The following is a 144,179-nucleotide window of genomic DNA, read 5'->3' on the forward strand; positions in this document are numbered from 1 at the left end:
AAGGTTTTTCGGTCAGCCCATGTAACCTATAGCAATTTTAGGATTTCTGCAATAACACAAAGTTCATATTGTAAAGAAAGATGTTGTCAGAATTGGTATAAATGCACAATAAAGATTTTTCAAACATATTTGAAGCTATTCTGTGAAAGAGAACTTATTAACGTGCTGGGGTAGGGCAGCAATTTTTCCAAATGAACAGTGTAATTAAGTGAGCACAATCCTCCTGTGTAACTGTCATGAAGAGAGCATTCATCACCTAGAGTTCTTATGCCTGCAGCATAACAGCATCGTTGGCTAAGGCGGGCTTCCTGCTGGTGGGACAATGAAGTTGAAACTGAACTGATAGGCAGTGAAAGGATTCTTAAAGAGTAGAAACACATCCATGAAAACAAAATTACAGATGAAAAGAAGGACACAAACTAAAGCTGTTCAAAATATATTTAAACTTGCAGAACTATCTGTCTCTGGGGAGAATCCAGTATGATACTAAGCTTTTGCAGGTGAACATAGGTTGTTTTCCCCACAGAAATAAACAATTACCATCTTTACAATTTAGTAGGCAAATATAGCCATAGTTATATTGTTCAATAACAGTCTATGAAATTTTGTGTAGATACTTTTATCCCTCGTTGATCAAAGTTAAAAAAGTTCACTTGAAAGAGTGTTTTAGAGATCAAAAAAACCCACCTTTGCCACAGTTAAAGCCGGTTTGCCTCGTATAGTTCCTGTTACTGTGAAAAGATCCTGGCATGATAAAGCCACTGGTTATGGAATAAAAAGTGTATTGGGTTTACATCTCAAAATTCACTGATCTATGTAACATTTGTATGTTGAGTACAATCAGGGTAACACCTAATAAGTTATAATTAATATCTTCACTTAGGTAAAGAAAACAAACCATTAGTAAGGTGAACTTATTTTACCTGATTTTGCCAATTACTACATTACATTCTTCCAATCCCGAAGAACATTAATGCAAAATACAAATGGCTGGGCACGGTTTTGAAAAAAAAAACTAAACAGAAACGTATCTCCCAAAATTGGTTATGAGAGTATTAACTGTTAGAATGAGATTAGCCACTACGCCCCAAAGAGTATATCGCTGCTGTGGTAAATTGCATAGAGCAGAATAAACATTCCAGGAAGTTCTAATTACCTTAATGATGAACTTTCATTTAACTGTATTTCTGATTCAAATGCATCTGCCTTCAGATCCCAGTCCTCTGAATTCTTCCTCATGAAGGTATGCACATAGACAGCAATCACATTGCAGAAATCTGCTGGAAGAAAATAAAACGAATTCTTTAGTCTCTTACTGCAAAACATGACTTCTTATAATTGTTTTCTGAACTCTTCCCACCTTGTTAACATCTGTGCTAAAAAGAGTGCATGCCAGAATTGGACATAGAGTAGCTTGTTTAATGTTTTATTCAGTAGTAAGGATGCTGTTCCTCCTTGATGCTGTTTGGCATGTGCATCTGTTTTCAAGGCTGCATCCAAGGCCACGGTGAGGGTGGGTGGCCTAGGGCTAGCTGGAGAGGAGTTGCATCCTCCAACCCCTCTCCTATTCTCATTTCTCTTTGCTCGAGCTGTCTGAGACCAGCACAAGCTGTTCCCCCAGAGTCAAAGAAACAGGAAGGGAAAATGGTTGAGATTGGATGCACAGAACGTGCTTGGGCTCAGTCGTTAGGCTGAGAACACCTGAGAGCTGCTTTACTGAATTCAGCTCTTAGTGAATTATTCCACACTGCTCTTGGGAGGCCGGAAGGGACACTTCTAGATCACTGAGACGATGATTTTCTTTCTCCTGCCATTCTGCTGCTGTCCTGTAAATGCTAGCTTTGCCTATAGCTACTCTGGCTGTACTTGTCCATACAGAGTTTTAATAGCCAATTGCCATTAAATTCTTCAACAGAGATATTAGAATAGTGGATAAATTTTAGAGGTATAATCTAGCTGTATACTTTCAAAGGCATAAGGTGTTTAAGGGTAAAGAATAGCTGAGGACTGAGAAAAATACTATCACCCAAAATAGCGAAGACTGAATAAAAAATACTAGTTAATGGTTAGTTTCAGCTGGGAAGGATATCAGCAAGGAGAGAGCCCAAGACCTACACCAAAACTGGGGTTAATTTAATATATTTAGTACTCATCTGGAAAGCAAACATACAATAGCAAAGACGGCATAATTGGGAAATTACATGTGATTGTTTAGAAAAACCACAATTTAAAAAACAAAACCAAAAATAACCCTAAAGGAAGGGACTGGACAAAATGGCAGCTGAAATTTATTGTAGGTAAGTGTGAGGTGATGTGTATTGAAAGGAACAATTTGAACTATTCATATACACTGATGGTTTGCAAAATCACTCAAGAAAAAGAACTAGGCGTTACTGTGGACAGCTTAGTGGAAACTTCTACTCAGTGCACAGTAGTGGTCAAAAAAGCAAACAAGATGTCAGGCTATATTAAAGATGGATTGGAGAATAATACTGGAAATAATAACAATACCATCCAATACATCAGTCAAATAGTCTTCATTTTAAGATTAGCTTATTTTGCTTTCATTATCTGAAAAGACATAGGAATCACCTGGAAAAGGAATTAAAAGGGATTTAGGGGCATAGATAAACTTCTATAAAGATGTTTAAAGGTGTCATAATTGTGACAGCCTTCAAGTTAAGTTTTTTTTCTCTAAACAACTTCTCTGCTCCTCAGTTCATCAGTTTGTAAACAAGGATAGTGGGAGCCACTGACATTTGTCATATCTACTGAGATGAATGAATGAAAAGTGGTGTACAGACTGTGGATGAGCCGCTTCTGAGCACAAGGCCTGAATGTAAATTCCCTGCTGCTCTAGAGAAAAAGGGAAAGGGTCAGTTCCTCACTGAACCTCTTCTCTGCTCTCTCCTGAGCCCAGTCTGCAGGGTCCAATCCAGCACCACATCTTATCCAACTTAGGCTCAGCTGATGCCTATACCCAGCACCTTCTATTCAATCCTTACCCGCTTCTTCAAATCCAGCCTAGTACCCTAACTTGAGACCTTCCCTCCTTTAATCCCTTCCTTCCCCTCATGGCCTGCACTTACATATCTGAACTACCCTCTGCTGCTTCCACAGTCTCACGCCAGTTACCCTACTGCTCCCCACACAGCTTTTTAGCCCACTTTCCCCTCACAACAGGCATAGCTCACCAGTTTAGTTCCTTCAGTGTCTGCTGTCAGGATTATCAGCACTGCTGGACATCTCTTAATTTGCCTCCCCTGCAGTGCCTATACAGAAGGCCACTTCCCCATGTTCTGCAGACCGCTGATAGAAGTGCAGGATGCTGTTGACATTATCAATTACTATTCATGGTAAACAAGAAAAACTAAAATCAGAGGTTAATTTACAGCAGAGAAACACCCCCCCACACACATGCACATCACCCAGTTTAAGGCTATAGCATGCCTCAGTGTTGCCTAGATATTAATTAAGGCAGAAGATTTCTGTCCTAATTACTTGACATGCCAAGTTGAAAGCTGTCCTGTGGATTATGGACAATGATATATACCAACCTCTGTGGTTCCTAGCATAGAGTGCTTGCTATAAATAGATGTCAGATTTGTAAATTTAACTTTATTTTAGTCTGAGAGTGAGGAAAATGGGAAACTTGATTGCCCAGCAGTGGGAGGGTGTGGAGTGTTGTTTTCTGCTGAGGATTTTTATTTTTATTACTAAACTCTTGAGAGCCTAGAGATGTCACAAGGTCCTTTTACTGTTCTGGGCTCTGAAACCAGAAGGGGAAAATATGAATTGATGCAGTTTTATATAACTTACAAATGTGTTTAGCATTTTCTGTGACAGTGAACACAGTCTGAAAATTTAACTGTTTCCTTTGTGAACTTTATTTTGTTTGTCTGGAAGTTTGCTCTGTTCCCGCAGAACTGGCAGTAGTCTTGTCCAGAGCAGGGGCAGGACATTTTCCCACATAAGTAAAATAAATTCTAATTACAATAAAAAGGGGAGGAAAAGAGAAAAATTAATGTTATGCTGTGAAATGGCATTATTACCTCTCTAACAGGAAGCATATGGAATAGTAGTATACATCTAGGTCTGAGAGCCAGGAATAAATCAGTGCTAGTCTAGACATGCTGATTCCAGCTGTGGTCCTGAAACAAGCTGTTAGGGCTAGAATTTGATTAAGTCTAATACCCATCTGGAGAGGATGATGAATGAAAGCAGACTAACACTGTCCCGTCAGAGTTGTGCTAGAGGTACTTATCTAATGGCTGGAATACAGGCAGGAGAACAAGGGTTACCCATTGTAATCCCTCTTTCTAACAGTGACTGGATCTGCAGCCAGTATCAGAAATCAGGGTGGTATGACCTGTAAAATAGTGACTTATCATGTAGCCCCATTCTTTGCAGTATAGAAAAAGGAGCAGAAGACATGTCTTTACTCAGTCCTGTTTTCCACTTCTTAGTATAGCCCTCACTCATGATTTTGCTTGTGCTTTCCCCACTGTGGCTATAACTTTTAATTAACTAATATTTATAAGCAACCAGAAGATAGAAACCCTACGTATTATCTATTTAGGGTAATTACCTCACAAAAAGACATAAATAAATGTTGACCAATGATATAAAAAGCACTAACAGAGTCTTACAAACCCTCACAAAAATACCTCCTCTCTTGTCCCGCCTCCACTCAGTTCCCCAAAACAATGAATCCCTGTCAAGTGATCTGATATGAATAACATTTGCACCTCCTTTACTATTATCTTATTTTCACACAGCAAAAAGATCCTGGTTTGTGTCTGTTTGCTTTAGCTTGATTTCTGCCATCCTCAGACAAAACTCTTACCTCCACTACACAGACTTTATTCACCAAAGAAAAACCTCCCAAAGCCCTTGCAGACTTTATGAAAGGCGTTTTCAGTCACTTGGGTTAAATGAGCACTGTGTGTTTTCTTTCTTCTTTTTTTTTTTTTTTTGGGGGGGGGGTGGGGTGGTGGTGTAAAAAGTAATAAATGAATCATTTCAACTTTGGGCAAGAAGTTTAGGTGTTGTATTTGTACCATGCAACTACATAAACACAGAATGAGCCAGTTAACCAATGAATTGCAGGAATGAGAAGCAATGAGATGATCTAAAACATTTTAACACATTTTCCATATATTAGCCTTTGGACTAGTTGTGTTTTGCTTTCTTACAACAGACACAAGTCAGTAAAAGTCCAAAAGGAAAGTCTGAGGTTTTACGTTTCTGTTTGTGGTACAGGAAAAGGGTTACGATCTCAGTGGTTGATTCAGTGAAATAACATCTCTTTTATACACATCTGCCTAGCAAGTAGGGCGGTAGTTGGAAATACCCAATCTAAAGCATTAAAGATTTGCTGGCAAACAGCAAGGCATTTTCTGCAGAGGAAAAGTTGTTATATTGAGTAGTCACTTTGAATGCTTAGGAGTTACATTCAAATATCCAAACACTGTGGAGTTACACTACATTTATTATTTTGTCAAGTATTTTACACACTGGGAATTGACTCTACTGCATATTTCATATCCAAGAAGACATGATAATAGTGGACTTAAATAAGAAGATACTTGGCAATGGTAAGTGATATTTTTATAGCAAATTATTAGGCATCATAGAGTCAGCTCTTTTTACATGTCAGTATGTATCATTTTCAACTGTTTTAATTTCAGAATTTAGAAGAGAAAATAGGTAAGAGGTGAACCCAGAGCTGTTTCACAAACTCTGTTTTTGTCTGTCTATTCACTGTCATTGCTGTTTTGTTTTTAAATTATATGAGAAATCTGAAGTAAATTATTGTTGTTCAATAATCAGCATTATGACTTAAAACAGAGATGCTTTACATGGAAGTACCTTAATTTAGGACACTTTTAGTTGGCTGTATAACATTTATCCTATTTCTCCTGACACATATAAAAGCCAGCAGTGTGGACCAGAGACGTTTGTGAGTTTGTAGCTTTCTTCATGTTTGAAGGCCTCTCTAAACCTGCAATATTATAAGAGGCAGAAAAGAAACAAAATCACAAATCAAATTATTCATTACTCGAAAGCATTTTAAATGAACAGAATCTCTCTCACTGATAATTAACCTTCATAAATAAGAGAAATGAATGAATTTAAAAACCAGATGAAAAGAAGAAGATATCGGATTTTAAAGTTTTTTTAGCGTTTGTTAAGTCCATTTTTTCCAGAATTGTTTCTGACCTTTCTACTCATTTCAACTCTGCTGTGTAACTGCAGGCTATATTCTTTAAATATCTTATTTTTCTTTAAAGAAACAATGCAAAAAAATGCATTTCTTTGTAAGAACTAGATAGGAGTAGTATCTAATCCTCTGAAAACACATACACATTTCCAAACCTTTTTAAAATTAAACATTAATATAATTATCTACTACAGTTTCAGATCATAGTTCCAAGCAAGACATCCAAATGCACTATTTACTTGAATCTCTGCATGAACTAGCCTATACAGGAAATCAGTAAATTGCTCCAGAGTCTCAGCCTCAAAGGGGATACGTATTTGTTTAGTCATATACTATAAATAACATCTGTAGACTTGAAACCTTGCCAGCATTATTAATGCAGTGTTCACTTAATAGTATCCTTTATTATGAGCCTCATTAGTAACTGATTCATACAAGCCTAGAGGAAAACCGTGCAGGCTAGTATAGCACACACATATTGATGATATATTACCCATACTGCCAGTATAACTGCATTTGTCGTGGAGCTGGTATGCTCCGAGCTGAGCACACACCTCCTGGCAAGCAGTCCCTTGGGAGACCCCTCGCTGCTCCTCTGCAAGGGATTGCTGTCAGGGTGGAGGTGGGGACAAAACACTCCCCTCTTCCCCCACTGTGCCAGCCTGTGGCTGTGAACGGGTGACATAAAGCTGTGGGGCTGTCAAATTGCTTCAGTTTATGCTGAAGGACTGACCCAACAGACGATGACAGCTTCAGCACTTTTACAGCTCTTTGCTGTTAGAGAGCACCGGTGATGTGATCTGCTGCTTTTATTTGCCTAGTACTTTTATAGAGTATTGATGCTGTCTGTGTTACAGTATGACACATACTGTACACTGTAAAATAACTTGCATGCTTTATAATATGGAATAAACTTTATATGTGATAGATTCTGTATAATTTGAGATGGGTTGGTGTAGGATATTACTTGACACCAGCAAATTCTTATTGTTTTCTAAGAGTTGTTAATTGTTTTGTTCATTGTCCCATTAAAAAAATACCATTTAATTATCTTATAGTACTTTTCATCAGAGCAATCCCCACGCCACACATCCAAGAAAGAAGGCAACAGCCACAACCCATTTCATTGATGAAGACAAGGACTGAAGTGAGGGAAAGTAAAGTTATCTAAGGTCAAAACAGCAGGTCACTATCAGAGCTGGAAGGAGATCTCTAGATCCAATACAGCGCTCTGTCAAAAAATGAGCTGGAGCAGATTGTTACTGCTTTATAGGGAGTGGTGTGTATTAGATGTGATTGATCAGATTAAGTTATAGGTAGTTTACACCTTTGCCCAAGATTAATGCTGAGTCTAAACTGATATAGTCAAAATCTTAACATTTTTCCTCTACTCATTTTACGCATTTAGGGTCCTCCATTTTTGCCAGAAATAGGAAGAAAACAACTTTAAAACTCCCGTTCTTGTATGCAACCCCCAAAGGTCTGGGTATTCTTACCTCTTGAATGTTTATTTGAGTCAAGTCTTTTAAGATTCACTCCACAAATTAAAGGAGAATATTTATAATCAGTTTAAAAGATGTTGAAGAAGGAAAGAACCAGAAAGGAAGTCATGCATTATGTTGGTGGTTGTCTTAGAACATGATTTTGGAAAACTACTTGGGACTTAAATTCCAGAAGAGGCTGTTTCTTTTGGGAAATCCAAGCTGAGAGAAAGGATATAATATTAATTCTTCTGGAGAGATGATTAGATATTCTCCGGATCAAAAATGAGCATACATAGGGAAAGGACACTAGAAAATTTGACCTCCCTGAGCACGTCTCGGCTCCAGTGTCAGGGTCATTCAGTGGCTGCCCTCAGGACCAAGCTTACTGTAGTACACGGCATTGTGTGAGCCTCAGCGTGCTCTTTTACGCATTCACAGACATACCAGCTTTTTGTGCATATCCAGACAGCCTTTCCAGATAGTCTATTCACAAGACAGCCATGTGTCTGGAGGCAATCTGTCACACAATCCAATCATATAGCTGCTTTTGTCCCCTCCATCAGCTGCAAAATAAATATAGTACCTGTCATCTGAGTTATACCAATTTCTTACAGATTAAAGTATCCCTTCCACTCCCTAATACTATGGAGCTTAATCACTTACTAACTGGTAGCCCTGGACTACAGACACTGTGGATTTAACAGTTATTTTTCCAATGTTTAAACTGAGATCACCACAAAACCCCAAAAGCAATCAAATATTAGGTCATGCACTAAAGTTCCAAGACACCTCTCACTTCACGGTCCCCCTTACTGATCTTCACAAAAAATACTGGGAAGTGATTATGGGCCATAACAGTAATAGCCAAGCTCTTTTGGACAGAGACAGAAATAAAAGCAAATGAGTATCAGGACACAGCAATGTTTAAAACAATGGTAACTAACCAGTGTAACAATCTATCTGAGGTACTCAGATGGACTAACTCTATTCACCTTTTCAGTACTTCCATTCATTCACACCTGGCTGTTCAAGGGGTAAAGGAGAAGACAGTAGCAACGAATATGACAGAATCCAACATGGACTCACAATAAAATGTGAAAACAGACAGGTCTAATTACACCTTTTATACTGAATTCATGAAAAATATGGAGAAATTTTTCATATGATTTTTGTATGTAGAGTAAGTTCATTTTGCTTTTGCCCTTTCTTCCTGATAAATCATAGTTTTGGCAATTGATAATTCTCCTTTCATTCAACCTAAAGGGCCCCTTATGTCAGCATACAGTTCAGGGGAATATAAATCAAAAAGACTGCAAAGTCAGATGAAAAAGGAACATTATGTGACTGGAAATGCGGAAAGAAGAGGTAAAGTCATAACTTTTTGAAATATTTGTTTTGAATTAGAATGATACCATACAGGGGAGCTCACACAACGTTTTTACTACTCTGGTGCTACAGTAAGTTATAAACTGTGTATTGGTCAACAGCTTTAAAAAAAACGATGGATCTTTTCTTCAGTACCAGATATTTAACAACTTCTTAGTGGACACAAATATTTCATAATGTTTCTCTAAGCCCAGCATAATCTCTTACACATAGTCTATATGCGCAGGGCAAAGATATTAAAATAACAAAGACAACCCACAACACTTTATTAAAAGGGTACCATTCTTTCTGTGACTCATATGCCACACCATGGCTACAGTCAGTGCTCTTTACACTGATGGTGCTGTAGTTTTCAATCACATGCTCTTAACACAATACTTATATAGATCACATAGGCTACTTTTTCTGTAAGCAAAACATTATATGTATACAGTGACATATTCTTCATAGAGTTCCAGGATATGTTCTCGAGAAGAGGTAAAAATCCTTTTTGATGAGTGTTCACTCAGTATTAGACCCTCTTCCATGGAACTATTTAAGCAGTATTTTACAGCCTACCTCTAAGGCACTGCAGCAAGTAAGGACACCAGAATAAGGTTAGTAATCACGCAGAGGATGAGTGCATGTCATGCAACACAAACGTATTGGGAAAGACAAGGTCTAGGAACTTTTATTAACTCACAGGAAGGCAATTTACTGGAAAACAGTCTAGAAGGCTGCAGAGCTGGATATCATTATGAGAGAGTCAGGTAATAAAGTTCACAAATGGAATTGGATTTTTAAAAAAAGGTCTGAAGAAAAAGGAGGAGATCCAAACATATGAAAGCAGCATGAAGCTGAGAGAAAGGAGGGGCAGAAGAAGAAAAGATAAAAGTATGTAGAAGATAGAGGATGACATCAGTACAGAGATCAATGAGAAAAGGATTCTACAGAGACTTGAAGATCAGGATATTTTTCCTAGTACAAGAACTGAACAAATCTTAGAGGCAGTGAACTTAAAACAATTACAAGTACATTTTTATGTAACACACGAAACTCATTGCCTCTGGATACTCTTGAAATCAAAAGCTTAATGGGAGCCAGAAATGGATAAATTAGTTACATTACACCGGATTCATTTCATCTGTAGAAGAAAAAAAAAATTCTTTGTGCTTCCTGGCAAAAGTTAGGTACTAAGTGACAAAGGAATTAGAAAGAGATTTACCTAATTTGACATAATGCAATACTTATCCATTATGGGTCAGCTGTATCTTCTGCTAAAATGAGACTATCCAGTCATAATGTAAAAAGCTCCAACAACTCTGGAATACATACAAAACCTCAGAGTGCCAGTCTACTCTCACCAATAAAGGAACTCAGAAGAAACATCCTGAAAGCAAGCTCTCTTGATTCTTGTTTTTGGGTTGGTTTTTTTTACAAGGTATTCCCTTTGAAGCAATTGCTATTAGCCATTGATGGAGAAGGATACTAAATGAACTGTGTTTATAGGGTGACTCAACATGCCATGTTGCTATGTTTTGATGGATTGGAAGGGCAGAGTGAAAGTTGTGAAACCCAAGACAGAGATGACTAATCTAGTCCTGGCTTAGCAGCAATGAGGGGATAGATTGTCCTGTGCAACATAACTGTTCTCTGGAATATGGCAAAATATGAAAATTGTGACTGTGTTTAAGGCAAAAGTAATTCATCAGTTTGATGAGCAATGTAAAGACAGGACAAAAACTAGAATGCTTCAAAGTATTGGCTTTCTTTCCTATTAACACAAGAGGTATTTAGAGTTGGGTGGAGATCAGGACTAAGGATAAGTTCCATCATTACTTAAGATGTGCTTTGCCCAGTACTGAAGTTCTGTTTAAATTTATATGCTCCTTTTTGGAAAAGGTTATCACCAGTAGCAACAGGCAAATATTTAGTACTGAATAGTCTGCATATTTGTCCTCTAGAATCCAAACCTTTGGATATGGAAAATAATGTGGGGAAAAGAGGGATCAGCTCCTGTATCTGCTATGGTTCCAGACTCATCCTGATTTTAGTCAGGCAAAAGTGAAAACCTGTCAGAAAAAAGAAATTCAGTGGCTCCTCTATTTCTTTTTCCCACCTCCAATAGACACTGACTCCAAACATCAGAAAAGTTACTCCATTTTATGGTAACTAGGACCCTGTCCCACAGCAGAAGTATCACTCTACCTGTGAATGGTACAATTTGACTTTTATTCTGAAGCAAGACTTGCTGCCCCTTCTGTATGCTATTCCCTTTAACTGCAGATGCTATTTTCATGAACTTACTTCTTGGGGTGAAATCTCTGTCCCACTGAAACCAAAGGCAAAACAGTTAACTTCAAAGTGCTCATGATTTCTGCTATCTTCTTGTTCCACACATTAATTATGCTTTAGGTTTCAAGTATTTCCTTTTATTTGTTTGAACTCTCTTCATTTTACTGCATTCCTCTTTTCCTGGCCCTCACATGAGAAGGCAGTAAAGAAACCCAGCTGATTTTCCTTATAGTACCTATTATCTCATAAACCTTTATCAATGCAGCTCATTTCTGCAAAGCAGAGTCCACATAATTTCAATCTTTTAATATAAAATCCCAGCCTCTGATCAGTGTTCATTGCCCTTTTCCTGGTACAATACCTTTGAGCTAAGTAATGAAGATTGACCACAGTATCCAATATCAAAGCATACCATTAGAGCAACATGGCAGGCACAGCAGAGGGTCTCTCTCTCTCCTTTTCCTTATGGCTTCTAAAAACCTGCTTTTCTGTTCACCACTGGGCACTGAACAATTACTGTACAGAGAAGATGGAAAAAACTGCAAAAGGTTAGAGTGAAACAACATGAAAAAACAGCCCCTCCTTGTGATATTTATGTTTCTGCTGCTGGCCCTGGCAGAAGTCCAGATTCTGAATGAACAAAACTCCCAGTGGCTTAGGGACTACGGTATTCAGCCCATAGTCAGGAAATGCAATAGCATGTGACAATGGGAAGAAATAAAAAAAGCTTTCCAATGCTTTTGAGCTTCCAGCTCAATCAGTTTGGATCAAAACTCAGGGGCTGTTGAGATTTTGTGTGAATGAGTTCTCTGTTGCTAAACAAAAACATGTGTGTGTTACAGTGTAAGACAGTTAAGTGGTAAACAGTATGTAGCTTTGCTTCCTCATTGATATTTCATTTTTCAGTGCTAGCACTATAAAACCACGTTATGTACAAGGTCATGGTTCTTCTCTATTCAAATACAGTGAGGAACTCTTTCCCAAAACACTAGTCAGCTCCCCATTTCTCCTCCTTTCCAGGAAAGCTACTTGATAACTCTTGTTCACTACTCAAGTGTCAAATCCTGGTTCTTCTACAAGATTAGAATTTAAAAGAGTTGGGTAATGTTCCATGTTTATTGTTATCCACTGATCCAGGTTAAAACTGTGTCCTTTACAACTGATTTCCTTTGGGGAACTAATATCCTGAAAACTTAATTGTTGGGAAAACAATATCAAACTCTCTTCTTTTTGTAAACATTTAAAATATAAATTAGCCACAATTGTATCATGAGGGACAGAGTGTTTTGGGTCTCCTGTAGACACTGCACAGAGCAGAGATTTCATCTTCGCTTTTTCTCCCAGTACATGCATCATTCTCATGGGGCAGATGCTTGTCTTCACAGTTTATAATTTCTCTCTCTCTTTTGCGAGTTTAGTGACAGACCAGTAAAGCTAGGACCTTCAAGCCACAGAAGACAGAGGGCAGCAGGTGTCCAAGCACTGTCTTGTTGACCATTTCCGTGACCAGACAGAACCAGGTGTAAAATTCAGGTTTCCGTTTACATTTTCCTGAAAAGTATAGGATTTATAATTTGTGACAACATTCCAAAGAAGCCTCATTATTACAATAAACTAACATTAACTGTTTCGGAGACAATTCTTTCTTTTATGGAACATTTTTTAAAATCTACAAACTCCCTATGTGTCTCATCACACAAATTCATTGAGAGAAAGTAGGTTTCTGCAGCAAGATTGTTATTTGTCAGTGTGAGCAGAACTGAGGATCGACAGCTGGGGACTGACACATTGATCTGTGTGGTGAATGAAAGAGAATAAGTGTGCCTAGGGATGTGGCAGCAAGGTGGCTGCCTGCTCCCACAATTGATGGTGGATGCAACTCAAGCAGTGTTTCGTGGGGGGAGTCACCACAATAGTAGAATAGACTTTGAACCATTTACTTTGCAGCAAATGAAAGGTGTTATTGAGGCAATGGGGAATCCATGGCATGGTTCTAATTTCCCGGATGCTCTATGGAAAAAGCAACAGTTTTCTGAGTCCTTGATCAATTTGGACCACAAAGTCACAGTCTAGTGCATAGAAGGGAGAGTATTTAAGAATTGTTAGGTTAAAGGGACCATGCCACTTCACAGTGAAGAGCACAAGGGCTTGGCATTGAAAAGTGGCTCCCATTATGTTTTGCTTCTGGAGCAGAAGTGGCCTATGAAATTCTTACTAGTTTAATGTTTAAAATATCTACTAAAAATTACAAGAAACATGCTTGCCATCTCAGCCTCCAGCAGGAAATCCTGCATTTGATTAGCACGGATTCTGGCTGCCCCCCACACTTGCCCCCCAAGTATGTTCAACACGCCTGAACCCCATCAATCCTAGGACCAGAGAGCGATGGGTAAAAACAAATGACAAACTCCTTAAATGGTCTTGCCTTCTCTGGGTAGCTGGGAGGCTGCTGGAAACAGTTTCCCCAATACTGCATCCCATTGCTTTTGTTTATCTATCCTTGCTGACATTTTCTTCAATTAGGAAACAATAGCTCCGTTCCAATGTACTGAGCAGAATTACTGAAACCGAGTCACGTGACATCATGAGAGTGTGTTTTCAATTATTCACTCTGTCTTTTTTTGCCAGGCCTATGAAGAGGAACAGCTTTCTGCAGGAGTCAGGTTTGTCTGCCTCGCTGTTGTAAGTTCCTCCTTTCGAATTTTTATTTTACAATTAGGTATTTTTAATTTTTTAACAGTAAATTCAACTCTCCAAGAGTTTCTTACTCTTTATTAGAAAACTTCCAAATCTCTAGCTCTTCCTACTGCCTGGAAATCCTAGACATCTGCTACAGTTCAGTACTAATAGTACTGCTCAGTAATGAATCTGACAAAGATCACAAGATCTTGATTAAAACGGGATGCAAGATATCATGCTGTTAGCACTTGGTAATGGAAAACTCATCTTGTTCTTGCTGGTAAAGAAAAGTTCTATCTTTCCTACTGTCTGGTTAACAGCAGAGCTTTCGCCTTCAATCTGGGAGCTACACCAAATTATTTGCATCTTGTAAATGCTCGGTTTAATATCCAACCAAAAATTTGAACCAAATGGGCACAGCTCAAATCATGTATTTTGTTTGCAGAAGACAGACTGAGTTAGGGCTTTTTAGACTTAAAGCTGGAAAAATAAAGCTTGGGGAAAAGAAAAAAGAAACAGAGAAGGAACATTTGGTTTGTATTACAAACCACAGACAACTTCCATCAGGCATGCTGGAGGTATAAGAATGGCAAGAGAAAATGACAAGCAGTGAGTGCACTGGAGGAAAAGATGAATGGTTTGGAGGACTGACTTTGAAGTGATTTTTCATGCCACCAATACCTTGAATTAATTTTGATGGAAGATACCAAAGAAACATAAAGCTTCTCGGGCATTTGTGATATTGTTTTCTGTGTAAAATAACATTTCTGGATATTTTTATTGGAAAACTTATAGACTATGTTTTTGGTACCTCCTATATTTCTGTCACTTATGCAACCCTGAAGCAGCAGCTCTGGAAAGGATATTGCCTTAGTTAAGACTTGGGCTGTGATCTAGTAGAGCAAGAGCAAATATTTAACTGGAAGTCTTCAGGTCTACTGGGTTTATTTTCACCTCAGCCACTGGCTTGCTTTGGGATATTAGGTAAGTCATTCAGGATTAAAATTGGTCTTTGAGAGAACGGAGCTCTGGTGGGGGTGGGGGAGGAGGAAATAGCTGATGCAGCAGGGCAAAAGAGGTGTTCCCTGTGCATAAGGTAAAATTCCTCAGGGGCATTGCAGGGGTGTGGGATGGCAGAATGCACTTAGAACAATGTTTCCTTCACTGTTTCAACAGGTGCTTCTGTGTGTTCCCTGCATCCCAGATGCTTAGCATAGTCTGAGAGGCACTTCTTGGAGCATTTAGTACCGATGGTAGTGCTCCCTTCTCAAGCTCAGCAGCTTCAGGCAGAGCAAGAAAGTGCGCCTGCATCTCTCCATCCTTCATTCTAGCATGCCAGTCTCCAGACAGCTGTATTTTGACCATTAAGCTATCAAGTCTTCTGCTTACCTATGTGCTTAATAGCTCTTTTTAAATTCTTTCTCTTTGGGGAAGTAGGACTGCAGTTGATGTTTGTACAACATTGAAATCCTTGAATGAAAAGTGCTATTTCTTCTAATTTTACCCCATAGGCAAGATTGTTCAGGTCTGAAAGTGCAACTTGGGCTCATTGTTGACATTCCGATTGCTAGTGTCTAATAGCAAATGCCAGAGTCACAGAAGGAGTACCATTCCCTGTTGCAGACTTTCAAGGGATGTGCATTCTGCACACCTTCAGCAAGCAGCTCTGTTACTTCCTACCCAGGTGCTGAAGGGAGGTACTTACAGAAGTTCCCCTCACCCTAGCCATCCTATTGCTTTTTCAACTCAATATTCTGGTCTAATGCACCAGATTACATTTTTACCTACCTTCAGACATACATGAAAAGCAACATGAAGCTTTACAAGATTAATTTCCTAATATACTGGGGACACTAACAGGGGTTTCCCAACTCAAAAATTGCAATTAGATATATACATATTATGGTAGACTAAAGCTTTAGGCTCACCAAAATGCTAAAAAGTGTATTTTTTAAAAGAAACAAACAAACAAATATCCACACCTTGGACATCTTTATATACTAGTAAGGATGTGCCAGTCAGATTTTAACTAAAGTAGTCAACAAAAAAGCTTACAAAAAATTGCAAACTTTTGATGCTGAATTACACCACCACCAACTACTTATTTCAATTCTCAAAATTATTGTTTGAATATAATTGATAGCACTTTTCATCTCTGTACTTCAAAACACATTACTGCATAGAGGCTCTGAAAAGTAGGTTCTCTCAACAGTGCACGAGGGAAGGTTAAGCCTAGAGAAATAAGACCCCATGTCAATCATAAAGTCCATGTGTTAAAGTGGAGCTTCATCTATGTCATACCTTTGCCCATCCCCTCTGGCCTCTGCGTCCTTACACATAGGCTTAGATGTCCTTTTATTCAGGAAGGGAGCACGGCTGGGCTGTTCGGCAATCCTCCATCCCTACCGTGGTTTCATTCAGCCATGGTTGCAAATCTTGTTATTCATAAGAAGAGAAGCTAGTCTGAAAAAAGAAAAAAGGAGAACATTCTGTGTATTGAAGGGAATGGAGAATAAGCTAGTTCAGTTTGACCCCGAAAGCCTCCCTCATGCCAGCGTGGGGGAGGCTGGGAGCCCAGTGGCTTTGGTTCCAATGTTCCTATCCAGTGAGGTCAGACTCTCCCACAGGAGCAGAGAGGATCCCAAAGACACACAGGAGAGGGGCAGAAAATACACCAGCTTTGTGGAATTTGACATGTTCTCTGGATACTTTCAAACTTAAATTTTGCCCTGGAATAGTGTCCCGCTAGGAAATCTGATGAGTTCCAATACTCAGGGCACAAGTTTCTGAAGTGTTAGAGATTTTGTTTTGGAAGAGACACATCAGGGAGCAGAGCATGGCATGATGGAAAATAAGTTACGATGGAAGGCTGTAGGAACATTACCTATCAAAAATGCCAGAAAGGACTGCACAAATAAACATCCTGCTCCCTGGGAGATGAAGGGACCTCTTTGCTGCTCCTGAAAAAGCTATGTGCAAATTTTTTTCTTCTACAAATCCAAACAAATTCAGATTCACACTGGATTGTGTATTTCTCCAGCAATGCCATATAGCTCCTTTAGACAGATACTCAATGGCATAGTGTTTTATCATCTGTTTTTATTTTTCCTGCTTATTTGTATGAGAGGGGAAAAAAAAAGGAAAAATAATCCTGGAGATTTATTATAAGGCTGGCTTAGATTTATTATATGAATCTGTCTTGGTCAGATCTTGAGGTCTGTGTTTATTGTTGTGGCTGTAAGGAGCCTTTAGAAAATTTGCCTCCTCCTATTTCTGTATCACCAGTGGCATTTCAGATACAAAGTGCATACATACTTACCTAATTGTGCATAGAAGCAGGGAAAAATACCCCCAAAACACAACAACCCAGTTTAGGCCACAATGTACAAACCTTTTCCCTCAATAGTGTACTTCAGAAGCGCTTTTCAAACTACATTGATTTTCAATTTTATGTATAACACCTACAGCATCTTTGATCTATGAAAATCCTTTACTTTCAATAGGTATTTTCTCTAGAATAGCAGCATACATTGTCGGTTAGGTACTATGAAGACAATAGAAAAGTTTGTGTAATAAATATGATAATAAAAATTGAGAAAGTAAGAAGTAATTAGACGATTTCTTGTTGAATTTTCAGCACTGACACATACCTACCAAATTATTGCTAGAAAACTTTTTCTGAGAGAAAAAGGAAATAGTTTAACAAAGCTCTCCTTTGTTATCTTAACATGCTCATTACTCATCTTACAAAAGCTCCAGCTTTTGCCACATTTTGATTGCATAGCATTTCTTTCATTTTCTCTTAATTTTTTACGCTGACTCATATGCTGAAACCATTTCTGTAATGGGACACTTTTCGATTGATGTATTGGAGCTGTATTCCTTTATAGAGTTCAATCCCTAATCAGATATTCACATCTTAAGTGCTTCACTGGATCTCTCTGTTACTGTTAAATGCACAGTCTTAAGTGAGTTCTGGTCTGCAAAGGTAGGGGTTTTATAGTAGCCTGACATTCCTTACTCTCTCATGGCTAAGATCTACTTTCGCTAAATCACTTACAAATCAGATGTGCCAGGTGGAGAACTTAACTTCAACAATTCGATTAATCTTCTTCAAATTATAGTGGTTTCATGAATTAAACTTCAGAAGGAGCTTCCTCTTTCCAAATAATGTTAGGAGGATAGAATAATGCTTTTAAAGTATCTTCCTTTTCAATTTGGGATTTCAACATGCAAATTCAGCAGAAGCCCAAAGGAAGCAGCACAATGGAAGCATCAAAAACATTTATTAAAAACACTCTGTTGTGCTTGGGGAGCACGGGAAGAGAATGAAAAGGTGAGGGAGAATTTAGTAGAGCACTGCACAGAAACAGAATTAGCAAGTCATGAGATATCACGTGGCTGTTAGCAGACTGAAAGGCTCTGTTGATTCGATTTATTCATTAGGGCTTTTCAGTAGTGTAGGTTATTAAGTGGGAGAAAGTGGGGTATATTACAACTTACTTTTTATATTTCCTTTCCTGGAGGATATTTAGCACCAGAGAAGCGAAGAAAGTTATTGAAAGTATCATGCCGCATAAATGGGAGAATGATAGGAAAAAGAGCAGCACCACCACCTCTCTGAAGATGGATCGAAAGAGCAGTGCTGGGAACAGGAAGTCAAGAAAGTTTCGCTCCATTTCAAGATCACTTATACTTTGCAATGCCAAAAACAGTGACGATGGCTCAAGTCCTGATGAGAAATGCCCGGATCCCTTTGAGATCTCTACCAGTTGGGGTCAAGAGGATTTTGACTGCTGTCCTAGAACGCAACAGCCATGCACATCAGAGACAGAAGACAGCTCACCTGATCCTCCGCGTGTGATCACCAGCATGGTCCAGTCCAAAGCTGCAGCAAATGAGAACTGCAACAACATGAGAAGAAAGTTACTCACCAAGGTAGGCAACTCGGTGCAGTATATTGTAACGTTCCCCATTGCAGTAGTTCCTAAACAGATTGATTCGTATTTCCCAGAAGCACAGGATTCTACTCGGCTTTTTCAGAGCCCATGACCCTGCAGTGTTCCTACTCTGTATAAACAGCATGAAAATGTATTAGCTTCCCTGCTGTGCTGTTGCACTCTGCTGGTTGATGCTCTGCTGAAATCAGTGACTGCTAGGCCACTCGCGTATTCAGACTAGCACACCTGGTGCTTTCTACCTGCAAGAGTATTCAGTGCAAAATATAAACTGTCACTATAGTAAGGTGTATTTGTAAAGAGTGATACTATGAGATCTCACAAGCTATGCAAGTATGAATTATATTAATACTATGAAAGACACAGGAGATTCAGCAGACAGATGTTCTCTCTCTCTCTGATTCAGGAAGGAGGTAGTGATGGCTCTAAAACCACCAGAAATGTCACTTTTTCCTAGAGATGTAAAAAGCCTTAACAGCCTCATGTTACAGCATTATTCTTTAATCAAGAAGTCACTCTGTTAACCCTAATGATCTGAACTGAATTTTTCAGTCTGAGCAATATATTTTAGATGCCTTTAGGAAGTTCCTTTTCAGTGACATATCCCAATTTTTCCACTTTATCTCTACCTGTTGGTGTGATGTGTAAAAGGGACCTTGCTACAAGTATGACGTGTCTTTCAACACAGTTTGTGTCCTTCTGGCACCTCCCTTATTATATGCCTTTTACCTGTGCAAATAGTGGCTTATATGAAAGAACAGATTCTTTCACCTAAAATATTTCTTTCTTATATGTTCTATTTTATTTTACATACCTTCAACAGAAATTGGCTAAAACTAGACCTCTATATCTAAACACACAGTGGCACGGTGGTACTGAAAATCAGAATCTCCCCTTACTCCTTGAGTTTCTTGCTAATGATCAGAGAATGCAGCCCAATATTGCAAAGACTGCAGCAGGACAGAGTCCTGGATGTGAGGTGTTTCAGTCCCTGGCAAAGTCCCAGAATGAAGACAAAACGAAGCCAACTTTCTATTACATCCTGCCAGAAAACATAAATAAGTGACAGTGACCCAAGTCCCAAAATACACTCAGTCATCTGCAAAACCATACCACCTCCTCCCTTTTGGAAACAGTCCATATGCACTCTGCTGATTTCCTTCTGAGAATGAAGAAGGAGCTGGCCTCTGTGGACTCCCCCCTCTTCTCTTTTAACAAAGCTGAAGCACTTTCTTAGGTGTGTGTCAGCTGCCACAGTCCACTTGCTTGCATACCTCCAAAACATGCAACACTCTGGTAACTGTTGTGACTTATACCCATATGAAACTACTCAGTATCTTACTGCAGACTGTGAGTTTAGATCATTTGCTTTTGTAGCTGGCAAGCAGCTCAAATAGAGATCTGAGGAACAGAGTAAGTCTCATAACTAATGCCATTGCATAGATAAAATATAACTGCTAAGGGTATAAATCCACTCTTAGTCTGGAGTGTTAGTGTCACTGAACAGGACGTGTCAGGAGCCTGGATTGATGGTGACATAAGTTAGTCAGCAACCCAGTCCCTTACAGCAGCATTTGGGTTGCTTACTGACATTGTGGACAAGGGGTACATTAAATTCCCCCTCCAGAGCTCTAATAGCAATGCAAATCTCTTCAGATGCTACTTGCTAATCTTCCGTACCTTTCAGAGTCATGGATCAGTGGGTGATTCTAAAAAGCCTTATCTCAACATGCTAAATAGGATGAACTTTGTTAACAGCTACACTGACCTTATCCTGTACTACTGTTGCTGAGGCTATGCCCTATATTATGAAATTAGCGATCTCTATCTTCCATATGGCACAAGCCTGTCAGAACAACCTTCCTGTACCATGTGTCTTAGAGAGCTTAAGCTTAAAACCTCTCTCTTTAAGAAAGGAGTCAACAAGCATTTTTCAAGTCCCAGCATAACACTCACTCTCTTCATCCCCATATGACACTTCAGAAATTCATGATGTGTGACTCAGAGCTGAAGGATCCTTGTCTTTGTCCAAGAAAATTGATTCCATTTTTTCTGTGGTGTTGCTGAGGATATTCCACTATTCTTCTGCTTCCCACCGCCTGCAGCCCTAAGCATGACTCTGAAGGTGCTAACTCTCACAGAACTGAACTACTTAATTTTTGCTGTCATATTGGAAGGAGAGAAGAGTTTAAAAGTGCTGCATGATTTAATGCTCCCTATGCATTTCTTCTCCAGTGCTAAGGGGGAACCTGGAACATCGGTATTCCAAATACTAGTTTCTCTCTTCTATTCAAAAACTTAAGTATCTCTCTGAGCCATACTCCACTGATTGCATGGGATTCACCACAAGCAATAAACCATGAGCAAATCAAACAGTATGTTGGGACTTCTGCATATGTATTAATCATGTTTTCCTGATTCCAAAATCTTTAGGATCTCAAAGAATAGTCCTATGTCCCACTACTAACAGTCTGAGAAACTAGGTGCTACTTCAAATAAGGAAATGAGAGGCAAGAGAAGGATTTTTGAAGAGAGGGCATCATGACATCAATTCCTTTTACTTCAGTCTTCAATAGAAAATGTTGCTGTAGCCATTGAGGGAAGCATGAGCACAACCTATATTAGACTATGGCGAATCCCCACAGAAACACATTGTTCTTATTGCACTACCTGTAGAAAAGACTTTGAGCTGGAACTCAGATCTCATAATACACTAGAGAATTTCAGAAGGCTGAAATTCTGATGAAACCAGGTTTTGTTTATTATTCTTTTCAACAAAGTATGCACAGGTTTTGGTGCCAATAGTACTACACTGACTGAGGCGGGACTGCAAGTCAATGTCACTGCTCCTCTGTCATCTGACTGATAGCACAGTGGTAGCATGTGTGTGCGAAGGGACCACAACCTTGTATCTTGGGTATATTTAGCTCTTCTGAGGAGTATTGCAAAGGTTGAGCCCAGTTGCAAGAAACTGCCTTGTACCTGTGTAGGTATTTTTGGTTTTAACCAAAGCATCCATAGTCTGTTTTTACACCACTAGTGCACCAAAAGGGCAGAGGATGGACGTTCTTTGACTGTGATGCTGCCTAACACTTTTACTATGATGATATGTGGTCAGCACCAGATGATAGGAGTTTCAGTTCATGACTGCATCTTCTAGGCAACTTCTTTCCAACAGTATGTGGCATGGTTGCACATTCAACATGTAAAGCTGCAGGGACTGGCCTTTCATCTGTATAGAAGTTGTAACAGGTGGAAGGCAATAAGGTTGAGACAAGACTTAAATAGGAACCCATCAACAGCTATTCAGTGGTTCATTACATTCAGGACAAAAATCTCAGTCAGTGCTACATCCATCAGAACTATGCAGTTACCTCAGACAGTTGGATGACCAGATGGTCATTCGCATCCTGCCAAGACATGGCCGCTATATGTCACATAGGGCCCCGTGTAACAGTCCTTAGCAGCCATGTCCTCCTTTGATCTCAGCCTACCCTACTGCCACAGATACCTCACTTTGCTGCTGGAGTCCTATTCCCAGTCATTTTTTTCTCACAGAAAAGCTGCTGCCATGACATACAGAGAATGGAAATAGACAGGAGATAATCTGGGAAAAGGGAAATGGAGAGGGAAGAAAGAGTGTGGAATTACAAAGACAGGAAAAGAGGAAAGAGAAGACCATGGAATACTTTAAAGCAAGTAAAGTGAGGGGAGGAGAAAGCAAGAGTCAAGAGCAATGAAGGAATCACATCTGCAGCAAAGTACATCACCCAGCTACTCCCCACTTCCTATCAAATGCTGCATTCTTCCTCTTTTTCTTCTCTGTGTCCTTAGTCACATTTTGTGCGTTGCGACAGCAGCTTCATTCATCTACATATTGCTCAGCAGAAAGGCAGGTAGAGACATTCCCGCTAAGGACTATCATTTCATAGACTTCCCAACCATCTCTCTCCTTCTGTCTGGCTGATTGTACAGGAAAGCAGTAGAAGCAAATAATACATCACCATGCACACCCAGGCAAAGAAAATCTGTATCAAAATCTTATAGCACATAACTTATGCATTGCGAGATAGCACCTAGGAAAGAATGTCTTAGTCTGATCCATTAATCTCTACATCCTCTTCAAAGTATCACCTTTCATTATATATTCTAAATAGCAAAGATTTTTTTTCTTCCTCTCTAATGTACTGTCAGCAGTGATGAGAGCAGATGAACAGTCTTTTAATGCATTTGGTTTTTGTGTTCCAATATTCACTCATATTGACTGTTGCTCACTGTGTCTAGAGCACCCAGGATTACCTGGGTGACATCTGTCCAGTCAGCTCCTGGGCCACTTAGCTTCTAAGATGAGGTGCACTTAGTCTGGTATGAACAGAGCTAGAAAACCAGCTTGTCAGCATATAAACAAGCAGGATCTCCTTTATAGTCTGCTTCTCACAAAATCAGCAATTTTTGGGTGGCCTGAAAGGAAAAGAAAACAAAAAAAATTATAGGCAGTGTCTGATACCTTGTGCACTGACACAACAGACACTGTGGAAGATGGCCTGCCTGCTCATGTCATTACAAAGTCTGAAACTATGCCATTTGTAGGGAGAATGGACAGGACTAGATAACACCAACTCCTATTCTTCAGAGAAGAGCAGTCCTTGCTGGGTTTGAGAGCTGCTTGAAGAAGCATTCCATTACCTCTTCCCCGCAACACCAACACCCTGGGAAGCACCAAGAGTTACCAGCCAGATGGGCTGGTAGCACGGCTGAAACAGCATCTAGAATAAACTATAAAAGGGAAGGGCTGACTCTTTATGGAAACACTGGATCCAAGCTGATCTGACTGCATGGCTCCACTCAGTTCTAGAAACTTCTCTATTCGTGCTTCCTTTGGTCCCTGACCCTCTGCTTGAAGGAAAAAAAAAAAGCAAAAGGTCATTCTTCTCCCTTGGTCATCACCAGAATATATTTTTATTAACTCGCCTTTACGCAAACACCAGTTAGTTGGCTCTTTGGTACCAGGACAAGTGTTACAGCAACAGACTGTCTCAAACATGAGCCTATGGGCAGGATGGAAAAACAAAGCTAGGAGAGAAGACTGCATTTATTTAGACATCTATGTGTTGTCCTCCCTTTTCCTACTTGTTCTTTCTTCCTATCTTCCTGGCCTTCTTGCTTTTGTGACATCAGGGTCATGTTATCCCCAGAGCAAGTTGGGAAATCGGCTGTTATACTACAGTGTGTGCTGCAAAATGTGGGCCAGGGCAAAGGCTCCCAGAAAAACATACCAAAGGCCAGATGATGGATGGAAAGGTCTGTCTGTAACATCTGGTGTGCTGAATCGTCTATCTAGGGCAGAACCTTAATACCATGCCCTGCTTCTTGCATCATTCAAAGGCTTTCTAGCTTCTGCCATTTTATTAGTTGCAAAGGGAATATACTGCTGGGAAAATGAATTACATTTACTGTAAATATTTTGAAAAGACCAAGGCATCGGCTAGGGTACGTCAGAATCGGTGGAGTCACATCAGTTTATGCCAGAGAGACTCTGGCCCTTTCTCTGTTAGAACTGATGCAGAAAAAAATGCTTCTTGAAGAAAATCCCCAAAGACTGTATTCTCTTAATCTTCCACTTGGAAATCCCAGCCATTTCACAGTCAGGAGGCCAGAAAAGCTAAATATTTAAATTCATTATTGTACTGTTAGATTTTTTTTGCTTTTTTTTTTTTTTCTTTTTTTAAAACAGCAGTCAATCAGCTCATTGTCATACACTTGGTTAACTGAGTCAAAGACCTTACTTGAACTAGCCTTGTATAACACTTCTTTTCAGACAATCTAACTACTGTGTCTTACGTTGAGTGCACAAAAGTTTTTCAGTTTTCCACAGATGCCATGGTTACCCTTATTTCTAAACAACATCTGGAACTAGATGTTTTGAGATGGGACTCTGGACTAGAAATGTCTAATGAGAGCATGAAGGAAAAAGAAATCTTTTAAATGGCAGATAGAAAAACATCCTCAGAAACTTTGCACTTTGCATGACAAAAAGTGGGGAGCAGGAGGAGACAATTGGCCTGGACGTGCAAATTACTTTTCCAGAACTAAACACATGAAAAACTAATTTACTCTCACCAGTGACAAAAATGCATTCAAGAAGGCTCTTGAACTCCACCTTTGATTTCTATCTTGCAGCCAAGCAGATTCAGTTTAAAGACAAATTTTGCGTATAACGCACTCCCACAGACTTTGTTCATTTTGTTTTCACAGTGATGAGTGGATATTATCATGCAGATACAAGTTTCCCCAGAATCTTGAAGTGCTCAGTGGCAAAGTCACTTACAGAGAGATTTTATACACTGACAGTGAATATGTGTTTAAACATATGTTCTAATAATGAGTAGGCAAGGTTGACCTAGAATCCACCTGCTCACACACCAAACCTGCCAGCCTAATTTTAGCAATTTTCCAGCATTCACTACATTCAGAGCTATAAATCACCTTTCAAAATGAGCAGGCCGCTTTAAAAGGAGGATGATACAAAATAAATACTGTCTTTATGCTTGGAACCATCAGCAGTATTTCTATGCATAAAATAAGGAGACAGGAAATAAAAGATATTAAAGAACAAAACCCAAAGCAAATTGACTGCTGGCACAGGAATTGGCCAAATGTTTATTTTTCTAAAGAACAGCTTTTATTAATTTTCTGTCATGTTGCAATAACTTGGATGTGAATATAGTGATCTATATCCAGGACCCAAAAAAGTGCAGATGCTGACAACATACAGATATTTGCCACATGTCCCTACAGCCCAATAAAAACTTTTTTTTTTTTTAAAAAGTAATTCACATAAATGAATTGCAGAAATGATTGCCACACAGAGATTATTTGAAATGTAGCCCAACTTGGTAAGATGACTACAGATTTGAACAAAAATCATTCCCAAGATTTTTCTGCAGTGTACGATGGATTTATCCTCTACTTTCCTTCGGACTAAGTGTATGCAACATATTGCTCTTGGAAAGAATATTTGTATCAGTTTTTATTTGGTGTCATTTCACATATATATACACCAATGCAACCGTGAATTTCCAGTCTGGCATGCGTACCATTGTACAAAACACAATGTCTTCCCCAAAGGACTTACATGGCGCTGCAATGAAAAACCTCAGAGCCAAACCCACTGCACTCTATGATGTCCTGTGAAACTGATGAGAGCCAAATAACTTTTGGACAATTAATTATAAGGGTTTTTATAAACACCATGAACGCAGCAGCTGTACACTGTGAATAAGTTATAGGAAGGACATAAGCATGACTGTGCTCTTCACAGAGATGAGTTGGGGACAGTCTGAATAGGCCCAACCATTACATTAAAATCAAGAACAACACGAATCGTGGTGAGCAGCTCTGCAAAGTTCTGTGTGTGTGCCTGACCAGTACCTGTGAGAGGATATATGGGTATTTCAAGGGAGCAGTACACAAGAGTAAGGATTCCTAAGGAGAGAATTTGGCAAGTCCAAACTTGAATTCTGACTACAGAAAAAAAGGGAAACAATTTTTTTTAAACACTGACTCTATAACACAATTATTCTTTCACAACAGCCCCAATCCATGATCAGCTGACATCTCAAATTACTTAGCCAACCAGCAGAATAATTTCCTACCTTTAATGGCTGTCTCACATTTCTCATGTTTTAGAAGCACACTACCCCATTGAAAATCCTGAGAGTTTAATGGATGCTCCATGTATGCAGAATCTGGCCTGTAATTTCTTACTGATACCTAAACCAAAGGACCAATGCAAACAAAGAGAAAAGGTAGCTTACATTTTCTGCTACTTAAGATTTGAAATTTTAAGACATCAGAATTTTAATCTTTATTTTGTTACCACACCAAAGACTTCAAAGCACTGTCATAAAATAAAAAAGAACATAATGTAGTTCTGATTTCAAGTACGTATTTCCCAAAATATTTACCTTGGGTGAAAAGTAAATATAGAAGCTCCCAAACTAGTATTAGAATTCAAAGAAACTAGTTTAAAGTAGAATTCTGTCCATGCTTATACACTTACCACTACTTATCAGAAGCACTCTTCATGAACAAAAGAGGCTTCGTAAAATTCAGACGCTCCTCATTAATGGCAGACAATCTGGAATGCAAGCAAACCCACAGAGTTAACAAGTCAGTCAATTCAAGCATAGCCCTTATCCATTACCTACTGAGTTCAGCCTGCAGTCAGCCTAGGGCTCCAAGTTAAATACTTCATTCATTCAGACTTAGATTTACCCTGGCAGGTTTCAGAATGGGAATCAGGTTTCAACAGTCAGCCTGGAAGATAATGACCTTTATTGACATTACTGTAAATTTAAAATTTCTGTTTGCTATCACTCAGATATGATGTGATCCCTGTTGATTTGTGGTGAAAGGGCACAACGATTCTAACCCTCGGGGCTGGATGAACTCTGCTTAGGGCAGAAATGAAGACCTACTGGTGGTGAAAAAGGTGGTTACACAGGTTTCCTTGTGCTGTCAGACTACAGATTACTGGAAATAGTTCATGCCACTCTGACCAGGGGACCCAGGAGCAATACAGACAGTTGACCACTGCTATATTTTGTGGCCTGTCCTAACATATGAAATTTGCCTCCCCTTCAGAAATCTATACCTCAGTCATACAAATCTCTTGGGAACAAGCCTGGATCCGGGATACACTGAGAGCCCTCTTCACTTTGTGGAGTATGGAGAGGCTGGCGAGGGCAGAGGAGGTGGGTTCAGCTGGGAGCAGAACGAGTGAATACTTGAATTAGGAGATTTATTAAGCAAATGGAAAAGAAATTGTGTACTAACTTCCCAGCTTTCCTTGTCTCTTTAGAATTTTTAAGTGTTCATGTATTTGTGCTACAGGAGTATATTTCCTAGACAAATGTGTTCTTCATGTGCTTGGTCAATCCATTCTTTGCTTTACTTACTCATATGACTTAAGACTCTATTTATCTTTCTGTATGTTCATATGCTAATGATTCATAACTCTGCTAAAAATGTGCTTACAATTAGTCCTCCAGATGCAACACACAGACTACAGCAACCTCAACCAGTCTGGAGTGGACAAAGAATCTTCCACTGTTGCAGTCCTCTCTGCTCCCCTGCCCCCACTTAACAAGTCAGCAGCAGAGGTGGAGCTTCTAGTGTTTTGTATACAGTTATTTTCCATTCAGACCTCTTCTGTTTTCCAGAGTATTTCCTTTTCTGACATATGTTTATTTTCCTCCCTGTCTTTTCTTATAACAGTTAGCATAGGGAAAATTTATCCAGTTACTATAAAAGTCTATTATCTGTTCTCTTCCCCTCTATGCAAAGGGGCACTCTATCCTAATACTTCCCTCTTGTAGCCAGAAGCCACTGAAGTCCTAAGGAAAACAACATTTTTTAAACACTGACTCTATAATACAATTATTCTTTCACAACTGCACAGTGTTAAAGGCCTGTTCCTGTTCTACTTGGAGGCAATCCGGTTCTAAGAACAAGAACATTCTCTGTATTTCTTTAAAAAGGCTCAAGATAACTGTAAGTAACTTTTAACATCCTTGGTACATTTTCTTTCATGCAACCTTTCATCTTCTGAATCAGGACAGCTGCGTCTGCAGGCTGTGTACAACCACAGGGAACAGTAGCTCAGGAATCAAGCTCTCTAGGAGTCCGAAATGTGCATCTCTCTGGAAAGGGTTCACGGGCAGCCACATACCTGCTGGAGGTGCAGCAAACAGGTACAGTACATGTGGAGTCAGCAAGATTATTAGGGAAACATTTGTCTGCATGGATTTTGCATGACGAGCTTCTGTGACAAGCTATGCCTTGAAGCTCTTTCAGAGAACAGCAGTGATGTTTGGGAATCATTTCTTACAATGCTTCCAGTTGGAAAGACGGGTCAAGATTCTAGAAAAATAAAACTGTGACCATTCAGGGATCTCATGCTCCTCAATTACACTAAGAAATAAAACCTGGAAGAATGAAAGATCATACATAACAACAAGTTTTCAAATGGTGTTTTCCTAGTTGCCCTATCAAAGGACAATGTAGGATGTCACCAGCCTAGCAAGGCCACTGGAAAACAATGTGAGCCAAAGTTCCTGAGAGGGAGCAAAGTGTATAGTCTCTGATCAACTTGCCAATGCAAGATGGCGAGAGAGGAGGAATATTTTGCCTGGATGTAAGCTATATGTGGAAAGGCAGCTGCTGATCACCAGGACTGAGCAGAAGAGAGCAGCAACAGGAAAAAATCCTAGTAGGGGATTGGGTGCATCACACATTGAGACATCTCATGGCAGGTCAGGGAGGATTGCAGCCGATTCCTCAGTTAGCGAGACATGTAGCACAATAGTGCCATATTGTTCTTTGTAAAAAATATGCAAGCATGTTCCTCTTTTTTTTTTTTCTCCTTTTTTTTTTTTTTTTAAGGGATGGTCGTCTGAGCCCAGGGGATGAACTGTTAACACTAAATGGACAATCACTTAAAGATCTGTCCAGCAAGGAGCCTGAATCCCTCATTCACCCAACAACACGGCTGGTGAACATCATGATGTTTAGCAAAGTAAGCATGAAAGTTGTGGTCCCCTCCCACAACGATGGGGTGATTTGACAACATTTGCTTGAGAGAAAAGGGGAATTTATGCATCAGACATTTGAAGAACATGGTTTTGTTCTTCCTGACAAAACCCCAGACCTCTTGTGGTCAGACTCTGGTGACTTTCAGCATAGCTTTTTCCCAGATAAACAGAGGCTACGGGGAGGCCGAGGCCCTGGGAAAATCTAGCAAGGGCTGTACAACCCCTCCTTTTAGAAACACATAGCTTGCCAATATTAATTTTCCTTTTGGAAGCTGAGCAAAGGCAGAGATGGATTTAAGGGAAGATCCATGAATCAAGAAGCCAGAGAGCAGGCCCTGTACTGAAGTAGTTTTGTGGATCTAGGATCTATAGCTAGGAAATTCTCATGGGGAGTGTTACTGGAGTTGGCTACAGAGGGAGGGGAACAGGAGGCAGCATTAACAGGTCAGCAACCCCAGATTATCACCAAATCTTTCAGTGGAAACCCCTTCTGAACTTTCTTTCACAGAGTCCATTTCACTGGATTAGACACATTTCATTTCAGGCTTCTTGTCCTCTCATCCCCACTCCAAACTAGATGGCACCAAAGACCTTTCACTTGCAAATTCTCGAGGAAACATGAGTATGATGAATGGACAGAGTTAGTCCCGAGTTAGTCCCTTACCACACATTTACCACTCTGAAGAAAACTGAGATTTCTCTCACCCAGACATTTGTTGCAGGCTTCAGATCTTGATATTCAAGGAAAAAGGTACTTTCTGTTTGTTATCTGCAACAGGGTCACACAGAAAGCTCTAATATAATCCTAGACTGAGAAAACACTCCTGACTGGAGGTGCTATCAGGTCTGAGTAGAGTGTGCCTCTTTCTAGGACAGCAGTGAACTGTCTCACTCAGATGTCTGCTGGATTCTGCCAAGACTTTTGTTTATTTTCTCTCCTTTAAATGCTTAAGTGTCCAGAGATGAACTATATTAAACTTTTGTAGCATAGTACCACCCAAGAGGCAGCCAGGTGAACTGTGCCTTTATTCAAATTCATTTATTTATTAATTTGTTGAACAAGCCTGCACCAAATTAATTAAGGGTTAATAGCAAAGGCTTTTCAAGCTAGCTAGCTTGGTAAGAGAAACAGTGCAAATTCATTTTCAAAATGCCTCTTTAAGAATCTTCTCTGCATTTCTTATTCTGAAGAGTTCCCTAGTGGAATGGGACTGGAAAGCCCTAGTAGGATTTTGCTACTTGGCAATGCCTCCACCTGCTGTTGAAGAGGAAAATTATCATTCATTAGTTCTTGAGGTATCTCCAAACAGCACTACTAAAATCAGGCTTCTGGAAGAAAGTGTTTGTCTTAGTTGGCTCTAGACAGATTAGAACATATAGATCCTGCTCTGATGCTGCCCTTGTGGCCTACTTAGCCCCTGCAGAAGATCACTGAGCAAAAGCCTTTTATATCTGGAGTTTTACTATATTTCAATCAGTTTCCATATGCTGTCTGTATTTATTAATGTTCTTCCTTTAACTATGATTCCCTCAGGATCAGTGCTATTCTCCACGTCACATCAGAAGCAGGACTTTCAGGAACCATATACATTCAGAATTATTCCTAGCATCAGCTGCTATTCAGATGTGATCATTTATTTATTTTCAAGCTGTTCCTAAAAACCTGCATTTAGAAACCTGAATGTTTTATCGACAAGTTTTTAAATGCTAGAATTAGTGGCTGTATTTTCAAAAGCAACTAAAAGTTTCCAAGTAGAAAGGGTTGAATTTTTGGAAAACACTAAAGTCTAGTCCTCAAAGATTTTTAAACACCTGGATTGTATTTTGACTAAAAACCATCCCTCCAAAACCAACAGAAGTTAGACACCTATCCACCACTGCAAAGCTGGGCCTAAGAATTCTCCTTTTGAAATAACGCCCTTCTAAGGTGATGGAAACTGAGTACCAAAAAGCACCAGTTATCTCCAGAAATTAGACAAGCATGGCTACAGTTTACCCATACGTCAAAATATTAGTCTGTCTGAACCAACTGGGGGTGTCCAATTAATTTTATGTCCATTTTGACTAAAGACCAGAATCTATTTCGATGTTATTACTCTGGCAAGTTATAATCATGCTTACAGCAAAGTTTTGAGCTGTGTTTTCCTTTATCATCCTATTTATTTTAAATAATTAATTTTGCTCCATGTATTTTGATTCAGGCTGAAATTTGTGCAAGCCAAATTAGGAGAAATTTTATTTTTAAGTTTAGATCACTTTTGAGAATTTCTTGCATAGCAATAGATTTTTTTTATGTGGGGTTTTTTTGTTTGTTTAGGAAACGCCAACCTGTAAGGAAAAGCCTTTGGAAATACAAAACGGTTTTCTGCACAGTAAAGCTGCATGTCAACGGACTCGCAGTAACTCAACCAGTAAGTTGCAAAGAAGTAATCTTTTCTCTTGTAATATTTGGGGAGCGCACAGCACAGCACTTCATTGTGCGATGGTACTGCAGTGTTAAAAGAAACCGCAGCTCTGTCCAAATTTAGCCTGGGATCCTCAGCTAAGAGTTACTGATGCATAAAAGCATCCGCTCTTATATTCACAATATTCTAAAGTCAGGAGTTTTGTGCATAAGCATTCCATTTTATGTTTTTTTAAGGTGTATTCTAAATAGGCCAACACTCTTTTGGTAGGGAATGTTTGCTTTTTACTATATTTAACATTAATGGCTATCCCCCCGTGAGGACTGAAAAGATGACTCCCTTCACAGAGAGATTTACAATAGGAAAAACATTTCTAAGTAACATTTACCTGATAAAATGAACATGCAGAAAAGTCCAACGCTTGAGAAATAACCCAGCCTCTCTCCCCACGTCTGACAGGTGTAAACCCGTACTGGATAGAGGAGATGGACTGCACAACGCCCCGGAAAGCCGTGCCCTTCAGAGACCGGCAGCCCCATGCTCTCCACACCAGCCGCAAATCTCTTTCGCAACAGCTGGACTGCTCTGGAGGAAGAACATCAGTAAGTGCTACAGGAAATCACCCAAAAACCAGACAAAACTGCTTCCAATAAGAATCTCTCAAAGACCTTGGCAGTCATGTTTCTTGTCAAAACCTACCTTCCCTGCAGGCTCTGTCAGTGAAAATGGCACATACCTGCTTCCTCCACTTTTTAACCCCATTCCTCCTCTGTGAGAAGTAGGAGAGCAGGAAAGGCTCTGTGCCAGCAAAACACCATTTCTTCAGCAGCTTCTCTCTCCTGTTGCCCCATCAGGTTTTACAGTGTGTGTAAATGCCCCTGTGTGGTTCGCACCACCTTGATAGCCACCTGGAGCCACATCAGAGCTCACTGCTGAAGAGGCCCTTCCCAGGCGTCTCCCTGCCGCTGGCCGTGGAGATGCTCTGGGCATGTGGCTGATAAAACCCTGGCCTGAGCTTTGGGCCCCACTGCCACGAGTCTCCCGAGTCACCTCTGTTGACCCAGCCATGGCCACAAGCAGGTATGGACTTGCCTCATGGCTGGTAATCGCTGCCCTCAGCCACACTGGCTGGGTGAAGCATCCCCCTTTCTGACCCACAGTGAATCAGACATATTTAAACAACCCTCTTTAGAATCTGACAGTCTCTTGCTCTCCAGATGAATACCAAGTGATTCACCACAGGCTAGGAGAGCAGAGACTGGGCAGGGTAGTGAAGATGTGAATATTTATGGCTGAAGGTCCCCAGGCTCAAGCCTGGAGTGGGGAGATGGAGGTGAAGCTCCTCACACTCTGCTGTCACCTCCTGCCCTGACTGAGGCCTGGCTGGGAGACTTGCCACTGCTCCCCCGTCTTTTCCTGGCCCATTCCTCACCCTGGGGGCACCACAGACTGACCTAGGACTTTAACGGGGTGAGGAGGTGACAAACTGGAGCACAAACCCCAACCAGAAAACACCTGTGCAGACAGATGGACCCCCAGGGATTTGCTGGGCTTCCTGTTGCTCGAAGGTCTGCATGGGCAGATGCTGCTCCTTGGCAGAGGGGAGACATCCCTGTTTTGGGTATCGTCACCACCCCCACCCCCCACTCACCCCTGAAATACAAAATATACCCCCTCACACAGAAGCAAAAGCAACTTGAAAACTTCTGATTTCAGATTCAGAAGACTCACAACAGAATAAGCAATCACCCTGATCTGGAAGAGGTATACTTTTTGGAGAGTAGTTTTTTGGTATTGCAAACATTTCCTTTTAAATCATGTTCCCAGTCCCATGCTGAATAAATAATCATATGCAGAAGTTGAAATTTTGGCTGATGGTCCACACACTTCAACACCTGTTTCACTTTGCTGCATTAAAAACAAAGTATTGAACTCTCTTGGACTTGTAATGAGTGCAATTAACTCTGGCCCTGCTGAACTTCATGCATAGTTAGTTTTAGGTAATGACTTTTGTCAGTGCTTAAATTAGTTTGTAATACCCAATTCCTTCAAACAGGAGGTTTTCATTAAATAATTCATTAAAGGTTCATTAAAATGGGACAAATCTCAGGGGCTGGAGTTAAGAAATCCACTATCTGTAGAATGGAGGGAGGAAAAGCACTCAGAAATTGCTTACCTTGGTTATCAAGGAAAAAGGATGTGCTTCACCTCTTTCAGCAGCAGAACGAAGCCTGTATATCCAAGATAAAGTTATTTAGTTGCAAGATGAGAGAAGAAGTTAGAATTTCTTGTTTCTTAGTTTAGTTCTGAGGCAAATGTGATAATACTTGTTTAGGACCCCTAATGGCCGCAAATGGGATTTTAGCATGGAGAATCAAATGAGAGCACAAATAGATCTTTCTACAGCATTACACCACTTCAAGGACCAACATTCTAGTTTCGTTCTGGTTTAGTCACTGCAGGACAATTTCAGTGAGCAGTGATTGTCTGAATAACAAGTGGCTTCTGAAAATTAGAGATAATTGATTTTTTTAAAAAAAGTCTTTAGTACCATCACTTGTAAGGAAGAAAATTTGAAATAAACAAATTGTCCTAATGTATGTCCAAGAATTTCTGGGTCTGCATTAAAATGATATTTATTTATTTTATGTTCAGGCAATTTCGAGGCCATCTAGATCACTAAGTACAGCACAGCTAGTGCACACATCCTGTGGCTTACAGGCTTCAGTAATCTCAAACATCGTATTGATGAAAGGTCAAGGGAAGGTAAGACTGGCTCTATCGATTTACCATAGAGTTTTACTTCATTTCACAAATGTAAACTGCAAAGTGCAGCGAAGTGACTTCAGGTATTAAGGCTGAAGCTAGCAACACCAATGCTGACATTCACTGCTACCCTTTTTGACAACTGGAGGTAGGCTTGAAATCATAGACGCTGTGTCATCCGTATGTTGCGCTAGCACAGCAACCTTAGAGCTTCCTTTAAATCACAGTTGAGCCATAAAGACAGTTCTGTTGAGAAGGAAAACAAAACCTACCAGGAATACACAGGACCTCAATAAAAACCAGTAAACATTTGCAAAACCCACAATAGAGTCTGAAGAAAGACAGAACACAGCTGTATCTACAAAAGTAATGCTTAAAAAAGAGGATGCAGAAGCTATGAACTTAAACACATAGCTTCTGAGCTTGTTGAATAAGGTTCTGAATCTGTTCATTAATATTAATGAAATTAATTCAGTTAAAATATTTAATATTTTAATCATAACTATTTAAGCTGTGAGATGACTCTCAGAAATCATTCCATAAAGTATGATGATGATCATTTACAAAATAATAATTTGTTGTCTGTATTTTGGGATCCTATCAGGATTTCATCAGCACAGTACTTTTAGTTTTCATTTGAGGGATGTTAAATAGCTTCAGAGGTGTTAATTAGTCTTGTGACATCCTCCTAAGGATAGCAGGTAGTGTTTAACTTTTATGTAAGGGGAGAAAGGGCAAAGAACAAGTAGATGAGAAGTATCTACCTACAATGGTCTATTGGTGTTGCTTAAACTTATGACATGCATTAACTCCATTTGGGAGAGGGTAAGAGAGAGATACCTCCACAAGATCTCCATCTGTGTGTCTGAAGTTAGTAGTAATATCAAGATCTTATATGGTGTTTTTCATCAATCTCATTTACGGGAGAGGAAACTAAGGCGAAGAACAGATAAATTCATCTCTCTAGACTGATTATTGGTTCAAGGACATAAAAAATAGAATTTAGACACCTTCCTGTGTGTTTACAATAGCGAATTAACTGATTGCAACAAACAAAAAGCAAATAATGAGGGTATTCCATTGACATTTTAATTTGCTTTTACTAGTAGCATGTGGTTGACTATTTTTTCATGGATTATACTACTCCATTGACTAGTACTGCCCATGTAGGTAACGCAGAAGAAACTGCAAATAAACTATTGTGAGAACTGAACCTGGGATCTCACACACCGTCTTTTTTCTATAAATCAGGGTTTGGGCTTCAGTATTGTTGGAGGGAAAGACAGCATTTATGGACCAATAGGCATCTATGTCAAAACTATCTTTCCTGGTGGAGCTGCTGCTGCTGATGGAAGGCTACAGGAAGGTGGGAAATCCCTCTTCTCTCCCTTTTCCCCCTCCAGATTCCCAAAGAATGATACTTAACGGCAGATTAAAGTGAAGCTGAAATGAGCCATGAGTGACTTTTATACCTGCATCCATTATTGCATTTGCAAGACTCCTTTTGAGTACATGTACGTATCATGTAATATTAACAGTATATTTTTTCTCTTTAAAAACAGGTGATGAAATCCTGGAACTGAATGGAGAATCCATGCATGGATTAACACATTATGATGCTTTACAAAAATTCAAGGTTATGTACTCTCCTTCCAGAACAATTTCTGTCTTTACACACAACATGAATGCAAACTCAAGCCATTCATCATTTATTTTTTCTTTTTATCAGGCCAAAAAGGGTCTTCTGACACTTACAGTCAGGACAAGCTTCAGCACTCCTCATTCTGCTTCCAGCTGTCTGTCACCCCACTTGTGTCAGTCACTGAGCTCTAGTACGTGCATAACCAAAGAAAACAGCTCTTTCAGTTCAGAAAGTGCACCATTCTCATTAAATGCTACAAAGCCCAATGACAGGGTCATAATGGAAGTTACGCTAAACAAAGGTAAGTGCTAAAATTAACCGAGCAATGTCAAACAAGGCACTGATTGACAAAACACTGTTCATTTGCTCTCTGAAAGTCTTTCCTCACTAACCTGATTCTTTTCCTGAACTGGGTTTTTTTAATACACTAAATTAGATCTTGGTGCCTGTCAGTGCTAACAACTATCTATCAACAGCAGGATTTTGAACACCATCTGTCCTCAAGACCCAATCATTCATTTTTTTTTTTTCACTCAAGCATTAGAGTCACATTCATATCCTTCATCTGAAAAAGTAAATCTCTTGGCAACAACTACCAATTATTAAGCAGGTTATGCAACCCATACCTATAATTATGCAAGCAGTTAATTTCATTCTCGAAAAGGCCTAAAACCAAATAAAATACACAAGTATATCTTGTAGTTCTTTCACCTCCTCTCCAACTGTCATCATCTACTATTTATAAACAACCACAGGCAGAATGAAATAAACTTTTAAATATGGGAACACTAAAGCAATGAACAAAGCAAAGTCTCTATAAGATAACAGTGTGACTTACCAAACACACAGCATGGGATCTGACATCAGAGTGATTGTCCAGAACAAAGAGGGTAAATTCACAAAAATCTTATTTATATAATACGTATAAATGTATTATATAAAACAGAAAGGGGCCTGAGATGACATAGCAAACAATAGCCATACATCCTTAATTTTTGTTTTCTTTTTTCCTTAATTTTTGTTCTTTTTTTCCCCCTATTCTGTCTCCTTGTAAAGTCATTTCAATTCTTCTATAATGACAGATATTTTGCAAAATAAACCTACATTGCACTGTGTCTGAGACACACCAGTAATGAATTTCAAACCAGATCTTGAAACACCACAAGTAATATTGGTGTGCGCTCACTTTAATAATGAAGGGAAAAAGAATAGAAAGAAAAAAAAAAAGAAAAAAGGGGTAGGAGTAACAGCTAATAATGAATGTGAAACATTCCTGAACACAAGACTTTTGTTCTGGTTTGTATAGAAAAAAATAATTAAATTGAAGACAGTTTTAAAAAAGGTCTCTCCAATGGTTTTGACTGCTTCTTATATCTTTTTTATTATTAATTCTTTTAGAGCCAGGTGTCGGCCTTGGAATCGGGTTATGTAGCATCCCTTACTTCCAGTGTATTTCAGGGATTTTTATTCACACCCTCTCACCAGGTTCAGTGGCACATATGGATGGGAGACTCAGGTAGGATGAGAATGAGTGTCTGCCTTATGCCAAAAGTTTTTCATTGCTCTGTTTTATGGGTTTATTTTTGACCTGTTTGGGCAGGAAGTCATAGTGCTTTCTGGGAGTTTTGGGTTTAAGGCATATGTACTATTCTGAGGGTTTGAGCATGTACATTTAGGATATGTGGGATTTCCAGATATATAGCAACCCAGTGAAATTATTGTCTCTTGTCCAGGCTGGGCTAGCTTGAAGGCCTTAAACAAGCATATACATTCTTCCTGGCGATTTCCAAATGAGAAAGTATCTGGAAAAACCCAAACATATAGCATAATCTGGTTTGTTTGAGCACTAGTTTTTCCTGATACAAGCTCCTCAAACTCTATCCCTTCTTGCCCAACAGAAATACAGATTTGCTGAAATGAGCTTCAGTGGGAGTGTAGAAATTAACTTTGTAAGATTTATGACCAATTACTAGTGTTGAACATACTTAGAATTGAACAGAACACAGCGTTTTCAGTGCAGGCTTTTTGATTTAACTTTACGTGCTCTTTAACCCTCCTCTCTACATGCCTTTAGCTGAAAGAACTGTGGTCTTAAACTATTTGCAGGTTTGTATGATATGATTCAGTACCTTCAGTCATTCTCTTAATGTATGTGGGTATTTGCAGTAGAGCAGAGAAAGGCAGTCTCAGTTTCCATGTGGGCCAGATCTGGACTTCATCTAGAAAGATTCAGTCTAGCAGTCAGCAGGACTACAATAGTTTACCATTAGAATTTTTCTATTAACAAATTATTCATATGTAGCAGAAACACAATATCCTTTCTGGCCTTAAATAACACTAGCAGACCATAAAAACGTGAAAAGTGAAGTGTTAACTTGAAAGGAAGGAAGGAAGATGTATGTGGAAGCAGCAGCTGAGCTGCATACAGCAGAAAGATCACAGACACAAAGTGTGCACAGCTGAACATGAAGAAAACTCAAAGGTTGCATGCAACAAGGCAGTTAGACCAAAAAACCCCTTGATGTCCAGCTCATTTCCCATTCCATTTTCTGTAACAGGAACAGAGAGAAATAGTGATTTAATCTGTGAACAAATTAGAGGTCAACCACATTGATTTGCTTTTTGTATACTTTCACATGGATGAGACAAGGTTGGGAGAAAACCTGTTTTGTTTACATCCTCACTTTTTTTTTTTTTTTTTAATATCTCTGTAGGTGCGGAGATGAAATTATTGAAATTAATGAAGCTTCAGTACAAAATACGACCCTTAATGAAGTTTATGCTGTGCTAAGCCACTGCAATCCTGGTGCAGTGCAGATTATTATTAGCAGACACCCTGAGCCACAGGTAGCAGCATACTCTATTCTTTCTGACATTCTGTAAAGCACTTACTGAGAACTAAGACTAAGTGAGGGAGCAGGTGCTAATCTAAAACAGGTGGGAAAATGTTGATAACAAAGATGTTGATCTCTCTATAAGCATTGCTGCACACAAACAAAACTGACATATTCACTATCTTAAATATAATCATGTAGGATTTGAAGATCACTCGAGACAGTCTTGCATGAGCTTCTGTGCTGTGAATAAGAAAAGCACAGAAATAACATTTAAGGAATAAACCAAAATATATTTCTTATGCAAGAAAGCATTCTCAATAGTAAGAAAATAATTTGAAAGAAGGAACATACCCCCCAAAAAGAAAGAAATGTTTATACACCTGTCTTTCAGTAACTAAAATTCAGGTCTTGCCCAGCCAATATTTATAATTAAAGGAAAATATTTTGTTCTTGCAAGATTTTTCTACAAAATGCTTCCTAACACCAAATACTGTATAAATTATTATCAGGTTTAAATAGTTGCATAAATTATCATAAAAACATGGTATCAAATTATCTTATACTGATAAATCCAGAACTCCACTTCAAGTGAAATATGCGAAAGGACATTTATTTTTGAAAGATCCTATTTTTTTCTAAACAACCAACAGCACATCCATAAATATACTTCACTTATACTGGAATATATACAAATATAATGGTGTGCACTTAGCTTTAAAATTAACTGATGTGTAATATAACTAGCTCTATTCGTTTCCATTAGAGGATGTGCAGGATTTGGAAATCTTTGTAGAAGGAATAAATGTTTAAATGTTACTCAACACCCCACAGCAGTCTCATGAGAGTATAATGGCATGGTATTTTCTAGGTGTCTGAGCAACAGCTAAAAGAAGCTGTTGCACAAGCTGTAGAAAACAACAGATTTGGAAAGGAGAGACACCAATGGAGTACTGAAGGTAAGGGAATAAGTATATTCACTGAGACATGGCAATTTTGATTTAAAAGATATGTAGGATGAGTACATGCTGTATTAGAAACCTTGGTAACATTCAAGTAACCAAGAGCAGAAAACAAGAGGAGGAAACCTCACAGGACAGCGCTCCTAACATGCCTCCTAAGGCACATTACCAGAGTGATAAGACCACATCTGTCTGATTTCCAGCAAAAATTTTTGTGCAAACTTCCTCTCACCGTTGCTCATTCTTTGCAATTCATAACCTCTGCTTAAAGCTTTTCAAACAAGTGCCAGTAGGTGACAGGACTATAATAGCAAGGAACTGCACAATGCAGGTGATGTCCTGGGGGCAAACAGCTTGTTAATCCCCCTTATGAGGAAAGGTGTATGGTTAGAGCTATTTGCCCAGTTCAGGTATGACATCCTCCGAGGGAAATATATTGCAATGACACTCCTTTTAGTGTCCTCATTTCTTCTAAAGGACCAAGGGTAACAGAATCGTCATCAGTAAAACTATACTGCTGATATATATGTATCTCTATAGGGAAAATGTATCATTATTTTGCTGTCCAAGAATGTAACTCTTTGACTCTTTGATCTGCAAGCCTTTAATGCATACATCATACCTTTGCATCAACCGATGATGGTATTTAGCTATTTAGCTGCAAATTTAATCAGCTGAATCTTAGAAGTGAGCACTCTGCGTGTATCAGAATAGACATTTTGAACATGTTCCTCATACAGGTGTTAAAAAACTAGATATGAGCTGGCATGGAAGACACCCATGTGAAAAACATATTGAAAGGAATGCTGCTCATGGCAACCACAGGACACAGAAGCTGATGACCCGCTCCAGCAGTGACAGCAGCTACAACCCTCGGTCATCATGTAGTAACAGTGCTGCATACCAACTGGCTGACTTGAAAGCAAGAGTACATAGCATTGATGTACCAGTTACCAGACAACCTAGCCTGCTGTACTCATTGTCTGGTAATAATTCAGAGAGAAATTCCCCTCCTACTTGTAGTGAAGGAGGTCGACCCTTGCAAAACACTAAGAAATCATCAGAGATCCTTGTTAGAAAACCTAAATCATCAAAGCCCAAACCTCCTCCAAGGAAATATTTTAAGCAGGACTGTACATGTAATGACCAGTGTGACACAGACAGAAAAGAAAAGCTTGCATCGGAAGTGGCTGTATCGCCTACTGCAAGTGTTCAGGTAAAGCAAAATTTGCAAAATTTTTCTTTTGCTTGCATGTTTGTGAGACAGGGGAAGGAGGAAGGCACAGTGACTTTGTGTGATGGCAGCAAGAAGGGCAGAGAAGAAAGAGACACTGTATATACATGGGGGGAGGGGGAAGGGGATGAGGCTCTTCTATTTTGAAAATAACACGTATCTTAATGAAGCCAGTTTAGTTCAAAATGTGACATTAAAACTAAGGTCAGAAAGCAGAGAAGTGTCTGAAGAAAATTTCTTCTGTATCAAGGAATCTGAGTTAAAATTCCAGTGAGAGCAGCAACGAGAACAAATTTGATTCCCTCACTGCCACTCCTCATGAACACGTACCACTGGTGGTATCGAGCACTCTCTGGTTCCAGTGCAACTAGAACAGCAATATGCCCTGGGCCGGGACTGGGGGAGTTTGCACAACCTCTGATGTCAGCTTGGTGTGGTTGATTCGACACTCACAGAGTCAAATCATTTATGAAGTAGTGAAGTCGTGAAACAATTTCTTTGTTTCAGTAGTGGATTTTCATTGCAAGAAAGCACTAAACATTATGTACAGCAGGTAGTCTTGGTCCCATATACATTTCTTGAGCCCAGGAGGTACTAAACAAACTCATTTAACCTGTGAGGCACATACATATTTGTTGACGAGCTACAGTATTTAAAAACTGATTATATATGTGTACAGTATTAAATTTCAGTTCCCTCTCTTGTCTAAGGTAGAACAGAAAGACAGTGTTTCACATTTGCATGAGTGTGAGGGATTGTGAGATCTGCATGTTGAAACAAAGTTGTGGTTTGTTTAAAAATGAAACCTGTTTCCCCTGGGTTTAGAAAGATACCAGTAAAAACGAACAGATCTCAATGCAATGCAAAAAACCCCCACACCAGTTTCCAAGCTGCAGAGATCAAGATAAAATGACACATCTCAGACTGAAGTCCCTGTATAGTGTTAATATCCAAAAAAGTTTAAACAATTTGTATTAGGCAGTGTGAGTCCTGCATACCACAGTTTTATATGGGAGTTCTGTAGACTGCGAGGTTGCTTTTTCATAATCAAGAATGCTTAACTGATATTTTTGATTGTGCTTTAAACTGCATCAGTAAAAAGGCAGGTATAACTGGCATCAGTAAAGAGTAAGATCAAACTGTATGTTCATAGTGCTTCCAAACTGGCTACTTCACTTACTGAACGTCTGATGTCCACATCTAACAGCAACAGAACACAAGTGAAACTTTCGAGAAGGACCCTAGTAAGCGGGGGATGGAGAAAGGATTTCCTAGAATAAGAAAGTTGCACAACAAACATGCCCCCATTACAGAAAAGCTAAGAAATTGTTCAATTACTGTTTTTTTCAGGACAATCTCATTTGTTACTAGACCTCCACTCTGTCCTGTTTGGTTTTGATTCCTATTAGTAAACCCGAAGTTTAACTACATAGCTGAGAGCACTTCCAATGTCACAGCAGAGCAGATGGTAACTTGGTATCACGGGTTACAAAGAAATAAACTAACTCCAGAGCATGTGTTAATGATGTTGAGAGCAGCATTTACTGCAGCCTTGAACTAATCCTCTCACCCTATGTTTCCAGCCAGAACCAAGAAAGGGAGAGCTCTGAAACTGCAGTAAAAATTTAGCTTATCTAGCCTGGGCTTAAGGGCAAAAGGCTTCAACAGAGTTTAATATGAAGATAAAGGAACTTTGCTTGACTGGTTTGCAAAAGTCTACAGAATGGCTGATTTTACAAAAATTGAAAATTATAGTAGGCAGTCTTTTGGTTTATCATATAATGTTTATTACTAAAATTTCGAGATGTTAATTGCATTTTTTCACAGCCTGTTTACAATTGTAACCATAAAGTGTCATGCCAGCATTCTTGTAGTATAGAATAAATTAAGTCCTATGAGGATTACATCCCAACCAGAAGTGAAAGCTTGATTTCTATTCAATATTTCTTTTCAGATTAAAAACAAATGAAAATATGTTGGTGGTTTTGGTTTGGGTTTTTTTTTTTTTGGGGGGGGGGGGGAGGGAGTTCAGATTCATATATAGTGTGGTTTGTATAATTACATTCTGACACACTTCTATTTCCTGTTTGTTCAGCAGGAAGTTGGAGAACCAATGCTAGAGGGACATCGAACTGATGTAACGCACAGTGTCTTTACCACTTCTCCTACAGCATGTGATACTGAACACAGAACTGCTGATCCAGTGGGCAGAGATCAAGAAAGAAAAGCAAACTTAGGTATGTTTAAGTCCATGAACTTTTTTTTGCAGCTAACCTGGCATTTAGTTTGAATTCCAAAATGGGTATCAAGCTGACTTCACCTTTCTCTTTAAAAGTAGACTTCAACCCGTATCTGTAAAGTTTGGAGTGAACAGATGAATTTTAAAATTATTGATTAATCTTTGAAAAGAAAGAAAACTATATAAAAATAAGCATAATAGATGATTTATTGTAAAAATTGTTAATGGACAGGTACACTATTGTATTTCTTCACATGAAACTGCTTATTGATATTGAAAATTTGCTATGGAAGGTTAGTTTTAGCATTTCTAAAGGACATTTTTACGCATAGTTTCAAGGCTCAAGTGATGCAATGGTATAAAACCACTGATAATAAGTTAGTATTTTGTTGTGTTAGTTAGAATAAAGTAAACTTAGTGTTAAGAGAACTAGAGAATCTCAAGAGTTCTATTACAACCTAAACAGTTATGTAATTCTGGCTCAGATCATTAAAAAAAAAAAATGATGCCATATAAGGAAATATTTTTATTTACACTGAAGCAGATAACAGTAACCGTGCAACTGCACAACCGAAAGTTTGCTGCCATTCAGCTCTACCGTGTCTAACATTAAAATGCTTAATCAGTCTCTGATGTAAAAAATATTCCTACGTTAGAATTAAATTTTTACTTATTAGAAGAATACAACTGGAAAAACCTGCAAAAATTTAAGGAATCGTAAATATTAATCAAAGATCTTCATGGAAGAGTATTTTTAGAGTGGGATATACTTATAAAGGTAGGAAAGAAAAATTATTTTTTAAAAGAACTTACTGTAACATCACCTTTTTCACTAGGCTGCAAACAACATTGCAATTTTAGCCTTCTATTTTAACTGTTATAGCTTATATCATGACTTCAGCACCCCAGAATTTCAGGCTACCTTTAGAAGTTGCAGGACCTTTAGAAAAGGGTTCTTGTATATAAGCATGTAAGAGTCTTTTTTCTCAGTTAATTTCAGTGTCAGGAATCAGAACTTGTAGATCAAGAGTTGTGAATTTTAAAAAATAGTTTAAACTTCTTTAGAAACTGAAAAGATATTCATTGGGGGCTTGAATGAAGTTCAAATTTAATGAATTAATAACAATGCACAGATAAAGAATGGAGAAGTAGAAGGAGGCTTGTTTATAATCAATGTTTCTCTAATACAGGGAATCCACTTTCATCAATACAAAGGCCTATACTTAAAAGACAAGCACGGGTAGACTATAGTCTTGATACAACAGAAGACCCTTGGGTTAAAATTTCCGACTGCATAAAAAGCTTATTTAATCCTACCATGAGTGAAGACAACGTCCACTTAGATTTGCAACCTGGCATCAACACAGACAAAGAGAATCAAAATCGAAGCAGCTCAGAGACAGTTCTGAAGAAATCTGAAGCGGAAATAGTCAGTTCAAAAGTGCTAAAATCAGATGAAAATGACAGTGTGAAAAAGGGTCCTCCTGTTGCACCTAAGCCAGCCTGGTTTCGCCAAAGTCTGAAAGGACTGAGGAAAGCAAATTCAGATCTAAAAACACCAGCAGATCAAAGTCCTCCTGACCTTGAGACTATTTCCACCAAAGAATTGCAATCCAGCTTATCCTGTGTGTCTCCTAGGGGATCATCAATAAAACAAAGAATAAGCTCATTTGAATCCTTGAGTGCTCCACAGTCACCTGAAAAAATGCACCGAAGGCTTAGCCTGAAACCATCAGTCCAGAAAGAGCACTCTCCCAGTGCAACAGGGTCAGAAGCGGCTCCAGCCCATTTAAACCAAGACTTCCTCCAACATTGTGAAACTAGCCAACAACAGTCACCTGTGGTCATGGGTACAAAGAGCCTAGATAGATGTTCCTCTCCCAGGGAAGTCCTTGCAGCGAGCTCAGAGAAAAGCCACAAGGCCAGCACTGAGAATTCCTCGGATCTCTTAACTACAGAAGCCATTGCAACTTCCCATCTTGTATCAGTAGCAAAATCACACAGTCTAAGATCACGAAGCTTCCCACTTACTGCTACCCAGTCTTGTGAGATGATGAAGTCATATGATGAAAAGTGTAGCAAAATCTATTCCATCAGTAGCCAGGTGTCATCTGCTTTAATGAAATCTTTGCTTTGCCTTCCTCAGTCTCTAGCCTCTTCTGGAAACAGCACATGGGAAACTCTGGACACACTGTCTCAGTCCTCTGTGGAGGAGGATGGGACTTCTCTCTCACCTGCAAGTGAGAATCATCACCTGGACACTGGGTTTTCACTAAAGTAAGATACCATATTTAAAAATCAGATTTACAGATCAGCACTGGTGAGCATCTGTGCTGACCTGCTGACAGATTAATATTCTAAGGTAGTAACACATCAGAGTAAAGCACAGACTAAGTTAAAAACTTTTTAGAGCACAAAGGTTGAATGACTCACATGACTGTTACACTTGCTTTTAATTTGTACTATATAAGTGCATGTATATTTCAAACTTCTTCATACTTAAGGAGTAATATTTCTAGTATCTCCATGATAAAGGAGATTTAAGTCTATTTTTGCCTGGGGCCAAGAGATTGTTCCTATTCTTTTATGTGATGTTCTGTTAGGCTAAACCAATTAATTTATATTTGTATGTGTTTATAATACTTATGATAGGAGCTACCACCCCTATTAAATGCTAATAAGATCAAAAGATGAGTGCTCCAAAATTGTCTGTACTATGCTTTTGTGGGTATGTTCTTTCATAACTCAACATTTCTTTTTTATTCTTGTCACAATGGGACAGCCTCTCTGAGTTGAGAGAATATACTGTGAGCCTAGCAGACAATGAGAAAGAGGAAGAGAAACAGGAACATGGCTCACCTCAAGCATCCAGTGTGTCAGGGCAGTCTGTCATCTCTCTGCTTTCCCCTGAAGAGTTAGCAAAGCTTATAGAGGAAGTCAAATCGCTAGATGAAGCAACCTTAAAGGTAAATCTGCTTTTTCTTTTTATGCATGATTGTCAGAAAGCTGTGGAATGAATGCACTTGGTTAATCTTTGCAACTTGATATTATAACAAATAAAACCGTCATCTCAATATGTATCAGTAGCAATGTTTAGCTCTTTTGATCAAAAATCTTGAATAAGTCTTCAAAGATAACTAAGCCTTTAACTAATGGGATAGCAGTTATTCAGCAGATAAGGTCAGTGTATGCAGAAGCAGGCAATGGTATTTTGTAGGCCTTTCTTTTTATCTGGGTTGCCAGTCTGAGACACCCAATGCCTCATTTTTGGGATACTGAGCAACTTTTAGTCTTACTGGGTTCATCTAGAATTGCAATAAAGCTCAGAGTAACTCAAAAATCAAGGTGAAAAGTGTACATTACAGAACTGTAAAGACTTTCAAAGACTGCTCACACTCAAAGAAAAAGTAGGTAACATCCAGAGCTCTGCATTGAAAACAGCACAGCTTCTGCTGGCAGCTACGTGCTTGCTGTGTTAAGATACTCCAAGCTGTGCAAAGGCAGCATAACTGCATTAATGTAGTTTTTGCCTCTTAGCTAACTGCAGGGCATGTCTCTCCCATGTTAGTCCTGGTTTGTGTTCTATCATGGAGCATGGGTAGTGAACTCATGTCTGCCTCTCAGAATTACCAGGTCGAGCTCTTATGTCAGAGACAAATTGTTACCGACTACAACAAACTTTGCTAGTATGTTGCAACCAAAAAGCACTTTGACAAGCAGAATTTATGAAAGCCAAGTTTTGTATCAATTTGTGTTTCTTGTCAACATCCCATGTTGATTTTTTTTTTTTGTTTGATTAGCAGTAAAAGCTATGTTGCAATGTTGCCCTCAATGGAACATTAGAGTCCCTCATATCAAGTTGTTTTCATGGAATTTTCAGGACAATCTTTGAGCAGCACGTACCCTCTGCCTGGTTGCAGCTGGCCCTTAGATTCAATTGTGGAAGGAAACAACACATAATATCAAAAGATATAACTACAATTGTTCACATACTGAACATGATTGTGAAATTGTGGTCAAGAAAGCCATGTTTCTTTAGGAAACTAGGTTATAAACAGGAGCTGTTACCCTATACAAACTCATCTTTGGGACAACACAGTCAGAGACAGCTTACTCTACCTGTTAGTAGATCGTTGTTAAAAAGTAAAATAAGAATGAGAAGCAATTTTTAAGCTGTGACACTTGCATTCATGTGAGTTGTATGCCAAATTCTTTTATCACTTTTTAAATGAAAAGGTCCTCTAAAACATTTCAGCAGTATTTTCTGTTTCTACAGTACATGATATCTATACTCTTTAATATAATTCAATTTATGGTCCAGATCGAACTGATAACCTGCTTACCAAACCAGAACAATTTTAGACACAGAATAGCATTTTATAAAATGGGTAATTGATAGGTAAATTTGATCAAAACCAAATACTAAACATGTCTCAGTATTGTGCTAATACCACTAAGTCTCATTATAAAATGTACAATGGACAAAAAGAAAACATACTGATTTTCCAGTCATCTTGACATATCTGTTGGGAAGTTCTTGACTTCATTTCTTTCTCTACCTAGGAATTTGATGATATTCATGTTACAATTTTACATAAAGAAGAAGATACCGGGCTTGGATTCAGCCTGGCAGGGGGCACTGATCTAGAAAACAAAGTGATAACAGTAAGTAGTGTCTTTCTTAAAAAATACTCCAAAAACAATTAGTCTATCTAAAAATATACAACTTACCGGCTTTCTGCTACAGAGGTTGGCTTTTAGCATAATCAGAGTAGGCAGCTGTACTGATAGAGATGTAAGAATCATGGTCTTAATGGGTGAAAACAGGGTTCTTCTGTACAGAGCTGCCCTCTCCAGGTGATGGGCAGTGGTGGCTTGTTTCCTTGGACACCATGCTCCCCCGCAGCTCTGAAAGCCAAGGCAGAACAACACACAGCCCTCAGGAGAAAGTAACCAACACCTTATTCACATGCTTATAGAAGACCATGCAGGGTGGGCAGGAGGAATGAGGTGAGCACGTAGACATGTAAGGGGTCTGGAAGCAAGAGACTAGCTTCATGCCTTCTTCCTCCCACTAGCAGAGCAGTGAGAGGGTCAGGAAGCAGCATAGGCATGGTACGTACCATGGGCAGCAAGGCTTTGGCCATCTGATAGCGGGGTGAAACAGATTGCCTAGCTGCTTGAGGAGGGCTGTGCACAGAATTCCTCTGTACAAATTTATTAAGCTCTCAGTCCTGAAATGTGCTAGAAGCAGCCTGTTCCTGGCAAAGAACGGAAAATGCACATGGTGAAAAGCATTAACTGAGTGATTTAGTGATGATTTGTTATTTTCCTCTTTCTGTGTGTGCGTATGTGGTGACTGGGCTCTTCACTAGGTTCACAAAGTGTTTCCCAGCGGACTAGCATCTCAGGAAGGAACTATTCAGAAAGGAGATGAAGTACTATCCATTAACGGAAAGTCTCTTAAGGGTGCAACTCACAGCGATGCCTCAGCAATCATGCGACAGGCTCGACAACCCAGACAAGCTGTTGTTGTCACTAGAAAAGCGAAAGATGGAGAAAAAAATCTTAATGTTTCAATCAGCTCTAGTACATCTTCAGTAGCAAGTGATGCCTCCCAAGAGTCTGGTGAGTAAGTTCAGTGGCATTACCTTGCAGCCCCCACCTGCTAAGTGTTTACTTATCACCTGAAATCCGTGTGTTAATAAAGCAGCTCAGTGTTGGCTGTATAAATCTGAGAACCATGATTAAAGACAGCATGATTAATAAAACATTCCTGAAACAGACATTTGGAATGACTTTCTTGGAAAGGGAAAGAATTAATAGATTTCTAAAATAAAGGAACCCTCTGAAATAAACCAGATGTGATCCTCTGTATGAATTTCTGTAGACATACAGAGATTATTATTGTAGTAACACATCTAATTGAAGGTATAATGACAACTCAGTGAACAGTGACTCTTTATTCTAATATTACTAGATTCTAGTTTACAAGACTTTGTGAAAGAGGATTTCAGTTTGAATAAACAATGTGCTATTGTTTGATATAGCAAGTGCCTACATCTGAAACATAGCAAGGTCAGATTTTTGCAGAACCTTAAGATATTCTGAAGATATTTTTGTGGGTTTTTTCTAAAGCATGAACTGGAGATCCGTAGCTTGCTTTATATACTGTGAATGAACATTAAAAGCTTTGTAGTCAATAACAATTTCATAACTTACATCAAGTCAAATACATTTACCTTAAATTTTGTTCAACAGATTTTTCTAATTCTAGTAAGTGTCACCAGCTTTCATCTTTATATTTCCATTCCGCCATGAATTCAAACACAACTTTCTCTCCCCAGCTTCCCAGAGGGCCCTACAGTGACAAAAAGAGGAATTAAAAGTTATAGTTTCCTCTTTCATTTGGTAGTTGATGGTGCCTTTGCAAACAAAACAGAGGTTCATTTTTTTGTAACAGATGTTTTAGCTTTTCAGACTACATGGTGCCCATCTGCTAACTTTCCATTTGTTTCCAGCAACTGAAGGTACAATCTGCACTGTAACTCTAGAAAAAACACCTGTTGGTTTAGGCTTCAGTCTGGAAGGAGGGAAGGGCTCTATTCATGGAGATAAACCCATCATCATCAACAGGATATTTAAAGGTAAACACGCTTAAATGACTACGGGGCAGGTTCTTAGCTGATGCAAACTCGTGCAGTTCGTAACTGACTGCTGATTTATACCCATGAAAATGGCATTTTTTGTAAATGCAGCATTATCCTGTGCAGTGCTAGTAATTTGTTGCCTGCTGAGACAAGGTGGTTTATACCAAACACGCTAGTGATTCTTAAAAAGTAAAAGATACATCAACGCCTCCTCCACCCAAAGAATTAAAGGAAATTAATTTTCTTTCTCAAGGGACTACATCAGAACAAAGGAGCCCTGTTCAGCCTGGTGATGAGCTATTACAAGTGCACACAACTGTCATGCAAGGACTCACTCGTTTTGAAGCATGGAATATAATCAAGGCATTACCTGATGGGCCCATCACAGCTATCATCAAGAGGAAGAATCCGAGCTCTGTTACCACCAAGTCATCTGAAACTTTGTAAGAGAAGGAATTAGAGTACTGCCAATATTACAGACAAAAAAGGATTTTATTACTTGCAACCATTTGGCTAGCACAGCAAGATACTCAGAAAGCACATAACGAAAAGTACACATGATCTTACTGCCAGTTACAGAGCAAGCTGGGATAAAATAAGATGTGCACAAAACGTGCATGATTCTTATTTCAACATTCAGAAATATGTTAAAAGTGTAGAATTATAAAACAGTGACTTTATTAATAATGTACTGGTTGTAATAAAATATGTGACAGCTGTAGTACTCACCTATTTTAAGCCATTAACTTAACAAATATCAGAAGCACATTCTGGGCTAAGTTTTCAGTCCTACTCCACAAGTCTTGCTCCCCGCCTTACCTTGCCAGGAGGAAGAAATGTGTCTACAAGCCTATAACTAAGCACTGCCTTAGAGAATGTGAAAAAGAAAGAGAAAGGCAGATGCAACTTAGTGTGTCAAAATGACAATGTGTCCTGGAAAACTCCAGCTTTTCTATTGAAACCACAGAACATACAGCCAGCCAAAACCTGTCAAGATAACTTTCTACTAGCAGTTGACAGAGGCATCTCAACTCCAGCAGGCAAACACTGGGTGGGGGGGAAAGGAGTGTCTCACAGTATTGCAAGGGTGAGGCAGGAAGCTGAGGGTAATATAGCAGAGGTTTTCCTAACCTTCCTCCGGCCAGAGGTCTCAGAGGACTACAGCCAGAGAGTAACAAGGCCATTTAGAACTAAGTCTTACCTTCTAACCACACATATTTTTTGAAATGTCTCTGTGTTAATTTTGTAAGGGAAAGTACCAGTGAGAGTATTTGGGAGGTAGAAGTTCTGAATCCAAATGTTTATTCTGGAAACATTAAATAACTTGGAGACAAATCCACACTTCAAAGACTGCTATCGGTGTTTTGGCAGTGCTCTCTCAGCACCGTATGGAATTCTACCAGCAGCAACATGTGTATCTATGGCAAGACAGTCTCCTGCACCCATTTGGTCTTCTCTGACCTACTTCACTAAAGGGAGAGATGCAACATCAGGATGGAAGTAGTGACTTGCCAATTGAAAGCCCGGTGGCTGCACTGGTTATTGTCCTTGGCTGTTCACCTTCCCATAGTTGGAAATTTGCTGCACTCTTCTTCGGTTACTTAATTTCACCAAACCATAAGCTGCAGGAGTTCAGAAGCTATTTTCCGTGCACTTAACACAATTTCACAAAAACAGCAGCTGAGAGAAAGGGAAGTAGGATAGACAGCAGAAGGTATTGAATCCAAGCATATAATTTTCTTTGGCCTTTCCTCACAAGTCAGCTCTATGTTAATCATTGAAAAAACATTCTTGACAAGCCATCTGCCCCTACACTTCCAACCCCCTTCCCAATCAAGTTATCTCTTCCAAAAACCAACCAAACAATCCTCAAAACAAAATTTCTACAAATTAGGTAGAAACCAAAATAGGAGAAAAATTAGAGAAGGAATCTTTTTGTACATTTTAAAACTGGTATCTACATTAAACTATTATTTTTTTTTTTGGTAACATTTCTTGTATTTAACTTAATATGCATTATTGGCTTAGGCTTAACAAAGTCTTAGTAAAGGCCTGGTCATATAAAAGATTCTAAGATTTTTCAACCACTTGCCCATACCACCAATACAGGAAAAACATGAATGATTTCTGCACAGAAAGGCAGGTCTGAACTCTTTAGCACTGTTAAAGCTATTTCCTGTAAAAGACAGATCACACTTTTTGGTCAGCTGCATAACTTTAACAGCAGAGACTGGACTTGTTACAGCCATGGCACAGAATGCCCTAAATACTTCAATGCCATCTGCTGGAGGTGTCCTCACCCAAACCAGCTATTTAATTTCATCAATTTAATGACATAGAACCACCAAGACAGGTTTGGTCTTGTTATTTTCCAGAGGTGCTCTTCTCACTCACTTCCAAAGTTTTTCAGTTTTTGCATGCCTCTGCATTTCCTGGCATCTGCCAAGATCAAAAGAAGTCAAAAGATGCTGTGTGACAGGCAGCATGTCTCACTGGGGAGTCCTCCAAGATCTTACAAGATGATCTTTGCCAAGATGTTTCCATCTCCAATTTGGCAGGGCAGAAGGCTGAATGTTAAGGGCTCTTCATTCCTTCTGGGTAGAAGGCGTTGAGGACGCAGAAAAGGAATCCTTAGGTTACTCCAAGGAAGAGCCTCACCTACCACCTTTATTGCTCAGAGCAATAAAAAAAAAAAAATTAAATATATAATAAATAGCTTATAAAAAGCCCCATTGTTTGCAAAAGGTTTACTTGCAGGAATAACAAGTGGTGACCTGACTTCTGATCCCTGAAATTTTTGCTAATTAAAGTAATCATAGTCCTGCAAAGACTTGCCACAATATTGCACTTCATGCCTAACAACTTTAGTACATTTAGATAAAAATATGTGACCCTCTGTAGTATCAGGGCCCAAATCTCTCCTCAGCGAATTTGTTACTTTTTGTAAGTACAGAAAGCAGCAATTAGAAATAAGGACCAACTAAAGGCAAAGCAGCTGGGAGGGTGAGTGTTCTCACCAGAACACCTTTATCCGCAGTCAGCAGGGAGTGTAAATAGGAGTGAAGGTTTTTCCTCTCTCTTGTTACCTTGAATTCAGGTCTAAGTGGCTCTTATGTTTCCTTGATGGCAAAGCAGGTGCATGAGGAACCATTTTAAAGGATGATCCAGGAAAACCAGCAAAGTGTAGCAGAAATATATTTATTTCATCACACTCATACAAATTTTTACATCTTTGTAGACAAAGGAGACTAGACTAAAAACTCCGTGAAAAAAATCTCTTCCACATAGTGAGATTTACAGTGGGAAACTGTGCAAGTCCATGCCCTATACTAAATATAAAACAAATACAGGGACAGAAAGCAGAGCATGTTAACCTTGTTAAATAATCAAGATACAGCATTAAAATCACAATCTGCATTTAAATTCCTAACTCAGAAATTAGTTTTCTTTTTGAAATGATCTGTAATCCACAGCGATGTCTGACATTCCTACAGTAACCAGCACCATAAATGTTTTCTAAAGCTGGATACATCACTGCACACAAGATCAGGAGCTGATTTCACAAGATAGTGCTGTGAGGCAAACTAGTCTTAAAAAAAAAAAGCAGCATCCTTATGGCCTGTCAAGTCAGGACAAAGCTACAGAAAACATTATTTACCCATTAAAACCTCTCATCACAAGAGACCAAAAAATGTTCAAGTGCAGTTAAAATTGGTCATTTCAAGTGCAGTTTAAAAAATGGCAAGTGCTTAATCCTCTTTATTTATTGCCACTATGTCTGTGGCAGTTTGTTTCATGAGATTGGGGAAGTCGCTGGTTTTGGTACAGAGGGGAAAAAGGAAGAGGATCTATTTGCCAACCCACAGATCTAGGAATTGATTTGCACTGCTAGACCTCGATTTAGAAAAAAAAAAGCACTTAAGGCATATTTACCCTTACTACTGAAGTCTGCTGGAACAAACAAGTGGGATCCTCCACACGATCCAATTTGTTCTTTTACCGTTTGCTGGGTTGGACCCACTGGGGCATCTCAGCAGCTCTACAAGTGCTGGCAGCAAAAGAGCCACCTATTCTTTTGGGGAAGGAATATTGTTCCACAGGATTCTACAGGGAGCTTCAGCGACAAAACAGTGCTGACCTGCACCTGGCTAATGCTGTAATGCTAAGTGAATTTTAGCAACACTTCTCCTCACAGATGCTTACAAAGCGTGGCCAAGAACAGATCCCGTATGTGCATCTTCTCCCCACAGACAGCCACCAGTGCCGCCTCCAGGATTCTTCCAGCCTCTGGTGTGATATTTTTCTAATTTTGAAAATGAAGGCCACCATATTAGAAAAAAATGCTTTGCATAGGGACAGGTAGAAAATGATGTTTTAAAAATTTACTTTACTCAATTGTTCCCCTTTCACAGTTCCTAAGTATCTTTACTGGTAGGCCAACTTCCTATGTCTACCCTCAAGCTGCCACATTTCTTCCTACCCTCAGCTGGTCTTGACAACAACTGGTCTTGTCACGCTTTTAATGCCTTAACAGCTTTGGTCAGGTTACTGTAAAAGCCAGCTATGCTCGCTGGAAAGAACGAATCCACCACCGTCTGGGGAAGATAGCCACCAAGATCAGTCTGAAAGAAACTGAGGAGTTGAGTCCTCTCTGGCTCCCTGCAAAGACAATGCAAGTGACTTTATAGCCAGTGGTTTAAAAGCATTAAGAACTTTACAATGACTCATATATATTGTCTGACGATAGATATTTCCAAGCACTTTTAAACAAACAACAGACATTAATTCCAGATTTCAATAAATGTGGCTACCCCCACAAGTCAAATTACAGTTAAACTAGGCCCTAATTAGGTACATAACTCTGTTTATGAATTATGGCAATGTAATAAACAACGGGATACTCATTTACCAAAAATTAAGACCATACTTGTATGTTCTGCTGAATCTCTGCTTAAGAGGTCAGCGAGAATCCTACCATGATGATGGTTCCTGTATCATTAAAGACTTCCCTCTAGGAAATGAAAAGAGACTAATTCATTGCACCAAAAAGGGCACTCACTCATAATGATTATGAGTCAAAGGAAGACAGAAACATGGCATTGCCAAGAGGCTACAGATCACATGTGGCCATGTGCACAGAAACACACCACACAACAAGAAGGGCTTTAGAATACATAATGTTCAAATAGATCACTTCTTACCCTGGAAGAGGTATACAGAAACAGCCACAGGGATAGTTAAAACCTCTCACGAAATTTGGTCGAGGAGGACACAGAGGGTGTTCCACATGGGTGGCTATAAGAAAAAGCATTCAAGAAAAGTATCATTTTCACAGAAGATGGGAAAGAGTCCTTGGCGCTCAAAGCACCAGCTGGGAAGCAAGCTCACTATATGAGAACATATTTAAGAACAGCAGTATAACCTTTTCAGTGTGGGGTCACGCCATACAAACGGTCAGAAAAGACCAATAAAAGGAACCATGCTGGCCATGAATAGGGAAATCAAAGAACTGTTGAATTTAGAAGCAACTGTTACTTCAAGCAAGACACTTTGAGGGAATTTCACTGAATCCATGTTGTGTGAGGGCATTGCTTTTCCTGAGAGGTCATTCAAGTTACTTCCCACAAATCCATGCCACAGCGGCATATGCCACTTGGCTGCTGAGAAGCTGCACTCTAGCAAGTATATAAATTCCTGGCAAGGCATTCCTGGACAGGATGGGAAAATGGGACAGCTGAACACTGGGGCAATAAAACCACTGACCTGTAACAGTTAAACAACAGGATGGAAGTGAAAAAAACAAAGAAACATCCTTCCACCCGGTGGCAGCCCCTTAAAAAACAGCACTATTTGGTTTCATAGGAACAATTATTCCCACATACAGGAGTGGTACCTTTATTCAATGGCTTCACCAAAATCAAGAGGCAGTGCAGAAAATGTTAAAACACGATTTAGCCTAAATGGGACTCCTTTTAGAGTTCTGTGAATTCTTAAAAAAAAAAAACAACTAACAAAAACACACACACAAAAATCCCCAGAACTGAATAGCAAATTAAACACTTATTCAATCTCAAAAGTATAGCAAGGGAAGAAACCACAGGCCAACAATATCATCATCATCTGAATGTTAAGATGATTTATATACTCTGAGAACAACAATGTAGAGAGAGCATTATTTTATCTTCTGATCAAGATCAGATCAACAACTACTGAACAACATGTTACTTATTTTTTATTTTATTTTATTTCTGGTAGCTGCTAGTTATCTCCTAACATGACGTGAACATGTTGAGAACACAAACGTCTTACCAGCAGATAGCATTGTCCCATCTTCATATTGCTTCATTACTACCACATCCACGAATTCTCTTGGTGAAATAATCCTCATGAAAGCTGAAGGGGTTGTGGTTCTGCACACAGAGACAGTCTGGAAATCACAAGACAGAGTTATGTCAGTTGATGCTTTCAGAAGTACAGCAGAAAAATCCCTGTACTTTCTGGTATTCTTTCAAGTTACACTTTCTAAACTGTATCAAGGGGTTCTATTACACCCTTTGTCAAACAAAATGCTAATCAGCACAGTCCAAAGGCACCATGGTGTGTGGATGAAGGACAGTTTAATGGAGAAAAACAGTGATAATGCAATGTTTCCAGGTTGTTTAAGGACAGAGACTACAAGAGATACTGAAAAGTCAATCTAGCACATCTATGCTCACAGGACAGTTAAAATGCTTCTCCTTTCCAGGAAAGCTAACACATATAACTTCTTTGTATCATATCACATGGGATACAACTTGATAACCAGTTTTGTTACACTGCAGAAACCTTAACACTACCATCCCCTCCTGTGGAGGCTCTGTGGTGACAGGCTCCCCAAAACAGATGTTTCTACCACACTCTTAAGTGCTGACAAGTCTCAAAGTCTATGAATTTCAAGTGGCAGGCTGCAGCATTCCTAAAGTTGAAGTTTATAATTAATACTAAATGCCTGTAAGGTTCCCACAAGAAAAATAATCCTCCCAGGACTTTCATGAACATTCCTAGGACTGGTTGTGTTTTCACCCTGGCTGCCTCTGAGCACCTACATCCACTTCAGATTTGGGGGTCTAAATCCAATGCCCTTGTAAGGTTCTGGCACACTTAAAAAAAATATATTGGAAGTTAGACTGTATAACTGCAGCGGTGGAAATTACTGCTCACACATAGCCCTTTTCATCTGTAACGCTCTGAATGCAGCATCTCTATTTTAATGACAGAGACATGGAGGCAAAGCGCTGGGTCCCAAGGTCAGTCAGTCAGTTAATGGCAGATGGTGACACGCACAGCGCAGAGCATCGTGTGCTGCCATGGTGAAAGATGGGGCCTGAATTCACAGCTGATGACACGAACGCTTCACTGCTTAGCTAAGCCTATGTATTCTCTAAACCTCTGGTTCTCCCAAATAACTTGTTAAAAATAATCATGCTTAGCTTGATTTGCAGTATTAATAAACATAGTGCAGGCATCTTTAATGCTATACATATTTTAAGTATGCAGTATTTCATCAAGAATGTATTAGTAGTTCCCTTCAGAAAGATAAGCCGTTGTTAAGAGAATATATGCAATCTATGGAAAAAAAAATATTCCTAATCCCAGTATTGTCAGACTGATCCCGACAGAGAGACTGTACAACTTGTTGAGACCCTCCTACCTCCCTGCGTGTCCCAGGGGCTGTCTCACGAGGCACTACACCCGCGTCTGAACACAACGCTGCATTTCATCACGCCGGAACAGTTTTTAAGGAACTTACATCGCTGATGGCTTCGATGACCTCGAAGTCCTTCACGTTTTGGTCCCACTGGGTCCTGGGCCCGCCGGCCACCGGCTTTATGCAGTGCCAGACATCCCGGGGGCTGGCAGGCAGGATCCCCTCTCCCCGGTACCTGCGGCGGGACGAAACGAAACCAAACCCCGCTGCTCCGCCCCGAACACCCCGCGGCGGCACCGCGGGGGCGACGCCGCACCCCGGCGCCTCGGGAAACGGACGCGGGGCGCCGGGCGTACTCACACGTTACCAGCGAACTCCGCGGAGGGTCTCCAAGACACCGAAACCTCGCTCTGCGGGGCGGGGAGGGGAAGCTTTCAGCCGCCGGGCCGGGCCTGGCCAGCCCCCACCCGCGCCCGCCCGCTCACCGTGCGCCGGCAGCCCCGCCAGCCGCCGGGGTCCCGCCGGTAGAGCCCCATCTTCTCGGCCGCCGCCTCGGCCAGCCCCGCGTAGTCCATGGCCGGGCAGGGCGGAGCCGCCGCTCGGCCGCCGCCTATGAGGGCGCCGCGCCGCCCCGCCCCCGTGGGCCGATGGCGGCGCCGCCCCTCACCTGGGGGGCCGCGGCGGAGCAGGGGGCTGGGCTTGCCTCGCCTGCCGGGGGGGCGGTGGCGGGGCCGGGGCCAGCCCGGAGCCGCGGGTGGCCGTGGCGTGGCTCTCCCGGACAGCGGGTAACTGCGGCAGAGCCGCCAGGCGACAGGCAGCGCTGAGCAAACGTCACCCGGTCGCCGCCGGCCTGCAGAACTGGCGGGGCGCGGGCGGAGCCTTCGCCGTTCTCCTCCCTGAAGATGGGGCCACCCCGCTGGCCCACTCCCAGCCCTTGGTAGCCCTTAGCGGCCCGGCCCGGCGGGACCGGCTGGAAGGGGCAACGCAGCTCTGGCTAAAGGGCAATGGCTCTTTTATCCCGGTGCATCTAAAGAGATGAGTGAAAACCAGGGTGGAATTAAATGAGGAGTAAGGAACCAAGTTTTTTTTTTTAAAAGGTTTTGTATAGAAAGTTTTCCACAGAGAAGTTTTATCAGTCAGGGCTGAGGAGTCTCACCAGAAAATTGCCAGAGAATCTAGGATTTCATCGAGAAGGCTGGCGTGCACTGCTACGATCAGTAACTGTTGCCCATGCAGTACGCTGTAAAGAAACTGCCTGTTCTCTGTAATTAACCTACTGATTTGTTTGAGCTGTGCCATATTCAAACTAAGCACATCAGGATGACATAAATTATACTGTAAATAGCAACTCTTAGTTGTAGGAAGCTGATTACCTGCTTAATTTATTCACTGGAAACATCTCGAGCTGTGACTGTGTCAAAGAGAGCCTCATCTGCCATATATTTGCACTGGTTTAATTGAAGTGCCCCCGGTACATAGCTTTTTATTTCCCAGTATGTGGGATTTTTTTACATTAAAGCAATAAATTGGAATAATTTTCTCTTCCAAATTTTGCAACATATCAGTTCTCATATTAAAGCAAGGTACAGTTAACAGTAAAACACAAGGCTAACTATGCTTTTCCCACCTCGAGTGGCTGCATACACTATTGTTGCAACGACTATGATTTAGTTATTCCGATAGACCTCAAACAGCAAGTACAACACATGCACGTACACCTGTTCAAAACACAAAAAGGTTGGGGCACTTGTTCAGACATTTGAGCATACCAGTTCATTAGGCTCAGACATATTCAGATCAATGCTGTTTTTTGATTTCTTTTTGATGAGTTTTGTCCCAGGTTTTGGATACTTTTCCTTGCTATGAATAACCTGGATATACTGGTCATTGCTGCTGTTCTGTGGATCACTGCTGGATTCAATGGAAATGGAATCAGATTCTGTTAGAGATTGCTCCAGCTTTTGCTTTGATTTTGGTTTCACACGTGGCTCAGGGTAGTTCAGGTGCACTTTCTTGTAAGCATATGGAGGCCTGTCCAGGTCTAGCTCAAAACCATCATCCCAGGATTTGTAATGCACTCTGGCTAGATCCTTGCTCATAAGAATGTGGCCATCAGCACGTTCCCCAATGTAAAATCGCGGTGCTGGGCGAAGATCAGACAGTGAGCGAGGGCGGTGCGATCTGTTCATGAATTCTCTCCTGAGTTCCTCTTCATCCTCCTCATCTTCACTGGGATGAGGGGAATACCTCTGGTGTGGTGTTCGAATCACGTATCTTCTGACATTGTGTGGATACAACTCAATAATGTCTCCTGATTCATCCTTTCTCAAGTGCCTTTGGAGTCGGGAGGTAGAACGGAGAGATTTTTTGCGGGTCTCATTTTCATTAACAATAAAATACCTGGTAGCATATGGTCTACGTCCCACAAAAACAGGAGCACCGGCCCCAAGGGCATCCGGATTTACCTGCCGAATGCCTTTTCTGAAGAGAGGCTCAGAATGAACATCTTCAGTGTGCTTTTTGAAAGTCACTGGTGTGTAGGGCTTTGTTTTACAAAGCTCACTTGCACTCCCATGCACAACACTTGGGTACCTTTAGGAAGGAAAAAAAGGAAGGAAATATTGAGATACACACTTTTCTATTAATACAATTAATTGCTCTGGAAGTCAAATACTAGATTGTAAGGGTGGAGATTGCAATTTCCATTGTTCCAAATTTTTAGGACCAGTTTGAGAAACATACCCTAGAAATTAGGAGAGGTATTTGTTTTTCCTTGGGAAAAGGCAGAAGACAATTGACCTCTCAAGTTACATTCCCATTCTGTTTTCTTACTATTCTGAGAACTGTTTAAAAATGCTCTTTATCTGACCACTTGGAAAAAAACCAACAGGTAGCTTAAAGCATCAGTCTGCTGATGTCCAAAACTTGTTCTCCTACAAGTAAACTTGCACAGGTGTTCTGAACAGAGTTCCTTCACTCTTACTGTTTGTCTTGTTCATGGAAATAGTATCCTGCACAAACTATTTTAGTTATATGCCTGAGGGAAAGCTGAGTATTTACCTTTGCTTGAGGTGTGTGTGAACTCCATCAACTACATAATTTCAAAAGTTTTATAATCCCATCTCCATCAGAAGAGTTAAGGAGGTGGTGTCACCAGCAATCTGAATAGTACCCCATGAATGAATCTGCCTTTAAAAAATTCCTCAGCTGCTTTACTGCTCCAGACAGTCTGAATACACAGCTATTTTGTAAATAAGCACAGGTATGTCACGGAGCTGCTGGAATAAATGCCATTTCAAAACCAAAGCAGTCTTGCCTGTTTGAGATATGATCGTTTCTTGGTTTCTGTACGCTTGACACTGAGGGAGCTGGCGTTAAAGAGGTTGAAGTTGTGGGAGTTGCATTCGTAGGTCTTGCAACATCAGTTGAAGGCACAGTTTGGGGCACAGACTGGGAAATGGTTTGTATTCTGGTGCCTTTGCTCACGGGAGATTCAAAATTCAAGACACTGCCATTCTTTCGGGGAGTTGAGGAGCGAACAGAAGACTCCTGGCTGATAATATCACTTTCATGCTCTGGTCTCTTGTCATTCCCATCCAGATTTTGGATTCTGGCTAGAAAACAGAAATTATTACAGGAACTGTCCAGGCCTCTAAATTTAGAAGCTGCTGTGTAAATACAGTGCCTCAAATTCACCCAGGGGATCCGATGCTAACAGAACCCCGCTGCGTTCAGAAGAGAGAAACTGGTGTCCCACTGGGAGAGATGGTGATGAAGGGGTGGATCAGCATACTATGGTACACGGCAGGTGTACTATTGGGGAACACAGGAGAAACACTGGACATTGCACCGTAAGATTCCAAAATGGGCAACAAGCCAATGTCTGTTTTCAAGAGCCCCGTTTTAGTTCACCATGTACACCACTACCAATATGAAAGTGGCCAAATTCAGCAAACAGGTTCCAGTGACTGTGCTGGTCACAGCCAAAAGCTGAATTTGGTTTCTGTAAGAAAGAAAACCCAACTATACCTTATTGCCCCTAATTTTAACTTCTGATCACTATATTGTTATACATCAGGTGTTTCATTGTTTATGTGTCTGCTGGAGAGCTATAAGGGGGTCACAGTAGCATTACAACCTATCTATAAGGCTACTGAATCATGTCTTCTCTTTGGCTTGGCAAATTTTTAATTGTTCCTTTCACTGGGAGGTACTAGAAGGAGGGCATCCTTTCTGTGATTTCTCATTGCTAGAATCTGAGAACTCACTCAGATCAAAGAACAGGGGGCATATTCCCTTCCCCCTCTTCTGCTTATTAGCCTCTGAATTTTCACAAGGTCTGACAGGATTTGAATCAGAGATGCCTCCCAGGTTCTGCCCTGTTGGTAGTAAAAGCAGGAAAATAGCCAGTCCAAAGATCCCAGCAGAGTTTAGGTATAAACGACACGTCTTTCAGTACTGCCAAGATTAAGTCAAGTTGAGCTCAAAAGCCATCTAAAAGGAGGACTCTACAAGAAATACAATTTTTAAAAAATTAAATTGAACTTTCCTATATGTATGAGAAATCAAAACATTTTTGCATCTAAATGCTTTACTAATAGTGGCATTTCTAAAGCTCACCAACTTACCTACTGCCATCTGAACCACCTTTTTCTTATCTTCACTTCTTTCCTAGAATACATTCAGAGGAATGAGAAGCGGTAGATTATTATGGATTAGAGAGTAAACTCACTGCTACGTAAGGAGGATAAATACAGGATTGGTTTTACATCGTGAAACACTGAAAGTAACTTTAGAGATTTAATTAGGCTAGTACTTTCCTGAAGACCCACCAAATCGCATGTAAAAGTGCTTTGAACTGTACTCACTGTTTGGATCTTCATTCTCAGTTGATTGTTGGTGAATTTTAATGATCTTGCAATACTTTGCAGGTAATAGATTAGCATGCTAGAAGTGAAAAAGGTGGTTATGAGTCACATCAAACATTCTTGACAGTTTTCTCTTTGAGGGTTTATAGGTCATCAAAATGATATACAGGTTCAGTTGCTGCTTTGTAGAATTTCCTTTGTGATAACGGATCAGAGCCTTCTTTCAAGCAAACATACATGAAAGAAAGTGACACTGAAAACAGATTTACCAGCAGTTCTAACTGCGCCTGTGTTTTTTGCAGTTCTTCTCATTGTGCATGTAACCCTCTGTGCATTTTTGGCTTATTTTTGCTAAATTCTGGACATGCTCAAAATGAAATTTTGATAAATGCTTTCTCGTCGGTTTTTTGTTTTTTTTTTTCCTCGTCCTAGGTTACAGAACAGAGACACCAGAATTACAGCTGAGTTTGCAAATTCATACCAATGCAATTTTGTTGACTGGAATAACACCTTGTTTACACAAGCCAGGATCAGATGTGGCCTGATATAATGGATTACAGTGGCTTTCAGATGAAGTAAAGTCTGATAGCTAGACTTCACAGCACAAACATTTACATATGTGCTTAGCCGTCAGTGTGAAGCAGTCAATACATCTACTTAAATTCATAAATATGTTCAAATTTATGTGGCTGGGACCTTAGAGGAAAAGATTACAAATAGGAAGTATTGCTTCAGTCTTTTTGATTTGTCTGAAAAGCCCACTGGTGGGACAAACTGCATTCATCTGTAGTTTCCAGGTAAAAAAATGATACAAAGGTACATGCAAAACAAATGATACTTCATAGAGCAAAGTGAATTTCAAACAGCTCAAAGTAGATATTAATTCCCAGCTGTGAACAATTATTTAGAAACTAGAGTAAGAAAGGACTTCCTCTGGAAAGTCTGCAGCAAGTTATATTACATTAACACGTAAGAACAGACCTTCATAATTGATTTATCTTGTCAGAAATCAAGATGACTGGGTAGCTTCTTTAAATGACAGACTGAGCCCTGTTCAGAGTCATGAACTGAACTAATGACCATGAGGAAATGGAAAATTAATTTCCGAGGAGCTCTTGAGAGGGAAGAAGTATCTTAAAACCTTCTGGAACAAACAGCACTGCAAGCCTTGACACAATAGTGAACTTGCTTTAACACGGTATCCCAGAACAAGAAATTCCTTTTGAAAATGTGATGACAGTCTTTTTAATGTACTGTCGTTCCTGTCTGATCCAAATATCATATATTCAATAAGATGGCTTTTTTTTTTCAGATGTGCTTAATAAAATTACAATAATGCAGTGTTTGTTCCTCAGTATTAACATTTGACTCTCCAGAGATAAGGCCAGTATTAATACAATCAACTTAACCTGCCTGTGAAAAACAAAGTACTTACAATAAAAGTAGTAGTGCAGGGAGAACAACCACAGGACTGCTGATGTAAGTAATCACTGTGTTGAACCATGTGGGAAAATCATTTTGAATTGTTTCAGAAACAATATCATATATTTTTTCTTGTCCACTACAAGAGGAAAAAAAAAAGTAAAATTAAGTTGTCAGAAATTCTAGGTACATCAATTTGTTAAGCAGTGTTGACACTGAATAAACAAGGAGTTTCAGCCAAAACTACTTTGGAACAGTATAATGAAAGGAAAAAGAAAAAAAAAAAAGATAAAAAAAGAAGATAAAAGCAACTTGTTAATTATTTGCTTTTTAACAAATTTTTCAAAAGCATAAATGCATTGGCTTGGAGAGTGCTTGAACTGAGACACAAGATGGTGATGTGTGCTAGATGGTTGGCGGCACATTACATTATGTAAACATAAAATAACTGAACCATGTATATGAAGCAAAACATTGAGCCTCACTCAGAACATTGACATATTCATCTAATCAAATCTTGAACTGGAAAACATTGGCAGCAGAAAAACTGTCCTGTCTATAAACTCCTTTTTTTGTTTTTAATCAGTAATTTGGGTATTACTGAATATGATTAATTTATTTTGAGAGGGTGAAATAAAATCTTTGCAATTTTCAGTAGTCCATTATAACTTACCTGAAGGGACCACAGCTTAAAGATGGCTTATATCGGGCAATAGCAAAAATTGTTGGTAACATGCATAAGAACAACATGAACAGCAGCATGGCCAAGTAGAAATTATTTGATCTGCAAGAAGGCGTAACATGTTTCAGATTATACTAATCAGAGAGAAAAACAGAGGCAACATAAAAGGTGCAAGCCTGCATCTACCTAACAAGTTCAAGATCTAAATTTCTGAAAGATCAAAATCATTCTGCTATGATTAGAAAGTCTGAACAGAGCCCATTTAAACAGACTCTTAATGATGAAAATCCTATTTGCACTGCTTTCCAGATACCACTGCTGCAGCCAGAGAACGGTTTATAACACCCTTCTGTAAAAACTGACCTTACTACCCACTTGTGTTGGGGAACAAAAAGAACAGTGGCAGAAGTTGATTCATCTTCAAAACATATTGGAAATAACTGATTCTTAAGAATGAAAGATGCCCTAAATTATTTCCTTTTTGAGTAAACAATTAAGATATTCATCATGATAAAAGAAAAATGGGGAAATCTGTTGTGCGATGTGGCAGACAAAAGCAGATTCTTCACAGCTTTCAAAGAAAGAAACATCAAGAAATAGGACCTGCAACAGTTAACACACACATGCAGGTTATTGTGCTCGGTCAGACCTGTGTGGAAATAAAGCATTTATGTTAGGCCACATATATGGGTCTAGGAATATTCCCTGACATATTTTTCAGTTCTTGAATATCTTTTAACTACCCTGGCTTTACAAACCCTCCAGTTTCTCAGTAACTATGTTTTTTTCACAGACCTCTGCTATCAGTATTACTATCAAATTTGATTGTCAACTTTCAGAGCTAAAATCTCCTGCCATTTTGTTCCTATGCACAGAGGACATTTCCATTGTCTGCATTTGATTTGTTCTTTATCTTTTGTTCTTATTTTGACTAACCGAGATGCTCTGAAAACCTGCTGATGTGGTACATTACACGTTAACACAGCCCAGCTCCTCAGGTACATGAGTCCAATCAACTTGAGAACATTGAATGCTGGTAAGCATGGTGAAAAGAAAGCTCCCATCCTGGAAAAATAGTATCATGTCAGTGCTCAGTGTTGCCAGAAGCAATTTTAATAGCAAAAGAACATGGGGTAAAAACAGGTAAACAACAGCTCACTATCAACAGATGATCCCTCATTATAATAAAATATAAAAGACTGTATTACCTATATCTTACTTGAATAGGTTTCATTGGAAATAATCATATTGACTTAGTAATCAGCCAACAAAGGACAAGAAAAATCACTTCTGGACTACATACCAGATCATTCCTTGGTTGTAGACTAAATGTAGTACGTTCTCTGCAATTTTAAATTCTCCGTATTCTGGCTACAAGAAACACAGTGTAGGATGAATATCTTGTCTTAATCTTTTTTCAGAACATTTATTAGAAGCATTTGACTGAATCAGTTTGCAGACAGCACATAGCCTGAAACATCCAGATCAAATACCAACTTTCAGCAGGCGGTGGGAACACAGTAAAACCTACTCTACAGCAGGGAATTAAATAAACGAATTCCTCTCTAGTTTACTTCACTTCTTTAGTTAAGGACAAAGGACAGTCCTCAGCCTTTCATGCCAACAGCTTCTTGCTATCAAAATATTACTCACTGTAATTGTCTTAAAGGGCTATATGCTTTTGGTTATTGTTTCTTGGACCACTATCTACATTATGGATAGATACTACAGCTACAGGAAAGAGGATGTAGGGAGAAACTGCATGCCCTTTGTCTCTGGGACTGCTCCATAATCTCATTTTGGGAAAGACAAAGTTTTTGGCACCAAGGCACTGGGACTAGGCTTGAGAAAAACATCCAGTCTCAGTATTTGCCCTGGGCCCTCTAATTTAAACTCAGTGTGATCTGTGCCGTTACAGATGTGTGCTACCAAGAAATTATTTATCTGTTGAAAAGCTTTAAGGACGTTCAATACTAAGGGAAGGAGCCTACCCATCTTCAGTATCTTAGTTTGATAAAATAAAGACTGTACTTACAAACTTGCTTTCTAGATCCCAGCACCAGCAATCACTTAAATATCGGACACACAATCCACGGAAAAAATCAATTAGCAGGATGCTTGCAACTGTGAAAATCATGTCGATAATTGAAAGCTTTAGCATCTCCTGAAATACATATTGTTCACACATATTGAGTCATTGTGGAAGCAAATGGACTGCATATGGCTCTTTTGCATTTGTACTTTTATTTTAGCTCAAGCTTAGTATCCTGATAAAATATGATTTGAATATATAAATAATTTCCTTTTAAGCTTTTCCTGTTTAACATTTCCCTTACTTTGTTTTAAACAAATATAATGAAGTTTCCAGTGTGCCTTCTATTTGCAGCAATAAAACTCTGGTCATGATGGCTTCAAGCTTTCTTTTTAATGACTGTTCTGAAAATTTATCTAGATAAACTGAAACGGACTGTTTTTTCTATTATACCCAATTCTTTATTATACTGACTGTTGTAATACATACTTGCTAAGTGCTTCGCAATGAGAAATGCTTGTTACTCATTCAAAACCAAAACCCAATGGCAGTAGGATCATCAACCCATAAGAGAGCTGTTTAGTGCTTACAAATGAATGGGGTTATTCTATATTTAATTGAGCTTTAAAACCATACAATTAAATAGAAAGGATTGAATTCCAAACATCTCTAGCCTATTCTGGGGAAAAAACAATCAATCAGAAAAACCCATGGACAACGATTCTAAAAATTTCCTAATGACTGTGCAATGGGGAGAGGGGCATACAAGAACAAAAGTCAGGCTAATAAACCTAGAAGGAGTCTTTTGCTCCAGATAATCAAATAAGACCTTTAATATTGCTCACTCTGGAACAAGGACATCAGCAAGTCAGAAGAACTCTAGCATCATTCTTAATCTAGTGGCCTGGACATAAGTGCAACACTGACAGAGACCAAAGTACGTTGGGATCAAATAATGTCTTTTGAATTTTGGGTGGTTAAAATTTCTCTGTATGTTTTAGTGCCACTGCTAGTCGCTCAAAGTAAATGCCACAAATGAAGTACGCTTCACATGGAGGGAAGCAAAAGGTATTACATTAAATCTGCAGATTTTTTGCAACCTAACTGTGGGAACATACATAGATGGTGCTGCCACCCAGCTGGATCCATTCCTACAAACTGACAGTATTTTGAAACCTTTTGTTCTTGTCCTCTTTCTCTCCGAAGTAGTGAAGAACACTGGATTCTCTAGCAATTTACTGAGGCAGAACGAATAGAGACTTCAGAGATATTGCACAAATGACCAAGTGCAAATCTCATGCTTGGCTTGGGTCTGCATCCCCATCTATCCAGGCAGCAATCTGAATCTGCACAGGGTGCATGTTACTGCTTATACATTTTTATAGTCTTGTTTCTCTGTATCAGTTTAAAAGGATATATCCTTTTAAATAGGATCTGTGTCACCATCTGTAGAGATCTGCCTGTGCAGAGCTGGAGACAGAGACCGAAGCCTGGCAAAAGAACATTTGTACAACACTAAACACATTGTACATACTGAACAAAAAACAAAGCTTGTATCTAGGCCATATCACTTTGCATAGTCTTTACTCTTTCTACACAATCATTAGCTAAATTCTGGAATTTATACAAAGAAAAGCTCTAAAATTGAACACAGCACAACATGATTTTATTTTTTTGTCAAACATGGTTTAGGAATAAGTTGATGACGTAGTAAAACAATTACGTACTTGACCAACATATGTCTCCCAGCACTGGTCCTGTGGGTTCTGGGTGTTATAGTTAAAGGAAACTGTTTTGTTAACCAGTGAGTCAGAGACTGTCATGCCTTGAGTGCGACTCTCTTCCAATGTGACAACGCCGTTTCTCTTCATTTGTACATCAGGAATAGTTGTAGATAAATTGTCTTCTTTAGAAAGAGTTTTGGTTGCTAAGAAGGCGGTAGAATTACTTGCATTGTTGTTAATGTCAGAGTCCTGAAATGATAAATGTCCTGAAAGCTACTTTTTCAACTGTACATACATGCAGATGTCTGTACCTTCTACAACATATACACTTAGAGGCATATCTTCGTGTATTTTCAAGCAGCAGTTAGGTGACTTAAGTGGCTGTCAACGTATGGAGTCAGATAAAACTTGTACGGGCAGTACTGAAAGCTGATTTTAGGTAGGTGGAAATATTTGCCCTAAAGTGATGGCTTTTTTTCTTTTTTTAATAGTTAAGTAATGCACAGAAATCTATTTATTGTGTTACATCAGCAATCAAATGGATCTGGTTATCCTAAAAAACTACAAGCAGTTTTAAATGCACATTACAAACTAAACTTAACTTTACAATCCTATGAAACTGTAATATGTTTTAATCAATCGCAAACAAATTTTCATCTGTCTTCATATATATCACAGTAAATGGAATTCTATCTATAAAGTCTACTAGCGTTACACATCAGAAAACATCAAGTTAAACTTACAGTGACACTCATACTGTCCACTTTATCCAGGAGAGCAATGATTAAACTGTAGAGGTTTCCCAGGTATAGAACAAGAACCCTGAAAACAACAAGAATAATACATGGGTTATTGGCATCATTATCCCATTGCCTTCTCATACATCCTCTGGTTTGGCTGGATTAAAACATATCACCACATCTCTCCTCTTTCACCCTTTCTTCCCACATATTTTCTACACTGTATAATGCCCATACCTGGCAAGCTGGAAGCGAAGAGTAGTCCTTGGGTGATACATCTCCAGAGCTGCCACAAGTTCAAAAGCAGAGGGCGCAATCATTGTAATCAGTGACACAACTACGCTTACCTACAGAACAGAAAGACACAGCATTTTGGTAGCTTTTCATGTAGATTTTCTGTAGTACCTTGAGTGCTGATTAAAATACTGCTGATGTACATGCTTTGGGGATTGCTTTTCTTGGAGGAGATACTTTAAAAAGTTATTATTGACATTAGTAATAACAGTAGTTACGATCCAAAATTATAGATCTGGAATACCACTCAGGAGTCTTTACTTCAGATGTTATAGCTTTAAAGTTACTACTTTATTAATTAAAATAAAAACTTAATAAATGGGAAATATGAAGCCAGCATCCTCCTCTGAAATGGATGAGTAGCTTCTCCATACCTACTCACTTCCTACTCTCAGTATCCACTCATTCCTCTGAACGGAAGTATTCACAGAACATTCAGTATCCCCCAGCTGAAATCAATAATTATTGTCAAAGCTGATTCCCGTCTGGTCTGTTGGCCCAGTATTTGCTCAGCTCAGTCACAGGTGCAAGAGTAGATTTGTAAGTGACAGGAGAGTCTGTGCTTTGTCCTCACAAAATAGGGGCCAGCTAGAACTGCAGCCTCTGTGAAAGGAGGACCTGCAGCATCCCCCTGCCCACTTCACCTCTGCTAACACCTCGCTGCAGAGCAGAGGGAGCAAGTGTGCGAAGACAGATCCAGGTAATCACCACTCTGCCCTCTTGTTCCTCATTTCTCCTGGATAATCTTTTTCAATTTACACCTCAGTGCACACTGTTGCTACACAGAGCCCTGAGACAATAATCCTACTTCTAACACAGAGGTGGCATAAAGACAGTGTACCTCATTTTTTTCCCAAAGAGTCAATTCCTTTTTGGTGCGCTCTAACCTTTGGGATCGATCCACGACAAAGTATATGATGTAAATACTTCCAGCAAGCGAGAGAAGCACAAGGATGTTTGCAATAATTCTTAAGCTTATAGTCACTGCCCTGGGGGGAAGAAAAAAAAAAAAAAAAAAAAAAGACACAGCCAATACAGTAGGTTGCCTTATGAAACCAGGGGTCTTTTCTAACATGATTTTTAGAAGTACGAGACAAGCAGATTAGCACTGCTATCTGCACTGAAACAGTGCTTTGGAAAGTATCTCTGATCTTATATACATACAAGTTTTTGCTTTTCTTCTTTTCCTGCTCTTCCAATATAGCTTCCTGGAAAGAAACACAGCATTACCATTTTAATAGCGTTCAGCGAAAATAATGCACATATCTTTCGCAGAAGTTATCAAGTATACTAATAAAAAACTTCACATCATGGAAGTGCAAGTAGATAAATACTTCTCTGCCCTGCATAGCTTTTTAGGAGTGATAAGTAAGCTTAAATAGCGAAGGAGATTTCTGAGAAACAAATATACAGTTGTCAAATACTTGTGCACTTTCAGTCACGCGTCTTCAATGGGGTACAACCGGAGATTTACACTACCAGATCTTTTTGCAGGATGTGCCTATAGAATTCATGTGTCAGTAATATAATACAGAACTGTCAAATGTTATCCTTGTAATAGCTAAATATCATAGCTTATTAATTTATCCTTGACACAATTTGAAGTAATTTTGTTCAATGACTTAATGAGAATACACCAACTTTGAGAAATAAATTCCTTTTGATGAAAACCACATCTGTTCTAAATTCTAAAAGGAAAACATCTGTATTTAAAGCAATTTTCTAATATTGAGAGAGCTGTAAGATGTCCTTAGACTATTTTGTTATGGAGAGATTAAATAAATTAGTATTTTCATGTTGTTAACATGAATTTGATTCTATTACTCAATGAAACTGCATCACAAGCAAATTTGTTTCCAGTTATCTAACTTGCCACATATACAGTGGCATGAAATAAAACTCTTGGGAAGAAGAACACAATAGCCTTCCTGGGACAGAATGACAGCATCAGCAAGTATGATGTGCCTGCAATACCACACAGAGAAGCGATACTAACCCTACCCTAGGCAAAGAGATCTGTAAATGAATACCAAAACCCAACAGGAAATGCAAGGGAATGAGAGGAAAGACATATAGTTTAGAGATTAACAAACAAATCAGCTCTAAATAATTTGAAGGTCAGTTGCTCACCCTAATGCTATTAACTATGGCAGCAGCTTTGCTCTCTGCAGCCTCAGGGTTTCCTATTAAGTAGTCCCAAGCACAGAACAGTCTCCAACAGAAAGTGTAATTTTCATCAGAGGCACTTGCTAAACTCATTCTTGAGTTCTTTGCCATTCTGTAAAAAATAACAAATATTCGACTGTTGTTAATGCAGTTAATGAAGGAAATCACTGGTTTGGTTCATAGTTTTCAGATGTCTGTGCCTTTAGAACTATGAAAAATTTGCAGCAATTAGTGCCATTGTTGGCAGCTTTCTGAAGAAAATAAAACAGGGTGAGGTTCAGAGCATGAACTTCACTTTTGTTCTAGTGCAGAAGTGACTCACTGTGGAAGGCCATTTTGATGTTTACATTCTTTATAGCTGACAAATAAAGGAAATGAATCTCACTAGAGCTGTGGACTTAAACATATTTCAGTTCTACAATCTCCAGGTAGGATCCAGCTATAAGATACCATCACTAAGATCTCTATTACTGTGATTACATGCTAGTTTGGCAAAACTAGGGATCATACACAAGATCTGTTTGTTTTCTGTATTGTTTTCACCCTCAAAATATATGTTATTGTCAAAGAGAAACCCAGTGCCATTTTACAGACCTCGGGAAAAAGAAACAAACCCCCACTTACTCATCTCAGATAGGCAAAATGGCAGAATATCGCAAAGTGTAAGAAATGAAATTAAATGAAGGTTAATAGCTTATGAAAAAAAGGGCATCCAAAAGGACAACGTTAAAAGAGGAACTGTAAGCAGCTAAACAAAGAGTCAGTGAGCTAAGTCAGAAGGAGAAGAGCTAATCATATCCAGAAACTGCAGATTTGTACATCGGTTTCAAACCCATCAGTGACCCTTGGCACAAACCAGCAGGTAGAATAAAAATAAATGGTAAGGGAAGGTTCAGCTTCAAAGCAGAGTTATTACAGGCAGTGCTAAAAATGTCCCTGGACTGCACTGCGCTGGATAAATAGGTATCCAGAAGGGAAGAGAAAGCAAATCAGGAGAGGATAGAGTGACCTTGCCACTTCTCCAAGCATTGCCCATTCCTAGATTTATGGTCAGACTAGCAGCCTTTCTCTTTCTGCTAAGTAACTCCTACTCCTGGCCCTTCAACAGCAAAGAAATTAAGCTTACATTTGAACATAATGCCACATACCATCTGAAACAATGTAAATTATATTACATCTAGGATGGAATTTGTATATTTTTATTTCAGTAGATGGGAATAATAATGCTGAAACCATTACTCTTAAAATATAAATTTCTGCTATAGCAATATTTATACCAGAAAAAAGGAGAACAGAAAGGACTTCCATGAGTGTCAGACCTTATAGTACACAAACACAAAGCACATATATCATCTGTGCTGCCCTCCTTTTATAGACTGTGAAACTGAAGAGAGAGCAAAGATAAATGATAGCAAGATAAAAAGCAAGCTAGAATTAGCCTCAGTCTGCATCCCTGATATTAGCAGACTTGAACAGAGTAATAGAACTATGCAGAATAAATACAGAAGAAATAGGATAAATACACCATTAACTATTGCCTGAACACACAAGCTTATGAAGAGCAATAAATTGGAGGTCTTACTTTTTTAAGAGAATGATGAAGCTGTAAGCAAACACTGCCATTCCAACGAGGAAGTAGGCAAGAGGTAGCCGATACCCAGCTTTCCCAATCTTCCTGTCATGACCGTAGTAACCATAAAACAAAACAGAGTACTGGAGGTAGCCCTGCAAAGACCAGAGCCCATAAGTAAGAGCAGTAACTAATGATTATAACAGAACAGCAATAGCAAAACAATAGAGAGTGGTTTTAGTCTTGCCCCTAGTGACCAGATGGTGTCCAGATCTTGAGCAGATGCAATATGCTCCTTGGGAATGGTCTTGCTGACTGTGCTGCCGAACGGGGCTCCGGCCAGTAGCTGGGAAAAAGAGAGGTGGTGTCGGGAGCTGTGCAAGCCCGTCGGACCTGGGGCTGCACAGCAGAACCCACCAACAGCCGCCCGCCTGCCCAGATGATACAATTAGGACGGCGAGTATTGGGTCATTCCTCGTCCTAAACCAGAAACTCCATGAGAAATCCTGCATTCATTTTTTGCTATCTGTGGTCTAACTTATGAGGAAATTTGGTGCTCTGTAGACATCTTCAAAATGGCTGAGAAATTAAAAGAGAGATTAACTGAAACCTCTAACAAAATAGCTTTAAAAGTTATGTCTGTTTTAATTTAAGCTTTTTTAAATTAAAGATGACAGTGTTTGATCTCAAAATGGTATTTCAAGATTAAATCTACTTTTCCTTAAAAAACTAAAAGATCAAAGTGAATAACTTCTGTTCAGAACTTCTAGAAAATTATTTCTAATGGACAATAATCCAGAGTCTGCAGAGGAAAGTTATGTTTTTCTGTCTGTAAATGACACTAACAGAGTCATTTGGTGTAACAGAGTACTTGAGTGTACTCAACACCACCTACAGCTTTTAGGATTTGGTTCTCCATTTTAGTAATCGGATACAAACACATTCTGTAAAAGCATTAGTACCGCTGTTGACAAAATATAATCTCTAACACTAATAGCAAAAATATCTCATCCTTTGGCAGAATAAAACCTCTTAATAGGGGAATTTATTTTAAATAATTCATTTGAAATTGTACATTTCAAATTGATGTATGCCTTTAAGTGTGGCATTTGTTTAATTCAGAAAGAAAAGTGCAACAGTAAGCATTTTTCTGTAAATATGAACAACGTGTTCTTACCTCTGGTAAGACTACAAATGCTCCTGTCATTATAGTAAGTACAATATTGATTCCAAATAGCCATCTCAAGAAGATGAAGTAAGAGGCAACACCAGACCCAAAATGACCTTAAACCACAGAAAATAGTTATCTGAGCTACACACTCTATAAAAGCTGATATCATTTATTCATGAAATATTTTTTGAATAATAAAACAAAAGAAAAACCTTTCTTATTCACAGCAAAGTAGAGAAAATATTAACATGTCATTGAGGAAAATACAATTCCAACGCAAACTCTGTTGGGGAAGTCTCATGATTACCAGCAGCATTTACGCAAGCTGCTAAACTGGGTGACATCATGCATCCATTTTCCTTCCTCACCGAAGCACTGAGGTATGACCTGACTGCTGATGTAATGTTAAAGGCTGCTTTAATTCAATTCAAAGACTCAAAGGCTGGGGACACAGGTTACAACCACACTTAACCCTGGGCAGATCGGGAGATGCTGGCCCGAGGATGATGCCCCATGGACTGTATATAAACTATAACCAAATCTTGCTGCATTTTCAGAATCACAATGGGACAAATTTAACTTTTTCAAAGTTACCCCCCACTAAGACCATAACTGAGAACTGTGTGGTGTCTAAGACACCAGGAAAAGAAGAAAAAGCAAAGTTTGAAACAAAAATGTCACTGCTGAAAGTTTGCATTTAACTCTCTCCCAAATATTATTTAATACAGTAAATTAAAAAATAAACCCTGAGACAGCATTTTAGCAAGTGCTTTACTGTTCAATGCCATTAAATCTTTATACTTACTCTCGATTTTCTTTATTCTCATTTCCCAAGGAATAAAGATTACCACAAAATTATATGCAAGTCGAATAAACTTCCTCCAAAGCTGAGAAAAAAGCAGAGAAATGAGAAATATGACATTTCTGCATGTAAAAAAAAAATGCAGAGTATTTTGCTCATGTCTCTTTCATCTTGCATGACAAGAAATATTACAAACACTAACTACTAAGATTTTCGAGAATGTCTCTGGGTAAGGTGGGCAAAGCAAACCATGGTGGGTTTTAGAACCACATAAAATGTGGGGGGCACAAGGAGTCCTTGGCCAAATGCCAACAAAGATGAGAGAGGGCATCCTTTATACACCTCTGAGGGTACAGTCAGGAGCTACCACTCTACACCTTTTACACGTAAAGACCATGAGGAACCAACAGAAGGAAGCCAACAGGTGCAGCTCCCTGTCACCTTCTCTGTGGTTGGGGGCTGTGGAGAGGAGGAACTGCAGAAAAGGGCCAGGCAGTGGCTCCGGGCAGCAGAAGTCATCCAAGCTGGGTATTGCCGGGACACCTAGCCTCTGAGTAATTTATGAGGGAATTCTGCCATGCCACACATAATAAATTTGCTTTCCTGGACAAACAAATGGACAACTAACTTCAAATTTAAGAGAAGCATAATGCCTTAGAGGAAACTTTCTTAGGGGAAAAATAAGCTTTTGTATTAAACAGTAGAAAATTCAACTATTGTATTCTCAGCTCCATGTCTTACAGCTGACACGTGCAGAAAACCTGTGGTTGTATTTTTTGCATGGTCAGAGAAAAGCATTTGCACACAGCGGCGTGTGAATATGCATGTGGGAGAAGAAACAAAATCTGCACGTGCAAAATTGAGTGCAGTTTTTGATTTGTTGAATTAGAGCTACAATTTTACAGTATCAACAGGAAAATAATATTTGTATATTATGCATTATAAAGTATTTTTAGTACAGCTTGATCTTAAAAAAACCCCTATATTTTAGGCAGCAGCAATGTCAATAGTATATCATGTAATCTAATCTCCTAAAACCAAAGAGGAGTAAATAACATTTTAATTACTGAATATATCATCAATGTCTTTGGCCAAAGTTAATTAATTTTTATGGTGGTATGGTATTTTATTGCATGAATGGGAAGTATTTTAATTGAACAAAGAAATTATAGATGCTGTGAATTGCATGGGAATTGCTGGGATTGCTATCTTCATTTGAAAACAGGGTTCACAAGGCAGAGAAACGAATCAAGCAGCTTGTGCCAGTTGCACTGCAGGTTTACAAAGTATACAAAGGTGTCCATGTGGGAGTAGTATTTCTTAAAATTATAATTAGATAGCTATCACCTCTTTTCCTGCCTACTGCATACCTGAACAGATAATTTACACTCTTAGAATCCAGAGTATGAACATCTGGCATTAATTGCAAATATAAAAATATACAATGCAAATATAAAATAATTGAACTGAAAAGGAAAATGCTTTCAGTGTCAAAACAGCAAGAGGTATTTTAACTTGAATTTTCATAAATAGCAGCATGAATGGATTGCCCAATTATGCATAGTGTGTATTTTGCCAATTTAAAAACCTTATTTAAAAATGTATAAACTTACAGCTGCATTTTGATTTTAGCACATGTTCAACCCTTGAGTTCTTAATTTTGATGACACAGTGCTTGTTTTGCTGTGCTACAATTTTTGTCTCCTTGGTCACCATTCTATTTTCTGAGAAAACACATGAAAATGAAGCCCTTCCAATTAAAAAAAAAAAATAATGCAGCTCATTCTGTTGCATTTGCTGAATTTAGCCTTGATGTAAAGGCTATATTCCCTAATTTGTGCTAGGAAAAAAGAATACAGTTCCCCTACACATAATGAGTGGTGTTAATTAATTGCTGAATTATATCCCTGTGCTGAATATCTTCAAGCAAATACACACAATGGAAGCCATTAGATTAGATACAAACTTTTATTCATTGTGAACTCTAAGATAAAAGCCTCTATTTTTTTTTGTGGGAAGGGGAATATGAACAAGTAATGAGTCCAATCTCTGATTTACTAACATGTATTGCAGACCCTTAGCACTTCTCTAGGTATCATCCTAGTTCCACTCAAGTCAAAGGCAAAAAACAATATTTATTTTAACAGGATTTGTTACTTCCACTGCATTACTTCCTCACACGCAAAGGCAGAACAAGGGAAAAAAGACTCTTTCCTACCTTGAAAAGTAGTATTTTTAACCTTTGCTGTGGGCCAACATAACAGGATGACAGATACATATGCAGCCTTTCACTTGTTCACATGAATAAAACGCATGGTGTTCTATTTTACTGTTACAAGCCTGCCTTTTTGAATTAAGATAAGTTATTCATTAAAAGTCTACTCATTAGGATGACAAAAATGTTCTTGACTGCTTAGATGACTAAAGATCTCTTCTTTCTTGGCTGCATATTAGGGACAATTTCCTACATGTTATTAATTTCCAGAAATTAGGGCCAGAATCTATTTTCAGTGGTGTAAGTAGATTTGCTAAGATTAGATTCAAATTCTTTGAGTATCATGCAAGCAAAAACCTTCTTTAACAATGTATTTACAATAGGCTTTTGTAGGATTTTCTTCCAAACTAAAAGCTAGACACATTTTTCGTACTAAACTATTGAACTGTGGCCCCAGAGTCTGGTGAAATAGCTCTTCAGAGAAAACTGGTATCATGTTGTTGGTATCCCATTCCCATCACCCCCCTCTAGCAGGCATCAATATTTGTAGATTATTTGAGAAGGAAGCTTATACTGCGTTAATAGGACATCCATCCCCCAACACATCAAATTAGTCTGCAAAAATGTAATTACTACATTCACAATAGAAAAAAAAAATATTTTAACTGCTTTTTCCTCCCTCTACAGAGTTCCTGAGTTGGAGATCAGGATAGCATAGCAAACATATGTCTCTGTAAATGAAAACTACAGATGACTATTGGTATGGAAAAGAGCTGTGATTTAAGAAAAAGCAGCTATACCTCTGCACCAGCGGCTTGGTAACCTCTTGTTCTAGTGAGCCTCCCTTCATACTTCAGCACGATCTCCTTTGCCTGTCTGCACAAGAAGGTGGAAATTCATTCTACATTGATGCTGCTACTTGGACCCCCTTATTCTGCACAAGCAGTAACTAATGAAGTTGTCGAATGCTTTGAAATACCATCATGGACTGTCTCGCCATAAAATCCTTATCCAGGCAAAGTTTTTTTTCTTTTCCTATTGAGATTTTTACCGACACTTTAAAACGACTGAGAATTTTGTCTGAGAAAACTGAGTATTCAAAACTTTGACTGCAGGGAGAGTTTTCTATCCCTCTCATTTGTTTTCTCTATCCTTTTGATTCAAAGTCTTTCTTTTAAAATGGCACAACTCAAATGAGTAAAATAAAAATATCCCCATTACAGCCAGGCTAATCTCATGTGGATACTCACACCTCTTCTGCAAATATTGTGTAGCACTCATGTAAGCTGCAAATAGGTGCACAGTCATCTGGTCACATGCAGTCTCTGAGCTCAGCAGAAGGTGGATGGGGACCACCAAAATCTAATCAACAGGAGGAGGAAGGCAGCAAGTCACAGACTCTGCCTAAGAGAGAAAAATCTCTCTTTGCTTCCAAGATTACAAAAGGGCTCTACTGCTGGTAGGGATTCCTTATCACTAAAATACCATCCTAGCATCATAGAGTTTTAGGAGAAAGATGCCAGATGAAAAGGAAAAATAAAGCGAGCCCCAAACAGATCACGCTGTGAAAGACCTGACACAATTTAGACAGGTGACTCAGAGTTAGGCACCCACTCTTTCATTGTAAATTTGGAATTATTAATATAATAATTGCGATCTTAAAATGTGAAGCATGTTATTATTGCACTGAACGTACCTTTTAAACCTACAAGTGTCCAGCATTTACTGCCATTCACAATACATTACCTGAAGGTATTACCAGCTTCTGTTCTCATACCATGCAATCATCACATGCAATTACCTTGAAAATGGCAGACTGGTTTTCCTTTTTGGGACAGTGAAACAATTTATCTTAAAAGTGTATTACTGAGCATTACCAATAGCCTTTCCTTAGGCCGCTGAATAGCTAACACACTGGTTTAATAGTTAATAGCCAAAGCGTGATTTCTTGCTCTCTCTTCTGTACAGTGACAGGCATGCATAGGAGACAACTTCACCTGCAGACTTTCCACCCCAAGGCTGCTGCCTTCAGCCAGCTCTCAGATCTTGTCAGATCATCCTCATGGTGTGCTTTCCTAGCAGTTCTTAATCATTTCTGTGCATAATCCCTTCTAGCTTACACTGAAAAACTTCTGAGGCTGGAAGCACTGTCACAGTCAGTGAGCCTGAAAGCTTTCATGCAAACACCTTTACCTGAGTGCCCTCAGCTTCTGCCTCATCGGCCACGGCCGGCAGCGGATGTTGGACATAATCTCCTTCTGGTACTGGATGTTCTGAAAGATCTGCTCTGGGTCATGGCTCTCAGCCTTTTCTTCACCAATATCATCGTCCGAGTTGCTGGCAACCCAGCACGCACCCCACAAGAGGGAAAACAAGACAAATTATTCCCATTCGGATCCCAAGCAAACTATTGATTTGCACAGGATCCAACCTATTAGAGCAACATAACAGCAGTGAGCTAAGGAACTTGCATGACCTTATTGTTTTAAAGTTGATGAATTCCCACCACTTGCTTCTCAGTCATAAATTATCCCCACTCCCCACCACAAACCCCAGTCTCTCCTCTCCAAGCATTTCCAGCCACACAGCTTGTACATCATGCTAGCAAGACACTTTATGTATTTTTCTGGAACAAAATGCTGTCTAAATATTTCCAGCAAGAGCACTTAACATTCATTTATTCACCAGGTGGTGTTGGCCTTTTATTTTGATTGTAATACTGATAAAATATTTTCTCATTAGAACAGGGGGAACAGATGCTTAGTTCGCAGTCACTGTTCCCTGCTGAGAGGGATGGGAGTGTGGGACCCTGCACACCAAGAATTACTTGTCCCTGTAAAGAGATTCACGTGCTTTGATGCAGATTTCCGTGGATGATTATTAAATCATCTTTTCTGATGCTGTCACCACATTTGCTAAGCTGCAGCTCTCGCAATTCCCTGTTTGAAACAGGGTATTGCATATGAAACAGCAGCAATATTCATTCTTGCAGAGGCTTAGGTCTAAAAATCTGTGGTGACTGTTTCCCCCTGAATGAAGAGATCCGAAGTACTATAACAACCACTAGCTAGGAATTTTTCTAATTGTATGGATATGTATTTTTGGGAAAGTTCCCTGCAATTTTTGCTGAAAAAGCATCACCTTTTAATCACTTAGAAGTAAGTCATAACCTAAACCATGCCTTGTAAGAACATTCAGAGGACATACTTCATCAGACCACTGATCCATCAGTCCACAGTCCTGTCACCTTGGTCACAGGGGACATTCAAGGGAAATGAATAATTACACAGTGAAAGTAGAGAGATTTCTTACCCTGCTCTACCCTGAACTCATTGGAGTTACACTGTTTTATGTACAGCGTTTATGTTGCAGTATGAAACATGACTTCTGTGAAAATAAAAAACCAAAGAGGTCTGAAATACATCTAGAGAGAAGAGTGATTTTTCTCACACTCCTTCCCATGTTACCGCACTGTCTAAATGAAAAGTGAAAAGACAAGATCCCACTTCTGTGCTAGATAAGTCAGATGTACACTTCAGGGGAGAGGAGGGTCTCTTACCTGTGGGGTGGCTCCTGGTAGGTGTAAATGCCAGCATGCCGCTTCACCGTTCGATACTTTTTGCAGGACTTGGCAGTTTTTACTGCAGGAGAGCCCGTTGCTGCTGCCATGGTGGCAGCTGCCGCCCGCACCAGGTGAAACTCTGCTGCACTAGAAGGAAGCCTTTAGCTTGCTGGTCAGATGTCTCACAAGCAGCCAAATGTTATTAAGTAGAGAGCAGCGAGCGACTGCGAGCCCTGCAGAGCAGAGGATTGCTGCTCCAGCGTGGAGAGGACCTCCGCCTGGCAGTGCCTGCATGCCTTAAAGCGGCAGTGCACAGCAGCCCCTGCCAGGGCGCTTCTAAGAGAGATGCCCAGGACCAAGATAGGGGAGCAGAGTCCAAGGGTGGGCCAGCTGAGCGCCTTAATTCAAAGCCAAGTTTCCCTTGTCATGGATGAGGTATTCCGTCAAAGCACCATCCTGCTCTGGGTGATGTTTCCAATGAATGCACTGGATGTACTGTTGACATCTTTGCTTCATGTGCTTGAGAGAATGTTCTCCCTTGGGTAAAGTCTGCATTTTGGCCTTTACTAGCAGGGAAAAATAAAGCATCATTCTCCCACAGGACTTCCAGATCCTCTCCCAGAGGACAGCCCTGACAGAATGTGGGGCTGCTGCTTTCCTGGGCCCCAGCCCCAACCTCTCCACATGACCTCCATTCGTTAAATTTATGGCTTTTCTTTTGGAACTATCAAAATACCTACTATTTAGACAAGTACAGATTACAAAGCAATTCGCTTTTTCTTGATACTTGGGATATCTTAATTATGCTCAAGTCCATTAATTACTGTACAATCTTTAACATTTACAATAATCATTGCCTAGATTATTGATTATAATAATGGTTATCCCTAGAGCTAAATTACTGGGAAACATTGCCATCTGATGCTCATTTCCCATTTCTTCAGCTCTACTACTTAACTGATTTTATTACGAAATTAATTTAATAGCTACTAAAAGCTTATTTAACACAGAAAATCACTTTAAAAGACAACAAATGTACTGGTGCTGTGAGCTCAAGAACCCTATATTAAATAACTATTCTCTCTCTCTTTCACTTTCTGAATGTCCTGGGGCAAAATCTTGCACTTTCAGGCCTCATTTCCCATCCTTAAAAAAGGATAGTGTCTTTGCATTTCACTGGGATGATGCACCCAGTGCCTATTATATGATGCTTACGTATTATACAGTCATTAACTATCATCATATGGGCATGAACTTCCTAATTCATTCAAAGTATTCATGTACATGATAAAACTGATAGTAAACCACCAGTTTTCAGTTTTGGATGTCTCACAACCAAAATACAGTAGCGTTAGTTTTCACTCAGTTTACATCTACTCAAAAAGTTATCCATCCATTTAATCCAAGATTAACTTCTGGACAAGTGACATACTGTACTTGCCAGCAGTTGTATTTTCATAATAGAGAGTCCCCTGACACAGTTCCTACAGTCAGCTCCACCACCACCTCTCTGTCAGCACCTCTGTGATACTGGTGTTGGGCTGTCGGGACAGAATAGACTGTTCCAAGTTTTTTTGGGACCAGGGCAGCTGAAGAACTTGACACATGGTCAAGGGAATTTCCTGTGCCTTTTTCCATCGTAGAAGTTGTGGTTATTCTGGGTCACTGTATTAGGTTTGCATGGCAAGGTTTTGTTAGCGGAGGGGCTACAAGGGTGGCTCCTATGAGAAGCTGCCAGAAGCTTCCCCCATGTCTGATAGAGCCAATGCCAGGTGGCTGCAACATGGGCCCACTGCTGGCCAGGGCCGAGCCCATCAGCAATGGTGGTAGCATCTCTGGGATAACATATTTAAGAAGGAAGGTGTTGGGGGGGGGGGGGGGGGGGCGGCGGAGGAAACAACTTTGGGAGAGCAATTACAGTCAGAGAAAGGAGTGAGTATATGTGAGAGAAACTCTGCAGACCCCAAGGTGAGTGAAGCAGAGGGGGAGGAGGTGCTCCAGGTGCTGGAGCAGAGATTCCCCTGCAGCCTGTGGTGCAGCCCATGGTGAGGCAGCTGTGCCCTGCACCCATGGGGGTCCACGATGGAACAGAGACCCACCTGCAGCCTGTGGGGGACCCCACACTGGAGCAGGTGGATGCCCAAAGGAGGCTATGACCCCATGGGGAGCCCACACTGGAGCAGGCTCCTGGCAGGACCTGTGGACCCATGGAGAGAGGAGCCCACGCTGGAGCAGGTTCACTGGCAGGACTTGTGACCCCACGGGGGACCCACGCTGGAGCAGTTCACGGAGAGCTGCAGCCCATGGGAAGGAGAAGTTCATGGAGGACTGTCTCCCATGGGAGGGACTTCATGCAGGAGCAGGGAAAGAGTGTGACGAGTCCTCCCCCTGAGGAGGAAGGAGCAGCAGAGACAATGTGTGATGAACTGACAGCAACCTCCATTCCCCCACTCGGGGGGAGAAGGTGAAGAAATCAGGATTAAAGTTGACCCTGGGTAGAAGGGAGGGGTGGAGGAAAGGTATTTTAAGATTTGTTTTATTTCTCATTACCCTACTCTAATTGGCAAGAAATTAAGTTACTTTTCCTAACTTGAGTCTCTTTTGTCTGTCACGGTAACTGGTGAGTGATCTCCCTGTCCTTATCTCCACCCATGAGCCTTTCCTTATATTCTCTCTCCCCTGTCTAGTTGAGGACAGGAGTGATAAAGCGGCTTTGGTGGGCACCTGGCATCCAGCCAAGGCCAACCCACCACAGTCACATTATTAAAACAGAGCAAAACAGACCAAGAAAACTTGATATGAATAGTTTATATGGCCATAATTTGATGCTGAGAATGTGGGAGAGAAAGGAAGAGTTTACAGAGAGTTTTCACCTGTTCCTAACTTGGTATTTTCTCTCCTTAATAGCTCTGTGCACAATGCAGCAAGGGTTTCATTTACATAAATCATGGTCTGTTGTAGTTAACTTTTATTTGCAGCCTCTGACAAGAAAGAACATTAAGTTCTCTCTGCTACATTTCCTGTAGAGAATAGCACAGGCTGCTTTTTCCCTCTGCCCTGAGTTAATCTAAAATACTGCCACTTGCTGAGAAATTTTACTTTTCCATGATCAGGGTTCTGTCCATTGTACTACACTTAATTAAATAACTACAGGGCTAAGTAGTCACAAACCTCATTATTTATAGTCTTGCGTGGTTTTACAGTTTTCAAAAAGTCCATTTGGTGTAATTCACTCCACACTTTTTAGATGACGTGGAAGGACCAGATGAAGACGACTCCGCATTTCCAAAATGGAGCCAGTAGTAAAGCCCAGATCTCCAGGTGTATCTTGTTTGAAACCTCCCCAGAAATCTTGGGAGTTCCATTAGGAAAGGCAGAAAAGCACCAAAATGGTAGCAAAATGCCAGCAAAATGCCTCTAATGCCCCTATTCAGAGTTCAGTAAAACTAGGCAGCTGTATTCTTCACTACTCCTTTCACTCCCCCTTTTGTCACATATGCATAACTTTTAAACGTAGTAAAAACCATTCATGGAAACACCACTTAGGCATGTTCTACTTACTGCATGGGCTTTTCTGTGAGTTGAACTTGCTAGTCCCAACTCCATTCTGAGCATCTCTTGTACACACCTCTGTTAGCCACAATAGAGACTAAAGTGTTTGGGCTCCAATTTCCAGCTTCCCAAGAAGGATGGACCATATCAATTCTACTTTTTCTGTGCTGCATTTTATTATTTTTTCATAGTGAAGTCCGTAAAATAGCGGCTGTTAGAGCTTTGACATATCAAACTATCTGTACCATATTTAAATCCACCAGCCTTGGAAAGGTTTTCCTGTTTGGCTCCTAGATCACAGGCAGAAGCAGCATCCTACTACCCTCTCTGTGTGTCAGACCATTCATCAAGTGAAAGTAAACAGCCAGAAGGAACGGGTATCAGCCCAGAAACACGTCTCCACTAAAAGGCTTATCACCTCTTTCCAGCTGGAAAAACAAACAGAGGAAGTATTCTGAGTGCCAGAAACGCCCCTTAAAGCTTTGATGCTCAGAGTGTACTGCAAACACGCCCACATCACCACTTTTTTTGACCTGCTGCAAGATATGCGTTCCATTTTATAATTTAAAAGCAACAATAAGTCAGTTCAAATATATTTCCTTCGTTGTAATTGTTCCTTTACATCTTGGCCAGTGGCACGGCATTGGGGGCCAGATTCTTCTGCTTTAGCTCATGAGAATAAGTGCTCTTTAGTCAGGCCAATCTACTAAAGTCCATTAGCTGCCTGCTTGTCCAGTTATGTGCAGAAACATTAAACTCATGTTGCAGATAGACATCTCACTAAGGAAAATTATCCTACACCCAGAAAATAGGTTTTGACAAAGTAACATCCTGAATCCCTCAGAGAACAGAAGCTAGACCTCTAAAACTACAGGAGAGAAACTCAGCTATTTCTACCTCAGTTTTACCGTTCCTACTTCCCACTTCTCCCTGGGCTTTTGGATGCCCTAGTTTTCATTTGAAGGAACCACACGGGAGAGATTAAGATTTAACATCATTGGTCATTGCCAGAGATTAGTAGATTTCACAGATAAAGCAGTGTCCTTGAATATGATGGTGATATAGCACTACCAAAACCATTAAAATGCTAACATTAATGATTTACATGGATTTAATTTGCTAGTATATCTTAACATGTCAACAAGAAAGATTAATTTTGTTTTTCATTTGTTAGAATAAAGCCTAACGTCTAAAAAACAAAGGGACAATTTAAGCCTGACGTTTATATAGCTCTAATACTGCCAGTGCTGGAATCACTACATAATCTGAAGTTACTACCAAACACTAAAAGCACAACGAGCAGCAAGAGACTCATGAATTCAGAGTCCATCTGACAAAGGATGCAGAGTGCTTTTTAAAAGAAAATAGAAAGCAGGCTTCAAGAGCTTATCCCTGAAGTTGGTGGCATCCTCTGTCACCCATGACCCCTGCAACGGCCTCTTTAAAGAACCCAAGTGTTCACTTGGATCACAAAGAGGGTTTTGGTTTTGCTTTTCAACTCAGCAAGCGGTTTAGCAGCCAGAACACCCAGCTGCCCATTTCAATATGCTCTATTGAAGCCAGAAACCTACTGGGGTTTGTTTTACTCTGAACAAATACTACAGATTTAATTTCAATTGCCATTAACTGAATGTAAAACAGGACATTAACCTTTTACTGCAAAACTTATAGTGACAGCTCGCTGTGTGTAATAGGAAGCCTCACATTTGATCCATAGGATCATTTTGCATTTTCAAACACTTACCCAGGAAAAAGCTGGGTTGGCAAACTCTGCTTACTGAAAACTCAAGCAAACAGTAGGCTATATTCTCCATGCTTGTCCATTCCCATGGAGTTTCAGTTTAAATTTTACCCATCTTTCCAGCACTGCAATTAAACTCTGGAACCTTTTCAAAATCTCCCTGCTTGGGAGGTTCACAACACTGTTGATCCCAATTCCAAGCTAAAAATTCAGAAAGGACCAAGTTTTCCAGTCATCTCCTTAAAAAGAGAATATTATCCCTCCAGAGCCTTAAGTACATAAAACAGGTGGGAAAAAAGTATTTGGAAACACTGAAAAAGGAGCCTTGTGCATCTTTAAACAAACTAATTATCAGTAGTGCTAAAAACATTCCACCGCACAGAAACCAGTGATAGGTAATGATGCTGTACAGCATCCAAGTTTGTGTGAAAACACTAAAACTCCTCTTAGGTGAGGACCTTTACTTTTAGAGCTGAAAGAACTAAGATCAAAAGACAACCCAGTTGGACTTCAAAGACAGACATTCCATTCCCAAATTACAATTTCAGTTCACCTGTTTAGTCCCCAGAGATATTATAGACGTGTATCTGGACATAAGAGCAGTTATGGGATTTTCAGGGTAACAATGCCAAAGCCATCGTCTTTACTTACTGAGAGTAAAATTGATCTACTGAACTCTGTTAAACCATTGTCTCCCCATAAGATTGTTTGGACAGTTTAATTTCATACAGTAGCTTTCACTTTTCAATTTCAGCATGTTCATAACTCTTGCTGACATTTATCAGACTTGGATCAATGGGAATACTCCCATCGTGGTTCAATTTTCTTTGTGAATTCACATCCCACATAAAAAATATTCCATTTAAAAAGCTCCTCCTGTGCAGTTAACTGATCTTACACCATAATAAGATGACTTTTTATTCATAGATGAGTATCATGACTATTAAAATGTAAATTTCTGTGACATTACAATCCACAACAGAATATATCGAATTCAGAAAATTGTCAAGAGCGTTTTAGAGCCTAATGCTAAGACAGTGGCTAAGGACAAACAGAAAGGGAGCAGAGGTGGGCTAAGAACAAACAGAACACTCACATGCCGAGCCAAGCAGTGGTGGTGGGACAGAGCAGGTCCCAACAGCTTTTACAGCCAGTTCAACTGCTGCACATGGCTTGCAGCACTGCCCTGATTTACATGACACACTGCCCCTGTAACTTGCAACTCTCTACTTTCAGGCAGCAAGAAAGTAATTGAACACCATAAGAAAATTTATTTTTCAAGTGTCTGCCATGAGGGAAAACATACTTTGTGCAGATTTGTCTATCCAACAGTATGATGTGTGTCCTACAGACATATTTATTTTACCAGAGACCTTTTTGAAAGTACAGTAACCAAATTATTTTCCAGACTTACATGAGTCGTTACAAGCCAGACCTACAAGTCGGTGAAACTGAAGAAAATTTTAGAACATAAAAAAAAAGAAATTTCACATTTTAGAAGAAAAGAGGAAGAGTTCAAGGAATTGACAAAGGCAGAAAGTAACTGAATAGTCAGGGCTTGGGCTGGTTTTGCATTTTTGACTGAGATGAAAACCTTGAATTTGCACAACTGCTTTTAAGAGTCGCATTTTTCTATGAGATTGTCTCATTTTGTCCCAGTGTGAGGAAGCAAAGAACTGTCAAAATTTGAAATGCAGAAAGTTTGGGTCTGGTTCAAGTTGGTTTTTGTTGCCTCCAAATACTGGAATGTTGTTTTGCACCATTTATAATATTCACCATAACCACACCTTCAGTCAGAGCTTAGTGTCACTTTGAAATGCATGTGATGAAGTTCTTCAGCCAAGAAGAACTGAAAAAGAGCAGTCATTTTTTTCAGCCAAGGCAAGGGCTTCTGAGCACCAATAGTCAAGCCTCTAAACTTCCTCCTGCTCCCCAAGAGTTTGATTTTGCCTTGGTCAAGTTCTTCAGGCAGTCCTTGTTCTTCCCCAGATCTTCTACTATCTGTGAGAGTTGAGGTGCTACATGTTTATGTCGTGCCTAAGTCCCTGCAGAGTTTTATCCCATATGCTTAGCATGGAACAACATGGATTGAGCTCCACACACAGTAACCACAATAATGAAAAAGATTATGATAAATTTGTCCAGTGTCCTAATATTGAAAACATGCATTTAGGAAGTACAAGACCTGAATTCTGACTGTGTCTTAAACTAAAGGGATTTAGAAAATCATACTTTTCCCCTTTCAGAAGAATGCTTAGGCTATATCAACTAGTTAAAGGTAAATAGTGAGAAGAAACAAGTGATACTACCTCTTAACGTAAAGTGTATCAAAAATACAAGGCACAGGTCTGATTGGCTAAGAATTTCTGGAGTGATGGTACTTGGGAAAGTCTTAAAAGACAAAAGCCTGGGAGAGGTGGGGTGTGGCTGGAGCAGACATCCATAAAAATCTGTTATAGTTTCCTTGCTTTTGGTAACATCCACTCGATTTTACAGCCTAAAATTGCACCCCAAGGGCCTTTGGCATTGAAACAGTAAGATTAGTTCACCTGCATTTATTGTCTAATCTCTTCACAAACCAGATGTTCACCAAAAAAAAAAAAAAAAAAAAAAGGGAGAGGAAATCCAGATCAGCTTAATTCATTGCATAAGGAATGTTATTAATTCTATTACTGCATCACCTAGGAGGTTGTTTAGATACACACACAGTTAATTCGTTAGCAAACAACCACCATAATTTGTCAAAGGAAAAACGCCAAACACAGTTATTCAAGTTATTGTCTCCAAAGAGATGCAATTGTTTCTCTTGCTTTCCAGGATATTGCATCAACACTTAGAAAGTACTTAGAAAAGCTAGGTGTACCAGGCTGTGGTTACATGATCAGCACCTCTGCATTATACTTCTGACAATCCCCTGCCTCTTCTCACTTCCCAGATTAGCTTTCAGCAGATCAGCTCTTTGATTCAGCAGCATAATCCTTACTGTGAGCACAAGAAAGGTGGTGGGAATGAACCAGAGGGATGCAAGGAGTTGGGTGGGCTCATCCCCTTCAACAGTAGCATGGATTTATGTCAAAGGCATCATGTAACAACTGCCTGAAAGTCCTTAAGGGCCACAGGATCCCCCTGCAGTAGTTAATTCACAGCCTGTATCTTTTACAGGATGTTTTCTTCAAGCTCTGGCTGGTCCCCTTCTCCCTTCCTTGGAAACGTACCTGCTTCCTCCGTTAAACTTGTCTCCTTGTTTCCTTATTCAGTCCCCAAACTCCTTTAGTCTTCCCAAGATCAGACGTTAAAGGATACACCAAAATCCATCTCTCTGTTCTCTGGGGAAAGCTGCTCCCTGTAGTTTTCCCACCAGGAATTTGGAGAAAACTTTCTCTTTCTTTAGACCAAGGAGGCAAAGCAAATATACGTCACTTTCAGGGGCCAACATGCTCATTGGCTGTTGTCTTGTGGCCCATTTCTGTTTCTTAGCACACGAAATATATGGTAAGAATGCAATGAAAGGCACCCAGGCACATACAGAGTTTGCAGTATTAAAACAGGATTCAGAAATTCTACCTAGAAGAAGTCCACAAACCCTAAGAGCCAACAGTGTGTAATGAAAATATAAAATATCCTTAGCCTGGAAAACAAATCCAGCCAATTATCTCTAGATGTAATGTAGACCAGGCTGGTGAGGAGAGGAACTGGCAGCATAATGATTTAGCTACAAGAGTTTTCTAAAGGGAAAAATAAAAATTGGCGTTAAGAAACACATTAGTGAAAAATACATCTAGTACCATCAAGAAACTGCCAAGGGGGAAAGTTTGAAAGTGTAACATAACAAAACTTCAAACCATTATGCCCTGGCATAAAACTATTCTTAATATTCTTCACACAAAACAGCGTGCTAGTGGCTAAATGTCACAGTAAATCAGCACAATAAGATTTGGCATTTTTTCTTACTCTACCCATGAGACACACCTCTGTTTCTAGGAATAATGATGCTAAGATTGATGTTTATTAAAAGTAGCAAAAAATTTTTATTTTGTACAGTCTCAAAAGTGCTATGTCTGCCTGAGCTCACTACGTATTGGATGACCTTGAAAGTGCCTGAGTCATGGGCAGTTCAAGCTGCAATCTAAACAACCATCTTAAATCTCATACATTGTCATGTTCTCATTATCTGGACTTCGTACTTTCCTACCATGGAAGGATTTTCACATAAATTATACAGGAAATGAAGCAAAATGTAATTACAGTGTCCAACAGCTCCAAGGCAGATAGATAGTACAAGACATGGAACACAGTTCAAGAGTCAGCTTTCAATAAATGTCACCTATTAGAAAGAATCTAAATGAAACATATATCACTAAGCCACCCGCTTCTAAATTATATCATTATCTCATCACTGGAATAAGGAGTTATAAGGTTACAGCAATTTCAAATAATCAGCTTTCAAGCAGATATCTCAAAGGGACTTTCATTCTTTGCTTTTACACATCACCATTTGGGCTTTAACATATACTAGAAAATTCTGTTATACTGTATTAAATTGAGTTATCCCAATGAAAACATCTCTAGTAAGGTTAACCCAGACATTTAATAATCCATTAGCATTCTCACTTTTTCAACATAACAAATTTTCTCATAATAGCTTTTTAGTCTCAAAAGGAAAAGACACAGCTATAGAGTTTTTGAGTATTCTGAATTGATGTGATTCAGCTAAACAGAAGGAACACTACAATGATGAATAAAATCCCATTTTTGCCTGACTTTGGTGGGTGGTAAGTCAGACTCATAGCCTTTGCATTAAACCATAGCCTGGTTTTTAGAATGGAGCACAGAACACTCACATCTTCAGTGAAAGATCCTTTCTTAACCCGTTTTTGCAGAGCAAGGATCTTGGAAGTTTTGCTTGTTTGGATTTGGGGGGCTTTTGTGTGTGCTATCCTCAGTACAAAAGGATTATAAAAAGAATGTGAAAATACAAAATATAGTTTACAGACATTAAGTAAATACTAACAAAATCATAATATATATTTCAAATAATCCTATCCTCCAAGGACCTCATGATGCAAATACGTAAGCCTTATTCTGATGCTGAATTAAATGTTATCATCGAGGTTATGGAAGTCAAGTGTTTGACCCCAAAAGTTAGAAGATAAACCTCAAATTCTGTCACCAGTGTAGAGACTTTCTCAGATGCTGTGGTAATGATCTCCTTCCTACCAGTACACATTAAACATGTGCTGTTTTTTGTAAATTAGTCGATTGTGTTCACTGCTCTCATGTTATTATTATATGTTTCGTAGGTGGAATGTTTTGAGAAAGCCCTGCAATAGAAAACACGGGCTTAGCTAAATTAACTCATCTGAGATTTGAGATGTGCTATGAAGATGCATATGGACAGCCTCTAAGGCTCAGCTCATACAAAGCAGTTTAAGTCTTGATAATAGGATTGTGGCTCACAACCTATCATTAATATTTAGTTTTTCATTAACATTGCACAACAAAATTAGTCTGATCAGCTTTGTTTTGCTCCCCTTTCTTGTCTTTTCCTGCTTATGATGTAATCATGAAGTTCTCTTCTAGTCACAAAATTTTCACACATTTTTTAAAAACATATGTTCTTCTCAAGGTTGTAAGATACGCGGTTCTTTTCACAATTTAAAAATGTTTCCAAGGTGAAACCTAAACACAGAAATTCTATCAATGAAATTAAATAGACTTTTTGTAGATTTAATTAAATGAGTACTTGTAAATCATCTTTGCTGTAACTAGTACTGATTTGTTTAATTGGGTAACTGGTTGAAATGCCTAAGGAGTTAAACTGAACCAATTCCAGGTTAGGACATTATTTAACTCAGCCTGTGCAATTTGCACATATAGCTGGACCTTTAAATTTGTATTTTAATTCAAAGCACACAAAAGCAAGTGAGAGACCAGAACCACTGAAAGTACTGATGTGTGATCTAATCGGTTCTTTCAAAATGAGCACTCATTTCTAAAGAGATAACAAGTCTACCAATAGGTAAGAAATGATGAAAAATCTGAAAAAAAGAGATCACCAGTGAAAGTTAGTTCTTATAAAAAGTCTTACATTTATCAGTGAAAGGATTTTCCTTTGAGGCTTCATTTCTATTATCACACAATGAATCTTCTGCCATCACAAACACAGATGTTCCCTTCAGTCTGCCCAATGCCAAAAGCTCTTTGTCTTAATACCCACTCTGGAAGGGCTTCTTTGTTAATGAGGATGGATTAGCAATTTATTAAGTAATGTTTCTGCATCTGCTGCTGGTCCTTAGCCTTTCCCTTCAATATGATCCAAGTCAAATACGATACAAGACAAGCCTGGAGGAAGGCAAAGCATATAATGAGCTTTTTGGAGGCAGAAGTCCAGTGAGGAAACAGGGTGAGGATAGCATACTGCTTTTATTTGTAAAATAAATGTATATGTATGATGAATTTGATCCATCTAGGGATGATGACTAGACTGAGGACCCCTTCATCTGCATATGACAGTAGGCTGGGAGTGAAACCGTGAAGCTGGAATTAAACCGGAATTTGCTGGTCTGAGTTAAATGCACTGGTAATTGATTTCACCATTAGAGGCAGTTTCCAGACCTGAGGGGGAGTGGGGAAGCCCTCCACACCACTACACACAGAAGCATCAATAACCATGGCAAGGGAGGGCCCTGTTGGCCACTGGGCCCGGCTCCCAGAGCCCCTGCAGGGGGCGGCAGCGGCAGCTGGGGCAGCTCCGGCGAGAGCAGCCGAGGGTGGGAAGGAGGGAAGATGTTTACAACTAGACAAGGAAAAAGGTGGCTAGTTTATTAGGACACGTTCACACATCAATACTTCTTTTCAACTATCACAGTTTCATTTGGAAGACTTGAAATTCTTCCTTGGCCATTCAACTAGCAAGTCTGCCACAGCTACCGCTCTTGAACTAACAGTTGGTACGATTTGGGACTTTAGATGTGCAGTCCATTCCGGCAATAACCTTGACTCATACCATTATTTTTTTTTTTAATTATTCCCCCCTTCTTGTTCTTTCCACTAACTCACTTGCGGTACACTTGTGCCAAGATACTTCTAGCTGAAAAACAACTCCAGATACAGCTGTATCTAGTTTAATCACACAGCGTAAAATGTCATTGGGAAGCTGAGATAAACCCAAGAATACTAAAGTCACAGGAAATTGATGTGAAAGTCTAGAAACAATTCAATCCCCATTTGAAATCCAGATCAGCGTTTAAAACTCAAAGACCATTCTTTGGATTCATTAATAAGAAATAGTGAGCAATTAATTAGGAACAAAAAAGAGAACCTATGTAGCATGCAAGATGTTTTTATTATCCTTCTTTCTTTCTCTGAGATATATGAACTGCATCACTTTTTCACCTAGCGTTGGTTTTTTTCTTTACTTTTAATATCAGAAACATTAATAATAGAATGTTTTTTACTTTATCCTTTTTGCTTAAGATTTCAGTGAACTTTTTAAGCACTATTTCAGTATAGCATAAATATTCAATGCTACTTAAATGCTTAATATCTGCAGATGACTAGAGAAATGAGTACTATTGTTATTAACATTTATCAAAAGAAACCTAAATGAAGGGATATTTAGGCTCTGATTCAAAACCTGCTGAAGGCTTTCAGTAGTTTTTCCTGAGCTTTCTAAGGGCCTTGAAAATGGTCTAGTGGGACTGAGGATTCCAACCATAAAGACCTTGAAAATATTGTTTCTATAGAATGAGGGCTCCACCTTCAATTAATTGCACATCATGGAGCAGTGGAAAATGCGGGAAATCAATCTAGCTTTTCTCAAAGTCTGGTCCCACAACCTCTGACCTAAAACAAATTAATACATTTAGAGAAATAACATCATCTGCTGAAAGGTGAAGCTCTCATAAGCAATTAGATGTTTTTGATACAAAAGAGAGACTTCTGAGATGAATCATGTCTTTCCTAGAAATGTGACTCCATTGTCTGTCATAGAACAAAATTGTTTCTTTTTGGAATGATGAATAATAAAATCAACATACTGTAAGTGCTAGATCATAAAACAAGCTTGAAGTGTAGACCACATGATATGTAGTGTCCCTAGGAGTTTTTGAAGGTGGTAAATGAAACTTACAGTGGGAATAGCAGTGACATTTCAACTGCCAGAGCACTATTCTGAAAACTACTTTCTCAGGCTATTAGTGTAATCCACTGTTTACTTCCTACAGAAGTCTCCTTGAAATAAAATTAAGGGGGTGATGCATCCAATACTGAGTGCTCTGCTCCTCCTGCACACCTAAAGTAGACAAATTCTGTAAAATACAAATTTTTAAATACCAGGTCCAGACATTTAAGCTGTTCTGTTTAAGAACAAGAAACTAATCTGATTTTTTTGTAATCTGATTTGGAATTTGTAACATGACCTAATATGAAGAAGCCAGATCAATGAGATTAGGAACCTGCACTTCTCTGAGGAAAAAAAGCCTACAGAATAAATCCACAGACATACACAGAGAGACAAAACAATTGGAATCTGAGATGAATGTAGCTAAACAAGATGCTATCATTTGAGATGACATGCAGTAATTTCCTGGAACATTTAACATTAATGTGATTTGCTATAGATCAGTTAGGAACCAAGAATACCTGAGAGGGTAAGGTTCAAATCACTGGATCACAGATCTCCATTTCAGAAGGTGAAAATTCTCATGTACCCATTCCTGATGGGAATACTCTTCCTCTGGCCAGTGCAGAACCTAGCAGGGAATTCCATAATGGAAAGAACAGGCATAAAAGCAACGGCTAAATCATTTGCCTCCTAATTAGGGGAAGTGTCCACAAGATACAGTTTTATACAAGTGGGAAATGTAGCAATGCATCAGCTACCAGACAACAGGAGGAACTGGAGGTGAACAGGTTGCATCAGACCTGATGCTAGAGCTCAGTTATTCAGGATGCTATGACTTGTACCATATACAAACCAATCTGAAAGGAATTGCTCTGAGACTGCTATGATAGACAGCATGTTGTCATCTTTAAATGTGCCACAAAGTCCAGATCTCAGAATATCTAAAAGATCAATTGGCAGTGAGTTTCACTGACAGCTCAGAAACCATCCATGTTTCAGCAAATAATATGAGCGACATATGAAGATGAATTATCAGGCTAGGAAAAATTCTCGAGAGATTCCTAGGAACAGAAGTTAGAGGGGAAATGGTGAGATATCTGAAGATTTTCTTTTAGTAACAAACATCTTTCAAAACCCAGATAGCTGTGTCAATAATTATTAGATTCTTGGTAATTACAGTTCGATTTAGCTCTCACGTCTCATCCCACATCTCAGATCCGGTTGACAACTGCTTAATCAATTTATATTGCTTTTTTTACCCAAATGTAGGTGGTTCAGCTGTTTAATCCTTTTCATTGCAAGATCATCTGTTGGGGATAATAGTCTCTAGCATTTAAATGGATGCTACAATAAATTGAAATTCCTTGATTAAACAGCAAGAAAATTTCTTTTTTTTAAAAAAAAATCCTTTTCTGTGTATGCATTTCTAGAGCACAGTTGACAGAGCTACTTGCAGTGATGAACGCAAGCCAGAGGAACCTTTGGAGGAAGCAGAGGTCACAGCCTCTCAAACTACTCAGCTCTTCACAAAGGTTTGGTCATGAGCTTCTTGTGGCAGCCTTTTGCCATGGCCTCCCAAAATGGCACACAGATAATCTTAGTTTCCAGTTCAGAAATGTACCCATGATAAAACAGGTATATATTTAGAACAAAGGCACGAGCCATCACTAAGAAGCCATTTCCACACCGCCCACCATAACAAGGAAACAAGATCATTAGGAGACACTCTGGAGGACTGGAATCCTCCTATTGGCAAGTGGACGGTTAAGCATGACCAACTCATATGAGGAGGGGATGGTGTTGGTAGGCCAGCTTGTTAGACATCTTCATTAAGTTCCCCTAAGGAATTAAAAGAAAAATTATATTCAGTGTTATGAACATATTTCTACCTGGCTGGGTTAACAACCTCTGACTACCTTTCTGACCTGAACTGCTGATGAAGCACTAGAAGCAGAAAGGGAAGCTTCGACTGGAATACGTAACAGCACATGTCGTGGCAAAAGGCTGACTACTGGCAGCAGTACGGCAGCAGGACACAGGGATGAGCATCGTCAAAAGGCATTAAGAGTCCTTAGAAAAGAATTTGTGAACAGAATGGCTTGTACCTCCATCACTTGATCTTGACAGGACTTCCTTTCTGAAGGAAGCTTCCTCGGTCTCTACCTTCCTATAAACTGAATCCACAAAACCCTCAGGAACATGATTACTATTTCTAGTGAAGTGAGCATCCTTTGTTTCACTGATTCGCAGAGCAAAGAACTGCCAAGAAGACAGAAAGGGAGACAGTAAAGCAGTTATGAAAAGAAAGGAAATACCATCCCCAAGTCAAATTTGGCTGGTTGAGTTGGCAGCATGGGAATAGTAAGGGTATAATCAGAGAGAACGGAAAAACAGAAGGCATCTAAGTTCATGAAAGGAGGAAACAGAAATGAACTGTTCAGCCTTTCAGCCTATCAGTACTGCTGTGAAACACAGCTAACCCTTCAGAGGCTCCTTAGGGAAATCAACAGCAACGCTGAAGATTGCTGTGCCATAACACGATAGATTTAGCTTCAGTATGAAAGGGACCTTCAGCTGCTCTGCAGCCACTGCCCCAAAGTCTGCATACTTAATCTTATAGTAAGTCTATGGTGACTGCGGGGGGGGGGGGGGGGGGGGGGGGAGGCGGAACCAGGATTTAAATGTAAAGGAGAAATTGTCTACCACAATATACTGTCACTTCTCACTGACCTACACCACAGGACTCTGCTCACTCTGACCCAGTAGAAACTCATTGTGACAAGGAAGTAAAGCTTCGAGTTTAGATTTAGCAGCAAAGCTACGTGTTGCTTACTACATGAGTGTCCTTCTCTGGCTCTGCTTCAGTGAATATGCACAGACTCCCCGCGAGATGGCTGCAGAGACTGCGGCATCGTAGCTGAAGGTGCGGAGTCTCAGTCAAAGGGTTTAAAGTATTTCAGATGCATATGGACATTCCAAAAAGTTGCTTCTTTCAAAAATGCAAATCCTTGTGTGATTTGTCAAAACCTCATTAAAAAAAGATGAAAAAGAAAAATTAAACAATTCCCTCTTTTTTTTTTTTTTTTTTTTTTTTGAGGTAGGTTTTTTCCTCCCTGTTTTTCATTTTGTTGTTCTCATTCAGTTTTTGGTTATATGCTGCACGTGATTCAAACCATCAGCATCAGATTATTTTTCTTTCTGATTTTTTTTGAAATTAGTGGTTTTGGAAGATCTTTTGAAGCCACTACATTCTGCAATTAGGCTTTGTGTGTTGATTACACTGATTGTCAAACCTTTCATCTTTCCCGTGTTTGGCTGTCATTTAGCTGGCTTTATTAATGTTCATGGTGCCTAGTCACTATATCACCTATCCCTTTTCATTTTGTATTTTTTGAAAATTGGCCATTCCATGTGCTAGCTTGACAGGCTGTGGGTCTTAAACTCTAATTCAGCCAAGGAACATATGCATAAATCCAAACATAAGCTTGAGTATGAAAAGCCTGGCCAGTCACCTAGCCCTGGAACCCTTGTCCTGACAAGGAAGATCAACACCACCTAAACAGAAATCTAAGCCAAGGACTCCTACTCACCTACCTTACTGTGAACAGCTGCAATCCAAATTCTACCGCATCCTACCTGAAAGAGTTTTAGCATGGGTAACACAAAAACTTTAGTTCAGGGAGACCTACATGTCCTTACCCTAACTGTAATTTTCTGAGGTCTGAAGGACATAACATTGATTTTAGCCTGGGAACCTCTTCTGTAACAGATATTAAATGTCAACACAGCCCAGGATCCCTTTTTTAGCCTGTATCTAATTTCAGCCTTAGTTTGGAAAGTCCCACAGACAAAACCTACAGAAGACATCTCCAAAATGCATATCTATCTTTCTCTTGGTTGAAATCTATCTTATGGAGGTTTCTTTGCCATTCAGAATTCTTACACTTATTCAAATCCATTTGATATGCCTATATTGGAGAAAGCTTTTGGCTAAACAGTAAACCAAAGCCTACCTATTTCTACCCAGTCAGGCTTTAGGCATGATTACTTAGAGATTTACATCCACTTCTTACCATGCACCCATTTTTCAGACTGAATCTTCTAAAGTTTAGTCAAAGTATTGATGCCAACCTCAGCCACAACCTTAGCATAGAAACCAGCTACTGTTGCCGACTTTGATTTTCATCTAGGTATAATGAGAAATCCTATTGTTATACTTTAAATGTGCCCAACCATCAGCCAAAAAAAAAAAAAAAATCTACCCTCACCCACGTGGTTAGTGCCTTTTTTTTTTTTTATATCCCTCTTCCTGCCCCAGCAGTGAACAAAATGATTCAGTATCAGACTTCCACGGACCTTGTTCATCAGAAAAAAACCCAACAACCCCGATCCAACTTTCCAACATCAACCAAACTTCATGGTTTCATCAACCCAGTCCCTTAATTTTCATGATTACAGTGTATGCAAAGTAATGTGAGTCACACAGATATCCATTTGGATAAGGCCATAAAGACTTTGTTCTCTAAACCCTGAATGTGCACATTTAACCTTCTGAAATCAATTTATATAGCCATTACGAGCTGTTGTTTCATGCTTGTGGATTTGAGGCTTGGCTCTTATTGAAGAGTTGATTGATTAATTTCAACATTGTAGAAACCTCTTTTAGCTAGGGGGACATTTCTGGAGTTTAATTTTCTAACTGAAAAACAACCATAAGAGTACGTTAAAATTATCTAATTTTGAAACTCTGAACCTTTTCATGAGAATTTCCATTTGGACACTTTTTTTTTTTTTTTAAATACTTTCAGTCATTGTGTCACTGAAATTAGATATGTGTATAACTTTTTCCCTATTTCTTACTCAAGAATCTGCAGGAGATTCTCTTGTAGCCTGCTTGCAATTTACAACCTCTAAAAACTATGAGAATTAAGAGAGAGAGAGAGTTAAGACACCCCAAAACAAGGTCCAGAACATACCATGTATAGGTTGATGTCCTAGACCTGTGCATAAATACTTAAGAGACAGATGCTAAACGAGGCAAAACTTTATTTTAAAAATATCTCATTACTAAAGCAGAAAGGACAATTAATCACTTTGTTTCTGTTTCCCTGGGAAACTGTTCCATTAATGGATTTTCCCACCAAGAAAAATTAATACTTTATTAATATTTTATTTGAAATTAAATCAAATTATGATCATTTTAAGAAAGTCATATAATTACAATTTAATTTCCTTTCCATTTTCCCTTCTAATTTAATTCAATATGTGATAAAGAATATGTAAATAGGAGGGGGCATCTTTTTTATATCTACACTTCATAGCTGTGAGAAAAGAGTGGGTAGTAGTAAATATTTGGGGAAGCTTTAAATCTTCAAAAATCAACATGAAAACATGGAACACTTTCATGTACAATTCACAAATCAGCCTTTGAAGTGAAACCAAGTGCACTGCAATATTTTAAGATTTTTAAAAGAAATGATAATTTTTATCCAGGCTTGGGAACAAAGAAAGTTGCGAAAGAAAGATTCCTCAATGAACACACAAAAATGAAGAATTGTATCATCAGATGAAGTAGAAGAGAGTTACTTTCCCTGCTCAACAAATTACTGGTTTTCCCCTTTCATAAACATTCTGTAATGGCTTACTGGAGATGTTAAAAAATCCTGGTAAGAAACACTTTTAAAAAATACATCAATTAATACATAACAAGCCCTGTCAATCAGAGATGAACTCTAATTTTTTAAATGTTTTACAATGGTGAAGTAGGATTAAAATTCATGCATCATGATTTGGAAAAATGTTAGCATTAAATTATTATTAAACTATATTCTGAATATAAATATTACCTTTATATTCATTTCTTTTAAATTACAACCTATCCTGCATGTATTTCATCTTTCTATAAGTGATGAATACAGATGAATATATATGTATATCTTATAAAATTATGGAAACAATGTGTTTCCATATGTGTTCAGATCACTTACACCTTCTATCTGAAAATGCCACAACAGATATGTTTGGTAGACTAATCAACTGCTGCAGGCTTTGTAATTATGTGGCAAAACAAGTGATACAAAGAACAAATATACTCTAAATGGTTTCATGATATCTAATATTGATGGTTTTGTTGATCCCACCTACTCCTCTCCAGAACTTGTTTGCTTTTTTACTCTGCTGATTCTACAGTTGATCAATACCATACAGTTTTTCTCATTCAAGAGGCTCACCTTTTCTTTACTTCAAATGCCCTTCTGTATGGCCTTAGGATTCTGCACCTTCAAGCAACCTTAATGCATGTTTGACTTATTCTCACCTTTCAAGAGGCACAAAAATGCTGAAGAACGCTTACAGATGCCTGTGAAAAACACCCCTTACAGAAAGGTCACTTCATGTCCAAAAGAGATAGACTATTTGTCCATCCATACCCTTGAGATTATAGACAAAATACTGAGATCTCTTGAGAAAAGCCTAGCTGCTTAAAAGAAAACTGAGCCGTGAACAAAAGACACAACACTTTGACCGGAAATAAATCTTGCCTAGTTGGGAAAATGTAACCATTGAGAGTAACTTCTTCCCAGAATAGAAACCTAAACTAACTTCCAGACAATGAGCTGTCTCAGGAATCTCAATCTTGGGGCAATTCTGGTAGGGTATCTGTGTTGTGGGTGAGGAGTATGGGATGTGCAATTATCTCCTGTTAATGTTGCTTAAGAATCCAAGATCTAGCTCCTCCTTGTACATGGACAGCAGTGCCCTAGAGGAGACTAATTCATTCTTATATGATCCAAGAAATATCTGTACATGAAAGAGAAGCACAGTCCAACCCGTATTTGGCTAATTAAGCAGAAAACCAGTATTATAAGCTTTGAGAGAATTCAAGACAAATTTAAGCAACTGACATTTTCCACTTATCTCTTAACTTGGGCTATCTTGGCATGTGAGCTGTCTTTTGGCTGATTTCCAGTACAAGCAGAGAGCTTACATTATAGGAAAAGTCAAGAAGAGTCCTCACTTTCCCACCATTTTTCTTCACTCTTTTCCAAAAAAACAGTGATAAGGCCAGAGTAATCTCTTTGGGCATCCCAGGCATAGCATGACATGTGACTCTCTTCTAAAAAATTTATAGTATATACAATTGCAATATTTTTGATATATTTTCCCTACACATCAAATTACATGAGGATTCTTGACAGCCCGTTTGGCAACTTCTTTTCTTGCTGCCTCCTCCTCTGCTACGAAAGGCTGTTTCCTTGTCAATCCTAGTTGCTTTTGTGAAAAAAATAACCAAGACAAGATTGCCAACAAATCAACAAAAGAAGAAAAAAACTGCTCACTTCCCCCTCCAATATTTTAATGTATCCACATTCTGTAAAAATTGTATGTTCCCACATTTACCAGGGGTTATAATTATTACTCAAAAAGGAAAATTTCATATTAATATTCAGAATGATGGTGCCTGAAAAACATTTGTCTCTTAACTGAGCTTATACGACTTCACTTTATCAGGAACACAAGTTTACAATAGCTGATGCCCAAACTAATTAAAACCTGTATCTTGCACGTGATGTCTCGCACACATTCCCTCTAAACAGTTCCAGCTTCAGTTCAAGCAAGACTACAGTGAAATGTAGTTTGGGGTCTCATGTATAAGACCAGAAAAAAGAAAATCACAGTAATATAAATTACAATTTGATCTCCAACTTAGACAGTTTAATAGGCCATGATTTAGCAGAGCATTTAAGCAAATGTTTAAATCCCATTGATTTAAGTGGGATTTAAGTACATATTAAGTACTTAGTTGAATTGGGGCCATACTGTGAAGGGAGTCTTAGAACAAGGAGAGCACAGTAGGCTTTGGGAATCTTTATTTACAGCTCAGATGTTTAACTTAGCAAATTTGGCTTAGGAACCTGTATAATGCAGAAGGAGCCAAGGACAGACTGCAAGAACATTTGGCTGCCCAGGGTCACTTCAGGATAATGCAACATACCAATATGGGATGGGTTTAGTTTCTAAAATACTTTTATCTTGTAATTTACCACATGTAATTTATAATTAAGGTGGTTCGGCTCAATGCGTCATTCAGCACTACATTGTACATACAGATTTCTGATGTTGCCAAATTTCTTGTGCTCTCATTTATTCCTCTCCTATTTTTCCCTCCCACTTTTAATCCCAAACTTCTGGTTACAGGGTGAGGAGGAGGCATATGACATTTGCTGTTTGTCAGTCAACTCTCACTGCATAACTAGAAACATAAAAAGCTAAGAGCAACAAGTGCATCATCCTAGAATGTGAAGACATGGTTCTCCAAGAGGGGATCAAACCAGGCATTTCATTGCAGTTAAAGGAGTTGTGTTAAAATTATATAATTTCTCTCGTAGGTGTCCTGGAGTGATATCAAAACTATGTTTAGTCTATATGTACTTTCCTAAATATTGTAGCTGTCACAAAGTATTATATTGCCTATAGGACAACTTTTAATTATTTCCTTAGCTTTTCTCTTGACTCCAGATATTATATAAGTTATCTAATTCTACTGACACTATTGCAGATGGTTGAACTATTTCTATTTATCTTGCAGAGTAGGAGTTCGTTTTTGGGGACATTAATAATTCTTGTTGTCAGCTTTTCTTTTTGGGAATAAGCCTATTTCCGGGGAGGCTGGGGAAGCTGGGTTTTCTCGGCCTAATAATAGCCCCAAAAGAAAAAGAACATTATATTATGTCCAAGCACTGCCATTTGTACTGAAATTAAGACTCAAGGTTTTATGACATCACCTGATCATATTTTAAAGCAGATTACTTGTGAGACAAGTTCTTATTCAGCAGCATGCTCTAAGACTTTTAAAATTCCCCTTAATTTTATTGCTCAGGCTTATTTCTAATAAACATTTAGTTATATAGATAATCTTGTAGAAATCAATAATATCCATAATCCCATAAAAAATAATGAGGATTATTTTCTGTTAGATAAAATAAGCAATGTTTTTCAGGCATTTAATCTGGTGTGGGAAAAGGATCCTAACAAAACTAATCCCTGATTTATAGATAAAACTTGCAGAGTTGTGCTGGACAAATTTGTGGTAATGCTAGAAATTAATTTCATCTTTCCTGACTCCTGCCAGGTGGTAAATTTTCAGAAAACCATGTGTCATTGCAGGGAAGATACATGAATCCATTTACAGTACAGCCACTACAATGAAAGTACATACAATTATTCACCCAGCTCAAAAACATCTCTCTAAAACAGTGCAAGACCAATTTAATTACATGATAAACTGACTTTTCTATCATTGCATGCACTTTAATTTCTGGTAATTAAACCCTACTAAGGAAGTTGCATTAGCCAGTGAAAATCCTGACCTTTATGGGTGCAGGTGAAGATGAGTACACACAACCCTAAGAGTAGAAACAATCAGCCCTACTTGTTCTCACCTGAGTGTGTGCAAAATACTCTAATTCCATAACATAGATTTGGTTTGGATTTCTTAGCACTGTGTTAATCCCAGTTTGAAATTTAGGACACAAGTCTTTAAACTGAGGCCAAATGTGTTTCTAATGATTAGCAGATAAATTAGGAAAATTAGCATACTCAGAAATGTAATTCGATAGTGAATGAAATCATTCCTTTCACACTGATTAAAACAATGAAGTGGAATGATGGCTCATGCTCTGAAGTGTGTTACCTGACATTTCATACAGTCTGTCAGAAAACAAAGAACAGAGAGTAACTAAGTTTTAGCAACAACATTCAGAACATTATGACTGCTTATAGAACAATGAGTGTTTCCGCTGTAAACACTTATCATAAAGCAAATTTGTGCACTACGCAACATGTAAGTATTTACAACGGAAAGAGGCTTCATTTTTCTTCAATCATGATAAAACACATTGGTCTCATCTATCCTTCTTAGTTGAATCAAACCTTTTTGATAGCAGTATAACATGGCTACAAAAATCTGCTGTGGGAAAAGATTTAAGTGAACAACTAAATAAGAGTGATATTTTTTCAAGAAATACAGTAGAAGTTTCCAATACTTTTTGTTTTCACTTGAAGACTATCCAAACAGTCTAAACTCCCAAGCAGTAGAAAGCAAATAGCTTACATAGCACAGTAATACAGTGGTTTTGTGCTGGAGGGGGAAAAAATTAAAGATTTTTCAGTAAACTTTTCTGTTCAGTATATTACTACATTGAACTGATATCAGTTTTATTCAGAGTTTATGTTGCATGTTGTATATCTTAACAAAATAAATGCTGAAGAGGGGCTGTTCTCATTCAGAAAATACAAATCTATATGCCATTTCAATTAATTGTGAAGTAGGAAACTCGGGAATCCCAGTGGGTCTGAGAATCTCATGCCTGTAGAGTTAAAATGTACACAATAGTTGCACCCCAGCTGGGTTTTTTGGCCACTTTTTGTTGTTGGATTTTTTGGTTTTGTTTTGGTTTTTTTAAATCATCATGAAAGTTCTTAATGATTTAGGACAACTGTCAGTATCTCTGTTCTGGAGAGGGTAAAGTCTGGGACTAAGAAGGTATAACCAGGGCAACTGCACTTGGTTTTAGTCCTTCTGAAAGGCTCAGTAAATGCAATTGCCTAGGTCTGCCACTGCGTTCTGTCCTCTGCATCATTACAGAGCTGCCAGTGCCCTGAATGAAGAACTAAAGCAGCATTTACAGGATATGTCTTTTTTCAGACCACAGGAATCCTGAAGTACTCGAGCTAATGCTACACAGGCCTGCTTGAGTCTTGGAAGCCATCCAGCAGTTGCAACAGAGAGATCAGGAGAGATTAATTTCATCTACTGCTTGAGTTAAATATCCCGCTTTAGGGTAAAATAGCACTTTTTGACCTCATCCTGGTAAGATTAGACTGTTCCTGGTACCAGAGTTATTTTAACACAGTGAAGGACTTCATGACAGGTTTCAGAGAAGGCATATGGCTCTTTTCATTTCCTTGGGTTTGTGACTATCGTTTAAAACTGTATTCATACCTTCTACAGTAACATATACGGGGAATGCACAAGATAGGAGCATCACCAAAGGCTCCCAGCAAGCCACTGTCAACAGCACGGCACAAGTGAAGAGACAGCACTTTGCCTGGCAGGCAAGGATGCACAGTTTCACCACCCCAACACTTTGCTAGACTAAGACATCTACTGGGACTCGTCCAGCGATGAGCCTTTAAAGGAATGTGGTGAAAACCCAACTTGGCCTGGGGAATTTATTGAGGAATCATCCCGGATGAGAAGGGAATTTACTGAAGGAATTATCCAAATGAGGCTGGAAGGCTCTAATCAGTGTAATAGGTCTTGTTTATTGCTAGCATCTAGGGGACAAACTATCCCTCAGATGGAAACTAAACCCATAAGAGGGGAAAGTTATTTGGTAAATTCATCACAATAAACCAGAAAGAGTCATCATATCTTCAAAAGCAAAGCTATTTTCAGGCCAATAAAGAGACAAGGATTTTGAATTCTCAGCTATAAATATTCAAAATCTACTAAGAAGCACTTTGAGATTCTCTTAGACATGACCAAAAGCCCAGACCTTCCAGCTATTCCTGTTTCTGTGATATTGACTTCGGGTGATTTTCTATAATTTTCCACTGAAATCTTTGTCTTGTCATCGACAGCTCATGACCCCTGTAAGGCTACCAAGGGACAATGCCACAGACAACAGTTTTCCCTGTAGCTTTCCTCCATTTTTATAGGTTATCCTTTATGGTTTGAATGTACTGAGGTAGACTTAAAAGGCAATTATTTATTCTATGTCCTACAAATTTTATACCAGAGATATGATTCTATTATACCGACATTTCTGCTGCATCTCAATGCAAGCTGTAACTTACTTGCAGATAACAGAGTGTGTCCATATGAATTCCTGCTACTAGTTAGTTAGGAATGTAAAGCAACTAAATTAAACAACTGTCCCTATAGTCAAAACCACAATAATCTCTCTAATTAGTTCTTTTTCTCTTTTTCCTTTTTTTCCCATAATAAAACAGTAAAAGGTCAGGGCCTCTAACATGCAAACATGAATCAAGAAAAAAGAGTAAGATCAAATATCTTTGTTTTACCAACAATTTTTAGGCTCAGAGACTAACAAGTTTGTGGAAAAGTCAATACACAGAACTTGTGGGCACCATTATATAATTTCCTGTTGTTTTTCCAAGAATCCCCTGATCATTTAATGTGGCGCTTGCAGGAAATACATGCAAAGGAGCATTGAAGTCAGCACTACAGCAGTGTGGTAACATCAATACAGATGCAAACACACACTATCCAAAGATTATTTTTAATAACATTCTTGGGAATAATCAGCTCTATGAATTCTGAGAGCCTAAAATGGGTGTGCCTAAGTACCTCTCTTGAAGACCATCGCCAGCAGTCAGATTAGAGAGGGCAGTCTTTTGAATTAGGCCAGTATCTTGAAGAAATGCTAAGGTTGATACATAACCAATATCTGAAGAGCCACCCAAATCCCAGGAAGGCAACACAAATACTGAAAGGGGTACACAATCACAAAAAAAATAGTGAATTTAGGTTTTCAGAAGACTAGGGAGACACCTATTTGTTCAGCTGTGACAGGCACAAAACATGCATTTTTCCTTTGTGCCAGTTATTCTACAGAGTAATGGTATTGAGGCCTAACACCTTCAAAGTTTTACTTGTGTTTGGGCATCAACATGAATGGCACCTCTGTATCTCACCATCGTTTATCCCCTGCACCAGTCAGGAGGGTCTAGAAGCTGGTTGTACTCGCTTGGTACACACTGCAGAAACTCCCACATCAACAAGCTGAGAGAGAGGACAAATATTGGCTGCAGTTGAGCAGCAACAGAAAGTGGGGTAGAAAATCCAGCTCAGGCTGTTTTCATCAGGGTTTAATTTAACTCTGTGCTAACACAGTTTAAACTGTGTTAGCGTCAGCTACTAGTACGAGATTTATTAGAAAGGAGCGTAAATGGTGCCATAAAACAGTTTCCTCTATTTGGAAGAGGAAAGTATTTGGGATTGCTAATATTATGCCCAAATACACTCAAGACTCTAAAATGAGCTATGGATGGTAGATTTTATTAGAATCAAATTTTAGCAACTTATTTTTAGTCTATGTCAATCACTTTGTAGAGGAGAAGAGATCCCCCACCAAGTATTCAATTAGTAACAATGATCTCACAATCATATTCCTGCTTCCTGGGACACTGATTACTCATAAAATACTGAGTTCTGAATACTGACTGAAAATACTGTCACCAAGTGTGAAATAAGGCAATGGAAGAGAATAGGGAATAATAAGAAAAGAGACTTCTAAAAGTTATAAACCTATAAAAAGAAGTCTGAACATTGCAAAGTAGAAAGCCAGAGATCTTGGAGAAATGCCCATATAGGAAGGCCTCGGGCTTCTACTTTTTACGCCATCTATCCCAAGGGACTTTGAATCTGTAGATTTTCTTTAGTATGTAGTTAGGATCATAGGAACCACAATACCTGATCTGTTCTATCTTACTGATTTTTCAGAGGAAGGTGAAAACTTTATGAAGGGCAATTATAGGACAAAGAGAATGGTGTCAAAACATCTGCATAAAAGGCAGGATAGAGCTTTCAGTATTTCTCTATCCCCCTGCAAATATACTCTAAACTCTTACTGGCTCCTCTGAGACCCACTGCCAGTTCTGTCTGCGTGATGCACATATCCAAGAATTCCACATTGGGCCGGAGCTCAGCTGCTTTCCAAGAACCTTATTCTGTCACCCCTTACAACAAATTTCCACTAACATCACACTGCCCTGGCATTCCACTTCAACTCTTTCTATAGTTTGTCACTATGTGTATAATCTCAGTCGAACTAAATAATGTTGTTGCTCTTACACTTGATAACTTACACTTGATGACTGGAGAGGGCTCTAGTCATCAGGACTGGAAATCTATTTTCCTTTTGTCTCTATATGTGTTACGCCCCAATTGGATTTTCTGTTGAAAGCAGCAAGAGACTCAAGATGGCAATAGAGAGCTGGAAAAAGCATATTCCAGGAAAGTACTATAAATATCCCTTTTGTTGCTTAATGTGTTGATAAACCTCTTGCTAGAGAGGCCTCTAGTGTTAATCTGCCCATCAGTCTCTCAACAATTCCCATCTAAAATTATCAACAAATAGTTTTGTCAGTAGAGAATGTTTATTTGCAGTTGCAGAACTCTTGGTTTGCAGAATATTAGCTGCTTAAAACATAAGCAAACAGCCAAGTCTAGAAAAGCCAGTACTGTGAAAATTAATTCGTAACCTTCTTGCAATAAATATAGTGTTAGAAGATTTAGCAACAATTTGCATACTTTGGACATATCAAGTGCCTTAAGGACAAACATTTTATTAGGATTTTTAAAATGGTGATCAGTAAAAAATATGATTTTAAGATGATTTTAGAAAACAAACACATTTTTATAAGGAAGAGGTTTCTAAATCCCCTTGCATGGAATCACCCTACAATGCGAAATGGATGCAGAGTTTTTGAATATGCCTTGAGACTGCTGTGTGCTCCTTGACAGCTGCTGCCTTCCATCCCGGAGGTGGCAGCCTATAAATGATGAATGAACTTATTCATACAGTCTGTAGCTATCTGAGTGTAAGAGATATACGTAATATGCATTACATACATCTGTCTAGATATATGTACGCATAAACTAAATTTGGTTTAGTAGCATTGAAAAGCCTCCCAAAAGTAAGGAATTGTAGAATTATCACTTACCAGTATTTCCCATGTTAAATATGTCCAAAAAAGTAATGTTTTCTACAAGATTATCCTTAATAAGTATTTGTCCCTTGAAGATCTTGTAATAGTATGCCTCTTTCAGTCTAAAAGACTCTACTGGCCAAGGAATTTGCTGTGTTAAGGGCTGGGCCAGAGCTGATAAGGGTTTATCCCTTTACTTCTGTGGACTTCAGATCAAGCCTACAGCTCCTGCCAGGGGAGAAAAAAAAAAAAGTTTTTTATAAATAAGAAAGACTGATTTCTGCCTAAGCCCCTGCTTCTGATCAGAGTAAATTTTGAAGGCTTTAAAGCTGATTACAAATTGAAATATCTATGTCCCCAAATGCTTGCCTAACTTCAAACAATTGGCTGCCACTGTCTGCTGAGCCAAAGCTGCAGGGACAGGTGTGCACAGAGCTGACACCTATTTCAAGATCAGAAGAGGGCACTAGGGTTTAAGCTATGTTCAGAATAATCCCAGACAAAGAGGGAGGAAAAACCCAGTGAAATGTGTTAGAAATAGTCTTTTGTTATCCTGCTGGTTCTCTCATATAAAGTGAGAAAACACAGGCAGGGTTGGAGGCCCAGGGGACCAGGTGCCATGGCAGCTCCAGCACAGCTCAAGGGGCATCTTTGGTCAGCAACATTTACACCAGTGCCTCCAAACTGCAGTAGCCCCAACCCACCTACCACAGTCCTCCCTCTGTCTCACCCTTTATGGGCAAATCTTTGCACGTTTTTTCTCTGTTGGGCTCTCTGCTTGTAACTGCGCTGGCAGCAAAGGGGTACACCACCAGAGTGACAGCTATTCACAGAGATGCTGAGCTGACCAACTCACCATGCTGCAAAGCAGTCACAAGGGTCAAGAGATGTCCCCTGGGGGCTCGAGAGATACACTGAATTTTATACTGCAACTTAGTAGTGATAAAAGGCCACACGCACCCAACAAAAAGCACCATTGTGTCTTGTTCCCCTTGTAGCTATGAAATAGAGTAATTGCATTATGATTGTTATTCTCTGTTAAATCTGATGTGGTATTTTGATATAGCACAACACAAATTTTTGTTACAGGCACATTGGGGATGTTCTGTCTTAAGGGGGTATATTCAGTGGTGATCGATGGGCTGAGCTCAGGAGAAACCATCCAACACTATGCAGCTTTTATCAGCCAGCTCAACTGTTTTACCTCTCTCTGCTATCAGTGGATAGAGGATTACCTGTTTTCTCTGAAACACCTTCTGCAGGAATATTTTGCTCCTCATTGGCTCTACAGGGGGTTTAGGAAGAACTATACAACATACTAGTTAAAATGAACATGTGAATATCCACTATGTATCAATAAATCCATATAAATCTGAGTGCAAGACATAAGAACAGCTGTACTACATTAAGCCAAATTATCCTGTATGAGAAGATAAATGTAGAAGACTGTAATAGGAGAGTAAGCGACACTTTCCCAGGTGTACTCTCCCAGCTTCCAGCAATTTCTGGCTCAGGGACTTCAAGTCAGATATTGTCTTATTGTTAAATATCCCTTGGTGGATTTTTCCTGCATGGATTTCCTCCATCTTCCTCCAGAGATGAAACAAAGACCTAGAACACAACATAGTGAACCCATATTCCTGACATTCATTTATGTTGTAAGCAAAGACCAGCCCCAAGATTCTTCCTTACTCCACATAGAAGTTGATCCTATGCAAGGCTGCTAAAGAAGTACCTATTGGCCACAACTGGCTTAGAGGCATAAGCTAAACATTTTGTCTATAACACCTTTCTACTCATTATAATTCCATTCCTTACTGCTGAATATGAAACACATGTGAACGTCCTTCCTGAAAGTCCACATTCACCTAAACCAGCCTAATGGAAGCATTTAGCTTTAAATTTGCAGGACTTGCAGAAATTAGAGGCCAGAAAGCCCTTTAAGGGAAGAAATAACCCTTGAAAGAATCACCTCAAATGCAGTCACTGTTTAAAAATACGTTTACATCTCATTAAAATGGAAAAGCCAAGTACAGCACGTATGTTGGGGAACACTATTTGTAAAACCAGCAGGACAGATATGTATGTGTAGCAGTCTTCACACCACAGGCATCAGCTATCCTAAGATCTGTGTAGGATCGTGTTGTATCCTTTCTAGTGGCATTAACTGGAGGATGCATTTGCTAGGAAAGTTGCATCCTAGGAACTTTTTCTGTCAATTTTTAATTGTAAAAGAGTTATTTGATTCTATACGCTAAAATACCTGAATTATCTACATGACTGTCCAGTATAGGATTTCCTACTGTTAGCTTGCAGTACGTGTACATGTACACAATGTGTATATTTTAGAGGCATTGCACAGTGAGCAAAAAATTATGCATCAAGTATTATATTATCTAGTGTATGTTTCTCTGTAAGTTAGAGGGCAAACAAACTAGGCTTATGCCTAGAAAAAAGATGTTCCAAACCAACTAAGAATAATTCAAATTGCATTTTATAACAAGCAATTTTGGGTATAGGAGGCCATCAGTCTTTGGTTTTTTAAATGTTGCCTGTCAAAACACACGATCCCTAGCATGAGTTTATTTTGTACTTAAAAAGCAATTATTATTGTATGCTACTGAAAAGTAAGTGAGGAAAAACTGAATTTCTCATACTGCTTTTGAGATAGACAGGAACAGAAGGGGACTGGCACATTTATGTGTAAATTAGGGCATAACTTCAGCAAAGGAATTAATACATTGTGTAGAATGAAAAAAAAAAAATAATCAGGGAACAAAACAATTGGGTTTCTGAGGTGGCCTATGTTCAGAGACTCTACCAGCCTATACATTACAGCACCTCCCCACAGACTGACCCTATAAAAGCTTATTAATATGCAGTTTTCCAATGTATTTGAGTCTAGCATGTCTTTTTGTAGCAGAAGTCAAAACTTCTGGGATGACTTGATAGTGCTCTAGCCTCTCCCTTGGACCAAGAGTTTTAAATCTTATTCTGCAGCTTTTAGATCATCTTTCCAGTCTGTGGTTACCAAGACAGATATCCCCTCTGTTCCAGTGCAAAAGTGCTAATACTAGTATTCTAAAACCTTAGAAAAAGATACACACATCATTAGCACAGATATCAGCACAAAAGAAATCCATTTGAACCTGGGAGAAAAGAAATGGAAAGGTTAAATTACAGTGAAGTAAAGCTGTTGTACATGCCATACAAATGAGCTTTGCCAGGAGACCTAAACCACCTATGTCATTCATCTGGTAAAAACATGTGTGTGTATGCACGTATAATATCAAATACAAATCAACAACAGAGCGTACAAAATTCCTAAAATATAGACTTTGTTAACAGGGAAGACCTTGTCAGAAGTTTTTTTAACTCCTTACAATTGACTCATGACACCACTGAAGTTTTCTTGACTAGTATCACAGATTGGCTACCACTTCCCTCCAATAGTTTTGTCTTTTCAAACTCAAACAGTTGACTGAATAAGCTAAAAATGCAGATTATCAAACACAAACAATATTGTCTTTCATATAGTCCATCGCATGCCATTTTTATCCAAGGACCGAAATAAGAACCTGTATCTTGCCAGATTCTTCTTGTACTCAGTAATCACACCTCAAAATTAGCAAAAAATACTGAAATGTATTATGTTACTGGACAGCTATTCTCTTCATGCACAATCACAGACATGACAACAGAGAAGAGTCTGATTGCATGGATGAAAGATATGATATGCCACAAAGAACTAAAAAGGCAGTGACACCCACAAAAATTTGCTATGGTTATGATTCAGGATCATGCCACCATTGTCTTGGAATGTCTGTATACTTTAGCACAGACAGTGCAGGGGCATACACTATCAGAAATATCCAAAGGATTTCCATTAGCCAAGAAAGAGTAAGAAAATACTTAAGGAGGGGATATTCTTGACTATAAAAAACATTATAGTGAGGTGCAGCTCTTAAAGTGTTGAAATTGGTCTCCGTGCTCCTCTGGTGTAAGGCTGGCTAGGACAGAAGGATTCTTGATGGTACCTTAAGAGAACTGGGAGCTGAATTTTAGCTGAAGTAGTTAATTTATGGCTAATGCCAGCTAATGATAGCAGCAAAAGCGCATGTTTATCACAAATGTTAAAAACTTCGACGGCAAACATTAACAAAAGGTGAGAGTCAATAATGCCAATAACATCAATAAAGCTGGAAAGTAAAGGGACATAAATGAGTATTAATATTACTTTTAAAAGGGAGAAGACCAACATTATATTAATGCAGATGTGCAATAAGAAACACTCACAGCAAATGGAAAAATAATTAGGATAAAAAGTGTGTCAGCTTAGTGGGATTGATTTGCTCTTTGAAAGTTAATAATGAAAGACACTGCCTTGAAAAGGGAAAAACAGGTCCACTTAAAGGCAAACGCTCATTACTTTTATTTATAAAAACCTGCAAAATAATGAGGAAAAGTTGAAAGCTAGGGGTGTATTTTGGGGGAATATAGCATGCCCTAGAAGTTAAATGGGAATAAAGACCAAACAGCAGCAAAAAGTGATTTCAAACAAAGACTTTTAGAGAGAGGAGATAGACATTATAGGAATTGCTCCTTTCTCTTGGAAAGGGGACAATGATTTTACAGATCTTCCTTTAAATTTAGACCTTTGGTATTTTCAAGTATTGAATATACCATCAGGAAGGGTTAGGAGCAATGTGCCAGCTTCACTGATACCATCCATTTCTATCTGATCAAGCCAGTAACAGATTGGACACAGACTGATCAGGATAAATTTGTATAGAGATCAGCTCTCCCTCAAGAAAGCGCTACATGAAGTTAAACATGGTTTCATGGTATTATGAAAAAATGATGAAAACAGCACAGAAAAGCAGAGAAATACTTTGAAACACTCAGAATTTGTAAATGAAGGGACTTTTAAAGAATGTGGTAAAAGTTATGCAGGAATTGCCCTAACAGCTACCATTGAGCCTTTCGGACATACCCTTCCATCTAAGGGGAGGGCACTTCTGTATTGATTGCTGTAGGATAGCTGAACATGCACATATTATTATTCCCTGTGAAATCCTCCTAGCTCTTATTAAGGCAAGCAAAGGAGACATGAGGACATGTCATGCTCCTTTTTGTATTATCCTCTTCTCAGAGCACAGTGGGGATTTGCACTGAGGGTTTAGCTCAGTTCCAGCTTGTGCACAGCTCTCCCTAATAACCATCCAACTGACCAGAGCATCTCAGGACTGTGCACTTTTGATCATAAAAGATGCTTTTCTGAAGACAAAAGAACCACCACCAGCCACCCACCCCCAAATCCAAAGCAGACTAAAACCTTGGAGAATTTACAAACTTACAATAAAATAAAACCATAGCTAATTTCTAACAGATCAGTGCTCTATCGTTTCAAGTTTTGTCTACCAACACATCATTCACTTCACTTTAATTTCACTATTACATTATAGCTTGCACCACTGTAATTAGCTCTCTGAATAGAGATCCCGAAAGGATTCAGAAAGGTGTCCATTATTGCAGCCATTTACATAATGTGTTTACTGTGCTTATTTACATGATTATAGAGAGGTAGAATAATTTCCATGCCAGCTATTAAAATACTCTATAGCAAATTTATAATCTTATATTTTCATGGAATTTATAATGAATATCTTCATGAAAGAAGGGTGACATTTCATTGCATGGATTTTTAGTTTGGGGGACGACGACGCTACTTTTTAAAATCTTTGATTCAGACATCTGAAGACCTCAAAAAAGATTCTTTATGATACATCTGCATCATTTATATTCCAACATTTAGTGGAGCTGTACATAAAAGCCCGAAATGTGAAAATGCTTAAGGAAACAAAGTCCTTTCTCTGGGTGTGTATCACATCAAGCATCTACCACGGCTCCACGCACAAGGCCTCCATGGATACACAGATGAACCTGAAAAGTGCAAAATGCTGATACACAGTGACCCCATGGGAGCTGCTCAGATGTAGCCAATGACAGCATCTGCTCTTATCTCTTCTGCATTTGTATTTTTGGAGAGAAAAACTCTCCCAACTTCTGCTTCGCTGTGGTAGATATTGAGAAATATAACATTTACACTGCAACTGTCCCAAGTGCCAGACCTGTTCCTCATGCACAGCGTACACAAAACAGCATTTTATGCTATTGAACTGAAGAGTGCGCAGAGTCTTGCTCAATATGCTTCTTCCTTTAACCACAGAATTTGCTGCATGTTACAACAGCTAACAAAGTTTTAAATTGTGGTTTTACTGAAATGTACAGCTAACCAACAATTCTCCTGTATGAAAAACTGATTACATAAAGTCATAAAGCATTGCAGCGTAACAATACACACATTTAAGACTTAAAAAATCTCAGAAAAATGAGTAATTCGGAAATCTCACTGAGACCTTGGTGGAATTAAGACAATTTTTACAAACTGAGGAGCCAGCCCTGAGACTGGAACAGAGTTTTTCCAAAGAGAAAGCAGTAGGCAGGATTGGCTTTGTAAGGCAATGCTCATCCGTAGGTCAGGAAATGTTTTTGGTGAGCCTCATGGGCAGGGACAGCTTCTTCCACCCTGCTGGCTAAAATTCTTAAGTTTCAAACACAGTTCACAATAACTATAAAGGACACTGTAAAAAAAATAAAGAAAAGCTGTAATTTCCCACCCCATAGATTCCTGCAGTAACCTCCACAGTTCTGAATGCATGAGTTTCCTACAGGAGGAAAGCAGTTACAGTAACACTATGGGCTAAATTAATGTAACATGAATAATGACAACTTACTCCTTAACGAAATGCTAACACTACCCCGCAGCCCCACGAGATGTTGGCAACACCTGTGCAAGTCAAACATCAAAACTTAGATAAAGTCACCATATGCTTGTTCCCTAGAAGGAAGAGTCACCTTTAAAAAACTATAACTGCTCTTTGTTTACTGTGGTATTTTTCTTTGGTACTGGTAAACAGAACATGAAAAATACTCCAGCGATGTAAATCTCCTGAAGGTGAAAACCATGCTACACTAAACCTCATATTGTCTGCATGGCACTTTGTGTTATGTTTGTAATGAGATACTGTGAAAATGCAAGCGAACTTGACCTTACCCTCATCTTTGGACTTGCAAAATGATCTCTGCTTGAAACTTCCTCACATTTGCTTTCATGTGCCAGATCAAGACTGAGACAAAGCAGCATGTCTTGAAGGCTTGACTCACAGCTGTCCAGACAGTTAACCTTAGCTATGGAAGAAAAAAAAGATAATCAAACAATCTGTTTTCTTTGCAGACTTACAACCACTGTATCACATGAAGTGACACTAATTTCCCAACAGTGTATGCTTTGAAGCTGACAAGTGTTAAGCTATGATTAAAAATTCCAAATGAATGTAAGTACCTGTCACTCAGATGTGTCCCTCAGTTGCATTGGTGGCCACAGGAAAACAACCAGGAATCCATCTGCCCATTTATGTAAGAGGAAGGTGCTGCAGAGACCTAATTATAGGATGAATCAGTTAACTTTCTCAGCAGCTGTAGATCAGATAGAGAGTTGACTCACAATCAGCCTAAATTAAATGCAGTTAGTTTTATTTTACAATTATGATCAAGGATAATACAGTATACCAAAGAAAACTAAACCACCAAAACACACTATGGGAAATTTTCTATACTTGCTTCCAAAAAATCATAGGTCTATTGTGATAGTTTCACTAACTGGTTCAGAAAAATGGCTGGTTTATTAATTAATTAAAACATGTATCCATGAAACAGCTGTACCAAGGACGCACAAATATGCATTGTCTTGTTAGTAGGACATAAGTTTGAGCTATTTTTGTTTCTTTGATAAATCACTCATTCCAGAACCTTTTTAGAGTAATAAATTTAAGTAAAATGCAGCTAACTGTAGAGGCTGTTAAATTGTAATAAACAAATATTATAAATGTTAAATACCAAGTGAACACACTAAGTAGGAACATTACAGATGATTTAAATCAAGAACTAAAAGCTAGGAAATGAAAAAAAATACAAAACATTTTTAATAATTAATAGTTAGAGCAAATATTCAAAACAGTTGTTTAGTCTAGATTAAATCCTTATTTGAGACATATTAGACAAAAAATGCCTTTTTATGTTCATGTGCTGGCTTTCTTTCATGGAGAAACAGGAGGAATGTGGGAGAGGAACACTGACATTTTGCTCTCCCTTACTTGTATGAGTAATTTTACCACATGAAGAGTCCTGTTGAGTTTACCAGGGCTATTCATGTAAGGAGTTCCTCATGGGCATGACTGTTCACAGAATTTAAGCCGTTAAAAGCTATTAACTCTCCTCCCTGGTAATAACATTATTTACATATTTCTTCTCAATGAACAGGGGCAGTCATTAAGAGGAAATAAGGAAAATATTTCACTGGACAATACATTTCTCAGAAGTACATTATTTAAATTATAGATGGTCAAATATGCTCTCAAGCAAGGAGTAGACTAAAAGCAAATCAGAAGTTTGGAAAAGAGTTTATACTTAGGAAACACGTTTTTTTATTTAAACACTTATTTTTTGAAAAATTGCCCCTAAAGAGAGAGGAAAAAAAAAATCCCTGACACAGTAAACATCTGTAACTTGTGAACGCCCTCCTTTGACTACAGCGCAGAAGCTTCCAGTGCAAAACAGATCCTTCTCCCTTAGCCACACTGGGAAAAGTGATGCTCAGAAAAATGTTACAAAATAGACTCCTCTCCCTTGTTTTGGCTTACAAAAGTCCACATTAATTTTGATGAAAGCAGGAGCTAAATAGTATAGCAGTTCACGCTTAAATTTGTAGAAAATAGCAGCACTTTTCACTGTCGTAACAATTTTCTCGTCACTGTAAATATCCGCGGTAGTGTGGGCATATGTTTCTCTGCACAGGACCTCTGTGTTGCATGTGTGCAGTGCCCTGGTAAGTTCCGGTACTCTCATATAACAGTGAAGAAAATGGTGATTTAAAATCCTTGTAATCACACTGCCTCAGGGCTCTCTATGTATTATACACATCAGATCTCCTCTTTTGAAAACTTTTCACTTCTTCCCACCCCTTTTCATTTAAGTTGGGAGAAGTCAATGTTAGCATTGGATGTCTCCTTGGATTCTAGTTGCTCTGTGCAATCACCACAACTGTTTTCAAAAAAGGAGCAGTGATGGCATGGCACACCAGTAGTTACATCACTATGGACTCACAGCTACCTGATTTGCACATCCACCTACAGTAACTTCTCTTGCCTTTACAAATCTCTTTTGCCACTGAAAGTGATATTTGTCTCCCCCAAGAGCTTTAAGATACACAGTTATACCAATTCAAAAACTGCTCGCAACAAGAAATTAATATCTCGTTAGAAACATGACACTGAAATGATGGCATTACAATCACGGAAAGATTTAAGCGGACATGATTACAGTAATTTGTATCTCTATGTGATTACAGTAATTTGTATCTATTAATTAACACACATTTTAAATCTCTTGCCATGTTAACTTTTTTAAGAAAATGATACACTTCAACTTAATGATGTGAAATCCACCCCAAATATGTTACTTATTTCTTTTCAATTTTGTTGCACAACTATAACACAATCACAAAACAAAAAGTACCTGCTACAGAAGTATTAAGTTACCTAAATGTGACCAGAATTAAGTTGTGGGTATTTCTAGCAGTGTCAGTGAAGACTTATTTGAAAGGTCTTCTGCATAAGTGACATAACTGTTCTCTTCTCTTGACTTCACCTGTCATATAAATATAGCATTAAAGGAACACATCAATGTATCTTCTATCCATATCAGTATATCCCAAGTCAGATATTGCTTGTATGTCATTCAGATCCATCACAATTTCCAAACTACAGAGGAGAGAGACTTTCTGAAGAATAAATATACTGAGCAATTAAAATGAATGCCTAGAGTGGAATCTTGCTAGGATAATAATAGACAAGTAATAACAGATAAGTAATAATACCTCGTACTTTATGTGTTGAATGGAATTTGAAAATATGAATCACTCACCAGAGCAGCAGCTAGGCTGACATGCTATTGCTATTTTACAGCTGAGGAAGGTAAGGGGCAGCAACAGGAACATTTGGAAGAAAGAATAAGAGTAAGCACAGTTTTTCAGACGTAAAGTGTAACTCTCAACAGGCTTCTTGTCCTTCTTTTTTCTATCTCCTTGTGACATGAGGGCTCTCCAAGCTGCCACTTAACCATGTTCAAAAACTGGAAAAAAAGCTGGTGTTGACCAACTCCTCAGTCTACTTACTTTTAACCCACTAGCTGATATTCAGCTTTTAATGCTGGCCAGGCATTTTCTCCTGGATTTTGTTGATGATCCCTACCTTTGGAGAAGGATGTGTAAGCAGCGGCAAGCACTCAGGTTAGATGATGAGGGTAATGAAGGAAAATAACTAAGAAACCCCAGAAGCAAGTTGGATGAAAAGGTCACAGATCAAGCAGTGCCCCAGTAAAGTGAATTTGGCAGATGGGAAAAGAGAGGGGAGGAAAAACAGCGCCAAACCCAAATTACCACTCATTAGCACCACCTAGAGAAATCTCTTCCTTCCTAGGGCACACAATCAAATGCTATTGATCTTCCCTAACTTCTAGCAGATTTGAGGCAGAGGAGAATAAAGTTTCAAGAAAACAAATCAGGCTCCAGAGCCATGATACATATTTCTGACTCCTTTCCCCGTTAGGTGTTTGAATTTCCTGGGCAGGATTGAATTCCATCCATTTCTCATTAATCACCATTTTAATGTTTTACATTTACAGTAGCAAGCCAGAGCCACTGGCTCTTTTGCTTGTATCTTAAACTGGCAAAATTTCAAAATATTGTGCCATAATTTCATGAAACAGGCTAGGGACACACTTAATTTGTATTTACTGTTGGCAGCAGTTTATACAAAGGAGACACTGTGTCAGGACACTAAAAGAGAGTGCTCTAGCATACATTTTGTACTTAGTTTCAAGCAACCCGTGTTAACATTGTTACACTGCTGTCTCCTAAGAACTGAGCAACAAAGCTGAGCTTTGTTATAGGCTGACTTGAGTATGAGTCATGAATATGTGTATTTTTAACTTAAAAGCTAAATCAGAAAGAGTATTTGACTCCAGATACAACATTTAAGTAAACCAACCTAGCTGCTAAAACCAATTCCAGAAATTATGTGAGGACATGCAAGGAGGAAAGTGCAAAAGTTAGTTTACATTAAGCTTCGTGACAAATTGGCTGTCATTTTAATTTAAAAAATATTAAGTTCTCCATTTGTAAATTCGATAAAATATGTTTTAAAAAGCCCACTCCTACCAGATATTAGTTTTATATGGCTTACTTTGTATAGTTCACATAAAACACATATATGGTGTATATAATTATTTTTGGAAGCTTTCAAGGATTTCAGAAAATTCTTTAACAAATTATAAAAAAATTTAACTTAGCTCCTTTAGAAGAAAGAACAGATAATATACCTATTCATGAATTACTAGACATTGGTTCAATACCCAACACCTCCCAAGTTTCTTTGTAAAAATGGCATGTTATTTAGCTGTGTCCCCAGCTGCTCAACTTCCCCTAATTCATCCTAGAATTTCTTGCTACCTCTGCCTATATTATTTATGAAGGTAATACCTTCCTTGAAGCAGAGACTTTGATTTCTTATAAATGTATACAATAACTAGAACAAAGGGGATCTAAACTAATAACAGAAGATTTAATCACAGTAAATCAAGTAAATATTATGGAACACATTTTACAGCTAGGTAAACTGAACTGAACTGGCCAAGGTGATAGAACAAAGTAACAGCAGACTTGGAAATCAAAGCAAGAAATCTTATCTCGCTATTTATTTTAACTAAGCCCACCGGATATAAGCCACACACATATGACACACTCTCCACTGCATGCCTCCCCCATGCAGCAGATGTTTCTTCCAGAGAGAGGCTCATTGCTGTCCAGAGCAGTACTTGTTGCTTAATGTCAACTGCCACATAAAATCCAGCTTCCTTGGTGGAAATGATGAATATGCAACAGAAGAGGGGCCATATATACTATAGACTTCCCCCCTCACCCCATCCCCCCATATTTTTAAAGAAGGAAATGTTTCATTACCTTTGAAATTCAGATGGAAGAGCATGCCTGTCTGGTGAGAGATAGCCCTACCAAAAAGACTGCTTTGACTGTTTTGCTGTTTTATCATCTGTTCAGCTATTAAATAGCCATACTCTAGTATATCTCAGAATTTTAGTCCTCAAAACAAAAAAGTACAAGAAGCCTGTAATACTAGGATAAGTATTTTCTTTCCTTTTTTTTTTTTTTAAATAACTCACCACTGTTAACTCTTGCAATAGCAGTATATAACATAAGACAAGAAGTTACCTCTAGCTTCATATTTCAAGATGTGTCCCTATCCTAGCTCACTCATCTGTGAGTGAATCATTTACAAATTCTTTATAAAGGTGATACTGAGACCCTTTTGTTCTCCCACTTACTCACACCATGAGACCAATCAATGCCAATAAACTTATCATGCTAATGACTATAAAATGTTCACAGTTGGTCCCTAATAGAATAAACAATGACAAAGACAAAAGAAAATTCTCTGATGCTACCCTCACTTTCCCCAAAAAAGCCACATCAGAAGGAAAGAAGAAAGACTGCTTGACTTGATACACTAAGGAATGCATTTAAATTAAAACCTGATTATTGTCATAATGCATTTGTACTTTGGAAAACCAATGCTTAACTAAAGAGAAAGTCAAAAGAAAGGAAGTGTGGCCTGCAATGGAGTTGCAGAGGCAGCATTCTTTAGTTGCTTAAAAATGCAGATATCTCTATGTAAAACTGCTAGCAGGTTTTGTTTGACTGGGGTTTTTTGTGTTACATGTTTTTGGTTTTTCAAAAGACAACTTCATGAATTATATGTGAAATCTAACTTCAGTGCCAATTAGTTTCTGTAGCTTAATGCAAAATATAGTCATAGTAATGCAGATTTCATGTGTTTAAATTTCATTTGAATATCTTATGAAGAAAATGCAGACAAAAAAATGTGCTTCTCCAGGTTGAATGGAAATCAAGTAATGTTACTGTAACAGATTTTCTTTCTGAGCACATCTTGTAGACATTTCTAATCTATCTGCAACTTCCTGAGCAGGTGGAATGTGTTTGAAATAGGAGCAGTCCTCCCATTGCAGTGCTAATTTCATAAAGGTGGAATGTAGGCATTTTCTCTGGTAATTTGCAGGTGTCTATCACTACCAGTGACACCACTAATATTTTGGCTAAAACAATAATATATTTGTCAGTGTTGTGTTAATATTATCTTTTATTAAAATAGAATCATTCATTTATTTCCTTCATTGTTCATTTAGGATTGTTCCTTTTAATTTTCTGTATTTTTATTTTTTTAAAAACAGCCTATGCTTGGACACTTATATAATAAATTCCTCTTTCAAGTGAGGCTGACTAATATTTCTCACTGTCACTGCAAGTGAGAAATAGCAACTCAAATCAGAACTGAGTCTCTAGAAAGATGAAATGACCAAGACAGAAGTACTAAAAGTCTAGAGGTGAAAAATGTGTGGCAGGACAACTTCTCGGCTGTATACAAAATCTACTGAAAGAGTTAAATGATATAGGAAATCCTCATTGCTGTGATAACACACAACCATCATGACATATATTTGCCACTCCAAAAAGAGTTTTCTTTGATGAAATAATGAACAGTCGTTATGGTTTTCTTACTTTATACCTTTAAACTAATGGGCATATTACAATACACTAACATAGCTACATTTTATTATACACTATAAAAACCCCAAGATTTTGTTGGAAGAGGCTGAGAAAAGATGTGGCACAAGAAAGAACAAAGGGGACTGGAAAAAGATCCTACTCTTGCTCCAAGTAACAAAAGTGTTTTGTGAGCCGAGGACATCATTCACATGGAGACAGACTATGCTTCTCTCACCTAAAAACTTGCAATGTTGGTGGTGATTTAATACTTCTAGCCTCGGCAGAGCTAGTCTAGCTCAGCAATGTGCTGCTGGAAAAGACAACCAGAGCCCAGATTGAAGTGGTTTTATGGAAGTGTCATGAAACCCACACAGCAGCCAACTCCAAGAAGGCTTCCTTCACTACCATCTTTGTGGGACTACTCATGTGGGTTTGAAGGCTTGGGTAGATGGGGACACTGCAGCTTAACCATTACAATCTGGGAAGGAGGGGAAAAACGAAAGATATCCTAGACATCAAGATTCATGAGGTGGAAAAGCAGCAACTCAATGTTCCTCAAACATTAGCACAAAATTCGTGACTTCAGGTGTGATGATAACTGCATTGAAGTAAGACAGAGAAAGCACTAAGGTAGAGTTGCATTGAAGCTACAATGATAGTAGTCAAATATCACCCCTGTCATTTCTTATGATGTAAGCTCTCAGACAGACACATTTTTCTCTAAATCATGCAATACTACATACCTTAGCTATGTTTTTTACTACGTATCCTTCCCAATATATAAGAAAAGACTCAAGGCTTAGTATATATTTGTATCAAACATTCTGGTGTTTTAAACCTGCCATCAATAGTCTAACATGATGAGTACCATCATTTTAACATAAATGAAAAGACCTTGAGACTTATTAGTATTTTACCATTAAATAAAAAGGTGCTCCAGAGGCTTTCCTAAAAAAAAAAAAGTAAAAAAGCACTGTCAAAGAAAAATTGAGCATCAATGCACTTCTCAATTTGGAAAGTCTAAGAAGTTAGTAAAGACACTTATTCCTGTACTTTTTGCTAAGGGTTGCTGCAGACATTTGTCCTTTGTAGAGCAAAGGCCCTCCTTCAGTGGTCACTGACTTCCACATGCTCTTCCAGATTCTCTTTCTCTTTCCACATTTTCATATTTTCTTTCACTAACTTGAAAAGTGCAACCTCAGTCTACCCTGAAAGATGAAGAAAACAATGGGACCCTGTTCATGCATCATGTCTCACCAACTCCCATGGCTACTGTGGTTTGGACTTCCATGGTGAAACCAGGAACATTGGGCAGAGTTTGATTTTTTTGTTTGTATATTGAAAAAAAAGCTCTTCTCTGCAACAACAAAGAGGACTGGTATATTTTTAATGTGAACAAGCAATTCTAGGAACCTCAGACAACCTGGGAAGCCTAATAACACCCCTGTGAAATCCTATGATGATAAAAATTAGATCCAGGACCCTCTATAGTGAAGATACAGGGGCGAAACTAAGTAATAAAGCCCTAAGCTTTTCCTTTATTGTCAATGTGTTATAGGGCATTTTGTCCACCTGCTTGAAAAAAATTCTCCAGTATCAATGAATGTGTTGCAGTTCAAGAATAGTTATTGTTCAGTTAAATTCTCATTAATGTTGCATATAATTACAATACAATCCTCTGATTTCCATAGCCCCCACAAAAAGGAAAATAAAAAGTATGGAGAAAGGTAATAAAACAAATTTATCTCACAAAAAAAAGTAGAGATTCACATGTTTAATACTATTATTTCCTCCTTGGAAATGACTGTCCTCTGCCTTTTTAATAAAAACCAGAAATCTTATAAAATATATATGAAAAAAGTCATCACTGCCAGATGAAAAGGATTCATGGTAAGTAGCACTCCCAGTTTTGCAAGTTATAAAGGCACAGAGCTGTTTGAAGTTGGAGACCCACGCAGACGATAGCTGCTTTCAAGTACCAGCATTAGCCCATCTCCTCACTCCCTGGCTGCCCTTTTTGGGACTATTTCTATAAATGTGACAAGATGTTAGACTGCCAAGATCACCGATTAGAACACTTCGGGTCCTGCCATCTACTAGGAGAATCATTTAGCCACAAACTTTCATCATTTTAGATGTTTTGACCATTAAGTCATGGGTAGCATCACCCTGGGAGTCCTATTTATAGCTCTTATGCTTCATTGTAAGGACTCAAATTAAAGGCAAAGGATTGCTTCAGTTCTTTTATACACAGAAGAAAACTTGTTGAAATAAAGTCAGTTCAGTTGAATTTTCAGAGCAAAAGGAAATCAAGCATTCACAGTGCTGCCTTTGAACAGTGAAAGCAGCTTTTATTCTTTTTATAAATATATTTTATATGAGGTTTATAAATATACTTGGCAAAGAAGTTTCATCCAAATGTTAGTAATTTCATATCTTTCATTTACAGGATATTGACCCAGATGATTTGTAATTAATTGCAGACCTTTTTCTCATTAGCTTATCGATTAAGGAGTCTGCAATGCATTCTTGATTGTATTATAAATTACAGCCTTGGTTTCAGGGTACATTTGGTTGCAGTTAATTCCGCTTGTCTACATTTTTCACATTGTAAGAGTTACCTGCTGTACATCTTGCCAAACTATATCCCTTACAGTAGAGAACTACAGGTCCTTTGTTATTGTAGATCCACTTCTATGAGTAATAAATCCAATTTTCTACTTATTCAGATTTAAGAATGCAACAGTGAAAACCAAAAAAGCCTTAATTCTCATGCTCTCAAAAAAGGCCTTAGCCAAAGCTCATGAAACCTGCTGGAGGTTTTCCACTGATTTCAGAGAGCTTTGGATCAGTCTCCCAACTGAGTAGGTTGTTGCAAAAGCAGGCTTGAAAATCATACTTTTAAAAAAATAACTAAAACTATAACATGAGAAAAAAAAAACCCACACCTTCAAATAATTATTTAAAAAAATATCCTTTACTGGAAGCCCAGTAAACCTAGCAACATTGTAAACCTTAAAACCTTAGGTAAAATAAATCAAAAAAGTCCAGGAAAGGGGTAAATTCCAGATTCAGTCAAACTGATGCAGGCATGAAGCAATTGCATTCATAAATGCTTTTTTTCAGTAAAGATAAGTTCTCTTATTAAAAATCCCAAACAAACAAACAAAAAAACCCCCTGTGCTTAAAGAGCACTTACCTGATTTCACAATTGTGGGGTTCAGTAATATACATTAAAGTTAGCATGTAATCAACATTCTGGACCATCTTTAGTGCCTATACAAGATAAAACAAACACAGTAAGAAATGAATTTAAATGACAACTAATTTAGTCTAGATTGTGGCAGAAGAGAACAATGTCACGCCCTACATTTCATTTAAAATAAGCAAGCCTAGAGCAGCTCTCCTTGCAAAATTACAGACATTTCTTTTTCTGTTCCAGAAGGTGCAGTTCTGAGTATCAGTTCTAGCCACAGCTGTGCATCCTGACCAGTACCACTGTCAAATACAGTCTCAGCAGCCCATAATTCCATTTCAGTGTTTTAGGGTTTAAGCGGGAGGCAGCGTTCCCCAAAATGCATCTCCTTGGCACTACAAACACAAATTCCTGAAAACGAAAGGAATTCTTTTCTTTCTTAAGTGCCTAAATTACTGACGTGCTCAAGTCATTACCGAGAGGAAACGTTACTTATAACAAGGGAATTACGATCCATTCTCGCAAACACTGAAGTGCTACATTTCCACCAAAAATGAAAAGGCCTCCAAAGGCAGTCACATTTTAGAGGTGGTCCATCTCCTCTCTCTTGATCTTCACAGCAGGATTTCTACTCACTAAAAACCCAACTATGGGGGAGAAACTGATGTTGTGCTTTTAAAGGTTTTCCTTTAAAGCAATTTCTAGCAAACAAGGTAGAATTAAACCATAGACGATAAACCCATGTCAGCTGAAAAAAAAAGCCTGCCTCAGCAAGATTTTTTGGGCCAGTATAGGCTAAACCAGTTGCTAAAACAGAAGACAGTTCAACACCAGAAAGTTGTTTTACCACATCTCCTTCAGTGTCTTCGCCACTAGAGCTGTATCAGTTTTAGGCTGAGTTGTTTTGCTTCCTGTGCAGCACAGCTACATTGGTGAAAACTTTTAAGCATGGGCTTAGGTCATGCTCGCAATGCACTGCAGGCAGGTCAATGCCACTGCAGTGGGAGAGTCAAGGTCTCCTATGTGCAAATGCCTTTTAAACTGACAAAACTGCACTTGCACCACGGAGCATATTCAGGTCCATTTATTGCTTGCTCCTGCCAAACAAGCGCGTATAGCATAGCCAGAAAAATTACATCTGCTCTGAGGGCTTCTCTTTACACAAATCTGCCTGACAGGGATCAAAGTCCTTATCAAACCCGGCTTGACATAGCCCTACCAGCAAACATCTGTAGCATAGACATGGCCTAAAAGTCACTGCTTTAAAGGGAAAGGCCACCAGCTGAGTCTTACTTTCTCTTTGATCTTTTTGAATGCTTTTATCAAAGAAATCCAAAGGGTCTCTGAACTGAAAAGACAAGAACGGAGACACAAGAGGAGAAGAGGGATGCTGTACACACACACAAAAACCCAAAACAACAAAAAACTCCCTTCAAAATGGGGTCAGCCTTGGCAATATTAAATTTATTGGGGAGGCCTGTAAGTGGGTATCTAAAGACCTACCATGCTGCTTATATAAAAAAACTGTCTGAATGCATCTGGCCAGGGATTACATGTCCATATGTGCAACTAAATCATTAATTAAATAACTTATTTCTCTTCTGTCACTCATCAAATTTCTTTCAGAATGGTATCAGCTATAATGTTTGCACAGATGGAGGCTTCCACCAGCAAAGACTAAATATCACATATTCAAGACATGCAACGTAAAACTACCATGGCAGTGCATTATTTTAATCTATGCGCCTAATTGTTTCAAGCTCTTGAAAAAGGTTACTGTTTAAACCATAATTTATGAAAGGTCTCAGAGTAATCACTGACTGCAGCCAGCACAAAGTCATTGATCAGCCTGAATCCATTTGCCTGGTTTTGACAGAGGCTAACGTGCTGCGTGATGGGCTGGTGTGCAGCTTCTCCCTCCCCTGGTGGAAATTACAGATCTGCTCAAGTATCTGCTCATTTTCCAGTGTACTAGCTGAGATCGGACAAAGATACGTCGAGACGTGTTCCCACACAGTCTAAAGCAACTTAAAATAAGGACTCTGAATACGTGTGAATGTCAGCTCACTATCACACAGGGATTTTTGTTTACCTAGAGAACGTCACGTCTTTCTCCAAGGTAAGCCCACTAGCTAGCACAATGGATGGTGACCTTAACCACATTAATGTGACAGAGCTACCATCACTGCTGCTATTCCCTGGAGAAAACAGATAATTCTGACCAGTTTCTCAGAGGATGGTGAGAGTCTCAGTAGTGCCCTTGGAAAACAAAAAATCGTAACTGCCAAAACAGTGAAAAAAGGTTTTTCAGAAGGCCAAAGAGCGGACTGGTTGGGTAATTTATCTTCCCCTCTACAGCATACTGGAGGATGAGGCAAACTCCAGCTGTCTCACTGGGGGAGGGTAGAAACTCATAATCCTTTAAAGCAAATAGTTAGAAAAACAGAAATCCCCAAAGAAGTTCTCTTGTACGCATTTATTAGCAAGACTAATCCTGGCCTCTTATCTCCCCGATTATGCTTTCAAAGACTCAGGAAGAGAGTTTTAGCTTTCCTGGAAGCCCCACTGAAAACTGTCAAGATGAGGAACAACTAAGAAATGCTATTTTAATACCTAAAGTGGATGACAGAGACAGACTTCCTAAAACTAAGATAGAGATGATGTAAAATACAATGTGCTGGAGAGAGTTAATTCCCCCAGTAAACTACAGAAGACTGGTCCAGATCCAGCTCTGAGTCTTTTTTCTTCTGATCCATCCTGTGTGGCCTTACCATCTCTGTTCCTCACCAATCTGGTATTGTCTCTGTCCCTGATCTTTGCCATTCCCATTTAGCCACGCCTTCCCCTGAAGCACAGATACATTCATATGTATACACACAAACACCTCTCAGAAAATAGAGCTGAAGGTCTCCTCTGCACTGCCAACCACCCACCTTGCTCTGATCTATTGACTCTTGCTTGTCCCCAAACCCACTTCCTTCAAATTGACTTTGTGATGTGGACTTGTGCACATCATAGAAACCAAATCAGGCTTACATAGTCCAAGACATCCTAGCTTTGATTAATTACTAGAGGCTAACTCAACTCATGCTTGAGAATGGAATGTCCTTAGATACCTCATAAATGTTTTTTTTTTTTTTGTAATGAGCTTTTTATTTACAGTATCCCTACTGAAATCCTCAATGTTGCACTCCTGTGCACAAACAGTGAATTATTTTTCTTCACTTACTGTTTCTATGCAGACAAGCTGGCTACCCATTAGCAACATTAAACCAGGCTTCTCAGTGGTGTAACATTTATTAAGATGAAATCACAGTTGCAGGGGTTTCGGTTTACAATTATCCAGCATTGGGTGAGGGGAAGGAAGAATTAGACTTAGTTTCAAGTGACATTAATTGAAAGGATTGCAAACATAGTGCATTAGGTCAAATATACAATTACTTGCTAGAAAGTAAGTGCTTATACCTTTTGTGTGCTCACAAAATCAGTCTAATGGACTGCTTCAGCGGCAACAGTCTTACTTATGCACAGAGTGCACCACAAAGGATACTGTTATATTGCCTGGTTTTGATGGAAGAGAGCTTCAAAAAAGGCTGGAGGTGCAGATTGTGTTTACAGAGGTCTTACAGCGATGTAGCTTGTGCTGATTGATCACAAAAGCATAAACTATAGTAAAACTTCCTTTAGCAACCTACCTTAACCTACCAACTGCATGACTTGACCTAAAATATTTATCAGCTGGGTTTGCTGCATCTACAAGAACAAGCATTTAAACAGGTTACATCGGTTTAACTGAACGGATTTTATGCAAATTTTTAGTGCAATTCATGCTTCTGGACAAGATGCTTCTGTTTGCAACCATGACCCAAAGACAGTATGATTCAGCATTCCCTAACAAAGTGATTTAACTGGCTTCCATTCTAATTTGTCATTTTATCAGAGGCAGAGAAATCAAACAACAGGGTGGAAAGAAAGAAAAGGGGAAGGAGGGGGGGAAAAGGAAACCTCTTCCAAAGAACAGAGCACAGTTTATGTTTTGGTTTTATTACCCTATACATACGATTAAGCTACATCCAAGTAGAGCTGGGAAGTCAACACACAGTGTTCATATCACCAGTGATATGTGCCTCACTTCTCCAATGGATGATTAAATGGGTGTAAATATCCATTGGGCAATTCTTCAGTGCGACATTTCTGTCATGACTTTATCCAAAACACAGAGTATCAGCTATCAGGAAACATGCCGCTTTCTAACTCAAAGGTTTCAAAAAGCCTCTATGGCATTCCAGATAGAGCAGAAATTTCAGTGATAGTTTGAGCATGTAGCTTTCTCCATAGGGTTTTCATTCTCTAGAACCATATCATCAGAGAACAGTGTCAGAGTCGAACATGCTATGAGAGATAGAGCTAGTCTGTGAACATAGACTGATTTGTGCTTTTCCTTGCACATGCCCTGCACGGCTAACCATCTGTATATTCAATGAGAGGAAAATATAAGTGGCTGAATGTAGTCAGACCCTTCTCACTGCAGAAGGGAAAAAAATATTACCAAGGCAGCTGAAGCTGAGGGATTTCAGTTCATTAGATTTGTATTATTATATTCTTAAATGATTCCAAGAGAACTGGAAAACAGGGCAAAATTATGACAGGCAAAGCCTGACTGCCATGCATAGAAATCTAAGAGCCAGTTTAACTGCATCTGACCTATCTGACATGGTTTTTTTGTGGCAACACATATCAATAAGTCACCTTAATGTCAGGAGTGGGTGTTTTTTTTCAGATGAGTGGATTAATTGCTTGAATCGGATGATGCTTCTGTTAAGAAAATCTGTAGTCTATAAAATGATTAATTAATGTGACTAATGTCAACAAGCTTGAGAGTTTATGTGTCAAAGGCAACCTGATCATACTTTCCTTTGCCCCATAATGTATTTATGGTCTTGTGCCAAGGAGGAAAACATTCAGTAAAGCAGAAAACTATAAATACTAAAGGGCAAGGAACTGTAGCAATTTCTTTTTTACCATGGTAAAATAAGACTTTTAGCAGTTAATACTGGAACTGGCCCATATTCTTTAAAAGAACGAAAAAACAAGAAGGGAGAAAAAAAAAAAAAAAATCTCCTCAACCCCCTCTTTATCACGAGCAAAGCTGACCTTTGGGGAGAAAATGCTGGTTCTCTTAGAAGGGGACCAGCCCAGAATTTATCAAACCATTGACAGTGGTGGTTTTTATGGTAAACCATTGGGATTTTCAAAACAAAATCCTGATGTTCCATCACAATGACCCTTCTTAGTCAGAAGTTTTTAAAATTACTTTCCACATCAGATGGCCTTGCTGATGAATGGTGTAAGAATGATCATGACTTGCTGTGCTACCAAATTCAGTCTTATTGGGATCAGACCACTGCAATTTGCAGACATATTTCTGCAGCAAAATAATCTAATGGAGTAAAATTGATACCCCCAAGCACATTGTTTGACTCTCCTTGCAAAGCAAAATGATGTTCTCATTTCTTAATGTCAGGCCTTTGCCAAACTCCTTTAAGAATGCAGGACATGGCAAGAACTTGAACCCAGAAGTGCTTAGATTTTTAAAGGATTAGAACTTTCAATGTAGGTTGTGTAGCAGCAACCTGTTAGTCATGCAATGCTCTTTTTGCAATCCCTGCCTCATCACACTATACATTCCTGAAAAAAAGAAAACAGCACAAAAATTTGAGAGCATAGAATACAAAACACTACAGCAAAACATTCACACACGCTGTTTAGGGAGGAACAGCGCAGAAAATTTAAATAGGCATTTTGGTAGGGTGGTGACTGCAGCTGAAAACCTTATTTAAAACTCAGCAAAGAAGTGTTTTGTGCACTGCCCAGGGCTGAAAATTCATAATGGCACCTACCTCTAGAGCAGAATTTTTCCACAAAGAGATCTGAAAATACTATCCCTAAAAAAGACTCTCTGAGTCCTAACATCTCGGAATCTTACCACTACTTGAGGACAATTTGCAGAAGCTATTAAAATAGACAGTACTCAACTGGGTTTTGCTGAAAAACAAGTAAATTTGATAAACAATTTAAAAGCGTATCCACAATTGCTATTTGATATTTACATAGAAGCTTACACCAATTCAAAAAAATTAATGCTACACAGAACAAAGAGCTTTTATATCAGCTTCACAGAAGCATATGACATGTTCTAATCATGCACACGAACAAACAGGAAAGAACGGATTTATTGTGAACTGGGATTTTTGCTATAAATTAAAAGGCCATTCCCTTTTATATGTCATGTGTATTTAATTTCACTCCATAGGGTAATCCACTGAGAATTCAGAGAGTGCCAAGATCTACTTTCCCCATTCCTTTTATTTCCTTAGGCAAATATCTAGAATTAGAGACAGAGAAAAGATGAAAAAAGGGAAGGCCAAGGGAAATACAGAGGTCCAAGAGAGAAAGTAAGACCAGTCTAAACAAGGATTTTTCCTGGTCTATGCAAGCAGCACTGATTATTTATAACAGTCAAAGGCATCTGTCTTTGATTATGATTTCATGTATACTGTGGATGGTGGTGAGCTTACTGTGTGCCAGAGAAGACTGTCATCCTGCAGTATGAAATTCCAGTGAGAAAACCTAATCTCTCTCTCAGGGAGAGAATTCTACCTTTGACTAACTAAAGGACAGACGGAAAGAGCTTTTATGCCAGGAAAAATAAAACTGCAAGCTATTACAGAATGCAAGGAAATCAGATTTAATTTACAAACAAAAGATAGAGTCAAAGTGCATACATTTTAAATAAGTATACTTGAAAGTGTGACTGTTCAAAGGCGTTTCAACCAATTTAAATTTTGCAAAACTTAAGAATCCATGTGATGGAAAATATCAACTTTCTTTTCTACAAACCTTTAGTTGGGAGGCTACAAATAGCCTTTAGTTTTGTGTTACTTGAGAAGCATATGCACTTAGGGAATATGCCTTAGGGAATAAAAGCAGCTTATGGGCCCAAAAAGCCACTAGGTAAGTACAGCACGAGGATGCACCCAAGACATGTAAATCTGCAGAGTTAACCGAGAAATGCATTCTGCCCTCTCTCAAGTCACGACAAGATGCTTCAGTCTATCAATCTATTAAGCTGGCATGTAAAACATTAAACCTGTTGAATCTATGTATTATAGTCCCTTTCAATGAAAACTAGAAACAGGTGAACCTCTTCAGCCAAGCCAATTCACAAGAAGTGGAGATAATAGCAACCAGAAGTACCTCACAAGCAGAGGATTTTCTCAGACTGGAAAATGGGTGCTATTTCTGTGCTGTCCCTCTTGAAACAGTAGAAAATTACATAGTACAATGACAGCAGTAAGAATCATCAAGACGTGACACTTTGCAGTCTGAACAAGCGCTCTAAGCATTTGTTTCCTTTTCTAGGGCTGAGGGAAGCAGCTTCCAATTAGCCATTCTTGTCATTCAGGATACCCCATCCCTATCTGAAATCAAATGAGCAAAGCGTGAAAGTCTTCAGGGCTTCCCTCTTCTCATTGCCAGATACATCAGAAAGAAGCTTCACTTGCTCATCTCCACTCCATTAAGACCAGATCTTAGGCCTCAGTTACAATCAAAATCTCTTTCCTGCCTTTTAAAAAAACCACCAACCAACCTAACTGCAGTACCAGTAGTGCCAAAAAGGACATCTGCTGATTTGATGGACAAGCTACGGTTCAGAGTAGTCTGAAATCTGTACAGCTTGTCAAGAGGCAAGGAGCTGACAGCATTTTGTTGACACATTTCCTCAAAGTAATGTGCAGACTTACAGATTTGATTTTGAAATATTCTGCATTTGAACATTGCCAAGTGATAACAACATGTCACAGGCACTGAAACTCCATCTTACCAGTTTCTCATCAGCTTGAATAAACTAGAAAGAAGGAGTCTAGAGATTTTTTAATTGTGGTGGCAGAGTAATTATGGAAGTTTATCCAGTGGAGCAGAATGCTGTCCAAGAAAAGCTGTTTTATTGATTGAGTGGCTACATCTGGTAACATATCAAAACTCTAAAATCACATTAAACTATTTTTCTCATAGTAGCTACAATTTTACAGCTCCTCATTTAACACACTCCATTAAAAACCAGAACATAAATCCCAGGTACAATAACAGAACTACGGTCACTAATCACCACTAGATTTCTTTAAATAATAGAGTTTCAGACCTGAGCCTATACTGTTGATGTGACTGGGATTTTTGCCATTTCAGTGCCACTGAAGTGGGATCAGACTTGGAATTGGTTAGTTATAATAATAATGATAATGAATGATAATTTCTAGCAGGCAGCCTGGGTTAGCAGGGAAGGCTGTCACATTTCTTTATGTACCTGACATTGTGCTGAGAAATTACTATTGCTGCACGAGCTGACTGAGGGCAAGTATTATAAAAGAAAATGTCAAACTGATTCCAAAATATTTTCTTATTCTCCCACTTCACCTCCCTCTTTAAGAGTTTACCTAACCCCTCTTTATTTTCAGACCACAGCATTTCCTAGCCCCAACACCCCTGCCATTTTCCACACCACTCCCAACATTTCTGTCTTAACTCTGAAAACAGAGGAGGAAACTGCTTAGAAGATTCGTAAGGGGCAGGGCATAAATACTGAACCAATATCTATTTAATTTTTATTTATTTATTATCTGTGATTTCTGTGAAGGATATGACACACCCAGAAACCCTAGTTTGTCAAGAAAGGCCATTCAGCATTTTAAGACTATGGTGCACTTTAAGGCCACAAAATTCCTAATGGCATTTAAGTATTTTAAAGAATGCCTACTGTAAGTGCATTGAGTTTGCTTTGCACATTTTCAAAATCTTGACTTTATATTACCTTCTTCATTGATTTCTGTGTGCAGGGAGAAACCAAATGAAGCATCTGTTTCCTTCTTCAACACAAAGTCCCAGCAGGAGGAATACAGCATTCATTTTTGGAAGGCCTTAGCTGAAACGTTTTTATCCTTTTGGGTATATAAAAAGATCTTTTCTCAGAGGATACAGATAAAATTTCAAAAGCAGAAGCATTGGCTTCTCAGACAGTAATGAACATCCCCAAGTACCCCAGGAATTCATAGACTGCTACAGACTTGCTGTGTGTGGCAAAGCCAAGCACAAACACAGCTTCTAGACCTAAAACCTGTGGCCAAACAACTTAGAGGTTAAATGTCAGTCTCTAGAGAAAACAAAAGGCTTAACAGTGGTGGAGTACCTTAATCGATGCCAAAGTACAATGATAAGGCTGTTGAAAAAAGGAGAAATACTAAGCAACATTATCATGTGCACCCCCTTTAACAAAGAGCAGGCAGAGAAAGTTTCTCACACTTTTACCTTTCTAAATCTTTCATTTATTTGTTCCTTTTTAATCTCTGGTACTCAAAAATGTTTAAGACTCAATAATGTGGTGAGACAAACATGACAAAAACTAGGAAGTTAAAAGCTGATATTTGGGAGGAAGGGTTAAATACCTTAACCTTTCAACTAAGTCCAAGAATCAGTTCTGGCCTAGGTCTCTAGGGAAAACATATGTGTGTTTTCTGTGGATACAAACCCATGTTTCAGAATACCACACCACCTGGCAATAGTTTTGGGGGAACAAGAGCTCAAGGAATGGAGTATCAAGAGCATCATGGGTCAGGATGGTGGCAACAGCAAAGAAAACATGTTGAGAGTTGTAGAGGACACCCCCAGCCACAGGCTCAGCTAGCTGCTACTGCCCAGACACCACAAATGGAGACTTTTCTAGTACAGTCAAACTCCACCACTCTGCTTTCTGTTTGCCCACAACTGCAACTCCTTCAGTGATGTACCAAGTGATTTGTTAGCTGATGCGGCTATAAAAGCCAATACCTGGGCCCCAGAGAAGATGAAGTTCACTCCTGTCTCACCCTGCCTGTTTAGTTCCCTGGGGGGTTAACAGGAACTGCAGTCTCTTCTCCCCCTCTGCCACTACCTCCAGGCTGAACCTGTGGACAGCAGTGCTCACCACCAGTGACCATGAGGCAAATTTTGTGACCTGGAATAAAAAGTAGAGCAAAACTCAACTTCAGAGACCACGCTAGGAGATAAAAGTGTTTCCAGTCACCAGCAGTCTAATCTGGATCAGAAGCTGTGACCCCACATTTGCTCTCTACGCCGTCCCTGTTCCAGCAGGTTTCTCTGTGCTATGCTGCATTAATGAAGAATCTGGTGCCCATCCACTTATGACTGGTGAAATCCCTCACTCAATACTACATATTTTCTTAAATGCAAAAGTTTGGAGATACTGCATGGGCAAACGTGAAATAAATGTGAACTCAGATTCAAACCTAATTTTCATTACTACTCATAAGAACTTAAAAAAAATCCCCCATCTTTATATGATCATCTATTTTTATATATTTACATGAGCAGGAATGTCACCAGACACAACTAGAGATAACGAGTTGAAGTGATGCTTTTGATCACTGTAGCTTTAAGGAGTATGTTTGCATTTCTGCTGAACTGAACACTTAAGAAAAACTATTTTTAAAAATGTTGCTTGTTATACCAGTCTCACTAGAATGGGAGCTACAGCGATAAAATTTCCATTATGCTTAGAGGCATCAGCAATCAGTCAACAGGACAGAAGAACTAGGAACTGCATTTTTAAGCAACATATCTTAGGTATTTCTCATTGTCTTCTATGCAGACTTTGTGCAAGAGAGGTAAGAAAGGATGTGGTTTCAGCATCACAGACAAACCTGGCTTGGAGTTACAGAAATACAAAATAAACATCTAGTCATCCAATTTTAAACTAAACAACCCCACGTCTTTTAAAAATTACTAACTGCATTTAGTAAAATATTATTCAAGTTTGGCTATGCTGTAACATTCCAAATTGGGTGAGTTTTTACAAAATTGGGTGAATATTTATGCATGACTCACAAAACCCCTGCAAATCAAAACTAGCTATGGAAACAGTGACATAGCTACACGAGCATTTCAGTTTTGCCACTACCGTAATGAGCTTTAATTATGTAATTAGTTCACACTTCAGCTGATTTGCACATGTTGTTCATGATCCTAGCAGCCATAAGAAGTAACATATGAGGAATGATAAGGCTCTGTCCTCAATGCTAGATGTCTGCAAGTAGGAGGAACAACAGAAGATCTTTAGGAATCTTGTCAGAGTTAAAACATAATTTTCCTGCAAGATCATAATAACTGTTACCGGGTTCAACCTTGCACTTCTGGACATTCTTTTTTAACAGGATGCACCCCTGTTGAGGCCTGAGCTAGATTAGTTCTTCACACTAAGTTTTACTGAACTGTTAGGATTAAAACTGGTGTTACTGAAAGCTGGAAGTGGATAGACAGTGGAACCCAATTCGAGGCTTAACAATGAATAGAAAACAAGGAGGAGATGTTTTTCGTTGCATTAGAAGATTTACTGCATACACATACTCTGGAAACGATCAGTTATTCTACTTAGGTTTAAAAAATTGCAATTGTCTTTGCAAAACAAATCATTAGATTTGCATACAATCATACTGTGTAGCCACATGAAAATAAATTATATTTTCTGCTTGCATTTCTGTTGCAGATTTAATTGATGTAACAGTGCAGAAAACTGAGACAAAATTTTATTTTTTCTGCCTTTTAATTACCATCTGCTAACATAAGATTACATTTCTTAAAGTGACTGTGTCTACCTGCCAGCTGAATTTTTCGCCTGATTTCCTCAAGCTCTGGCAGCTGCCTTCATTATTGGTGAAAATGGCATGGCAAAGCTAGCATGAAAAATGAGGCTAAGCACCTGTCACTTCATTTTTCTGCAAAGAAACAAAGAAAACACATGAAACTCTGTGCTCTGCACCATCTATACTCAGCAACAATTTGCTGCAAAAAGAATAAAGCATCAGTTTGTTCTTGCACAGAGTACGAAGCATGACATATAAAAGCACTTCTAGCAACCTACATATTTATGATAATCAGAAAAGAAAAATCTCCAAATATGCAATACAAGGAAATAAAACAAAGAAAGTGTGGATAAAAATTTCTCCCATAATCACTGAATTTCTTCTATAAATAGAATTCCCTAAGTACTGGCTGTTTGGAGATAAGAGCGTTACTAGTGAACTTCACCTAACCAGCGATAGAGTCCAGCCTCTTATTAATTTCCTCTACAGCACAGAGAGCCTCCTATTAAAGCATGAGTCAGCCAGGTACTAAGCACATTAAGCCCATGAGTAATCTCACTGCAGTCACAAGTGTTTGGATGCCTTAATGTTTTCTAGAATGGAGCCCTTGATCTCTATGGAAGATAACTAAGATTTGGCGCATTTCAAGCTAATGCTTGCCGGAAAAGCGTCTCATCAGAACCAGCTATTTGAGCATCCTTTGAAACCTGTCAGCTTTCATGAGTGGGAGAGCTCACCTGAAGAGAACCCAAGAATGGAAACTATGGAGGAGGGCAAAGAAAAAGGCATAGAAAGCACATTATAACAGCTTGTTTCTACTGAATTTTCTGCTTCTTCTCAAAGTAAAAATGGTTATGTCAGCTGCTTTTTTTCCCAAAGCAAAATAACCGGTTCAGGATGCCTGAAGCAGTGCTGATGTAGTTAAGCTAGAAACGGCTGGATTAGAACCTAAATCCCTATATACCCAGGACCCCCAAGGTCAGGGTGAGTATTCTGGCTCATTTGCACCATGGTCTCCTCTGCACTCTCCTCAAAGTACAGACCTAGAGCAGTGGCTCAGATCGCCTGTGAAGAGCAAGAGTGGATCCATGAGATAATTCCCTTAAATGAATGCAAAAATAAGATGAAGAAATATGGGTAGATTCTGTTATGGTTGTGTCATAACCTGCTTTATCCAACACGTGGAATATCTAGAACCACCTGCTACCTAGAATAACTTTAACTCTACTTTTCAAGTACACCAATCACAAAATGTGATGGCTCTTAAAAAATACACTGCACAATAAAAAGGAACCTATAGCTACTGAAGGAATGAAAATTTTCTGTATAGGAGTTCCCAGTATTGCTAGACCACAGAGGTAACTAAATTGTGACACAAGATCTTGCTGATTTTGCTTAGAGATAATTTTCTGTTGGGCTGCATGCATAGAGCAGCACTGCCTACTTTGCACAGTGACAGTTAAATCCTGACAATGTAAAAAAATATATAGAGATTTGTTGCTTACGCAATTATATTTTCTACATGTTCTTTCCTCACCCCCTTTCATGACCATTATCTTATTTTCTGCCAAATTTTGAGGGAGTGTCTGCAGAAGATTTTGCTGAAGTGTGACAGGAACTATGAACAATCTTAATTTTACAAATGGTCCAGCAGCTGCCTAAAGGAAAGACCTCAAGCTGTCAGATGCAGGTTTGTTTATACAAGGTCACAAAAGGACTGTGATGCAAATATAAGCAGATACTTTTAAAGAATCCTCAAAGTATTTTTTTTCTGATCAGAAAGACCCCCATTGCTCCTGCTTTAATCTTTATTTCGGTGTCTCTTTTTTCTAACAGAGGCAGGTAGGCATAAAGCCTTATATTTTGGAGTTACTTGGGTTAGTTCCATGAAATTACTATCATCATCCTCTAATCCAAATGATCCATAAGAAGCTAAATTACCAACTCTGAACAAAAGTTTGAAGTCCTATCTGAAAGGCATCCAAAATACTCATTTTGTGAGATTCAGTTTTTGTACAAAACAGAAGTTGTCCTGTTTTCCTTTTGAAATGAACATGCACATGTCCAAAGACAGATTTTTTTCCCTCTGCTTTGCCAAAAGAAAGATTTTAGAAGGAAAAACCATAGAGAGATCTGCAATTTCAGTCATGCTGGAATGAATAGAAGAGTTTATGAGATAAATATATACTTTATTTCATCCATATTTATGGAAGGATAACCGGAATTTTTTGCATGAGAGACTTTGATGAAATGTACTTGAGTGTCTAGTGGGAAGCATGAGGAATCTTATTGGTTTAATTCTTTTTAAAGAATTTCTAATTTTTATGAGACTAAGACTGAAACACTGCATCAATTATTAGCATATTTCCAAAGAAATAATTAGCAGTATATTTTAGCACTTATAGCAGTGAAGAGTTCAAATCAGGGTCAGATAATAATAATGCTATGTAGGCTGTTGTTAACTTCACTTTTATGGCAGTCTCTTATAAGTAGCGTGTTAAAAATACAAGTTCCAATGCCCACAATGAAAAAAAAAAAAAGATAAATCTGTTAGCAAGGGCCATGCTGCAGTAATCTCATCCAGATTTGCAACATTATATACGCCCATGTCTTGTAAAGGCCTTGATCCTCATACATTTTTTACAAGCACCAAGACAGGATTTGGTCACTATTTTGGGTGAGAACACAGGTGTTGCAAGAAACAAAATCGGTAGTTCAGTAGGTGGCACTCTTCCCTTGAAGTTGGTTCTGAACCAAAGCACCAGCATGATATTAAGCACCAGGGACATTATATGATGAAATAGATACTAAAGGGAGACCTTTAATCGCACAAGGTCAAAGATTCCGAAGTATCTTTTCTAGAATATTGGTGGTAATCATAGCGTCCTGTTCAAGCTTCCCTTTTGGTACTCGCAGCCCATCAGACATCCTCTTGATGCTTCAGTAGGGCAAGGAATCATGTGGTTTGTGCAGCTCAATGCTGCAAATAACAAAAGGGTTCAGTTTCCTGAGCAGGAGACACCTGCAGTTCAGGTTGTTCAAACCAGGACAATACTATCACATGCCTCCTGGAGTATGCAACCACGGCCAAAGCTTCAAGGCTTACTAGATGAAACCTTTAGTGAAAAGAAAGCTTTGTCACAACTATTCCTTATGAGTCAATACATCCCTGAGTGGATTCTTTAACTTACCCCTTATGGCATGACTTATATAATTTTTTAATTATGAAAAGAAAGTAAAATCAATGTATACTTTTCAAAAAAACCCCACCACACAAAAAGTCTCTGAAAAGACAGTCCAGATTATTTTAAAGATGTAGTAAGTAAATAACTCACTTTTCAGAAATAAATATGAAAATATTCAAACTTCTGTCACATGTAGAGGTAGAAGATAGAAGCATGCAATTGGAAACGCATGTCGTTGTTTATCCTAATGTACAAGGTGGTCTTACGCACTCAAAAAGTTATACACCATGGACCAAGTCACCACCCATAGGCTTCTGCCAATCTTTAAATCAATTTCAATATGGCAGCTTTTTAATCTATAGACTTATATTCAGAAAACCTCAGTCTTCATGTATAAAGCAACAAACTTAATGAACAGTCATCTAAGCCTTGAGTCTTTAAGGAAAAGTTAGTAAAAAATAATATATAGTATATGTACCTAATTAAATTTGGAGGAAAAATAATCAAGTTTTCTTTGTGCTAGCTAACTTGAAGGTAAGCAAGTATCTCCTACTTCTTGCAAGTAAGGTTCAGCAAAGCTCCAATACATGTAAACATTGTCTGAAGGCTCTACTACATCCAAGTTTGTACCAGGAAACTCCAGATTACTTTGTGCTGCTGATCTGTGATAAATATACAGTCAATGCAACTACAGTGGAAAAAAAAGGTCAGATGAGGTTACTACCAGAATATTAGAAAGAAAAACTGTGGTTTCACTAGAATAATTTTCTGGATGAGAAATGTACCTTATTTACTTATTTTTTTCACAGTGGCTTCCCAACCATGATAAAAAGCCTAGATTTTTGTTTTATTTCATTTTTAGGTGTTTTGATATGGCATTTTGCAAATCTTTTTCAGTTTTTAAAGAATTTGATGTCAGAAGACTTCAAACATTGCTATGTATAAAACAAAGAAAAAAATTGCCAGAGTTCTTCAGTTTATGAAGCAGATCCTTTGAGAAATGAATAGTCATATTTTTGAAGCCAGAAGGGACAATTCCTATCATCTAGTCTAACTGCTATATAGCACAAGCCAAGTATCCTCTTTCAAATATTTCTGGATCAGGCCCATAATTTTAGACTGAGCTATGGTAGCTTCCTCATAAGGATGCTCAGGCTTTTTTGAGGGAAGTTATTCAGCCCACTATTTACCAAATTCTATTGCTACCCCTGACACCAATGTTTATCCAGTCTTAACTATAGCCCTCTATATCCTACATGCCACAGAGCAAACTTCCAACCTCTTGCTTCCATTTCCATCCTGTTACTACTGCTAGGCTTTTGTTATCCACTAGTAAATCATTTCTCTTATATGTCCTCTTTACCCTAATGCTGTCTGAGTCTTGCTGCAAAACTGCGAGGCTCCAAAAATAGGAGAAACTATACGCTTCTCAGTTATATAGACCTTTATTCCATATAGCATACTTAAAGTCTCAATAAAGAGATAGTATTAACAAAGATAAATTGTTTATAGTTGGTCCTTTGACTAGATCTGTGGTTTAATATACAAAAGAACTTAAGTTCAGTATCAATGGATACTGAAGGACTGACCCACCACACTGGTAGGTGACATAGCTCTCCTGACCTCCCTTTCCCAACACTAACATTAACCAAAGCTTTGGCCTTACCTGACACTTTCCTGACTATGTTCATGTTTTTGTAGAGGTACAGCTCAGGTTCTGGGCTAGCCACACATGGGAACAGAAAGTCAAGGTTCAGCTTTCCCCAGATGATGGCCCGAGCATTCTTTAACTTTCTTTCTGGAAGATAACAAAGTCAAGACTGTTATTTTGAGTACATTAGAGGGCTTCCTTGTTTGAATATCAGAGGGTATATCACCACTTTCTCTAACCAAGCCCCTGAGTTGCAAACACTGACATAAAGCCTTTCACCGAAATAAAGCTGACCAACTCTCTGACAAGCATCAGGTGCAGTCAATTCTGGTTAGATAGGAAACATTCAGATATATTTGCAGAACATGCTGAAAGTGCAATGTGAATATCAAAAAGCTGAGGAGGTCTGTTAAGTCATTTGCTGTCCATATGCAGCATAATTATCTAATATCAATTCAGTCTTTCCCAGAGAAATCAATATTAGACTGTGTGCTAAGTTCATATTTTATTAACTACCCCATAGAGCAGAAAGTGCATGTGTTCAGCTAAGCTCAACCATTTAATGTCATTTAAAGGTGATGAAATCTTTCAGATCTAAAACCTTTCTCAGCATGCTACAGTTTTACACCAACTATAGGAAAGTTATTGATAAAGAGGTTAGCGGGAAGATGCAAGACTTCCCAGGTAATCTGAGAGGATACTATTTCAAATATATTGTCTGCTTTCATAACATATGTGGCATCATGAAAAGAAGCAGAAAGCAGGACTTATTTATGCACTGTTACACTGATAATCTGTGTTAGAGCCCAGTACTGTATGTAAAAAAATAGTCTGTCTCTGGCAACAGAGCTATAAAATTTTGAGTGGCAAACTACATTTAGTAGACTGCTGGGAGGTCTGTGTAAACAATAATAATTTATGTCAGGACTTATGTTAAGGGTCATTGTGGTTTCTTAGCATAATGATGTTAAACAGTTTGACTTTTTTATTAGTAGATAATATATTAGGGATATTTAATAACTAGTTATATTGTAGTCCTATGACAAATTCATCACTGGAAAAAAAAACCCCACAATTGTCTGAGATTTCCAGCCAACTCATTTATATAAAAGGTACTTTGGGAATAAAACAACTTCAGTGGTAATTCAATTTTATAGCATACTACATTGCATATTAAGGTGTATATCAAAAATTTGAAGAAAGCTGTACACAGATGCCCACGTCTCAGTAAATCAGAATGAAGTTACCTTCTAAAACCAAGTCTTTTCAGAAGCT

The 144,179-nt window shown here is 38.8% G+C and overlaps 3 protein-coding genes and 2 long non-coding RNA genes across 6 annotated transcripts; 1 reads left to right on the top strand and 4 right to left on the bottom strand.

The window, feature by feature from the left end:
* The first annotated feature begins 13,999 nt into the window (after positions 1-13,999).
* On the top strand, positions 14,000-51,052 carry IL16 (interleukin 16). 2 transcript variants are annotated; one of them, XM_074836985.1, is made up of 21 exons: positions 14,000-14,049; positions 18,573-18,984; positions 28,623-28,759; positions 29,451-29,583; positions 31,917-32,010; positions 32,464-32,606; positions 34,660-34,770; positions 36,022-36,136; positions 36,333-36,406; positions 36,500-36,713; positions 37,811-37,928; positions 39,127-39,259; positions 40,118-40,205; positions 40,949-41,424; positions 43,538-43,679; positions 44,872-45,958; positions 46,464-46,647; positions 48,245-48,346; positions 49,057-49,309; positions 50,203-50,328; positions 50,585-51,052. In XM_074836985.1, the coding sequence occupies exons 1-21, from the start codon at positions 14,000-14,002 to the stop codon at positions 50,776-50,778; spliced, it is 4,386 nt and encodes a 1,461-aa protein (XP_074693086.1). In that variant the 3' UTR covers positions 50,779-51,052. The 2 variants fall into 2 exon arrangements, with proteins under 2 accessions (XP_074693086.1, XP_074693087.1); XM_074836986.1 differs by having other exon boundaries at positions 29,451-29,559; positions 43,541-43,679.
* On the bottom strand, positions 26,666-35,006 carry LOC141928565 (uncharacterized). The gene is made up of 5 exons (XR_012624794.1): positions 34,795-35,006; positions 34,181-34,235; positions 32,393-32,589; positions 27,067-27,144; positions 26,666-26,777 (listed from the first exon to the last, which is right to left on the bottom strand). It is a non-coding gene; the product is annotated as an uncharacterized LOC141928565 (long non-coding RNA).
* On the bottom strand, positions 45,801-50,784 carry LOC141928564 (uncharacterized). Its single transcript, XR_012624793.1, has 6 exons — positions 50,702-50,784; positions 49,924-50,042; positions 48,413-48,589; positions 48,180-48,325; positions 46,541-46,687; positions 45,801-45,915 (listed from the first exon to the last, which is right to left on the bottom strand). It is a non-coding gene; the product is annotated as an uncharacterized LOC141928564 (long non-coding RNA).
* Positions 51,053-53,513: 2,461 nt separating the features above from the next.
* Positions 53,514-58,745, bottom strand: STARD5 (StAR related lipid transfer domain containing 5). Its single transcript, XM_074836987.1, has 6 exons — positions 58,504-58,745; positions 58,379-58,428; positions 58,121-58,253; positions 56,641-56,758; positions 55,533-55,626; positions 53,514-54,990 (listed from the first exon to the last, which is right to left on the bottom strand). The coding sequence occupies exons 1-6, from the start codon at positions 58,591-58,593 to the stop codon at positions 54,843-54,845; spliced, it is 633 nt and encodes a 210-aa protein (XP_074693088.1). The 5' UTR covers positions 58,594-58,745; the 3' UTR covers positions 53,514-54,842.
* Positions 58,746-59,456: 711 nt separating this feature from the next.
* TMC3 (transmembrane channel like 3) lies at positions 59,457-84,380 on the bottom strand. Its single transcript, XM_074837615.1, has 23 exons — positions 83,366-84,380; positions 81,264-81,413; positions 79,898-80,041; positions 78,505-78,580; positions 75,493-75,574; positions 74,694-74,800; positions 73,764-73,862; positions 73,529-73,671; positions 71,911-72,058; positions 70,945-70,988; positions 70,622-70,769; positions 69,724-69,833; positions 69,490-69,568; positions 68,750-68,995; positions 67,026-67,154; positions 66,294-66,361; positions 65,927-66,055; positions 64,982-65,092; positions 64,322-64,447; positions 62,887-62,965; positions 62,647-62,689; positions 61,335-61,632; positions 59,457-60,610 (listed from the first exon to the last, which is right to left on the bottom strand). Exons 1-23 carry the CDS (start codon positions 83,473-83,475, stop codon positions 59,770-59,772), a joined length of 3,510 nt encoding a protein of 1,169 aa, XP_074693716.1. The 5' UTR covers positions 83,476-84,380; the 3' UTR covers positions 59,457-59,769.
* Positions 84,381-144,179: the final 59,799 nt, after the last annotated feature.

The sequence above is a fragment of the Strix aluco genome, chromosome 12 (assembly GCF_031877795.1).
Source record: "Strix aluco isolate bStrAlu1 chromosome 12, bStrAlu1.hap1, whole genome shotgun sequence".
Taxonomy (NCBI): domain Eukaryota; kingdom Metazoa; phylum Chordata; class Aves; order Strigiformes; family Strigidae; genus Strix; species Strix aluco.

Coding starts and splice junctions, on each gene's coding strand:
- IL16 (XM_074836985.1), top strand. CDS start 14,000: ATGAAGAGGAACAGCTTTCTGCAGGAGTCAGGTTTGTCTGCCTCGCTG. Junction 14,050..18,572: donor GGTTTGTCTGCCTCGCTGTT/GTAAGTTCCTCC, acceptor CCTTTCCTGGAG/GATATTTAGCACCAGAGAAG. Junction 32,607..34,659: donor GCTCTGGAGGAAGAACATCA/GTAAGTGCTACA, acceptor TTTTATGTTCAG/GCAATTTCGAGGCCATCTAG.
- STARD5 (XM_074836987.1), bottom strand. CDS start 58,593: ATGGACTACGCGGGGCTGGCCGAGGCGGCGGCCGAGAAGATGGGGCTC. Junction 58,429..58,503: donor GGCGGGGCTGCCGGCGCACG/GTGAGCGGGCGG, acceptor CCCGCCCCGCAG/AGCGAGGTTTCGGTGTCTTG. Junction 54,991..55,532: donor TTCTGTATACCTCTTCCAGG/GTAAGAAGTGAT, acceptor TTGTCTTTGCAG/GGAGCCAGAGAGGACTCAAC.
- TMC3 (XM_074837615.1), bottom strand. CDS start 83,475: ATGGGTCCACAGGTCCTGCCAGGAGCCTGCTCCAGTGTGGGCTCCCCA. Junction 80,042..81,263: donor TACCAGGAGCCACCCCACAG/GTAAGAGACCCT, acceptor CTGGGTTGCCAG/CAACTCGGACGATGATATTG. Junction 72,059..73,528: donor TTCATCATTCTCTTAAAAAA/GTAAGACCTCCA, acceptor TATTTTTTACAG/AATGGCAAAGAACTCAAGAA.